This window comes from Rhinoraja longicauda, chromosome 24 (genome assembly GCF_053455715.1).
Source record: "Rhinoraja longicauda isolate Sanriku21f chromosome 24, sRhiLon1.1, whole genome shotgun sequence".
NCBI classification, from domain to species: domain Eukaryota; kingdom Metazoa; phylum Chordata; class Chondrichthyes; order Rajiformes; family Arhynchobatidae; genus Rhinoraja; species Rhinoraja longicauda.
The window spans coordinates 35,881,761-36,025,939 of record NC_135976.1 but is presented as its reverse complement, the minus strand read 5'-3'; the positions used below and the strand labels follow the sequence as shown (position 1 = coordinate 36,025,939).

Below are 144,179 nucleotides of genomic sequence, written 5' to 3'. Positions count from 1 at the left end.
GCGCCCGTAGTCAGGATCGAACCTGAGTCTCCGGCGCTGCATTCGCTGTAAGGCAGCAACTCTAGCGCTGCGCCACCGTCACGCCCATTGCTTTTGGAGCTAGGGTACTGACGTGGATAGAAAATTTGGTTGACAGACAAAGCAAAGAGTGGGGATAAATGCGTCCCTTACAGAATGGCAGGCAGTGACTAGTGGGGTACCGCAAGGCTCGGTGCTGGGACCGCAGCTATTTACAATATACATCAATGACTTGAATGAAGGGATTAAAAGTACCATTAGCAAATTTGCAGATGATACAAAGCTGGCAGTGTGAACTGTGAGGAAGATGCTATGAGGTTGCAGGGTGACTTGGACAGGTTGTGTGAGTGGGCGGATGCATGGCAGGTGCAGTTTAATGTGGATAAGTGTGAGGTTATCCACTTTGGTGGTAAGAATAAGAAGGCAGAGTATTATCTGAATTGGGTCAAGTTAGGAACAGGGGACGTACAACGAGATCTGGGTGTCCTAGTGCATCAGTCACTGAAAAGAAGCATGTAGGTACAGCAGGCAGTGAAGAAAGCCAATGGAATGCTGGCCTTCATAACAAGGGGAGTTGAGTATAGGGGCAAAGAGGTCCTTCTACAGTTGTACAGGGCTCTAGTGAGGCCGCACCTGGAGTACTGTGTGCAGTTTTGGTCACCAAATTTGAGGAAGGATATTCTTGCTATTGAGGGCGTGCAGCGTAGGTTTACTAGGTTAATTCCCGGAATGGCGGGACTGTCATATGTTGAAAGACTGGAGCGACTAGGCTTGTATACACTGGAATTTAGAAGGATGAGAGGAGATCTTATCGAAACGTATAAGATTATTAAGGGGTTGGACACGTTAGAGGCAGGAAACATGTGCCCAATGTTGGGGGAGTCCAGAACAAGGGGCCACAGTTTAAGAATAAGCGGTAGGCCATTTAGAACTGAGATGAGGAAAAACTTTTTCAGTCAGAGTTGTGAATCTGTGGAATTCTCTGCCTCAGAAGGCAGTGGAGGCCAATTCTCTGAATGCATTCAAGAGAGAGCTAGATAGAGCTCTTAAAGATAGCGGAGTCAGGGGGTATGGGGAGAAGGCAGGAACGGGGTACTGATTGAGAATGATCAGCCATGATCACATTGAATGGCGGTGCTGGCTCAAAGGGCCGAATGGCCTCCTCCTGCACCTATTGTCTATTAAAAAAAACCCGCACGCACGGGTCTGTCGTTTTCGCCGCCAACGGGTCCATGGAAGGATCGGTAGGGTGAGGCCCGTGTGTTGATGTTGAGAGGGGAAGGGGTGGGTGAATGGGGGGGGGGGGCGGGCAGTGGAGGGGGAGGGTGGAAATGGTGGAAAATATCTCACCATGCCTGAAAGTGATGTGGAGAGAAAAGCTTTATCTTTATCAGAGCAATATCCTGCTGACCTTAACGGTGATGATTTTCGAAAAGAAATGCAACATTTACCCTCAGTACATAAATCTAATTTTGTACATGCACAGTTAAAGCCATTAGATCTGTTGAACTCACTCGCCGCTGGCCCGGCCTCGCCTAGCCGTTCCCCGCTGGCCCAGCCTCGCCTCACCACTGGCCCAGCCTCGCCGCCGGCCTGGCCTCGTCAATGGCTCCTCGGTTACACCCTCTCCCCTTCCCTGTACCGCCTTTAATTGCGCTCCCCCTCCCCTGGAGGAGCACTGCACCACAGTGAAGGAGAAAGAAGATGGCCACTGGCAGGACAGTGTCAGAGGCTCCCTCTCCGCTTTCCCTTCCTCACCCACCCCTCCCCTCTCCATCTCCCCTTTCCCTTCCTCACCCTCCCCTCCCCCCACCCCATTGATATATATATATATATTTTTTTTAAGAGACAATTTATTTTAAAGAAAAAACGCGATTTCCCCAGGTCGCAATGGAAACCCTACGAGGAACGGGCCCAATTTGTGCTTACATATATTTTAACATTTATGTTAATGCATGTACAATATTTGTTCATTTCAATAAATAATAATCAAATGCAGACAGTTATTTAACAATATGTTAAGAATTAGTTACATTTATACAGGACCGGTTCATAGCTGTTATGAACCGGTCCTGCTGAGCCGGATGGCCACAATGCATAGATCAACTTGCACTTTACCCTGTCTAAAAACTGTTACAATTGTTTCGTTTCGTTGGGTTGCTGTTAATCACTTAAATTATTTCATCGTATGGGAGGCGCATTCCCAATCTCGTTGTACCCCTGGGTACAATGACAATAAAGATATATTGTATTGTATTGTATTGTACAGTCTTACAGTTACAACCGGCCCTTCGAGGGCAACCATAATGCTGATGTGGCCCGGAGTGAAAATTAGTTTGACACCCCTGTCTTAAGGATTGCAGAGTCAGGGGGTATGGGGAGAAGGCAGGAACGGGGTACTGATTGAGAATGATCAGCCATGATCACATTGAATGGCGGTGCTGGCTCGAAGGACCGAATGGCCTACTCCTATACCTATTGTCTATTCATGGGCTGGTTGTCATAACATAATAGGTGTGTGACATTCTGCACGTTCGAGGTGCAGAATAAGGCCATTCGGCCCATCAAGTCTGTCATTCAATCATGGGTGATCTATCTTTCCCTCTCAACCCCATTCTCCTGTCTATGGAGATATCTCATGGCCTTGGGAAAGATTTCCCCTTAAATCTTGGGGTGACAAAAAAAGAAATGGGGGAGGAATTAGGTTGCACAGTCTTGTAATGATGGGTTCAGACAAGTCAAGTTTATTTGTCACATACACATACACGATGTGCAGTGAAATGAAAGTGGCAATGTCTGCGGATTGTGCACAAAAAAAGAATTACAGTTACAGCATATAAATAAAGTTAATAAGTTACTATAGTGTAGACAAAAAAATGTCGTCTCTGGAGTTATAAAAATTGACAGTCCTGATGGCCTGTGGGAAGAAACTCTGTCTCATCCTCTCCGTTTTCACTGCGTGACAGCGGAGGCGTTTGCCTGACCGTAGCATCTGGAACAGACCGTTGCTGGGGTGGAAGTGGTCCCTCATAATCTTGCTTGTTCTGGCTCTGCACCTCCTGATGTATAGGTCCTGCAGGGGGACGAGCGTAGTTCCCATGGTGCATTCTGCCGAACGCACTACTCTCTGCAGGGCCATCCTGTCCTGGGCAGAGCTGTTCCCAAACCAGACTGTAATGTTGCCGGACAGGATGCTCTCTACAGCCCCAGAGTAGAAGCAATGAAGGATCCTCAGAGACACTCTGAATTTCCTCAGCTGTCAAAGGCGCTGCTTTCCCTTACCCACCAGTGCGGCAATGTGAGTTGCCCATATCAGATCCTCTGTGATGCAGACTCCCAAGTATTCAAAACTGCTCATCCTATCCACAGTAGACCCATTTATCTCCAGTGGCGTGTACGTCCTTGGATGTTTAGCCCTTCTAAAGTCCACAATCAGCTTCGTTTTAGTGACATTCAAGAGGAGGCTATTGGCCTGACACCAGAGTGCCAAATCAGCCCAAGACAGATTTCTTCTCCAAACCCAACCCCTCTGAATGGAAGTTTCAGAGATGAAACCTTCACACCCATTCACTCAAGACCAACCCTTGATTTCCCTTTGTTTTTTTGTGGTTAATGGATGTGAAAAATACAGTGAAAATGCAATTATCATATTATATCAATCACAACTTACCCTCAGAAGTGATAAGAACTTATCCCGATTTTCATGATAGCTTATAAATGCGTTCAATATTTAATATTCTAGCCTTAGAGGGAGTACAGAGAAGGTTCACCAGATTGATCCCTGGAATGGCAGGAATTTCATATGAAGAAAGACTGGATAGACTAGGCTTATACTCGCTGGAATTTCGAAGACTGAGGGGGGATCTTATTGAAACATATAAAATTCTTAAGTGGTTGGAGAGGCTAGATGCGGGAAGATTGTTCTTGATGTTGGGGAAGTCCAGAACCAGGGGTCACAGCTTAAGGATAAGGGGGAAGTCTTTTAGGACCGAGATGAGAAAACATTTCGTCACACAGAGAGTGGTGAGTCTGTGGAATTCTCTGCCACAGAAGGTAGTTGAGGCCAGTTCATTGGCTATATTTAAGAGGGAGTTAGATGTGGCCCTTGTGGCTAAAGGGATCAGGGGGTATGGAGAGAAGGCAGGTACAGGTTACTGAGCATGATGATCAGCCATGATCATATTGAATGGCGGTGCAGGCTCGAAGGGCCGAATGGCCTACTCCTGCACCTATTTTCTATGTTAATACAACAGATCAACTCGACGATAATTTAAGCGTAGAGAACATCTGTGTTTTATTTAATTCATAAGCATAGAGAATATAAGAATAAAACTTCATCTTTCATACAATACTGCACAGTTTTGATTTGATTAATACTCTTAACAGATTTAAATAATTTAAGTTAATACAAAATCATTGTGTACATTCTTCACATGAATATCTGGATCACAGATGCCGAGTCAGTTTCCCCACTCAGTCCCTTTGTGCCCTTTTGACCATCCCATCAAATTTACACTGCACGGTCAATGTACAGTGACTAACTGACCCACCAACCTGCCAGTCTCTGGGACATGGGAGCAAACCAGAGGACTGGGAAACAGAGGTCACAGGGAGAACGTGCTAACTCCACACGGACAGCACCAGAGGTTGGGACTGAAACCGATCTGTGGTGCTGTTAGGCAGATTAAAGTTATTTTAAAAAAAAATATATGATTTGAATTAAATTAAGTATCTGTTTCCACTGCAACGTATTGTACAAGATTAGCTTGGTATTCCACTCTGCACAACTCCATCCTGCAGCTTGTCACTGGTGCCCGGTCACTAGGGACTGGAGCCCGCTAACCAGGAGCCAGTAACCAGCATGGTGCCCAGTAACCTACTGCCGGAGCCCAGTAACCAGGGGCCAGTGAGCGGTAACCACTGTGCAATGCATAGCCTACAGTCGGAGCCGGGTAACTAGCAGCTAGTGACCAGTAACCATTGTGCAGTGCCTAGTAACTAGTGGCCAGTGCTTGGTAACCAGTGTGCAGTGCCCAGTAAACTACTGCCAGAGCCTGGTAACTAGTGACCAGTGACTGGTAACCTGGGACCAGTGAATAGTAACAAGGGGCCAGTGAGCAGTAACCAGTGTGCAGTGCCTAATAACCTACAGCTGGAGCCTAACCTACAGCCGGAGCCTGGTAACTAGCGGCCAGCTTGGTAACCAGTGGCCAGTAAGCGGTAACCAGCTGTATTGCTGAACCTTCACCCCTGCAATGCATCACTAGGCTGCCGGACAGCAAAGGTTCCACTACTTTGTAAAAAAAAAATCAAACCAGACAAATTATTTTGCAATGTTTCTTGTGAAACTGATCTAGGCGTTTAAAGGGCTTTTTGCAATCGGAGAATCAACGAGTTTGCCTTCTCTTGCTCTTTGTGCAACATCAATCATAACTGAAGACAGAATATTAATATTGCAGTTAGAAGCAGCAACAGTATATGTTGTTGTCCTGTGAATCAACGAGAGAGAAAAAACAAATCAAACTAATGGAAATGATGACACAAGCATTGGAGGTTTAGCGCCTGAGATATGGTTGAATGATATAGTTCATTATTAGTGTCTAATCCAACAGTAATCACGTGAAGTTGTTTCATTTTGTCTTTGATGATCAACACCTTGGGCTAAAAGGTAAACACAACGAACGATAGGGTCATAGAGTGATAGTGTGGAAACAGACCCTTCGGCCCAACTTGCCCACACCAGCTACTCTAGTCCCACCTGCCTGCACTTGGTCCATAACCCTCCAAACCTGTCCTATCCATCTAACTGTTTCTAAAAAGTTGCAATAGTCCCAGCCTCAACTACCTCTTCTGGCAGCTTGTTCCATACATGCTCCACCCTTTGTGTGAAAAAGGTACCCCTTCAGATTCCTATTAAATCTTTCCCCCCCTCACCTTGAACCTATGTCCTCAATTTCCCTACTATGGGCAAGAGATTCTATGCATCTACCCGATCTATTCCTCTCATGATTTTATATCCCTCCATAAGATCATCCCAATAAGGGATTAAAAGTACCATTAGCAAATTTGCAGATGATACAAAGCTGGGTGGTAGTGTGAACTGTGAGGAAGATGCTATGAGGTTGCAGGGTGACTTGGACAGGTTGTGTGAGTGGGCGGATGCATGGCAGATGCAGTTTAATGTGGATAAGTGTGAGCTTATCCACTTTGGTGGTAAGAATAAGAAGGCAGATTATTATCTGAATTGTGTCAAGTTAGGAACGGGACGTACAACGAGATCTGGGTGTCCTAGTACATCAGTCACTGAAAGGAAGCATGCAGGTACAGCAGGCAGTGAAGAAAGCCAATGGAATGTTGGCCTTCATAACAAGAGGAGTTGAGTATAGGAGCAAAGAGGTCCTTCTGCAGTTGTACAGGGCCCTAGTGAGACCTCACGTGGAGTACTGTGTGCAGTTTTTGTCTCCAAATTTGAGGAAGGATATTCTTGCTATTGAGGGCGTGCAGCAGGTTTACTAGGTTAATTCCCTGAATGGCGGGACTGTCAAATGTTGTAAGACTGGAGCGACTAGGCTAAGAGGTTGGACACGTTAGAGGCAGGAAACATGTTCCCAATGTTGGGGGAGTCCAGAACAAGGGGCCACAGTTTAAGAATAAGGGGTAGGCCATTTAGAACTGAGATGAGGAAAAACTTTTTCAGTCAGAGTTGTGAATCTGTGGAATTCTCTGCCTCAGAGGGCACTGGAGGCCAATTCTCTGAATGCATTCAAGAGAGAGCTAGATAGAGCTCTTAAGGATAGCGGAGTCAAGGGGTATGGGGAGAAGGCAGGAACGGGGTACTGATTGAGAATGATCAGCCATGATCACATTGAATGGCGGTGCTGGCTCGAAGAGCCAAATGGCCTCCTCCTGCACCTATTGTCTCATCCTCCTGCGCTCCAAGGAATAGAATCCCAGCCAAATCAACCTCTCCCTATAGCTCAGACTCTCTCGTCCTGGCAACATCCTCGTAAATCATCTCTGCACCCTTTCCAGCTTGACAACATCTTTCCTATAACATGGTGCCCAGAACTGAACACAATATTCTAAATGCAATTTCACCAATGTCTTACAAAAACTCCAACTTCTATACTCGTGCGATGATGGAGATAGATGTGCACACATGAAACTGTAGATGCTAGTTTACAAAAAAAGCCACGTGCAACTTTTAAGTAACTCTAACTCAGTGAGTCATTCACACATCTAAAAATGTAGTGAATGTAGAATTCTTTCCAATTATTTTATTTTAAAAAAATCAGATGATGTTTCAGTAAGTATTCCAGTTTAATCAATTTTACTCTTGGAAAGAAAAGTTGTACAGGCAAGTTCTTTATACTCACCAACACTTGTTCCAACTGAACCACCTTTGTCTGAGGATTAAACAAGTACTATTAAGTTGATTGTTCACACCATGAACTCTTAACACAATGCTCAGCATCATTGATAAATCAGTTGCTGAACATAGCAGCTGAATTATATGGAATTAATTATTCTACTTTCATAAAAGGCCTCCAACAACTTCTATAGATGCGCCATAGAAAGCATTTTTTGGGTTTGCATCACAGCTTGGTTTGAGAACAGCTCCATCCAAGACCAAGGTGAGGTACAGGTACAATGGCAATGTGGTCTCCCCGACACTGGGACAAATGCAGACCAGGTGAAAAAGTTTTTCCTCATCTCAGTCCAAAATGGCCTATCCCTTATTCTTAAACTGTAATGCCTGGTTCTGGACTTCCCCCAACATCAGGAACATTTTTCCTGCATCTAGCCTGTCCAATCCCTTAAGAATTTAATATGTTTCTGTAAGATCCCCCTCATCCTTTTAAACTCCAGTGAACACAAGCCCAGTCGACCCAGTCTTTCATCATATGTCTGCCCCGCCATCCCAGGAATTAATCTGGTGAACCTACGCGGCACTCCCTCAATAGCAATAATGTCCTTCCTCAAATTAGGAGACCAAAATTGCACACAATACTCCAGGTGCAGTCTCAAAAACCCTGTACAATTGCAGTAGGAACTTATTGAATTGAATAAATGTTATTAGCCAAGTATGTATACATACCAGGAATTTGCCTTGGTGCTTTGCTCGCAAGTAACAAAATGACATACAGTAAACAATTAAGAATAAAACATAAAACATTATAATTTGTTGGTCATAAACTCAAACCTGGAGCAAAACACAAAGTGCTGGAGTAACTCATCTGGTCAGGTAGTATCTGTGGAGGGAATAGACAGACCGAAACATCACCATTCCCTCCGCAGATGCTGCCTGACCCGCTGAGTTACTCCAGCACTTTATTCAGCTGTAAATAATGTTCCTTAAACATGATTAAGAATTTTATGGGGCTGTATTTGGAGTATTGTGTTCAGTTTTGGTCACCCTGCTGTATGAAGGATGTCATTAAGCTGGAAAGAGTGCAGAGATTTACGAGGATGTTGCCAGGACTCGAGGTCCTGAGCTATAGGGAGAGGTTGGGGCAGGCTAGGACTCTATTTCTTGGAGTGCAGGACGATGAGGGATGATCTTCCAGAGGTGTACAAAATCATGAGGAGAATAGAATGGGTAGATGCATCTAGTCTTTTACCTAGGGTAGGGGAATCAAGAACCCTAGGACATCGATTAATGCAAATAGGGCAAGATTTAATAGGAATCTGAGGAGGAATTTTTTCACTCAAAGGGTAGTGGGTGCATGAAATGAGCTGCCAGAAGAAGTAGTTGAGGCAGGGACTGTAACAACATTTAATAGACTGTTGGGCAGGTACAAGGATAGAAAAGGTTTATAGGGCTATGGGCCAAACGCAGGCAAATGCATTAGTTAGATTGGTGCATCTTGGTCAGCATGGATGTTTGCCCATACGGCCTGTTTCAATGCTGAATGACTCCGACTAATTAATACTTACGAGTGGTATGGCTAGAAGTGCCGTGGTTATTCCCAGCTGAGGAAGAGGAAATAAAAACAATGATTCAAAAATTCCAAAAGTATTACAATAGACAATAGGTGCAGCAGGAGGCCATTCAGCCCTTCGAGCCAGCACCGCCATTCAATGTGATCATGGCTGATCATTCACAATCAGTACCCCGTTCCTGCTTTCTCCCCATACCCCCTGACTCCACTATCCTTAAGAGCTCTATCTAGCTCTCTCTTGAATGCATTTAGAGAATTGGCCTCCACTGCCTTCTGAGGCAGAGAATTCCAGATTCACAACTCTCTGACTGAAAAAGTTTTTCCTCATCTCAGTTCTAAATGGTCTACCCCTTATTCTTAAACTGTGGCCCCTTGTTCTGGACTCCCCCAACATTGGGAACATGTTTCCTGCCTCTAACGTGTCCAACCCTAGGATGTAACTAGTAGAGTGGATAAGGGAGAACCAGTGGATGTGTTATATCTGGACTTCCAGAAGGCTTTCGACAAGGTCCCACATAAGAGATTAGTATGCAAACTTAAAGCACACGGTATTGTGGGTTCAGTATTGATGTGGATAAAGAACTGGCTGGCAGACAGGAAGCAAAGAGTAGGAATAAACAGGTCCTTTTCAGAATGGCAGCCAGTGACCAGTGGGGTACCGCAAGGCTCAGTGCTGGGACCCCAGCTATTTACAACATGATTTGGACGGGGGAATTGAATGCAACATCTCCAAGTTTGCGGATGACATGAAGCCGGGGGGCAGTGTTAGCTGTGAGGAGGATGCTAGGAGGCTGCAAGGTGACTTGGATAGGTTAGGTGAGTGGGCAAATGCATGGCAGATGCAGTATAATGTGGATAAATGTGAGGTTATCCACTTTGGTGGCAAGAACAGGAAAGCAGACTATTATCTGAATGGTGGCCGATTAGGAAAAGGGGAGATGCAACGAGACCTGGGTGTCGTGGTACACCAGTCATTGAAAGTAGGCATGCAGGTGCAGCAGGCAATGAAGAAAGCGAATGGTATGTTGGCATTCATAGCGAGGGGATTTGAGTATAGGAGCAGGGAGGTTCTGCAGCAGTTGTACAGGGCATTGGTGAGACCACACCTGGAGTATTACGTACAGTTTTGGTCTCCTAATCTGAGGAAAGACATTCTTGCCATAGAGGGAGTACAGAGAAGGTTCACCAGATTGATTCCAGGGATGGCAGGACTTTCATATGAAGAAAGACTGGATAGACTCGGCTTGTACTCGCTGGAATTTAGAAGATTGAGGGGGGATCTTATAGAAACGTACAAAATTCTTAAGGGGTTGGACAGGCTAGATGCAGGAAGATTGTTCCCGATGTTGGGGAAGTCCAGAACAAGGGGTCACAGTTTAAGGATAAGGGGGAAGTCTTTTAGGACCGAGATGAGAAAGGTTTTTTTCACATAGAGAGTGGTGAATCTGTGGAATTCTCTGCCACAGAGGGTAGTTGAGGCCAGTTCATTGGCTATATTTAAGAGGGAGTTAGATGGGGCCCTTGTGGCTAAAGGGATCAGGGGGTATGGAGAGAAGACAAGTACAGGATACTGAGTTGGATGATCAGCCATGATCATATTGAATGGCGGTGCAGGCTCGAAGGGCCGAATGGCCTACTCCTGCACCTATTTTCTATGTTTCTAACCCCTTAATAATCTTATACGTTTCGATAAGATCTCATCTCATCCTTCTAAATTCCAGTGTATACAAGCCTAGTCGCTCCAGTCTTTCAACATATGACAGTCCCGCCATTCCGGGAATTAACCTAGTAAACCTACACTGCACGCCCTCAATAGCAAGAATATCCTTCCTCAAATTTGGAGACAAAAACTGCACACAGTACTCCAGGTGCGGTCTCACTAGGGCCCTGTACAACTGCAGAAGGCCCTCTTTGCTCCTATACACAACTCCCCTTGTTATGAAGGCCAACATTCCATTGGCTTTCTTCATTGCCTGCTGTACCTGCATGCTTCCTTTCAGTGACAGATGCACTAGGACACCCAGATCTCGTTGTATGTCCCCTGTTCCTAACTTGACACCATTCAGATAATACTCTGCCTTCCTATTCTTACCACCAAAGTGGATAACCTCACACTTTTCCACATTAAACTGCATCTGCCATGCATCCGCCCACTCACACAACCTGTCCAAGTCACCCTGCAACTTCATAGCATCTTCCTCACAATTCACCCTACCTTTGTATCATCTGCAAATTTGCTAATGGTACTTTAAATTCCTTCATCCAAGTCATTAATGTGTTGTTGTTGTTCGTCCTTCGGGTTCGAAGATGACCATGACTTCACTTTCAGTTGGACGATTGGTGACTGTGGGTCCGGAAGTGACTGGTGAGGCTAATCCGGGCCATGAAGGCACGCCCACACGTAGGACACAAGTGGATGGGTGCTGCAGTGGAAGTGGAGGTAGCCCGGGCCTTGCGCGTGGTGCGTTTCCTCTGGGCCTCTGTTCTCTGCTGCACGGGCTCCTGTGGTGAGCTTGCTACGCCAGGTTGGACGGTCCAGAGCAAGAGACTCCCAAGTGCTGAGGTTGATGTCCAAGTCTTTGAGGGACACTTTGAGGCAGTCCTTAAACCGTTTCTTCTGTCCTCCTACTGAGCGCTTGCCCTGACAGTTCTCCATACAAAAGCTGTTTTGGCAGTCGACTCTCGGGCATTCTGACGACATGGCCTGCCCATCTGGCTTGGGCTTTCCGTAGGAGGGTGTGGACGCTGGAGATTCCGGCCCGTTCCAAGACCTCGGTGTCGGGAATTTTGTCCTGCCACCTGATGTGAAGGAGTCTACGTAGGCAGCTCAAGTGAAAGTGGTTGAGCTGTTTGGCATGTCTGCTGTAGACAGTCCAGGTCTCACTGGCATAGAGAAGAGTGGTGAGTACCACTGCACGGTAGACCTTCAGCTTGGTGGTAAGGCTGAGTCCTCTCCGCTCCCAAACATTCTCACGGAGTTGCCCAAAGGCAGCGCTGGCCTTGGCAATCCTGTTGTTGACCTCAGCGTCAATGTTCTATAGATTAATGTATATTGTAAATAGCTGCGGTCCCAGCACCGAGCCTTGCGGTACCCCACTAATTACTGCCTGCCATTCTGAAAGGGATCCATTTATCCCCACTCTTTGCTTTCTGTCTGTCAACCAATTTTCTATCCATGTCAGTACCCTACCTCCAATACCATGTGCTCTAATTTTCCCCACTAATCTCCTATGTGGAACCTTGTCAAAGGCTTTCTGAAAGTCAAGGTACACCACATCCACCGGCTCTCCCCTGTCAATTTTCCTAGTTACATCCTAGATTAGTCAAGCATGATTTCCCCTTCGTAAATCCATGCTGACTCGGAACAATCATGTTACTACTATCCAAATGCTCCGCAATTTTGTCTTTTATAATTGACTCCAGCATCTTCCCCATCACTGATGTCAGACTAACTGGTCTATAATTTCCTGTTTTCTCCCTCCCTCCTTTCTTAAAAAGTGGGACAACATTAGCTACCCTCCAATCCACAGGAACTGATCCTGAATCTATAGAACATTTGAAAATGATCACCAATGCATCCACAATTTCTAGCGCCACCTCCTTAAGTACTCTGGGATGCAGACCATCAGGCCCTGGGGATTTATCAGCCTTCAGTCCCATCAGTCTACCCAACACCATTTCCTGCCTAATGTGGATTTCCTTCAGTTCCTCCGTCACCCTAGGATCTCTGGCCACTAGAACATCTGGGAGATTGCTTGTATCTTCGTTAGTGAAGACAGATCCAAAGTACCGGTTCAACTCGTCTGCCATTTCCTTGTTCCCCATAATAAATTCCCCTGCTTCTGTCTTCAATAAATTCCCCCACTTCTGTCTTCAATGCAACAATAATTTAAGCACAGTTAAAATACTTACTAGGTGAGGAAGTGACAACTTTATCTAAACCTAACAAACAGAAGGGAAGAATTATTCAGTTAGTGCAGAAGGATGCTACGGAACCAATGCATGTCCAAGTAAAATACAATGCCGAGAGTTAATGGCCCAAACAATTACTAACCAGGAGCATAAGCTCTACTGAAGAAGGGTCTTGACCCGAAACGTCACCCATTCCTTCTCTCCAGAGATGCTGCCTGTCCCACTGAGTTACTCCAGCATTTTGTGTCTATCTTAGCACAACCTCTACTGTGGGACAACTATCCAACTCTACTGGGTAGTTAACTTTGTCTGGTTGGGAAAGCCATTATAAATAATAAATACATCAAACGAGGACACAAGGGCGGCACGGTGGCGCAGTGGGTAGAGTTACTGCCTCACATCGCCAGAGATCCGGGTTTGATCCTGACTACGGGTGCTGTCTGTACTGAGTTTGTACGTTCTCCCCGTGAGGTTTCTCTGAGTGCTCCGGTTTCCTCCCACACTCCAAAGATGTGCTAGTTTGTAGATTGATTGGCTTTGATAAAAATTGTAGAATTGTCCGTAGTGTTAATGTTCGGGGAGATCACTGGTCGGTGCGGAATCGATGGACCAATAGACCTATTTCTGTGCGGTATCTTTAGAGTGTGGAGTTGAGAGTCTAGAGTCTGCTCATCAATGCCTCTACTTCTACTGAGTATTTGGCAACATACTGAATCTCCAGAATCTTCAATCAAACCCCTACAGGTGTGCAGTGGCGAGCATATGGATAGTTGCTTCATGGCTGGTTTGGCAACCCGAACGCCCAAGACATACAGGAGTAAACACAGGTACTGACTTCCCCACCATCAAAGGCATCTGCATGAAGCTAGCCTCAGAAAGGCAGTCAATATCAAAGAGCCAGAGCACCTTGGCCACGCTCTCATCTCACTCCTTCCATTGTGAAGGTGGTACATGAGCCTGAGAACCATGACCTCCAGCTTCAAGAACAGATTCTCCCCAGCAACCATCAGGCTCTTGGACACTGCAGAACACTAACCTCAACAACTGATAGTTTATGATATCACAAAATGCTGGAGTAACTCAGCATCTAGGAGAGAGTCTGAAGAAGGGTCTCGACTTGAAACGTCACCCATTCCCTCTCTCCTAGATGCTGCCCGACCTGCTGAGTTACTCCAGCATTTTGTGATACCTTCGATTTGTACCAGCATCTGCAGTTATTTTCCTACACATGATAGTTTATGAAATGCATCAATGGTTATACTACAGACTTCACTTTTGCATTATTTGTTTACCAAGTATTATGGCTATTAACTTATTGTATGATTCACATTAAAACAAAAAAACAATATTTCACCAGGGTAGGTGAATCAAGAACCAGAGGGCATTGGTTTAAGGTGAGAGGGACAAGATTTAATAGGAACCTTAGGACAACTTTTTCCACTCAAAGGGTGGTAGGTGTATGGTGCTGCCAGGAGGCACTGTAGTTGAGGCAGGTACTATAACAGCATTGAAAAAACTTTTGGCAGGTGCACAAACAGGAAAGGTTTAGAGGGATACGGGCTGAACACAAGGAAATGGGATTAGCTTAGATGTAGCATCTTGGTCTGTATGGATGAGTTGGGCCGAAGGGCCTATTTCCAAGCTGGATGAAACAGTTCTTTCATACCTTTGGAATGGAGATGAGGAGGGATTTCTTTAGTGAGAAGATGGTACATCTGTGGAATTAAATGCCACAGATGGTTTTGGAGGCCAAGTCATTGGGTATTTCTAAGCTGGAGATTGACAGATACTTGATTAGTACAGATGTCAGGATTTATGGGAAGGGGGCAGGAGAATGGGGTTAAGAGGGAAAGATAGATCAGCCATGATCGAATGGCAGAGTAGACTTGATGGGCCGAATGGCCTACCTCTGCTCCTATGATCTATGAACATATGACTGATTTCAATTCTTTGGAAACAGTTTTTGAACAGCAGAGGACACAAATAGGTGGTATGACCCAAAATAGTGTGATAACATCTGCTGTGAAATGCAGTCAGAGATTAAGCAAACATTATCTGGCCATAAACCCTTTGCTCTATCCACCAATTATCTAACCCAAAGGGGAATTCCAACACTGGGCAGAAGGACCTGTTCCCACACTGTATCACTAAACTAAATAACTAAAGTATGGATGGGTCTCCATTCCTAGGTGTTCAAGTTGCCTAACCAGGCCATGATGCAACCAGTCAGTACGCTCTTGTCTGTACACCTGTAGTTGGGTAGGGTGGGGTGTCAAAGAGCGATACAGCATAGAAACAGGCCCTTCGGCCCAACTTTCCCACACTGGCTAACATGTCCCAGCTACACTAGTCCCACCAGCCTGCATTTGGTCCATATCCCTCCAAACATGACCTATCCATATGGAGGTTGGATCCATATCCAAAAGGTGGATTGAAGGGGCTGTTCTTCACTGGATGGAAATGGCTCTCCACAAGATTCACCGCCACCACAATGTACTTGGAAAACAAATACTTGCTGTCCTCACATCATAATTTCAATTTCACATTCTGGACTTTGCAATGAATGTCATGTTAAATGAATGCAAACTAATAAGTGTGTACACTTGACACTCCGTTCTACCCACAAATTAAACACATAACCTTTCTTCGACTATTCCTAAAGATGCTAATTAATTCTGCACTATATTGATAATTGAAATGTATTAACATGGGTTCATACAAAAAATGATAATTGCTGTTTTAGGGTCTGTTTCCACTCTCTATGACCCAGCGGGTGGGTAAAGGGATCTGCCCACTTGTAAATATGGCTCCAGACCAGGCATTATCCAAGTCACCTGTTATTTGTAGAGCAAGTCTTCTGACCGATACTCTGCGTACCATCAACCCTGCCCTTGTCCCTGGGCTCCTTTGGCTTTTTAACCTCCATCTCAACAACAATCCAACCTTAAGTGTTCCCTCTACACCTCCACTAAGCTAGTCCCACCTGCCCACATTTGACCCACATCCAGAAAGTACAGAGAAGATTTGAAGATGTTGCCAGGACTAGAGGGTCAGAGCTAGAGGGAGAAGTTGAGTAGACTGGGACTCCTTGCACAAGAGGATGAGGGATGATCCTACAGAATTGTATAAAATCATGAATAGATTGGGTAGATAAACAGATTCACTTGCTAAGGTAAGAAAATAACTGCAGATGCTGGTAAAAATCGAAGGTATTTATTCACAAAATGCTGGAGTAACTCAGCAGGTCAGGCAGCATCTCATGAGAGAAGGAATGGGTGACGTTTGTGGTCGAGGCCCTTCTTCAAACTGATGTCAGGTGGGCGGGACAAAGAAAGCTTTGTTTTTTTGCTATCTTGCTAATCTTGCTAGAGTAGGTGAATGGAGGACCAGAGGACATAGGTTTAAGGTGAAGGGGAAAAGATTTAATAGGAATCTGAGGAGTAACTTTTTTTACAGAAAGGGTGGTGGGTGTATTGAACAAGCTGCCGGAGGGGTTAGTTGAGGCAGGGACTATCCTAACATGCAAGAAATAATTAGACAGATGCATGGATAGGACAGATTTGGAGGGATATGGACCAAACATAGGCAGGTGGGACATGTTGGGTTGGTGTGTTGGCAGGCTGGGCAGAAGGGCCTGTTTCCACACTGCATCACTTTATGACTCTATGCCTGACACTCTATCCATATACCTGTCCAAATGTCCTGTAAATGCTGGGCCTTTCACCAGAACCCCTCCCCACCTCCACACACAGAGCAGCCCCTCACTCATTTATAGAAACGTAGAAAATAGATGCAGGAGTGGGCCATTCTGCCCTTCGAGCCAGCACCGCCATTCAATATGATCATGCTGATCATCCAAGATCAGTATCCCGTTCATGCTTTCTCCCCATATCCCTTGATTCCATTAACCCCAAGAGCTATATCTAACTCTCTCTTGAAAACATCCAGTGAATTGGCCTCCACTGCCTTCTGTGGCAGAGAATTCCACAGATTCTCAGTTCTAAATGGCCAACCCCTTATATATAAACAATCTTATTAAATACAATCAAAATAAAGTGCTGATAACTCAGCAGGTCAGGCAGTATCTCTGGAGAACATGGCTAGATGACGTTTCACAGAGTGCTGGAGTAACTCAATGGGTCAGGCAGCATCTGTGGAGAACATGGATAGGTGACGTTTCACAGAGTGCTGGAGTAACTCAATGGGTCAGGCAGCATCTGTGGAGAAAAGGAATAGGTGACGAGACCCTTCAGACACCGAAATGTCACCTACTCCTTTTCTCAATAGACAATAGGTGAAAGAGAAGAAGGGATGTCGGATCCTTCCCAGATAGGCTGTAGGGGTCCAGAGACTCTCTGGTGGGAGAGTAAACACAAGAGGCAATGTACAGGGCACAGATCAACTGGCCAAAGTCAGGCTACAATGAATGGCTGGGATGAAGGAACCGAGTGCAGTATGGCCAAAATCTATGTTGATACAAAGATAGGTGGGAGGGGGACACCACGGGGGGCACAGGCTAGGGGCGAGGTGCATGGGCCAGGGTCACAGGCCAGGTGCAGGGGCCAGGTGCAGGGGCCAGGGTCACAGGCCAGGTGCACGGGTATGCAGTTGGCAGATGGAGCCATGTGAGAAAATATACAAGATCATCCTCTTTGGAAGAATGAAAAATCAAAATTATTTAAAGGGAATGAGACCTGGGGCTTGAGTTACATGAAACAAAAACAAGGCAGGCAATTGGGAAGGAGAATTGGATGCCACCGTTAATATACTAGGTTGCTATTGAGGGCGTGCAGCGTAGGTTTACCAGTTTAATTCCCGGAATGGCGGGACTGTCGTATATTGAAAGACTGGAGCGACTAGGCTTGTATACACTGGAATTTAGGATGAGAAGAGATCTTATCGAAACGTAAAAGATTATTAAGGGGTTGGACACGTTAGAGGCAGGAAACATGTTCCCAATGTTGGGGGAGTCCAGAACAAGGGGCCACAGTTTACGAATAAGGGATAGGCCATTTAGAAATGAGATGAGGAAAAACTTTTTCAGTCAGAGTTGTGAATCTGTGGAACTCTCTGCCTCAGAAGGCAGTAGAGGCCAATTCTCTGAACGCATTTGAGAGCTGGGTAGAGCTCTTAAGGATAGCGGAGTCAGGGGGTATGGGGAGAAGGCAGGAACGGGGTACTGTTTGAGAATGATCAGCCATGATCACATTGAATGGCGGTGCTGGCTCGAAGGTCCGAATGGCCTCCTCCTGCACCTATTGTCTATTGTCTCCAATGATCCAGAGAAAACAATCTGAATCTGTCCAACCTCTCAAAATACCCACCGTCCTCTAATCCACTCAACACCCTGGCAAACCACCTCTGCACCGTCCCCAAAGCCTCCATATCTTGCCCGCAAAGGAGCTACCAGAAGTGTATACAATGCTCCCAATGCAGCCTGACCAATGGTTTACACACTTGCAACATGACTTCCTGACCATTATACTCAATGCCCCAACCAATGAAGCCAAGCATGCAATGTGCTTCCTTTACCATTCTATCTACTTGTGTTGCCACTTGCCAGGAGTCATGGACTTCACCTCAAGCTCCTGTGTCCTACCGTTTACTGCACATTTGCCCTTGCATTGGGCCTCCCAAAGTGCAACACTTCACACTCTTGACTCGACCTGTTATTTCTCTGCACAAGTGTCCAACTGGTCTATATCCTGCTGAATTTGTTGACAACTTTCTTCTTGTCCACATCTCTGCCTACTCTTTGTGTTGTCTACAAACTTACTAAACCACCCATTTACATTTTCATCCAAAGGAATCAATCGCCTGTGAACCAGGTTAGAGCAGCAGTCAATGATGTTGGGAATTACAGGGAAGATGAACACAAGTGTTCTTTTTGCTTTGTAAACCATCATGGTGACAACGCCAGCAGATGCTGCAAAGACTGGTCATGTGATTGAGGGAGCAGAAATCAAGACTGCTCGAAAACATACAAATCTCACCGTAGGAATTGGTCTCGTGAAGTCTGGGGTAACAAGACTGGGAAAACGAGATGAGAGAATAGGTCGAGAACACGAGACACAGGAGGAAGACATAGACTTTGTGTCTGCAGAGCTCCAAGATACCAAGGTTGAGCAGACGGCCTTGTCTGGTCACAGATCTCCAAGGCCGGCAAGATGTTAGGGAGGGAAGCACTTTGGTTTTTGGCTACAGGATGAAACAGGTAATTCAGGCTAGAACGATACCTCATTCCAAGTTGCCTCATTGCAGACCTCAGACTTCTGTGACTGGAAGATTCAAGGACCAGAGGGCACAGCCTCAGAATTAAAGCACGTATCTTTAGAAAGGAGATGAGGAGGGATTTCTTTAGCCGGAGGGGTGGTTAATCTGTCAAATTCATTGCCACAGACGGCAGTGGAAGCCAAGTCTTTGGATATTTTTAACACAGAGATTGACAGATTCTTGATTAGTACGGGTGTCGGGATATGGGGAGAAAGCAGAAGAATGGGGTTAGGAGGGAAAGATAGATCAGCCACGATTGAATGGCAGAGTAGAATTGCTAGGCCAAATGGCCTAATTCTGCTCCGAGAAGAATGTGTGAACTAATGTTATAAAGATTTTAATACTATTTCCTAACCCTGGTATTTCTCTCTTTGCACTACCTGTTTTACAAGTGCATAGCTCTGATTTTACTCATGCAGGGCATGATTGGCCTGGATAGCACGCATATCTTTTCATGATACCTTGGCACAGGTGACAACAATATAGAAACAAAGTCCAAGCCACACCTAGTCTGCAAGCAAGAACATAGGGTACATTTACAGAGAAGTGTTAATGTTGGCAAGGTCGAACAGTTTCAATCACAAGGATCAAAATGAAGGATCGATTTGAAGAGCATGCTGCGGAGGTTTACAAGAATGCTTAGTTTTAGTTGGGTTAGATAGATCCAAATGGATCTTTGGCCCACCGAGTCTGTGCCGACCAGCAATGCCCTTACACTAGCACTATCTTACATACTAGTCACAATTTACAGAAGCTGAATTAATCTACAAAACTGCACATCTTTGGAGTGTGGGAGAAAACAAATACACCCAGAGAAAACCCATGTGATCACGGGGAGAACATACAAACTCTGTACACACAGCACCTGTGGTCAGGATCGAACCCAGGTCTCGGACGCCGGGATGGGGGGAGCCGGGAGAGAAGTGGTGGAGGGAAGCCGGGAGAGTAGCGGGGGAGTAGTGGGGGGGGAGCCAGGAGAGTAGTGGGGGGGGGGAGCCGGGAGAGTAGTGGGGGTGGGGGGGGAAGAGTAGTGGGGGGGGGGGGGGAAGAGTAGTGGCGGGGGAGGGGAGCGGGGAGAGTAGTGGGGGGGGAGGGGAGCGGGGAAAGAGTGAGCACCAACGAGAACACAACACAGTTGCAGCATCTCCAATGTGCGGCCACACTAGGTATCGTTACTTCTGTCACTGACTACCGTTGGCAAGGAGAGCTGGTCACCAGGGGAACCACTGTGGCCCCTTGTCCAGTGGCCAGAGATGAGTGTTTATGGAGTGACTGAGTGTGACGTCAAGTACCTTTGCACGAAGGGGGCGTTGCGCTCCAGCGTCCCTCCGCCGTACAGATCACCTCCGCCGGCCCGGTCAGTGTGTGCCCAGGTAGACAGGAATACAGCGCTGTCATGCCATATTCCCAGAACTCACTGTTACCGAGGCCAGAAACAGTGCCGTTACTGATGGCCGCAGGGTCTGGGCATGTCACAACTGGGGAAAGTTAAACACAGTCAGAGATCGCAACGTTAAACACAAAGACAAGCAGCATGCGGCAACATGGACAGACGCGGTGTGTTCTTTAAGATGCTGACTAGATTGCCACAGGTTGTTGAGAAGGCAGGACAGTACAGCATAGGAACAGGCCCTTCGGCCCACAATGTCCCAGTCCAACATGATGCCAAGCTCAACTCTTACCCGCCTGCACGTGAACCATATCCCTCCATTCCCTGCATATCCATGTGCCTATCCAAAAACCTCTTAAATACAACTATCGTATCTGCCCCCACCACCACCCTCTGTGTAAAAACACATTGCCTTAAACATTCCCCTCTCACCTTAAAGCTATGTCCTCTAGTATTTGATATTTCTAGGGTGGTACATGGTTCTCACTGTCTTATCACTGCATCTCATAATTTTGTAAATTTCTATCAGATCTCCCCATGGAAAACAATCCAAGTATCAGATTGATACCTCTAATCCACGTATCATTCTGGTTAACTTCCACTGTACCCTCCCCAAAATCACCACATCCTTCCTGTAATGGGGTGACCAGAACTGCACGTAACACTCCAAATGCAGCCTGACCAAAGTTCTATAAAGCTGCATCATGACTTCATACTCTTGTACTCAATGCCCCGACTAATGAAGAAAACAAACCATGTTTTCTTTGCCACTCTGCAAATAAGAATGTCATTTTATCTGTGACATACGACAATACATTTTTTCTTAGAACTGAGATGAGGAAAAACTTTTTCTTAGAACTGAGATGAGGAAAAACTTTTTCAGTCAGAGAGTTGTGAATCTGTGGGATTCTCTGCCTCAGAAGGCAGTGGAGGCCAATTCTCTGAATGCATTCAAGAGAGAGCTGGATAGAGCTCTTAAGGATAGCGGAGTCAGGGGGTATGAGGAGAAGGCAGGAACGGGGTACTGATTGAGAATGATCAGCCATGATCACATTGAATGGTGGTGCTGGCTCGAAGGGCCGAATGGCCTCCTCCTGCACCTATTGTCTATTGTAAAACACCCTGGACTCTTGACTATCACTTGTGTTGTGACTTTCAGCAAGCTGTGGACTTGGACTCCACGACCTACACAACAATGCTGTGAAGAGCCATATCATTAATCGTATATTATCCCCTTACATTCGACCTCCCAAAGTGCAACTCCCACTTCACACTTTCACAGATTAAACTCCATCTGCTATTTCTCTTCCCATTTCTGCAGCTGATCTGTATCCTGCTGAATACATTGACAGCCTTGTGACCCCAACCATTTTGGTGTCATCTGTTTGATCCAAGATGGTCAATTCACAGATCCAAACTTCAGGCTTTCTCACAGAAGGGCAGCACAGCCATAGAGTTGCTGCCTTACAGAGCTTCCTGTGCCAGGGACCCGGGTTTGATCCTGACTATGGGGGCTGTCTGTACAGTGTTTGTACGCTCTCCCCATGACCTGCATGGGTTTCTCCGGGTGTTCTGGTTTCCTCCCACACTCCAAAGACATTCAGGTTTGTAGGTTAATCGGCTTGGTATAAATGCAAATCGTCCAAAGTGTGTGTAGGATAGTGTTAGTGTGCAGGGATCGCTAGTCGGTGCGGACTCAGTGGGCCGATGGGCCTGTTTCCGCGCTGTATCTCTAAACTAAACTCTTTCATGTCCCCAAGTTGCAATGGGATTGGCACCAGGGAGATATTAATGCATCACACAGCCCAACCCTGCCTCCCCTCCCACTCCATCCAGGAGAGCAGCCAACATAATTTAGTCTGAAGAAGGGTCTCGACCAGAATCGTCGCCCATTCCTTCTTTCCAGAGATGCTGCCTGTCCCGCTGAGTTACTCCAGCTTTTTGTGTCTCTCTTCTGTTTAAACCAGCATCTTCAGTTCCTTCTACACATAATCAAGGACCACTCACACCCTGGACATTCCTTCTCTCCTTTCCCATTGGTCAGAAGATACAAAAGTTTTTAAATGCACACCACCAGACTCGGGAGGTAAAGAGCTAATGTGTGAAGCTGCCGCTTCCAGTTTTGATGCGAGGATTAGAGAGGGGAATCGCGTTCACCTGCCCTGCCGTTGAGGAACTCCAGCTCACCTTCACAAGTAGGTACCTGGCCAGTCCATCCATCGTGCTCACACCGCCTGGTGCTCCGACCCACCAGCTTGTACCTGCAAAAGGGAAACAGCTTGCAGGGAGCTCGGGAAATACCCACAACCAACAGAATAACGGCAGTGTTCCCAGGAAAGGCAGATCAAAGATTATTCACATTTGGGTAGAGAATGCTGGAGTAACTCAGCGGGTCAGGCAGCATCTGTGGAGAACATGGATAGATGATGTTTCACAGAGTGCTGGAGTAACTCAGCGGGTCAGGCAGCATCTGTGGAGAACATGGATAGGTGATGTTTCACAGAGTGCTGGAGTAACTCAGCAGGTCAGACCTCTCTGGAGAACATGGATAGGTGACTTTTCATAAGTGAAAGGGGCAGAATTAGGCCATTCGGCCCATTAAGTGTACTCCATTCAATTATGGCTGATCTATCTCTCCCTCCTAACCCCATTCTCCCGCCTACTTCCCATAATTCCCGACACCTGTACTAATCAAGGATCGATCTATCTCTGCATTAGTGGGGGTTCTCAGGTCCAGTTCCTCCCATGTTCCAAAGACGTGCAGAATTATAGGTTAGTTGGCTTCTGTAAATTGTCCTAATTGCCTACGACAGAACTCGTGTGCAGGTGATTGCTAGTTGGCATGGATGTGGGCCAAAGGGCCTGTTTCCATGTGGTATCTCGAAGCATGTTCTCCAGAGATGGCAAATGTAGATTATTAACTAGAGGAAGGGGACAAATGATCTATTCTATATTTTACCTGATCTTCGTTCCTTTTGTTTCTTGTTTTCTGACACTCTGTTCAAAGAAGGGTCTCAACCTGAGACGTCATGCATTCCCTCTCTCTAGAAGTGTACCCTGACCCACTGAGTGACCCCAGCATCTGCAGTTCCTTCCTGCACAGTTACTACAGAACAGATGGACACTCACCCTGTGTTACAGTAAAAGGTAACCGTGCTTCCAAACTTGTTCCCCGTTGCAGTGTAATGTCCATTCTGGATATCTCCAGGGCTTCCACAGGATTTTACTAAAGAGGAATTAGTGGAGAATTCCAATTGGTTAGAACATGCCGAACATGTGTTACATTACATCTCACTGTACTTGCAAACTTGCAACAAGGAGTTTTCACTGCACTGTTGCCTCAGTTCCAGACACAAATTCAAGACATTAACATACAAAAATAAAATAGGTGCAGGAGTAGACAATTCGGCCCTTCCAGCCAGCACCGCCATTCAATATGATCATGGCTGGTCATCCAGAATCAGTACCCTGTTCTTGCTTTCTCCCCATATCCCTTGATTCCATTAGCCCCAAGAGCTAAACCTAACTTTCTATTGAAAACAAAATGAGTGGAACACAGTGGCACAGCGGGTAGAGCCACTGCCTCACAGCACCCAAGACACGGGTTCGATCCCGACGTCGGGTGCTGTCTGTGTGGAGTTTGCACGTTCTCCCTGTAACCTGCATGGGTTTTCTCAGGTGCTCCGATTTCCTCCCACATCATCATAGATGTGCAGGTTTGTAGGTTAATCGGCCGTCTGTATGTGTTGGGAGTGGATGCGAAAGTGGGAAAACATTGAACTCGTGGAAACAGGTGATCGATGGCCAACGTAGACTCGGAGGGCCAAAGGGTCTGTTTCCATGCTGTACGTCTAAACTAAAGCATGGAGACCCTGCCCGTGACCCACCCCTCCCCTTGTGACCCCAATAACCCCCCCCCCCCCCCCCAAACCCGCCCTGCCTTGGGTGTCCAGACCACGAGACATTGTTGAAGGACGAGGGGGGCACCACTCACGTTCACAGGTAACCACCAGCGGTGACCAGGTCGAGTCTGCCTTACAGGTGATCACTGGGGAGATGCCCTGCTGCAGCGTGTAGCCTCGGTTACACCTGTAAATCACCTTCGCTCCTACAGGGAAGGTGTCATTGGAAAGATACTCATCCCTCGGCGACCCGTTTTCCAAAGCTGGCGGTTTGCCACATTCAACCGCTTTTAAAAAGAGAAGAAAGTTAGTTTTCATTGCAACCCACAGTCGAGACCCCTCTCCCCTCAGTCTTGAACCGAGTGTTTTATTGTCATGTGTCCCAGATAGAACAATGATATTCTTACTTGATGCAGCACAGCGCAATATGGATAGTGTACGGTAAACAAGAAAAAAAGTTTCATGTATCTCTATCTCTCTATCTACACACACACACTCAAATACATGTACACACACACCCACAAAAAACAATAATAGTCTATGTAGTTTGAACTTATTTGAGGTTGACACTCCTTCCCCATGGTTGAGACCCCTCCCCCCATGTTGAGTTAGCCCTAATTTAGACATCTTCCCCCCCCCCCCATCCACACGGGAGGTGCCCCCACCCAGTCAACCCGACAGTCCCAACTTCGTATCAACAAAGACCACCTTCACTTGGCACCTCCTTGGTCTTTGGTTCTGGGATAGACAGACCCTGGGCCACGGGACTGCCCGGAAAAAGGGACAATGTTGGCCTCTCCTGGAGGGGGTGACCCAGTGACCCGTCTCCAACACCTCACATTCACAGGTGGACGGTCTAGGTGGAAGAAGGGGAGGGAGGTGATGCTGAATGGCCTCAGGAAGTCACTGAGGAAGTAGAGGCTTTGGCTGGGGATAGGGACTAGGGGGGGCGGGGAGGAGGGAAGCGAGAGAGGAGGGTGGTGGATGGGGAGAGTGGAGCAGGGTAGAGCGAGAACACAACACAGTTGCAGCATCTCCAATGTGCGGCCACATTAGGTATCGTTACTTCTGTCACTGACTACCGTTGGCAAGGAGAGCTGGTCACCAGGGGAACCACTGTGGCCCCTTGTCCAGTGGCCAGAGATGAGTATTTATGGAGTGACTGAGTGTGACGTCAAGTACCTTTAGGACCGAGATGAGAAAGGTTTTTTTCACATAGAGAGTGGTGAATCTGTGGAATTCTCTGCCACAGAGGGTAGTTGAGGCCAGTTCATTGGCTATATTTAAGAGGGAGTTAGATGGGGCCCTTGTGGCTAAAGGGATCAGGGGGTATGGAGAGAAGACAAGTACAGGATACTGAGTTGGATGATCAGCCATGATCATATTGAATGGCGGTGCAGGCTCGAAGGGCCGAATGCCCTACTCCTGCACCTATTTTCTATGTTTCTAACCCCTTAATAATCTTATACGTTTCGATAAGATCTCATCTCATCCTTCTAAATTCCAGTGTATACAAGCCTAGTCGCTCCAGTCTTTCAACATATGACAGTCCCGCCATTCCGGGAATTAACCTAGTAAACCTACACTGCACGCCCTCAATAGCAAGAATATCCTTCCTCAAATTTGGAGACAAAAACTGCACACAGTACTCCAGGTGCGGTCTCACTAGGGCCCTGTACAACTGCAGAAGGCCCTCTTTGCTCCTATACTCAACTCCCCTTGTTATGAAGGCCAACATTCCATTGGCTTTCTTCATTGCCTGCTGTACCTGCATGCTTCCTTTCAGTGACAGATGCACTAGGACACCCAGATCTCGTTGTATGTCCCCTGTTCCTAACTTGACACCATTCAGATAATACTCTGCCTTCCTATTCTTACCACCAAAGTGGATAACCTCACACTTTTCCACATTAAACTGCATCTGCCATGGATCCGCCCACTCACACAACCTGTCCAAGTCACCCTGCAACTTCATAGCATCTTCCTCACAATTCACCCTACCTTTGTATCATCTGCAAATTTGCTAATGGTACTTTAAATTCCTTCATCCAAGTCATTAATGTGTTGTTGTTGTTCGTCCTTCGGGTTCGAAGATGACCATGACTTCACTTTCAGTTGGACGATTGGTGACTGTGGGTCCGGAAGTGACTGGTGAGGCTAATCCGGGCCATGAAGGCACGCCCACACGTAGGACACAAGTGGATGGGTGCTGCAGTGGAAGTGGAGGTAGCCCGGGCCTTGCGCGTGGTGCGTTTCCTCTGGGCCTCTGTTCTCTGCTGCACGGGCTCCTGTGGTGAGCTTGCTACGCCAGGTTGGACGGTCCAGAGCAAGAGACTCCCAAGTGCTGAGGTTGATGTCCAAGTCTTTGAGGGACACTTTGAGGCAGTCCTTAAACCGTTTCTTCTGTCCTCCTACTGAGCGCTTGCCCTGACAGTTCTCCATACAAAAGCTGTTTTGGCAGTCGACTCTCGGGCATTCTGACGACATGGCCTGCCCATCTGGCTTGGGCTTTCCGTAGGAGGGTGTGGACGCTGGGGATTCCGGCCCGTTCCAAGACCTCAGTGTCGGGAATTTTGTCCTGCCACCTGATGTGAAGGAGTCTACGTAGGCAGCTCAAGTGAAAGTGGTTGAGCTGTTTGGCATGTCTGCTGTAGACAGTCCAGGTCTCACTGGCATAGAGAAGAGTGGTGAGTACCACTGCACGGTAGACCTTCAGCTTGGTGGTAAGGCTGAGTCCTCTCCGCTCCCAAACATTCTCACGGAGTTGCCCAAAGGCAGCGCTGGCCTTGGCAATCCTGTTGTTGACCTCAGCGTCAATGTTCTATAGATTAATGTATATTGTAAATAGCTGCGGTCCCAGCACCGAGCCTTGCGGTACCCCACTAATTACTGCCTGCCATTCTGAAAGGGATCCATTTATCCCCACTCTTTGCTTTCTGTCTGTCAACCAATTTTCTATCCATGTCAGTACCCTACCTCCAATACCATGTGCTCTAATTTTCCCCACTAATCTCCATGTGAGAAAATATACAAGATCATCCTCTTTGGAAGAATGAAAAATCAAAATTATTTAAAGGGAATGAGACCTGGGGCTTGAGTTACATGAAACAAAAACAAGGCAGGCAATTGGGAAGGAGAATTGGATGCCACCGTTAATATACTAGGTTGCTATTGAGGGCGTGCAGCGTAGGTTTACCAGTTTAATTCCCGGAATGGCGGGACTGTCGTATATTGAAAGACTGGAGCGACTAGGCTTGTATACACTGGAATTTAGGATGAGAAGAGATCTTATCGAAACGTATAAGATTATTAAGGGGTTGGACACGTTAGAGGCAGGAAACATGTTCCCAATGTTGGGGGAGTCCAGAACAAGGGGCCACAGTTTACGAATAAGGGATAGGCCATTTAGAAATGAGATGAGGAAAAACTTTTTCAGTCAGAGTTGTGAATCTGTGGAACTCTCTGCCTCAGAAGGCAGTGGAGGCCAATTCTCTGAACGCATTTGAGAGCTGGATAGAGCTCTTAAGGATAGCGGAGTCAGGGGGTATGGGGAGAAGGCAGGAACGGGGTACTGTTTGAGAATGATCAGCCATGATCACATTGAATGGCGGTGCTGGCTCGAAGGTCCGAATGGCCTCCTCCTGCACCTATTGTCTATTGTCTCCAATGATCCAGAGAAAACAATCTGAATCTGTCCAACCTCTCAAAATACCCACCGTCCTCTAATCCACTCAACACCCTGGCAAACCACCTCTGCACCGTCCCCAAAGCCTCCATATCTTGCCCGCAAAGGAGCTACCAGAAGTGTATACAATGCTCCCAATGCAGCCTGACCAATGGTTTACACACTTGCAACATGACTTCCTGACCATTATACTCAATGCCCCAACCAATGAAGCCAAGCATGCAATGTGCTTCCTTTACCATTCTATCTACTTGTGTTGCCACTTGCCAGGAGTCATGGACTTCACCTCAAGCTCCTGTGTCCTACCGTTTACTGCACATTTGCCCTTGCATTGGGCCTCCCAAAGTGCAACACTTCACACTCTTGACTCGACCTGTTATTTCTCTGCACAAGTGTCCAACTGGTCTATATCCTGCTGAATTTGTTGACAACTTTCTTCTTGTCCACATCTCTGCCTACTCTTTGTGTTGTCTACAAACTTACTAAACCACCCATTTACATTTTCATCCAAAGGAATCAATCGCCTGTGAACCAGGTTAGAGCAGCAGTCAATGATGTTGGGAATTACAGGGAAGATGAACACAAGTGTTCTTTTTGCTTTGTAAACCATCATGGTGACAACGCCAGCAGATGCTGCAAAGACTGGTCATGTGATTGAGGGAGCAGAAATCAAGACTGCTCGAAAACATACAAATCTCACCATAGGAATTGGTCTCGTGAAGTCTGGGGTAACAAGACTGGGAAAACGAGATGAGAGAATAGGTCGAGAACACGAGACACAGGAGGAAGACATAGACTTTGTGTCTGCAGAGCTCCAAGATACCAAGGTTGAGCAGACGGCCTTGTCTGGTCACAGATCTCCAAGGCCGGCAAGATGTTAGGGAGGGAAGCACTTTGGTTTTTGGCTACAGGATGAAACAGGTAATTCAGGCTAGAACGATACCTCATTCCAAGTTGCCTCATTGCAGACCTCAGACTTCTGTGACTGGAAGATTCAAGGACCAGAGGGCACAGCCTCAGAATTAAAGCACGTATCTTTAGAAAGGAGATGAGGAGGGATTTCTTTAGCCGGAGGGGTGGTTAATCTGTCAAATTCATTGCCACAGACGGCAGTGGAAGCCAAGTCTTTGGATATTTTTAACACAGAGATTGACAGATTCTTGATTAGTACGGGTGTCGGGATATGGGGAGAAAGCAGAAGAATGGGGTTAGGAGGGAAAGATAGATCAGCCACGATTGAATGGCAGAGTAGACTTGCTAGGCCAAATGGCCTAATTCTGCTCCGAGAAGAATGTGTGAACTAATGTTATAAAGATTTTAATACTATTTCCTAACCCTGGTATTTCTCTCTTTGCACTACCTGTTTTACAAGTGCATAGCTCTGATTTTACTCATGCAGGGCATGATTGGCCTGGATAGCACGCATATCTTTTCATGATACCTTGGCACAGGTGACAACAATATAGAAACAAAGTCCAAGCCACACCTAGTCTGCAAGCAAGAACATAGGGTACATTTACAGAGAAGTGTTAATGTTGGCAAGGTCGAACAGTTTCAATCACAAGGATCAAAATGAAGGATCGATTTGAAGAGCATGCTGCGGAGGTTTACAAGAATGCTTAGTTTTAGTTGGGTTAGATAGATCCAAATGGATCTTTGGCCCACCGAGTCTGTGCCGACCAGCAATGCCCTTACACTAGCACTATCTTACATACTAGTCACAATTTACAGAAGCTGAATTAATCTACAAAACTGCACATCTTTGGAGTGTGGGAGAAAACAAATACACCCAGAGAAAACCCATGTGATCACGGGGAGAACATACAAACTCTGTACACACAGCACCTGTGGTCAGGATCGAACCCAGGTCTCGGACGCCGGGATGGGGGGAGCCGGGAGAGAAGTGGTGGAGGGAAGCCGGGAGAGTAGCGGGGGAGTAGTGGGGGGGGAGCCAGGAGAGTAGTGGGGGGGGGAGCCGGGAGAGTAGTGGGGGGGGGGGGGGGAAGAGTAGTGGGGGGGGGGGGGGAAGAGTAGTGGGGGGGGAGGGGAGCGGGGAGAGTAGTGGGGGGGGAGGGGAGCGGGGAAAGAGTGAGCACCAACGAGAACACAACACAGTTGCAGCATCTCCAATGTGCGGCCACACTAGGTATCGTTACTTCTGTCACTGACTACCGTTGGCAAGGAGAGCTGGTCACCAGGGGAACCACTGTGGCCCCTTGTCCAGTGGCCAGAGATGAGTGTTTATGGAGTGACTGAGTGTGACGTCAAGTACCTTTGCACGAAGGGGGCGTTGCGCTCCAGCGTCCCTCCGCCGTACAGATCACCTCCGCCGGCCCGGTCAGTGTGTGCCCAGGTAGACAGGAATACAGCGCTGTCATGCCATATTCCCAGAACTCACTGTTACCGAGGCCAGAAACAGTGCCGTTACTGATGGCCGCAGGGTCTGGGCATGTCACAACTGGGGAAAGTTAAACACAGTCAGAGATCGCAACGTTAAACACAAAGACAAGCAGCATGCGGCAGAATGGACAGACGCGGTGTGTTCTTTAAGATGCTGACTAGATTGCCACAGGTTGTTGAGAAGGCAGGACAGTACAGCATAGGAACAGGCCCTTCGGCCCACAATGTCCCAGTCCAACACGATACCAAGCTCAACTCTTACCCGCCTGCACGTGAACCATATCCCTCCATTCCCTGCATATCCATGTGCCTATCCAAAAACCTCTTAAATACAACTATCGTATCTGCCCCCACCACCACCCTCTGTGTAAAAACACATTGCCTTAAACATTCCCCTCTCACCTTAAAGCTATGTCCTCTAGTATTTGATATTTCTAGGGTGGTACATGGTTCTCACTGTCTTATCACTGCATCTCATAATTTTGTAAATTTCTATCAGATCTCCCCATGGAAAACAATCCAAGTATCAGATTGATACCTCTAATCCACGTATCATTCTGGTTAACTTCCACTGTACCCTCCCCAAAATCACCACATCCTTCCTGTAATGGGGTGACCAGAACTGCACGTAACACTCCAAATGCAGCCTGACCAAAGTTCTATAAAGCTGCATCATGACTTCATACTCTTGTACTCAATGCCCCGACTAATGAAGAAAGCAAACCATGTTTTCTTTGCCACTCTGCAAATAAGAATGTCATTTTATCTGTGACATACGACAATACATTTTTTCTTAGAACTGAGATGAGGAAAAACTTTTTCTTAGAACTGAGATGAGGAAAAACTTTTTCAGTCAGAGAGTTGTGAATCTGTGGGATTCTCTGCCTCAGAAGGCAGTGGAGGCCAATTCTCTGAATGCATTCAAGAGAGAGCTGGATAGAGCTCTTAAGGATAGCGGAGTCAGGGGGTATGAGGAGAAGGCAGGAACGGGGTACTGATTGAGAATGATCAGCCATGATCACATTGAATGGTGGTGCTGGCTCGAAGGGCCGAATGGCCTCCTCCTGCACCTATTGTCTATTGTAAAACACCCTGGACTCTTGACTATCACTTGTGTTGTGACTTTCAGCAAGCTGTGGACTTGGACTCCACGACCTACACAACAATGCTGTGAAGAGCCATATCATTAATCGTATATTATCCCCTTACATTCGACCTCCCAAAGTGCAACTCCCACTTCACACTTTCACAGATTAAACTCCATCTGCTATTTCTCTTCCCATTTCTGCAGCTGATCTGTATCCTGCTGAATACATTGACAGCCTTGTGACCCCAACCATTTTGGTGTCATCTGTTTGATCCAAGATGGTCAATTCACAGATCCAAACTTCAGGCTTTCTCACAGAAGGGCAGCACAGCCATAGAGTTGCTGCCTTACAGAGCTTCCTGTGCCAGGGACCCGGGTTTGATCCTGACTATGGGGGCTGTCTGTACAGTGTTTGTACGCTCTCCCCATGACCTGCATGGGTTTCTCCGGGTGTTCTGGTTTCCTCCCACACTCCAAAGACATTCAGGTTTGTAGGTTAATCGGCTTGGTATAAATGCAAATTGTCCAAAGTGTGTGTAGGATAGTGTTAGTGTGCAGGGATCGCTAGTCGGTGCGGACTCAGTGGGCCGATGGGCCTGTTTCCGCGCTGTATCTCTAAACTAAACTCTTTCATGTCCCCAAGTTGCAATGGGATTGGCACCAGGGAGATATTAATGCATCACACAGCCCAACCCTGCCTCCCCTCCCACTCCATCCAGGAGAGCAGCCAACATAATTTAGTCTGAAGAAGGGTCTCGACCAGAATCGTCGCCCATTCCTTCTTTCCAGAGATGCTGCCTGTCCCGCTGAGTTACTCCAGCTTTTTGTGTCTCTCTTCTGTTTAAACCAGCATCTTCAGTTCCTTCTACACATAATCAAGGACCACTCACACCCTGGACATTCCTTCTCTCCTTTCCCATTGGTCAGAAGATACAAAAGTTTTTAAATGCACACCACCAGACTCGGGAGGTAAAGAGCTAATGTGTGAAGCTGCCGCTTCCAGTTTTGATGCGAGGATTAGAGAGGGGAATCGCGTTCACCTGCCCTGCCGTTGAGGAACTCCAGCTCACCTTCACAAGTAGGTACCTGGCCAGTCCATCCATCGTGCTCACACCGCCTGGTGCTCCGACCCACCAGCTTGTACCTGCAAAAGGGAAACAGCTTGCAGGGAGCTCGGGAAATACCCACAACCAACAGAATAACGGCAGTGTTCCCAGGAAAGGCAGATCAAAGATTATTCACATTTGGGTAGAAAATGCTGGAGTAACTCAGCGGGTCAGGCAGCATCTGTGGAGAACATGGATAGGTGATGTTTCACAGAGTGCTGGAGTAACTCAGCGGGTCAGGCAGCATCTGTGGAGAACATGGATAGATGATGTTTCACAGAGTGCTGGAGTAACTCAGCGGGTCAGGCAGCATCTGTGGAGAACATGGATAGGTGACGTTTCACAGAGTGCTGGAGTAACTCAGCAGGTCAGACCTCTCTGGAGAACATGGATAGGTGACTTTTCATAAGTGAAAGGGGCAGAATTAGGCCATTCGGCCCATTAAGTGTACTCCATTCAATTATGGCTGATCTATCTCTCCCTCCTAACCCCATTCTCCCGCCTACTTCCCATAATTCCCGACACCTGTACTAATCAAGGATCGATCTATCTCTGCCTTAGTGGGGGTTCTCAGGTCCAGTTCCTCCCATGTTCCAAAGACGTGCAGAATTATAGGTTAGTTGGCTTCTGTAAATTGTCCTAATTGCCTACGACAGAACTCGTGTGCAGGTGATTGCTAGTTGGCATGGATGTGGGCCAAAGGGCCTGTTTCCATGTGGTATCTCGAAGCATGTTCTCCAGAGATGGCAAATGTAGATTATTAACTAGAGGAAGGGGACAAATGATCTATTCTATATTTTACCTGATCTTCGTTCCCTTTTGTTTCTTGTTTTCTGACACTCTGTTCAAAGAAGGGTCTCAACCCGAGACGTCATGCATTCCCTCTCTCTAGAAGTGTACCCTGACCCACTGAGTGACCCCAGCATCTGCAGTTCCTTCCTGCACAGTTACTACAGAACAGATGGACACTCACCCTGTGTTACAGTAAAAGGTAACCGTGCTTCCAAACTTGTTCCCCGTTGCAGTGTAATGTCCATTCTGGATATCTCCAGGGCTTCCACAGGATTTTACTAAAGAGGAATTAGTGGAGAATTCCAATTGGTTAGAACATGCCGAACATGTGTTACATTGCATCTCACTGTACTTGCAAACTTGCAACAAGGAGTTTTCACTGCACTGTTGCCTCAGTTCCAGACACAAATTCAAGACATTAACATACAAAAATAAAATAGGTGCAGGAGTAGACAATTCGGCCCTTCCAGCCAGCACCGCCATTCAATATGATCATGGCTGGTCATCCAGAATCAGTACCCTGTTCTTGCTTTCTCCCCATATCCCTTGATTCCATTAGCCCTAAGAGCTAAACCTAACTTTCTATTGAAAACAAAATGAGTGGAACACAGTGGCACAGCGGGTAGAGCCACTGCCTCACAGCACCCAAGACACGGGTTCGATCCCGACGTCGGGTGCTGTCTGTGTGGAGTTTGCACGTTCTCCCTGTAACCTGCATGGGTTTTCTCAGGTGCTCCGATTTCCTCCCACATCATCATAGATGTGCAGGTTTGTAGGTTAATCGGCCGTCTGTATGTGTTGGGAGTGGATGCGAAAGTGGGAAAACATTGAACTCGTGGAAACAGGTGATCGATGGCCAACGTAGACTCGGAGGGCCAAAGGGTCTGTTTCCATGCTGTACGTCTAAACTAAAGCATGGAGACCCTGCCCGTGACCCACCCCTCCCCTTGTGACCCCAATAACCCCCCCCCCCCCCAAACCCGCCCTGCCTTGGGTGTCCAGACCACGAGACATTGTTGAAGGACGAGGGGGGCACCACTCACGTTCACAGGTAACCACCAGCGGTGACCAGGTCGAGTCTGCCTTACAGGTGATCACTGGGGAGATGCCCTGCTGCAGCGTGTAGCCTCGGTTACACCTGTAAATCACCTTCGCTCCTACAGGGAAGGTGTCATTGGAAAGATACTCATCCCTCGGCGACCCGTTTTCCAAAGCTGGCGGTTTGCCACATTCAACCGCTTTTAAAAAGAGAAGAAAGTTAGTTTTCATTGCAACCCACAGTCGAGACCCCTCTCCCCTCAGTCTTGAACCGAGTGTTTTATTGTCATGTGTCCCAGATAGAACAATGATATTCTTACTTGATGCAGCACAGCGCAATATGGATAGTGTACGGTAAACAAGAAAAAAAGTTTCATGTATCTCTATCTCTCTATCTACACACACACACTCAAATACATGTACACACACACCCACAAAAAACAATAATAGTCTATGTAGTTTGAACTTATTTGAGGTTGACACTCCTTCCCCATGGTTGAGACCCCTCCCCCCATGTTGAGTTAGCCCTAATTTAGACATCTTCCCCCCCCCCCCATCCACACGGGAGGTGCCCCCACCCAGTCAACCCGACAGTCCCAACTTCGTATCAACAAAGACCACCTTCACTTGGCACCTCCTTGGTCTTTGGTTCTGGGATAGACAGACCCTGGGCCACGGGACTGCCCGGAAAAAGGGACAATGTTGGCCTCTCCTGGAGGGGGTGACCCAGTGACCCGTCTCCAACACCTCACATTCACAGGTGGACGGTCTAGGTGGAAGAAAGGGAGGGAGGTGATGCTGAATGGCCTCAGGAAGTCACTGAGGAAGTAGAGGCTTTGGCTGGGATTAGGGACTAGGGGGGGGTGGGGAGGAGGGAAGCGAGAGAGGAGGGTGGTGGATGGGGAGAGTGGAGCAGGGTAGAGTGAGAACACAACACAGTTGCAGCATCTCCAATGTGCGGCCACATTAGGTATCGTTACTTCTGTCACTGACTACCGTTGGCAAGGAGAGCTGGTCACCAGGGGAACCACTGTGGCCCCTTGTCCAGTGGCCAGAGATGAGTATTTATGGAGTGACTGAGTGTGACGTCAAGTACCTTTAGGACCGAGATGAGAAAGGTTTTTTTCACATAGAGAGTGGTGAATCTGTGGAATTCTCTGCCACAGAGGGTAGTTGAGGCCAGTTCATTGGCTATATTTAAGAGGGAGTTAGATGGGGCCCTTGTGGCTAAAGGGATCAGGGGGTATGGAGAGAAGACAAGTACAGGATACTGAGTTGGATGATCAGCCATGATCATATTGAATGGCGGTGCAGGCTCGAAGGGCCGAATGCCCTACTCCTGCACCTATTTTCTATGTTTCTAACCCCTTAATAATCTTATACGTTTCGATAAGATCTCATCTCATCCTTCTAAATTCCAGTGTATACAAGCCTAGTCGCTCCAGTCTTTCAACATATGACAGTCCCGCCATTCCGGGAATTAACCTAGTAAACCTACACTGCACGCCCTCAATAGCAAGAATATCCTTCCTCAAATTTGGAGACAAAAACTGCACACAGTACTCCAGGTGCGGTCTCACTAGGGCCCTGTACAACTGCAGAAGGCCCTCTTTGCTCCTATACTCAACTCCCCTTGTTATGAAGGCCAACATTCCATTGGCTTTCTTCATTGCCTGCTGTACCTGCATGCTTCCTTTCAGTGACAGATGCACTAGGACACCCAGATCTCGTTGTATGTCCCCTGTTCCTAACTTGACACCATTCAGATAATACTCTGCCTTCCTATTCTTACCACCAAAGTGGATAACCTCACACTTTTCCACATTAAACTGCATCTGCCATGGATCCGCCCACTCACACAACCTGTCCAAGTCACCCTGCAACTTCATAGCATCTTCCTCACAATTCACCCTACCTTTGTATCATCTGCAAATTTGCTAATGGTACTTTAAATTCCTTCATCCAAGTCATTAATGTGTTGTTGTTGTTCGTCCTTCGGGTTCGAAGATGACCATGACTTCACTTTCAGTTGGACGATTGGTGACTGTGGGTCCGGAAGTGACTGGTGAGGCTAATCCGGGCCATGAAGGCACGCCCACACGTAGGACACAAGTGGATGGGTGCTGCAGTGGAAGTGGAGGTAGCCCGGGCCTTGCGCGTGGTGCGTTTCCTCTGGGCCTCTGTTCTCTGCTGCACGGGCTCCTGTGGTGAGCTTGCTACGCCAGGTTGGACGGTCCAGAGCAAGAGACTCCCAAGTGCTGAGGTTGATGTCCAAGTCTTTGAGGGACACTTTGAGGCAGTCCTTAAACCGTTTCTTCTGTCCTCCTACTGAGCGCTTGCCCTGACAGTTCTCCATACAAAAGCTGTTTTGGCAGTCGACTCTCGGGCATTCTGACGACATGGCCTGCCCATCTGGCTTGGGCTTTCCGTAGGAGGGTGTGGACACTGGGGATTCTGGCCCGTTCCAAGACCTCAGTGTCGGGAATTTTGTCCTGCCACCTGATGTGAAGGAGTCTACGTAGGCAGCTCAAGTGAAAGTGGTTGAGCTGTTTGGCATGTCTGCTGTAGACAGTCCAGGTCTCACTGGCATAGAGAAGAGTGGTGAGTACCACTGCACGGTAGACCTTCAGCTTGGTGGTAAGGCTGAGTCCTCTCCGCTCCCAAACATTCTCACGGAGTTGCCCAAAGGCAGCGCTGGCCTTGGCAATCCTGTTGTTGACCTCAGCGTCAATGTTCTATAGATTAATGTATATTGTAAATAGCTGCGGTCCCAGCACCGAGCCTTGCGGTACCCCACTAATTACTGCCTGCCATTCTGAAAGGGATCCATTTATCCCCACTCTTTGCTTTCTGTCTGTCAACCAATTTTCTATCCATGTCAGTACCCTACCTCCAATACCATGTGCTCTAATTTTCCCCACTAATCTCCATGTGAGAAAATATACAAGATCATCCTCTTTGGAAGAATGAAAAATCAAAATTATTTAAAGGGAATGAGACCTGGGGCTTGAGTTACATGAAACAAAAACAAGGCAGGCAATTGGGAAGGAGAATTGGATGCCACCGTTAATATACTAGGTTGCTATTGAGGGCGTGCAGCGTAGGTTTACCAGTTTAATTCCCGGAATGGCGGGACTGTCGTATATTGAAAGACTGGAGCGACTAGGCTTGTATACACTGGAATTTAGGATGAGAAGAGATCTTATCGAAACGTATAAGATTATTAAGGGGTTGGACACGTTAGAGGCAGGAAACATGTTCCCAATGTTGGGGGAGTCCAGAACAAGGGGCCACAGTTTACGAATAAGGGATAGGCCATTTAGAAATGAGATGAGGAAAAACTTTTTCAGTCAGAGTTGTGAATCTGTGGAACTCTCTGCCTCAGAAGGCAGTGGAGGCCAATTCTCTGAACGCATTTGAGAGCTGGATAGAGCTCTTAAGGATAGCGGAGTCAGGGGGTATGGGGAGAAGGCAGGAACGGGGTACTGTTTGAGAATGATCAGCCATGATCACATTGAATGGCGGTGCTGGCTCGAAGGTCCGAATGGCCTCCTCCTGCACCTATTGTCTATTGTCTCCAATGATCCAGAGAAAACAATCTGAATCTGTCCAACCTCTCAAAATACCCACCGTCCTCTAATCCACTCAACACCCTGGCAAACCACCTCTGCACCGTCCCCAAAGCCTCCATATCTTGCCCGCAAAGGAGCTACCAGAAGTGTATACAATGCTCCCAATGCAGCCTGACCAATGGTTTACACACTTGCAACATGACTTCCTGACCATTATACTCAATGCCCCAACCAATGAAGCCAAGCATGCAATGTGCTTCCTTTACCATTCTATCTACTTGTGTTGCCACTTGCCAGGAGTCATGGACTTCACCTCAAGCTCCTGTGTCCTACCGTTTACTGCACATTTGCCCTTGCATTGGGCCTCCCAAAGTGCAACACTTCACACTCTTGACTCGACCTGTTATTTCTCTGCACAAGTGTCCAACTGGTCTATATCCTGCTGAATTTGTTGACAACTTTCTTCTTGTCCACATCTCTGCCTACTCTTTGTGTTGTCTACAAACTTACTAAACCACCCATTTACATTTTCATCCAAAGGAATCAATCGCCTGTGAACCAGGTTAGAGCAGCAGTCAATGATGTTGGGAATTACAGGGAAGATGAACACAAGTGTTCTTTTTGCTTTGTAAACCATCATGGTGACAACGCCAGCAGATGCTGCAAAGACTGGTCATGTGATTGAGGGAGCAGAAATCAAGACTGCTCGAAAACATACAAATCTCACCATAGGAATTGGTCTCGTGAAGTCTGGGGTAACAAGACTGGGAAAACGAGATGAGAGAATAGGTCGAGAACACGAGACACAGGAGGAAGACATAGACTTTGTGTCTGCAGAGCTCCAAGATACCAAGGTTGAGCAGACGGCCTTGTCTGGTCACAGATCTCCAAGGCCGGCAAGATGTTAGGGAGGGAAGCACTTTGGTTTTTGGCTACAGGATGAAACAGGTAATTCAGGCTAGAACGATACCTCATTCCAAGTTGCCTCATTGCAGACCTCAGACTTCTGTGACTGGAAGATTCAAGGACCAGAGGGCACAGCCTCAGAATTAAAGCACGTATCTTTAGAAAGGAGATGAGGAGGGATTTCTTTAGCCGGAGGGGTGGTTAATCTGTCAAATTCATTGCCACAGACGGCAGTGGAAGCCAAGTCTTTGGATATTTTTAACACAGAGATTGACAGATTCTTGATTAGTACGGGTGTCGGGATATGGGGAAAAAGCAGAAGAATGGGGTTAGGAGGGAAAGATAGATCAGCCACGATTGAATGGCAGAGTAGACTTGCTAGGCCAAATGGCCTAATTCTGCTCCGAGAAGAATGTGTGAACTAATGTTATAAAGATTTTAATACTATTTCCTAACCCTGGTATTTCTCTCTTTGCACTACCTGTTTTACAAGTGCATAGCTCTGATTTTACTCATGCAGGGCATGATTGGCCTGGATAGCACGCATATCTTTTCATGATACCTTGGCACAGGTGACAACAATATAGAAACAAAGTCCAAGCCACACCTAGTCTGCAAGCAAGAACATAGGGTACATTTACAGAGAAGTGTTAATGTTGGCAAGGTCGAACAGTTTCAATCACAAGGATCAAAATGAAGGATCGATTTGAAGAGCATGCTGCGGAGGTTTACAAGAATGCTTAGTTTTAGTTGGGTTAGATAGATCCAAATGGATCTTTGGCCCACCGAGTCTGTGCCGACCAGCAATGCCCTTACACTAGCACTATCTTACATACTAGTCACAATTTACAGAAGCTGAATTAATCTACAAAACTGCACATCTTTGGAGTGTGGGAGAAAACAAATACACCCAGAGAAAACCCATGTGATCACGGGGAGAACATACAAACTCTGTACACACAGCACCTGTGGTCAGGATCGAACCCAGGTCTCGGACGCCGGGATGGGGGGAGCCGGGAGAGAAGTGGTGGAGGGAAGCCGGGAGAGTAGCGGGGGAGTAGTGGGGGGGGAGCCAGGAGAGTAGTGGGGGGGGGAGCCGGGAGAGTAGTGGGGGGGGGGGGGGGAAGAGTAGTGGGGGGGGGGGGGGGGAAGAGTAGTGGGGGGGGAAGAGTAGTGGGGGGGGAGGGGAGCGGGGAGAGTAGTGGGGGGGGGAGCTGGGAGAGTAGTGGGGGGGGAGGGGAGCGGGGAAAGAGTGAGCACCAACGAGAACACAACACAGTTGCAGCATCTCCAATGTGCGGCCACACTAGGTATCGTTACTTCTGTCACTGACTACCATTGGCAAGGAGAGCTGGTCACCAGGGGAACCACTGTGGCCCCTTGTCCAGTGGCCAGAGATGAGTGTTTATGGAGTGACTGAGTGTGACGTCAAGTACCTTTGCACGAAGGGGGCGTTGCGCTCCAGCGTCCCTCCGCCGTACAGATCACCTCCGCCGGCCCGGTCAGTGTGTGCCCAGGTAGACAGGAATACAGCGCTGTCATGCCATATTCCCAGAACTCACTGTTACCGAGGCCAGAAACAGTGCCGTTACTGATGGCCGCAGGGTCTGGGCATGTCACAACTGGGGAAAGTTAAACACAGTCAGAGATCGCAACGTTAAACACAAAGACAAGCAGCATGCGGCAGAATGGACAGACGCGGTGTGTTCTTTAAGATGCTGACTAGATTGCCACAGGTTGTTGAGAAGGCAGGACAGTACAGCATAGGAACAGGCCCTTCGGCCCACAATGTCCCAGTCCAACATGATGCCAAGCTCAACTCTTACCCGCCTGCACGTGAACCATATCCCTCCATTCCCTGCATATCCATGTGCCTATCCAAAAACCTCTTAAATACAACTATCGTATCTGCCCCCACCACCACCCTCTGTGTAAAAACACATTGCCTTAAACATTCCCCTCTCACCTTAAAGCTATGTCCTCTAGTATTTGATATTTCTAGGGTGGTACATGGTTCTCACTGTCTTATCACTGCATCTCATAATTTTGTAAATTTCTATCAGATCTCCCCATGGAAAACAATCCAAGTATCAGATTGATACCTCTAATCCACGTATCATTCTGGTTAACTTCCACTGTACCCTCCCCAAAATCACCACATCCTTCCTGTAATGGGGTGACCAGAACTGCACGTAACACTCCAAATGCAGCCTGACCAAAGTTCTATAAAGCTGCATCATGACTTCATACTCTTGTACTCAATGCCCCGACTAATGAAGAAAGCAAACCATGTTTTCTTTGCCACTCTGCAAATAAGAATGTCATTTTATCTGTGACATACGACAATACATTTTTTCTTAGAACTGAGATGAGGAAAAACTTTTTCTTAGAACTGAGATGAGGAAAAACTTTTTCAGTCAGAGAGTTGTGAATCTGTGGGATTCTCTGCCTCAGAAGGCAGTGGAGGCCAATTCTCTGAATGCATTCAAGAGAGAGCTGGATAGAGCTCTTAAGGATAGCGGAGTCAGGGGGTATGAGGAGAAGGCAGGAACGGGGTACTGATTGAGAATGATCAGCCATGATCACATTGAATGGTGGTGCTGGCTCGAAGGGCCGAATGGCCTCCTCCTGCACCTATTGTCTATTGTAAAACACCCTGGACTCTTGACTATCACTTGTGTTGTGACTTTCAGCAAGCTGTGGACTTGGACTCCACGACCTACACAACAATGCTGTGAAGAGCCATATCATTAATCGTATATTATCCCCTTACATTCGACCTCCCAAAGTGCAACTCCCACTTCACACTTTCACAGATTAAACTCCATCTGCTATTTCTCTTCCCATTTCTGCAGCTGATCTGTATCCTGCTGAATACATTGACAGCCTTGTGACCCCAACCATTTTGGTGTCATCTGTTTGATCCAAGATGGTCAATTCACAGATCCAAACTTCAGGCTTTCTCACAGAAGGGCAGCACAGCCATAGAGTTGCTGCCTTACAGAGCTTCCTGTGCCAGGGACCCGGGTTTGATCCTGACTATGGGGGCTGTCTGTACAGTGTTTGTACGCTCTCCCCATGACCTGCATGGGTTTCTCCGGGTGTTCTGGTTTCCTCCCACATTCCAAAGACATTCAGGTTTGTAGGTTAATCGGCTTGGTATAAATGCAAATTGTCCAAAGTGTGTGTAGGATAGTGTTAGTGTGCAGGGATCGCTAGTCGGTGCGGACTCAGTGGGCCGATGGGCCTGTTTCCGCGCTGTATCTCTAAACTAAACTCTTTCATGTCCCCAAGTTGCAATGGGATTGGCACCAGGGAGATATTAATGCATCACACAGCCCAACCCTGCCTCCCCTCCCACTCCATCCAGGAGAGCAGCCAACATAATTTAGTCTGAAGAAGGGTCTCGACCAGAATCGTCGCCCATTCCTTCTTTCCAGAGATGCTGCCTGTCCCGCTGAGTTACTCCAGCTTTTTGTGTCTCTCTTCTGTTTAAACCAGCATCTTCAGTTCCTTCTACACATAATCAAGGACCACTCACACCCTGGACATTCCTTCTCTCCTTTCCCATTGGTCAGAAGATACAAAAGTTTTTAAATGCACACCACCAGACTCGGGAGGTAAAGAGCTAATGTGTGAAGCTGCCGCTTCCAGTTTTGATGCGAGGATTAGAGAGGGGAATCGCGTTCACCTGCCCTGCCGTTGAGGAACTCCAGCTCACCTTCACAAGTAGGTACCTGGCCAGTCCATCCATCGTGCTCACACCGCCTGGTGCTCCGACCCACCAGCTTGTACCTGCAAAAGGGAAACAGCTTGCAGGGAGCTCGGGAAATACCCACAACCAACAGAATAACGGCAGTGTTCCCAGGAAAGGCAGATCAAAGATTATTCACATTTGGGTAGAGAATGCTGGAGTAACTCAGCGGGTCAGGCAGCATCTGTGGAGAACATGGATAGATGATGTTTCACAGAGTGCTGGAGTAACTCAGCAGGTCAGACCTCTCTGGAGAACATGGATAGGTGACTTTTCATAAGTGAAAGGGGCAGAATTAGGCCATTCGGCCCATTAAGTGTACTCCATTCAATTATGGCTGATCTATCTCTCCCTCCTAACCCCATTCTCCCGCCTACTTCCCATAATTCCCGACACCTGTACTAATCAAGGATCGATCTATCTCTGCCTTAGTGGGGGTTCTCAGGTCCAGTTCCTCCCATGTTCCAAAGACGTGCAGAATTATAGGTTAGTTGGCTTCTGTAAATTGTCCTAATTGCCTACGACAGAACTCGTGTGCAGGTGATTGCTAGTTGGCATGGATGTGGGCCAAAGGGCCTGTTTCCATGTGGTATCTCGAAGCATGTTCTCCAGAGATGGCAAATGTAGATTATTAACTAGAGGAAGGGGACAAATGATCTATTCTATATTTTACCTGATCTTCGTTCCCTTTTGTTTCTTGTTTTCTGACACTCTGTTCAAAGAAGGGTCTCAACCCGAGACGTCATGCATTCCCTCTCTCCAGAAGTGTACCCTGACCCACTGGGAGACCCCAGCATCTGCAGTTCCTTCCTGCACAGTTACTACAGAACAGATGGACACTCACCCTGTGTTACAGTAAAAGGTAACCGTGCTTCCAAACTTGTTCCCCGTTGCAGTGTAATGTCCATTCTGGATATCTCCAGGGCTTCCACAGGATTTTACTAAAGAGGAATTAGTGGAGAATTCCAATTGGTTAGAACATGCCGAACATGTGTTACATTGCATCTCACTGTACTTGCAAACTTGCAACAAGGAGTTTTCACTGCACTGTTGCCTCAGTTCCAGACACAAATTCAAGACATTAACATACAAAAATAAAATAGGTGCAGGAGTAGACAATTCGGCCCTTCCAGCCAGCACCGCCATTCAATATGATCATGGCTGGTCATCCAGAATCAGTACCCTGTTCTTGCTTTCTCCCCATATCCCTTGATTCCATTAGCCCTAAGAGCTTAACCTAACTTTCTATTGAAAACAAAATGAGTGGAACACAGTGGCACAGCGGGTAGAGCCACTGCCTCACAGCACCCAAGACACGGGTTCGATCCCGACGTCGGGTGCTGTCTGTGTGGAGTTTGCACGTTCTCCCTGTAACCTGCATGGGTTTTCTCAGGTGCTCCGATTTCCTCCCACATCATCATAGATGTGCAGGTTTGTAGGTTAATCGGCCGTCTGTATGTGTTGGGAGTGGATGCGAAAGTGGGAAAACATTGAACTCGTGGAAACAGGTGATCGATGGCCAACGTAGACTCGGAGGGCCAAAAGGTCTGTTTCCATGCTGTACGTCTAAACTAAAGCATGGAGACCCTGCCCGTGACCCACCCCTCCCCTTGTGACCCCAATAACCCCCCCCCCCCCCCCAAACCCGCCCTGCCTTGGGTGTCCAGACCACGAGACATTGTTGAAGGACGAGGGGGGCACCACTCACGTTCACAGGTAACCACCAGCGGTGACCAGGTCGAGTCTGCCTTACAGGTGATCACTGGGGAGATGCCCTGCTGCAGCGTGTAGCCTCGGTTACACCTGTAAATCACCTTCGCTCCTACAGGGAAGGTGTCATTGGAAAGATACTCATCCCTCGGCGACCCGTTTTCCAAAGCTGGCGGTTTGCCACATTCAACCGCTTTTAAAAAGAGAAGAAAGTTAGTTTTCATTGCAACCCACAGTCGAGACCCCTCTCCCCTCAGTCTTGAACCGAGTGTTTTATTGTCATGTGTCCCAGATAGAACAATGATATTCTTACTTGATGCAGCACAGCGCAATATGGATAGTGTACGGTAAACAAGAAAAAAAGTTTCATGTATCTCTATCTCTCTATCTACACACACACACTCAAATACATGTACACACACACCCACAAAAAACAATAATAGTCTATGTAGTTTGAACTTATTTGAGGTTGACACTCCTTCCCCATGGTTGAGACCCCTCCCCCCATGTTGAGTTAGCCCTAATTTAGACACCTTCCCCCCCCCCATCCACAGGGGAGGTGCCCCCACCCAGTCAACCCGACAGTCCCAACTTCGTATCAACATAGACCACCTTCACTTGGCACCTCCTTGGTCTTTGGTTCTGGGATAGACAGACCCTGGGCCACGGGACTGCCCGGAAAAAGGGACAATGTTGGCCTCTCCTGGAGGGGGTGACCCAGTGACCCGTCTCCAACCCCTCACATTCACAGGTGGACGGTCTAGGTGGAAGAAGGGGAGGGAGGTGATGCTGAATGGCCTCAGGAAGTCACAGGAAGTAGAGGCTTTGGCTGGGGATAGGGACTAGGGGGGGCGGGGAGGGGGGGGAAGCGAGAGAGATGGGTGGTGGATGGGGAGAGTGGAGCAGGGTAGAGTGAGAACACAACACAGTTGCAGCATCTCCAATGTGCGGCCACATTAGGTATCGTTACTTCTGTCACTGACTACCGTTGGCAAGGAGAGCTGGTCACCAGGGGAACCACTGTGGCCCCTTGTCCAGTGGCCAGAGATGAGTATTTATGGAGTGACAGTGAGTGTGACGTCAAGTACCTTTGCACGAAGGGGGCGTTGCGCTCCAGCGTCCCTCCGCCGTACAGCTCACCTCCGCCGGCCCGGTCAGTGTGTGCCCAGGTAGACAGGAATACACCGCCGTCATGCCATATTCCCAGAACTCACTGTTACCGAGGCCAGAAACAGTGCCGTTCCTGATGGCCGCAGGGTCTGGGCATTTCACAACTGGGGAAAGTTAAACACAGTCAGAGATCGCAACGTTAAACACAGACACGCCGCAGAGAACAACATGGACAGACGCGGTGTACTCTTTAATATACTGACCAATCTGCCATTTGCTAGAGAGGCTGACATTCACACACATGAGCTGATCAGAGACAGACCAAATTTTAGACTCGGACACAAAACTCTTCACGTGCAAATAAGCTCTCGAGTTGCAATGGGATCATTGGCAACACCTGGACATTCAGAATCCCCACTTCAAGATGAATCAAGACCATAAGACAATGAGGCATAGCAGCAGAATGAGGTCACAGGGCCCATTGAGTCTACTCCACCATTCAATCATGACTAATCTATTTTTCCTCCTCTAGTCGTGGTCGGGGATCTTGTGTGTCTCAGTGACCCCTAGAGCTATGCCGGCAGGAGATTCATCTTCTGTTACGGTTTCCAATGCTGGACAGGTCGAAGGGTAGAGACGAGACAAAGAGCGATCCACTGGTCCTCCAGTTTGGGGGGGTTGAGCACAAGGCAAACAACCCCACCTCGTAAAACCAATATGTTACGGAAACAACAACTGAAGGAATCAACACTACTGGGCATGACGGACCTCCAGGGCTATCGACAGGCGCTAGGATGAATGTCAATGGTGAAAGCCGAAAGGAACTATGGAATTGACCTGGGGTAGCGTCCAGAAACTAGCCCAGAACAGACAGGAGTGGAGAACCTTCGTTGTTGCCCTACGTGCCAGGAGGGCAGTACGTAAGTAATCTATTTTTCCCTCTCAACCCCGATTCTCCTGCCTTCTCCCCATAATCTATGACATCCTTACTAATTAAGAACCTATCAATTCCAGTTTAAAAATACCCAATGACCTGGCATCCACAGCTACCATTCCACAGGTTCACCACCCATCTCATCTCCATTTTAGAAACATAGAAAATAGGTGCAGGAATAGGCCATTCAGCCCTACGAGCCAGCACCACCATTCATTATGATCATGGCTGATCATCCAGAATCAGTGTCCCATTCCTGCTTTCTCCCCATATCCTTTTTTAGCCCGAAGAGCTATATCTAACTCTCTTGAAAACATCCAGTGAATTGGCCTCCATTGCCTTCTGTGACAGAGAATTCCACTAATTCTAAATCTAATTCACTGACGCTCATCTGCTTGTGAAGCCTGACTCACAACCATCTCCTGATACATTTCTCCCTGGAGATTCAGCCAAGTAATGGTAGAATTCCAAGGCAGAGGTGAGATCAGGAACCCAATTGAACAATCCGTACAGCCCTAAGCTGGTGATCAAATATGTTTGGTTCTCATTTTATCATTTCATCACACAAACATGACAAACCAGCCTCCCCATCCCCATCAACTCCATCCACATTTCACACCCCAGTCATTCCCTCTTGTCTCCTGTCCTGTCCATTCCAGATTCCTTTAGACTTTACTTTCGGCCTTAAAGATGTGGAAACAGGCCCTTCGTCCCACTGAGTCCGTGCCGACCAGCGATCACCCTGTACACTAACACTATGAACGATTTTATGAATTTAACAATTGAACAAAGCCAATTATTCTACAAACCCCGCAGGTCTTTGCAGTGTGGGAGAACAACAGGGAACCCAGAGGAAACCCTTGCGGTCAAAGACAGCACCCGTAGTCAGGATGGAATCTGGGTTTGTGGTGCTGTGAGGCAGCAGCTCTACCTGCTGCACCACCGTGCAGCCCATGGGACAACACAAAGTTTACATTTCTCCGCTTTACACATTGGAGGTAAAGAGCTAATGTGTGAAGCTGCCATGTCCAGTTTTGATGCGAGGATTAGAGAGGGGAATCGCGTTCACCTGCCCTGCCGTTGAGGAACTCCAGCTCACCTTCACAAGTAGGTACCTGGCCAGTCCATCCATCGTGCTCACACCGCCTGGTGCTCCGACCCACCAGCTTGTACCTGCAAAAGGGAAACAGCTTGCAGGGAGCTCGGGAAATACCCACAACCAACAGAATAACGGCAGTGTTCCCAGGAAAGGCAGATCAAAGATTATTCACGTTTGGGTAGAAAATGCTGGAGTAACTCAGCGGGTCAGGCAGCATATGTGGAGAACATGGATAGGTGACGTTTCACAGAGTGCTGGAGTAACTCAGCGGGTCAGGCAGCATCTGTGGAGAACATGGATCGGTGACGTTTCACAGAGTGCTGGAGTAACTCAGCGGGTCAGGCAGCATCTGTGGAGAACATGGATCGGTGACGTTTCACAGAGTGCTGGAGTAACTCAGCGGGTCAGGCAGCATCTGTGGAGAACATGGATCGATGACGTTTCACAGAGTGCTGGAGTAACTCAGTGGGTCAGGCAGCATCTCCAGAGAACATGGATAGGTGAAGTTTCAGTTAGTTTGAAAACACCCATACGGCAGCCCACAATTACTACAGAGCAGATGGACACTCACCCTCTGTTACAGTAAAAGGTAACCGTGCTTCCAAACTTGTTCCCCGTTGCATTGTAATGTCCATTCAGGATATCTCCAGGGCTTCCACAGGATTTTACTAAAGAGGAATTAGTGGAGAATTCCATAGGTTAGAACATGCCGAACACCCTGTGTGTGTTACATTGCAAGTTTGCAAGTACAGTGAGATGCAACGAGGAGTTTTCACTGCACTGTTGCCCTAGTGCCAGAACCACAAATTCAAAACATTAACAATGGAAATAGAAGCGTTGTTCCAGTGTAGTAATATTTAATCAAAGTAATATATTCAAACCAGCATCTGCAGTTCCTTCCTACACAATATACAAGTTCAGTTTAGTTTATTGTCACGTGTAGTGAGGTACAGTGAAAAACATTTTGTTGCGTGCTAACCAGTCAGCAGAAAGACAACACATGAATACAATTGAGCCGTCCACAGTGGACAGATACAGGATAAATGGAATAACATTTAGTGCAAGATAAAATCCAGTAAAGTCTGATCAAAGATAGTCAGAGAGTCTCCAATGTGGAGACAAAATATTGTACAGTCTCCAAATATTGAACAATAATATTTAATCAAGGTTTGACACGAACCTACGATAAAAAGTAATCTTCCAAGATATGACCATGCAAAATGTTTAGTTTAGAGATACAGCGTGGAAAAATGCCCTTCATTTTGGATATAGAAACATAGAAAATAGGTGCAGGAGTAGGCCATTCAGTCCTTCGAGCCTGCACCACCATTCAATATGATCATGGCTGATCATCCAAATCCAGTACCCCGTTCCTACTTTTTCCCCATATCCCTCGATTCCTTTAGCCCGAAGAACAAAATCTAACTTAGGACTTAGGACATTGCACTTTGTCTCTGCAACTAGTGTGCCACAATGCTGAGAACTATTTTCTGCAATTTGTACCTTCCCCTTTGCTCTACCTTCTGCACTTGAGTTTGACGATTGTATTTATGTATAGCGACATAGAGTCACATGTTGTAGTTCGTGCCCTATGAACAGAATAGTCAGACAACCGAATTCGTATAACCTCTTTATTCTACTCACCCAGGTGGGAGAGAGTCTAGAAACCGGAGCGTTTAGAAACACTCAGGAAGCTAGTGTAGTCTCTCTCCCCGAATGCTAACAATTACACATATTTATACCCAAAATACATGTGCCAGTACATTTCCTGTTGCTACCTTATATGGCAAGTTTTACAATGTCCTATAAATCTTTATGTCCCTTCAGGACCCCTATGTCCTCCGTGTCCTGTGTGACCTACATGTCCTCGGTATTCCCAGGACCAAAGAACAGTCGATATGACCAAATGTTCCCCTTAACCATCAAAGGATGGTTAAGCATCAAAGCCTTAAAGCCAGTTGCCCATAATCAAAGGATGGTCAACCATAAACCGTGCCTCCATGCTGAGCAACAGGATGTCCTGGCAACATAATCGAGCTGGAGCTTTTACACCTTTTTTACACCCCTGCAATAAAACCCATATGGCGAAATGTCGAATGTTTAACCCCTTACACACACAGCACAGAAACAGGCCAATTTGTCCACACCGACTAACATGCCCCATCTACACGAGTCCCACCTGCCTGCATTTGGCCCATATCCCTCTAAACCCATCCTATCCATGAATCCATGCTCCCCATAACATGTCCCCTATTCTGGGTAAAAGATTAGATAAAAACATTTTTCACCCAGAGAGTTGTGAATCTGTGGAATTCTCTGCCACAGAAGGCAGTGGAGGCCAATTCACTGGATGTTTTCCGAGAGAGAGTTAGATTTCGCTCTTAGGGCTAACGGAATCAAGGGATATGGGGAGAGAGCAGGAACAGGGTACTGATTTTGGATGATCAGCCATGATCATATTGAATGGCGGTGCTGGCTCAAAGGGCCAAATGGCCTACTCCTGCAACTATTTTCTATGTTTCTGTGTAAAAAGCTAAAAGTGCGTTTACCCAATCTATGCCTCTTGTGGTCTTATCTTACCTGTTTGATGGAATAGCATGTAAAACAACGCTTTCCACAGTACCTCAGTACACATGCCAATGATAAAGTTAAAATGATAAGGCACCACTCACGTTCACAGGTAACCACCAGCGGTGACCAGGTCGAGTCTGCCTTACAGGTGATCACTGGGGAGATGCCCTGCTTCAGCGTGTAGCCTCGGTTACACCTGTAACTCACGTTCGCCCCTACAGGGAAGGTGTCCTGGGGAAGATACTCATCCCTCGGCGACCCGTTTTCCAAAGCTGGCGGTTTGCCACATTCAACCGCTTTTAAAAAGAGAAGAGTGTCAGTTTTCAAAGATAGACACAAAGTGCCGGAGTAACTCAGCGGGACAGGCAGCATCTGTGGAGGGAAGGAATGGGTGACGTTCCTGGTCGAGACTCGTCTTCAACTTCGTCTGAAGCGTCCAGACCCGAAACGTCACCTATCCGTGTTCTCCACAGATGCTGCCCGACCCGCTGAGTTACTCCAGCACTCTGGAGCCGTGGGAAAGACCAGCATCTACAACATTTCCAAAATGTTGTTTTCAGTTCACACCCCCCACCCCCCCCCCCCCTAATTTGAGACCCTTTTCTCTCTCTCCCTCCCGTCCCATCACTCTGCCCGGACCCTCCCGCGGGGCTCCCTCCCTTCTCTCTCTCCCCCCTCCCCTCCCCTCCCCTCCCCTCCCCTCCCTCACTCCGGGAAACCTCCGTCTCCACCCCCGAGACTCTCCCCTCCCCCCGTGTCCCCACTCCCCCCCCCCCGTGTCCCCACCCCCCCCCCCCGTGTCCCCACTCCTCCCCCCCCGTGTCCCCACTCCCCCCCCCCCCGTGTCCCCACTCCCCCCCCCCGTGTCCCCACTCCCCCCCGTGTCCCCACTCCCCCCCCCCCGTGTCCCCACTCCCCCCCCCCCGTGTCCCCACTCCCCCCCCCCCGTGTCCCCACTCCCCCCCGTGTCCCCACTCCCCCCCCCCCGTGTCCCCACTCCCCCCCCCCCCCGTGTCCCCACTCCCCCCCCCGTGTCCCCACTCCCCCCCGTGTCCCCACTCCCCCCCCCCCGTGTCCCCACTCCCCCCCCCCCGTGTCCCCACTCCCCCCGTGTCCCCACTCCCTCCCTACCCGCTGTCGTTGTCGCAGGTGCCGATGTTGCCCGTGCTGCCGTTGTCGTTGCCGTTGCCGCCGTCAGGATCACCACGACCACTGCCCGCCACCCGAACATCCCGGGACCGCTCCTCAGCTACAAGTGCGCCGCAGCCGCGGCCCCGCACCTTATCTCGCCCCGCCCCGTCACAGCACCGCCCGCACCGCCCCCACACCTGCACCACGTCTGCACCGCCCCCACACCTGCACCACGTCTGCACCGCCCCCACACCTGCACCACGTCTGCACCGCCCCCACACCTGCACCACGTCTGCACCGCCCCCACACCTGCACCACGTCTGCACCGCCCCCACACCTGCACCACCCACACATCTGCACCGCCCCCACACCCGCACTATCCCCACACCTGCACCTGACACACCTGCAACGTCCCTGCACCACCCCCATAACGCCCCTGTCACACCTGCAACGTCCCCCCGGCCTCGCACCTCTCCGCACCAGCACCGTCCCCGCACCATGGTCAGGTACATGGATTGGAAAGGTCTAGAAGAATGCGGGCCAAACACGTGAAAATTGGACTTGATAGAAGGTATAATAGTTAGTGCTTGATAATGTCCGATGGAAGATATTTCAAAGGTCTCCAATGAGGTAGATGGGTGGTCAGGACTACTCTACAGCAGGTGAGATGACCAGTTGCCTGATAACAGCCGGGAAGAAACTGTCCCTGAATCTGGAGGTAAGTGTTTTCACACTTATATACCTTTTGCCTGATGGGAGAGGGGAGAAGAGGGGGTGACAGGGGTGAGACTCGTCCTTGATTATGCTGCTGGCCTAGCACGTTTAGTGCAAGATTAAGTCCAATTAAAGATGGTTCAAATGTCTCCATTGAGGTAGTTGGGAGATGGACATAAAAAGCTGGAGTAACTCAGCAGGACAGGCAGCATTTCTGAAGAGAAGGAATCAGTGGTTTTGGGTTAAGACTGTTCTTCAGACAGGTAGTTGGCAGCAAAGACACTAGAGCACCAAGATAGACCACTCGACTCTGAAAACCGTAGTAGGGCATGGGTAACTTTCAGCGTCATTTTAGTAGGAAGATTCTGTGTGCTAGACTGGGCAGTTTTCATAACTCTGCGATTTCTTCATATATAAAATATTTACAAACAATTTTTTTGTTCAACTTCTTGGATATCTTTGGTTGGGAGGTCAGGTCCTCTCTCTAGCTGGAGAGATGACCATTCAGTTGCCCGATAACAGCTGGGAAGGAACTGTCCCTGAATCTGGAGGTGTGCCATGGTGTCCATCTTGGTCAGCATAACAAGGAGGGCTGAAGGGCCTGTTTCCGTGCGGAATAACTATGACTTGTTTTAATTTGAAAATGTTATTATTGAGCGGAAATATGAATGACTGTCCTCCCATTGCCTGCGTCATAGTGCGTTCCCTGTACTCCCTGCTTTAGTATTGTGTCATTCTGCTGAAGACTTAAAACATTGGAAAAGATGCCTCACCGATCGTTCAGGTCACTGGGACTTTTAAAACAATGATGTATCTTTGTCGCTTCCCTTTATGACTCCTGCTATTTGAGATTTGGGTGTTACCAACTTTCATGATCATTATTCTTGGCTCCATTCTGATTATATTGTGTCACAAATTCCATGATGAACAGGAAAGTGAAACACAGGCACCTTTCATGCCAAAGACTGTGTGGGGCACTGCCTCATTGTTTTTGCTTACGAGTCTTGGGCAGATCTGGGTAACTGAACTCCAAAGGAACCTGGTTTAGCAACAAACTGATAAATCCGCGTTCAATGCTGTTGCCTGAATCACCGAACACGCCCGTACATTTCATTTTAGCGCCGTGATGAACAATGATACTTTATTGTCACAGGTACCAAGTGCAGTGAAATGCATTCAACCCGGTAAAGATATGTAGCAGACCTCATCACCTCGTCTAGACTGAACACAAGTGTTGCCACGTTTTGGCGGCAACAAAGTTACAAAAAAACAAGGGAGTCCGTGGCTGGGCCCCCGGGGTCTGTGGGGCCCGTGGCTGGGGCCTGGGTTTGTGGGGCCCAAGGCTGGGGCCTGGGTATGTGAGGCCCATGTCTGTGGGGCCCGTGGCTGTGGGGGCCAGTGGCTGTGGGGGCCGGGTCTGTGAGGCCCATGTCTGTGGGGCCCGTGGCTGTGGGGCCCGGGTCTGTGGGGCCCGTGGCTGTGGCTGGGGTTGGCGCCGCAGAGGCGTGCGGAGAGGACCCGGCGGTGATCGTGGAGAATTTGGCGCGGCAGTCGATGATGGCGCTGACCGACAGATGAGGATGGACATGTGGAAGTGAGGACGCCGCTGTCAAGGGAAGGAACAATGGACCCGGGGGGGGGGGTTACAAAGGGGAACCTGGCGCGGTGGGGGGGAGGGGGGATTTGTAACTTTGTAAGCGTCCTTTATGGGTGATTATTTGCATACCATGGCAAGGTAAGCAAGCGAAGAATTTCACTGAGACTCGTCACATGTGACAATAAAGAATTCTATTCTATTCCAGAAACAACCAGACAGGAGAGGCATCCTTGGTTTGGACAGGTGCTGGGGCTAGTGAATGAATGAACAAATAAGAATAAGCATAAAACATTAAGAATACATTATTACGGTTTAAACATGTGAGTGAAATAAACCAGAGCAAAAGGACACGACAGACGTCTGGTTGTTGAGTAGAGCTGCTACTCGCAGAACAAAGCTGTGTTTTTATGTCCGGCTGTGGCTGCTTTGACAGTCTGGAGTCTCCTTCCAGAGGGAAGTGCTTCAAAACGTTTGTGGCCAGGGTGAGAGAGGTCAGACATGATCTTGCCCGCTCGCTTTCTGGCCCTTGCAGTGTACAGTTCGTCAGTGGGGGGAAGGTTGCAGCCAACAACCTTCTCAGCTGATCGAACGATCCGTTGCAGTCTCCAAATGTCGTGCTTGGTGGCTGAGCCAAACCAGACCATGATGGAGAAGGTGGGGACGGACTCAACGGTCTGTTGCCGCGGGAAGTACATCCTCTGTTGGGCCTTTTTGACTTATAGTCACACAGCACGGAAACAGGCCCTTTCGACCCAACTTGCCCCTGCTGACCATGATTCCCACTTGAGCACACAGTCATGGGTATATTGGGAGTGGGGCAAGAGATCCTGAGGAGCAGTGCTGAGGGTCAGTGTCGAGAAAATGTTCTGATCAATTCTAACTGCCAGAGATCTGCCCGTCTAGAACACCAAAAGCCAAAGGCAGATGGAGACCTCATGGCCAAAGTCTTAAATGCGCGTAGTATAAAAAATAAAGTGGATAAGCTTGAGGCTCAGTTAGTCATGGACAAGTATGATGTTGTAGGGATCACTGAGACATGGCTACAAGAGGACCAGGGCTGGGAACTGAATATTCAGGGGTACACAACGTATAGAAAAGACAGACAGGTGGGCAGAGGGGGTGGGGTTGCTCTGCTGGTAAGGAATGATATTCATTCCCTTGCAAGGGGTGACATAGAATCAGGAGATGTTGAATCAGTATGGATAGAAATGAGGAATTGTAAGGGTAAAAAGACCCTAATGGGAGTTATCTATAGGCCCCCAAACAGTAGCCTCGACATAGGGTGCAAGTTGAATCAGGAGATAAAATTGGCGTGTCACAAATGTAATGCTACGGTGGTTATGGGAGATTTCAACATGCAGGTAGACTGGGAAAATCAGGTTGGAAATGGACCCCAGGAAAGAGAGTTTGTAGAGTGCCTTCGAGATGGATTCTTAGAACAGCTTGTACTGGAGCCTACCAGGGAGAAGGCAATTCTGGATTTAGTGTTGTGTAACGATCCTGATCTGATAAGGGGACTAGAGGTAAAAGAGCCATTAGGAGGCAGTGATCACAACATGATAAGTTTTACTCTGCAAATGGAAAGGCAGAAGGGAAAATCGGAAGTGTCGGTATTACAGTATAGCAAAGGGGATTACAGAGGCATGAGGCAGGAGCTGGCCAAAATTGACTGGAAGGAGGCCCTAGCAGGGAAGACTTGTAGAACAGCAATGGCAGGTATTCCTGGGAATAATGCAGAGGTTGCAGGATCAATTTATCCCAAAGAGGCGGAAAGACTCTAAGGGGAGTAAGAGACACCTGTGGCTGACTAGGGAAGTCAAGGACAGCATAAAAATTAAGGAGAGGAAGTATAACATAGCAAAGAAGAGTGGGAAGACAGAGGATTGGGACTCTTTTAAAGAGCAACAAAAGTTAACTAAGAAGGCAATACGGGGAGAAAAGATGAGGTACGAGGGTAAACTAGCCAATAATATAAAGGAGGATAGCAAAAGGTTTTTTAGGTACGTGAAGAGGAAAAAAATAGTCAAGGCAAATGTGGGTCCCTTGAAGACAGAAGCAGGGGAATTTATTATGGGGAACAAAGAAATGGCAGACGAGTTAAACCGTTACTTTGGATCTGTGTTTACTGAGGAGGATACACACAATCTCCCAAATGTTCTAGGGGCCGGAGAACCTAGGGTGATGGAGGAACTGAAGGAAATCCACATTAGGCAGGAAATGGTTTTGGGTAGACTGATGGGACTGAAGGCTGATAAATCCCCAGGGCCTGATGGTCTGCATCCCAGGGTACTTAAGGAGGTGGCTCTAGAAATAGTGGAAGCATTGGAGATCATTTTTCAATGTTCTATAGATTCAGGATCAGTTCCTGTGGATTGGAGAATAGCAAATGTTATCCCACTTTTTAAGAAAGGAGGGAGAGAGAAAACGGGTAATTATAGACCAGTTAGTCTGACATCAGTGGTGGGGAAGATGCTGGAGTCAATTATAAAAGATAAAATTGCTGAACATTTGGATAGCAGTAACAAGATCATTCCGAGTCAGCATGGATTTACGAAGGGGAAATCATGCTTGACAAATCTACTGGAATTTTTTGAGGATGTAACTAGGAAAATTGACAGGGGAGAGTCGGTGGATGTGGTGTACCTCGACTTTCAGAAAGCCTTCGACAAGGTCCCACATAGGAGATTAGTGGGCAAAATTAGAGCACATGGTATTGGGGTTAGGGTACTGACATGGATAGAAAATTGGTTGACAGACAGAAAGCAAAGAGTGGGGATAAATGGGTCCCTTTCGGAATGGCAGGCAGTGACCAGTGGGGTACCGCAAGGTTCGGTGCTAGGACCCCAGCTATTTACGATATACATTAATGACTTAGATGAAGGGATTAAAAGTACCATTAGCAAATTTGCAGATGATGCTAAGCTGGGGGGTAGTGTGAATTGTGAGGAAGATGCAATAAGGCTGCAGGGTGACTTGGACAGGTTGTGTGAGTGGGCGGATACATGGCAGATGCAGTTTAATGTAGATAAGTGTGAGGTTATTCACTTTGGAAGTAAGAATAGAAGGGCAGATTATTATCTGAATGGTGTCAAGTTAGGAAGAGGGGATGTTCAACGAGATCTGGGTGTCCTAGTGCATCAGTCACTGAAAGGAAGCATGCAGGTACAGCAGGTAGTGAAGAAAGCCAATGGAATGTTGGCCTTCGTAACAAGAGGAGTTGAGTATAGGAGCAAAGAGGTCCTTCTACAGTTGTACCGGGCCCTGGTGAGACCGCACCTGGAGTACTGTGTGCAGTTTTGGTCTCCAAATTTGAGGAAGGATATTCTTGCTATTGAGGGCGTGCAGCGTAGGTTCACTAGGTTGATTCCCGGAATGGCGGGACTGTCGTATGTTGAAAGGATGGAGCAATTAGGCTTGTATACACTGGAATTTAGAAGGATGAGGGGGGATCTTATTGAAACATAAGATAATTAGGGGATTGGACACATTAGAGGCAGGAAACATGTTCCCAATGTTGGGGGAGTCCAGAACAAGGGGCCACAGTTTAAGAATAAGGGGTAGGCCATTTAGAACGGAGATGAGGAAGAACTTTTTCAATCAGAGAGTGGTGAAGGTGTGGAATTCTCTGCCTCAGAAGGCAGTGGAGGCCAGTTCGTTGGATGCTTTCAAAAGAGAGCTGGATAGAGCTCTTAAGGATAGCGGAGTGAGGGGGTATGGGGAGAAGGCAGGAACGGGGTACTGATTGAGAGTGATCAGCCATGATCGCATTGAGTGGCGGTGCTGGCTCGAGGGGCTGAATGGCCTACTCCTGCACCTATTGTCTATTGTCTAGAGGTTGAGGGATGACATAATTTGGTATTATGGTGTTGACGTGAGTTCAGACACATTAGGAGTATTGTGTGGCTTCTTGGTTGCCCCATTGTAGGAAGGATTTGGAGGCTTTGGAGAGGGTGCAGATGTTCACCAGAATGTTGGTGGGTTTGTGGGCATTAGCTACAAGGAGCAGTGGGACAGACTTGGATTACCTTCTCTGGATCGTCAGAGGCTGAGGGGCTGCCTGCTGGAAGCAAAGACACACAAGAGGTATAAAAGGTTTTTGGTGGATGGGGTGTAAGCAAATATAGACAGAGTAGCTACTTTCACACAGAAGATAATTTATTTATTTTCAGGTGATTACATATTCCCTTTGTGATTTAGACACATAAAAATCAAGCAAGTCACAGACTATAAAAGAACAATCATATCTGTCAGTCAACAACAGCCCACAGATTCGTACTATTCCAGAAAAATATTGTTAATCTTCACCAAATCATTACCTTAAAATTCAGGAATTTTGTACATAAATAATGTTTCCACTTGTTTGTGCAAAACTAACATTACTTCTCCATTTGAGCATTTCTCTTTGAAATTAATTCACTTTACCAGACTGGATTATTCACCACAAAATCCTTCAACTTAGCCATTAAAAACAAGATATATTTCACTGTTACATTTATAAATGTCACAATATTATATTTACAAATTGTGCGTAATTTGTACATGACTTTTCAAGTCAGTACGCTGTGCATTTGGACATGTTGGCCATTCCCTTCTCTCAGGTCTAGGCAGCTGAGATTGCTGCACATATAACACACTGGATGACAAGAATTTCACAAGACGATGACAGCATCCGGCAGGACTTGCGTTTGCCCAGGTTAGTTTGGTACGGTACAATAAGTTAATAACTTGGCCCTGCCAAGAAACGGACGGTAAACCTTATTGTAGACTTGAAAAGGGATGTTAGACTTTAAACATACAGCGCCGAAACTGGTCCTTCGGCCCAGAGTCCACGCCTACCAGTGATCACCCCATACACTAGCACTATCCTGCACACTAGGTAGTTTAGTTTAGATATACAGCGAAAAACAGGTCCTTCAGCCCATCGAGTCTGTACTGACCAGCGATCCCCGCACATTACACTACCTTACACGAGGGATGGTCTTACATTTTATACCAAGCCAATTAACCTACAAACCGGTATGTCTTTGGCGTGTGGGGGGAAACCGAAGATCTCGAAGAAAATCCATGCAGGTCACGGGGAGAACGTACAGACAAGCACCCATAGTCAGGATCAAACCCAGGTCTCTGATGCTGTAAGGCAGTAGCTTTACCGCTTCACAATTTACAATTTTACCGAAGTCCATTAAAAAACAAACCTGCATGTCTTTGGACTGTGGGAGGAAACAAGAGTACCCGGAGAAAACACACGCGATCACAGGGAGAACGTACATACTCCATACAGCCAGCACCCAGTCAGGATCTAACCTGGGTCTCTGGCACTGTGAGGCAGCAGCTCTACCGCTGAGTCACCGTGCCGCCCAGCTCTAAAGGTATTAGTGAACCAAACGGGCTTTTGTAGATGCTTACTTCATGATTACTTTCATTGAGACTGTTTTTAATCTGAGAACATGAAAATGGGGGATGGGAATGGGCTCTAGTCCGTTGGAGAGCTCTGCATTCATCGATCTCACTTGACCCTCCACCTCAGCTCCATTCTCTGTCCACTGCCAAATCCCTTTATTTCCTTCACATCCAGAAACCTGTTGACCACTCTTTTGAAACTCAGTGATCAAGTCTCCACAGAGCTTCAGGATAGAGAATCCCAAAAGATCTCCCATCCTTTGCATGAATAAACCTCTCTCATCATGGTCAGAGAAAAGCACACCCTTATTGTTAGACACAAGGAACTGCAGACGCTCAAATCGTCAGCAAAACACAAAGTGCTGGAGGAACTCAGCGGGTCAGGAAGCATCTGGGGAAGGAATGGGTAGACAGAGTTTCAGTCTGAAGAAATCTGACCAGTCCGTCCACAGAACATAGAAACATAGAAAATAGGTGCAGGAGTAGTAGGCCTGCAAGGCCACCTGTGCATTCCCTCTACAGATGCTGGCTGGCCAGCTGATTTCCTCCAGCATCGTGTCTTGCTGAGACTCTGATGTTTACAATTCCATCAGAGTGTCAACCAAACCCTGAAGCAAGTTTGACCATCATGAACTGCTTTCCCATTTCATTTAGTTTTGGGTGCAAGAAAGACGATTGAACTAAACTAATCAACATGAATTAAGTTGTTTTAGTTTTTATTCCCTCACAGAACGGCAATATTTTGTTCATTTTAACAATCGTACCAAAGAAAAAAAGAGCCACAAACTTTCAAAGCAGATCAACCAAGTTTGTAACATCACTTTATCAGCAGTTGTCTGGAACTTTTGTAAAGTGCCTAAAAGGAAAGTTAGCATTTGTTAACAATGCAAATTTGTAAGCACCCTTCTTGGGCGACTATTGGCATACCGTGGGTACGCAAGCAAAGAATTTCACTGAGACTTGTCACATGTGACAATAAAGTATTCCATTCAATCCAAATTCAATTGTAGTTAAAACTCAATAAAAACTAACAGCAGTGAGAGGGGTGCAAATCCACTCTAGCTTAGTTCATTTCAGAGATACAGCGTGGAAATATGCCCTTTATCCAGGTCCACGCCGACCATCAACCACCTATACAGTCGTTCTACCCGAGATACCGGGGACAATTTTACAGAAGCCAATTAACCTACAAAGCTGCAAGTCTTTGGGATGTGAGAGGAAACCAGAGCACCTGGAGAAAACCCACACGGTCACAGGGAGAACATGCAAACTCCATCTAAGAGGCACCCATAATCAGAATCGAACCCAGGTGTCAGTCGCTGTAAGGCAGCAACTCTACCGCTGTGCCACCGTGCCGCACGTCCCTCACTCGTACACTAGTTCTAGAGCAGCAAAATACCAAAGCTTCCAATCAATTTGTTTCCTGATCAATATTAAGACAGTAATTGTGCAGGAGGTAGACCAGCTATAAATCACTGACAAAGTCCAAGGTATTGAGCTCAGCTGCACCTCCAGGTAAGAGACACAGCATACTGCAGGTGTTCCCTCTTACACCCGACCCAACCCCATCCCATCCCACAAATGCCACGGCACATCTGCCTAATCAGGGTGCAACAAGAGCAGGTTTTGTGAATCCTGACGTAACTCTCAGACTGATCCATGGATCGCGTGCTCCTCTGCACTGCTGTTGAGCTAAGAGATGAAGGACAGCTAAAGCCAGCCCTGGCTGCTGGTAATTTACAGCTTCAACCTTGGCACAAATACATTCGGAAAGTAATCCCACTTAATTTCAGAATTTAAATGTTCCACCCAAGTCTGGGAAGTAAATCAAGAAGAATCAGTATTTCATCTATCTTCCAGTTTGCACTGAGTTGTCAGCAGTTATGAAGTGATAAGCAATTATTGGTTTCTAATTCACAGACTTTTCAGCATTTTGACGGTTCCTTCATGCGCGGGAAGCACGTTTAGAACAATCAGACTTCGCGGTGACATGCAGCTGCTGCAGGGTTTTGTCCGTGATCGCGCTGGCATCCGTAGCATTGACAGACAGAAATCAGCATCGCCACAGACAAACCCAAACCCAATGGAATGGCATAGACAACGCACTTCCTTCTGCAGAAAGACCACTTAGCACGATTGTCATTGTAAAATAGAAAGCAACAATAGCACAAAATTAAGGCCAGTTACATTGCAATTAGAACACACAACACACCACAGGAACAGGCCCATTAGTCCACCTGGACTATGTTGACCATGATGCCATTCTAACTCATCCCATCTATCTGCACATGGTCCATATACCTGCATTCCCTGCCTGTTCCCACCTATAAATGCCTTTTAAATGCAGATATCACATTTACTTCTACCACTTCCCCAAGCAGTGTGTCCCAGCCACCCACCATTCTCTGCACATTTAAAAAAGAAATTGCCTTGCAAATGGCTTAATAGAAACATAGAAAATAGGTGCAGGAGTAGGCCACTCGGCCCTTCGAGCCAGCACCGCCATTCAGTATGATCATGGCTGATCATCCTAAATCAGTACCTCGTTCTGCTTTCTCCCCATATCCCTTGATTCCGTTAGCCCTATGAGTTAAATCTAACTCTCCCTTGAAAACATTCAGTGAATTGGGCTCCACTGCCAATTACTTTGAGATAGGAGAACGCAACATTTTTGAAACTAAACTAGAAGCTCCAGTAAACCATCCAAAATTATTGTTCAAGTGTTTCCCATGTTTAAAACATGTCTTGACTATTCATCCATTTAATGGAGAGCTGTTTGATTTCTCTGTGAGGTTACATTTGGCAGGATTGTAACATACTTAGTCCAGAACAAAACTATGAGAACAGAGGTCACCATAGTCCTTGGAGAGTTTTAAAAGGACATACAAAAATACCTGATATATATATAAACACAAAATCATTCTCTGCTGCAACAAACTAACTTATGGTTTCCCATACAACTTAAAAGCTTAAAATATAAATAAGGGTTAACAATACATTTTAAATTCTAACAGTGAAAAATAACACGAAAAATATTTTACCAAATCAAGGTGAAACAAAAAATTATTGCTGAAGGATTTTTTCAGTTCTATTTTTCAGTTCTCATTTTAGTGTTAGTTCAGGAGTTTTATTCCAGTTTTGTTTGAAAAAGATCAGATATATATATTTTTTTGAAAAGCAAGGGGAAAGCGTATTTGACTTTTGTAATAAAACTGCAACCATCTGACATGAGCAATAAATAACGACCGTGCATGTAAAGTCATACAGCACGACTTACTGACTCAAGGTTTTCCCCTCACCCACTCCCTGAGAAACTCAGCCACACCTGGCGAGCTGATTCCAGTACGCACACAAGCACATGTTCGCCCAGTGTCTGGGCACCTCAACCAAGTTAAAATAGCTGCAATCTTGAAGCAAAATCAATGATAGGTATTACAAAATATATTAACACAGTTTCCTCTGCCTATAAAATAACAACAACAAATCTTTTAGTGTACAGTTATGGATGTGTTTTCTTGATAAATAAGACAAACAAATTCAAGCTCTGTTTATAAATTAAGGGTCAACTCATCGGGGAAGATGGCCTAATGTGGAAACTGCTGGTTTATACCAAAGAAAGACACAAAGTGGAGTAACTCAGCGGGTCACACAGCATCTCTGGGAACATGGATGGGTGAAGTTCACCTGGAGATGCTCCCTGACCCATTGAGCTACTCCAGCACTTTGTGTCTATTTTGTGGAAAATGGCGTTTCATGTTTCATCTGTACAAAGCGCAGCATCAACTGGATTGCCAGCTCACAAGAAGAAAATGACTACCCTGCTCCTTCACACAGGTAATGTGCAAACAACATCCGATTTAACTCAATCACAGGAACAACCTTCAAATTATTATTATTCCCACCACAAGATACAAAATACGTTGAATGTTTGCCCCTAACCAAAATTCTCTGATTATTTCACTGCCCTGTGGATGGGAATCGTGTTCCTTGCAACATAATTTGGCAGCTTAGCTGGACCCAATTTGACATGATGTAACAGCAGAGGTTTGTTGAGAAGATTCCAGTTACTTATGAAGAGGCACAGTGCTCAATGCTTCCTCTCGTGTGCGACCCAGCGAAACATTCTGTGGGAGAAACAGAGAGAGTGAATAAATGGTACAGTACATTTGGAAAAATTCAGGTACTAAAACCCTGATACTGCTATGAAAACTGTTATATTCATACATCATAGAAGCAGAATTAGGTCATTCAGCCCATCCAGTCTACTCCACCATTCAATCATGACTAATCTATCTCTCCCTCCTAACCTCTTCTCCTGCCTTTGACACCCGTACTAATCAAGAACCTATCAATCTTTGCTTTGAAAACTACCACTGACTTGGCCACCACCGTCTGTGGCAATGAACTCCACAGATTCACCACCCTCTAGCTAAAGAAATTCCTCCTCATCTCCTTTCAAATGGTGCGTCCTTTTATTTTGAGGCTGTGCCCTCTGGTCCTAAACTCTCCCACTACTGGAAACATCCTCTCCACATCCCCTCTAAACAGGCTTTTCACTATTCAGTAAGTTTCAATGAGGTCCTCCTTCATCCTTGTAAACTCTACCGAGTACCGGCCTAGAGCCATCAAACACTCTTCATACGTTATTTCCTTACAGACTTTGCAACCTATGGAAGAGGGAAAGCTAATCAGTTGGTCAAAGGCAAGCAACAAAACCTTGTTTATCCCATAGAACCTTTTGTCATATGGCAGGAAACAGGCCATTTGATCCATCATCCACACCAACCATCAAAGACCCATTAGCACTAATCCTACTTCAATGCAAATTTTGAATAACTAATAATAAAAATACAAGTCCAGTAAAGTTTCCATTTTATTATTAACAGTTGGTCACCTCGGTCACCAACATGTGCCCTTTACTGAAACAGCAATCGGACAGAGCCATTTGTAGAGCTAATGTCCTGTGTGGAACTACTAAACTATTGGATAGCCTTGAATGGTAATAATGACGTTTAGTATTTTGATTCTCAACGCATCTGTGTCCATGCGGTGGTGGACACACTAAACCAGACCAGTGAATCAGCACCCGGGACTGCAGGGTACTCCTGTCTTGAGGATGACCATGGGCAGAGATTTGGTCAGTACTTTCACCTTGACTAGATAGCTCAGATTTATCTAGCTTTGCAAAGCTTGACCCTTCTCCAGTTTACATTATACAAAGCAATCCCAATTGTCTTTCTTGAAAGTCAACAAAGAAGAAAGGACATCAAATTTCAACAAAGCAACAGTTAAAATAGTAATGCCCATTCTGTTAAGCTGTTGAATGGTGGAGTAAACACGATGGGCCGAATGGTCTACTTCTGCTCCTGTGACTTATGAACTTTCACGTCACAATTTATGCAGTAGTCACCTTCCTCTCGGTACATATTGATATGTTTGAAGTAAGGACAAGACACGTAATTGTGGGGAAGGTGGATCCGATTTTATTGAAGTACAGCGCAGGTGACTATCTCATGCAGATATAGACATGTTCTCAGTTTCTGCTTCCATCTTTCAAATTCTCCGAATAACTGCTGTAAATTGTGATCGATGAAAAGCGTCACTTTTCCGACATCAAAGGTACATGTCAGAGGCAAGAGATGAGGATATTTGTTTCTGAACCTTTTTTTAAACAGTCTACTCATATAAACAGTTCAGGTTGCTTACTCCGTATCTACCGTGAAATAAATCTTCCCCCGAATAATAGGTTTTACTAACGGCTTACTTCCCATTCTTTGTTCATAGTCTCTTAGAGTTGATCTATGTTATCCCACTTTCCCATCCACTCCCGACACTCTAGGGGCAATATACAAACCCACATCTCTTTATTACTTTAGTTACTAAAATTGCAGCTTTTGACTTATTCCTTGGAGAGTTATTGATGATACATTACCCGCAGATACTGAAGGGGAGAAAATAAGCCAAGTTTTCTCCTCGTGAAATTTTAAAGCTTCCTTGCGAATCTCAGGAAGCCCGATGTTCTAAGATATAAACAGACTTGACTATGACCGCTCAGCTCCCAACAAGCTGCCAGAGGAGGTAGTTGATGCTGGGACTATCTCAACATTTAAGAAACAGTTAGACAGGTACATCGATAGGACAGGTTTGGTGGGATATGGACCAAACGCAGGCAGGTGGGACTAGTGTAGCCAGTGTGGCCGGTCGGTGTGGGCAAGTTGGCCGGTGTGGGCAAGTTGGGCCAAAGGACCTGTTTCCACGCTGTATCACTACATGACTCTATGCCATGATTATTTATTTATGGTCACTGTGTATTGAAAGAGGATCTGTATCTTTCGCAAGATGCCATCTGGAAGTGAAGACAATCAAATAGGAACACCGTGAGATGTTAAACTAGCTGACCACTTCTGCACAGATGCGTTTGGTGGTAAAACCCCCAAAGATTAACTGGAAAGCTACACAATGTGTAGGAAAGAACTGCAGATGCTGGTTTAAATCGAAGGTAGACGCAAAATGCTGGAGTAACTCAGCGGGACAGGCAGCATCTCTGGAGAGAAGGAATGGGTTTCGGGTCGAGACCCTTCTTCAAACTTAAGTCTTGACCCGAAACGTCACCCATTCCTTCTCCCTAGAGATGCTGCCTATCCCGCTGAGTTACTCCAGCATTATATGTCTACCTTCAACTGGAAAGCTACCCTAATTTGGTTTGCACATTGACGGCAATCGATCTTAAACCAACTCAGGGAAGTAAATAGCTGCTTTATGATTGGCCAAAATGTAACTGATCGGACATTTTACACTTCATGTTTTGTCAGTTGATAAATCTTGATCACTGACACTAAACCATAGTATTTTTCGTCTATAAGTGCCCGACCATGCCAGATTCTGTTCAATTTGCACATTTACACAGCTATGCTGAATTCCTTTCAAGTGCATTAAGCAACACCACTTACAGCTTCCTGTAGCTTTGCATGCAGAGAGACTTCTACTTGTATGAAGCTGTATGGTCTATTTGTTCATTATTTCTTCCGAAAGATACCATCAAACAGGGATTTCATTAAACACTTGAAGTACAAAGTGAACAGGAAAAAAATTGAAGCTATTGCCTTCTTGTTACTTGATGTCTCAAAAGGTAATATGTTCCTATGGCACATTAGAGTTTTTGGTAATTATGTCTGAAGTTTTTAGTCGAGGGAAAGAATGGGTTTCACATTTGGTCAATTCCCACCAAACTCGAACATGGTCCAGTTTCTGTGGGATATGGTAATGGATATACCACATAAAAAGGTTGCAAGTTAGTAGTTTATATGTAGAAACAAAAACATGCAGATGCTGGTTTATACCAAAGATAAACATAAAGTGCTGGAGTAACTCAGTGGCTCAGGCAGCAGCTCTGGTTAAAAAGGATGGGTAACATTTTGGGTTGGGACCTTTCTATGCATGTTTTGTGCAAACTCAGTTGTCCCAAACTGCTGACAGATGCTGGCATGCTGCACTGCAATGACAGATTCCAAATGAAATTCAGCATGGGAGTGTGAAGTCATGGGATTGTGGATTCTACTCGAACTTGAGCCAGATCTTCAATGGATTCAATGGAACTGAATGGCGAGCGGAGACTGGGGTAAGTTTTGGTTTTAAATGTTTTAAATGCTAGAGATTAAATGTTTTCAAGTTTAGGTGTTTCATAGTTGAAATATTCTCAATAACCTTTCAATGTTTCTGAATGCTGAAAACATTTAGAGACGACCAGCTTGTCAAACCAAGGTGCGTATTGGTAAAACTGTGGTTTAAGCTGGTACTCAAATACAAGATACACAAATGTCTGATTAATGATTTGGGGAAGTGTTTCAGTTGACTGCCATGTTTTAAGCAGTACTGCTTGAGAATGCTGGTTAGGACAGTCTCTTTGGAGACACCCAAGACTACTCTACTGTACAGCTATCATTACATCTCTGGTGTTAATGATTAGGAACTGTTTTTATAGAGCTTGTATTTACATGGAGCTTGGATCCCTGTGACTAACAGGCAACAGAGCACTGTATTAGGTGCACTACATTCACCGGTTCCTCTTCACCCATCCTATCAATTATGTCTTCAAAATTCTAACAAAAAAATCAAACGTAATTCCCCTTTCAAAAAACTATTGTGATTTGGCCGAATCAGAGTATTTTGAAAGTGTCATGATATTTTTAATCATAGAGAGGGCTGCCTTTTTAGACAGACTAGACCAAGTGGACCTGTTGCCCCCCCCCCCTTTAAAATGTGAATAACTTTAAAAATATAAACCAATTTCAATGAAACTTCTTCCATTAGCACCAAAGGGACGAAGGTGAGTAAGGTATCAAGCTATCGTGTACCGTTTTGGCTGTAGTTCGATCACAAACAAACAAACAAACAAACAAAAGTTTTAGTATATAGAAGATAAAGGGATATTTTCTCTTAAGAGAGCCATGACAGTGACAGACAGCTTCTAGCCTCGTATCCTAACCACAGTATTCATGTGGTTGATCAGCTGAGTTCTGGTCATGGGGAACTTGCCTGGGATGTTGATGACAAGAGGATTTGCCTTTGCTGAAGTCCACACATGCCAAGGGGAGGTGGGGACAATCTTTGCCTGGCATTTTTTCCAATTCAAATCTCACTGCCTCTTATCAGCTTGGTCTCATTGCGTGCAGGTAATGACTTGTGTGAGTCAGCCAATAATTCCCGTGGCACATCAGAAATATTGATAGAACACACCCTACATTTGCCAGATAACAGGCATCAACTGTCCAGCTGCAACCAAAATACATTGTTTGGCGCATGTAAGGTTTTGAACAAGGATTTGCCAGAATGAAGCTCAACAAAACTAAACTCAAAACCGACTCCATAAACATTGTTTCTCGGTCAATTTAATTAAAGGCACAGTTGGCGATAACAAAATCTCACCCCCAAAAGCAAAGTCAAGCCCGTTTCTTGTTTATACGTTCAAAGGTTGACGGAGCCAAATGCATTCACCCTTTGTTATCATGTTCATCGACTATATAATAACAAAGGGCACAAAGCAGCAACTTGGCAATTTATCAGAAATAGAGCTATTGGCAAATGACTGGCAGCAGCAGGTTATAATTTATGTTCACGTTAATGGAGTAGAATTAGGCCATTCGGCCCATCAAGTCTACTCCGCCATTCAGCATGGATTTACGAAGGGGAAATCATGCTTGACAAATCTACTGGAATTTTTTGAGGATGTAACTAGGAAAATTGACAGGGGAGAGTCAGTGGATGTGGTGTACCTCGACTTTCAGAAAGCCTTCGACAAGGTCCCACATAGGAGATTAGTGGGCAAAATTAGAGCACATGGTATTGGGGGTAGGGTACTGACATGGATAGAAAATTGGTTGACAGACGGAAAGCAAAGAGTGGGGATAAATGGGTCCCTTTCGGAATGGCAGGCAGTGACCAGTGAGGTACCGCAAGGTTCGGTGCTGGGACCCCAGCTATTTACGATATACATTAATGACTTAGATGAAGGGATTAAAAGTACCATTAGCAAATTTGCAGATGATACTAAGCTGGGGGTAGTGTGAATTGTGAGGAAGATGCAATAAGGCTGCAGGGTGACTTGGACAGGTTGTGTGAGTGGGCGGATACATGGCAGATGCAGTTTAATGTAGATAAGTGTGAGGTTATTCACTTTGGAAGTAAGAATAGAAAGACAGATTATTATCTGAATGGTGTCAAGTTAGGAAGAGGGGATGTTCAACGAGATCTGGGTGTCCTAGTGCATCAGTCACTGAAAGGAAGCATGCAGGTACAGCAGGCAGTGAAGAAAGCAAATGGAATGTTGGCCTTCGTAACAAGAGGAGTTGAGTATAGGAGCAAAGAGGTCCTTCTACAGTTGTACCGGGCCCTGGTGAGACCGCACCTGGAGTACTGTGTGCAGTTTTGGTCTCCAAATTTGAGGAAGGATATTCTTGCTATTGAGGGCGTGCAGCGTAGGTTCAGTAGGTTAATTCCCGGAATGGCGGGACTGGCGTATGTTGAAAGGCTGGAGCAATTAGGCTTGTATACACTGGAATTTAGAAGGATGAGGGGGGATCTTATTGAAACATATAAGATAATTAGGGGATTGGACATATTAGAGGTAGGAAACATGTTCCCAATGTTGGGGGAGTCCAGAACAAGGGGCCACAGTTTAAGAATAAGGGGTAGGCCATTTAGAACGGAGATGAGGAAGAACTTTTTCAGTCATGAGTGGTGAAGGTGTGGAATTCTCTGCCTCAGAAGGCAGTGGAGGCCAGTTCGTTGGATGCTTTCAAGAGAGAGCTGGATAGAGCTCTTAAGGATAACGGAGTGAGGGGCTATGGGGAGAAGGCAGGAACGGGGTACTGATTGATAGTGATCAGCCATGATCGCATTGAATGGCGGTGCTGGCTCGAAGGGCTGAATGGCCTACTCCTGCACCTATTGTCTATTGTCTATTGTCTATCATGGCGTGTCTCTGCCTCCTAATCCCATTTTCCTGCCTTCTCCCCGTAACCCTTGACACCTGTTCTAATCAAGAACTTGTCTATCTCTGCCTTAAAATTATCCACTGACTTGGCCTCCAAAGCACTCTGTGGCAATGAGTTCCACAGATTAACTACCCTCTGACTAAAGAAGTTCCTCCTCACCTCCTTTCAAAAAGAGCGCCCTTTAATTTTGAGGCTATGACTTATGGCCCTAGACTCTCCCACCAGTGGAAACATCCTCTCCACATCCACTCTATCTATGCCTTTCATTATTCTGTAAGTTTCAATGAGGTCCCCCTCAACCTTCTAAACTCCAGCGAGTGCAGGCCCAGTGCTATCAAGCGCTCATCATATGCTAACCCACCCATTCCTGGGTTTATTCCAATACTTGCAGTTGCCAGTGGACTCAGGAACAATTGGACCAAAGGTCTGGTTAGTCAAAAGACACAACACCTCTTGCAGAGGAGATACCGCAGACTGCAGATGGTGGAATCTTGAGTAAAGTAGAAAATGCTTTAGTAACCGCGGGTCAGGCAGCATCGGTAAAGGTGCATACACAGAGGATGTTTCAGTTTGGGACCTTCTTCAGATCGATTGATGATTGAAGAAGGGTCTTGATCCAAAATGTTGTGTGTTTCCTCATCGATGTTGCCTGTCCCGCTGAGTTCCTCCATTGTTTTTAACCTTCCTAGAGCATCTGAAAGTCAAGAGCAGGGAGAGTAGCTGCTTCTTGCTTCCAATCAGACTAGACACTCAACAATTAGTAGATAGACACAAGAAGCTGGAGTAACTCAGCAGGGTGGGCAGCATCTCTGGAGAGAAGGAATGGGTGATGTTTCGGGTCGAGACCCTTCTTCAGACCCGAAATGTCACCCATTCCTTCTCTCGAGAGATGCTGCCTGTCCTGCTGAGTTACTCCAGCATTTTGTGTCTACCTTCGGTTTAAACCAGCATCTGCAGTTCCTTCTTACATACTCAACAATTAGTACATCATTTAGAGACATGGGAGACTGCTGATGCTGGAATCTGCAGCAAACAATCTGCTAGAATAGGTCAGGCAGCAACAGTGGGGAGTGGGGAGGGAAGAAGGGTGGAGGGGGGAAAGGGGAGGGGGAGGGAGGAGAGGGGAGGGGAAGGGAGGAGGAATTATTGATGTTTCGAGTCAGAATCCTGTATGACTCAGAGTGGAGAGGGGAGATGGCCAGTATAAAGAGGAGAGATGGTGGACTGAGGAGAAATGAAGAATGACAGGCGGATGAGGCCAGAGTGGGAGGTGGAGGGTGCAGGAGGCAGACAGATGTGGGTGGGCGCAGACAAAAGAAAACAGAGCCTGAAACATTCATTCTCATTTCTCTTCTCAGAAAAACCCCACAAAGTGCTGGAGTAACTTAGAGGGTGAGGCGGCATCTCTGGAGGACATTTGTTGAGATCCGACTGCCTTAATCCCTGTCCTCCATAGATGCTGCCCGACCTGCTGAGTTACCCCAACACTTTTGTAAACCAGCATCTGTTGTTCCTTATGTCTCATTTCTCACAGATGTGGCCTGACTTGCTGAGTATTTCCAGTTCCTACTTTTTTTTATTTAAACAAAAAGACCTGGCAATATAGAAATAATGGATGATTCATGGCTTAGTTCTCCCTGTCCAAAAAGATGTATAACATCAAGAATAAGTGTATTAAAGTATCCAAAAATATTCCTGATGGTTGCCACAGGATCTAGCATTGAATAACAAATATGACAGTAATTTCCAAAACATTTTGGAAAGAAATTTGACATTTCTCATTGAATTGTCTTTGCATCATGACAGTTTATCTTTCCCACTTTCCCATTAAAAGGAGCATTAACTTGAAAGGGATATTTAAACTCTACAAAGCTGAGTCAAGAGTCTGTGATACCCTCTCTGATGTAGCTGTAACACATCAGAATCTTAAAATCCAGGACTAAGCACCTTATCCAACAACTCAACCACTGCACACCCTTGCAGTAGGGCATACAACTTGCAGAAGGTACTTGGGCAACTCACCAAAGCCACAACCTCCAACTAGGATTAGGGGAATAGGTGCAGGAGAACAATATAAACTCCAACACATCATCCTGACTTCTGACATGGTCATTGGGGCAGTTCTAGAATGTCACCTATAACAATGATATGGAGCATCTGTAAAGTGTTTAATAATTCAGCTTGGCACAGTGCCACATTGAGGGTAACCTGGAATTGTCATTCCAACTCACCTCATGAATGAATTCATACAATCGTTCAATTATTATGGAACATGATCCCATTTGGTTCATAGCATCCATATTGGTTTTGACCGAATTAAATGAAAGACACAGCATGCAAACTAGCTTTCGGCCCACTGGGTCCATGCCGACACTGATCATCCTTTCGCGTTAGTTCTATGTTATCCTACTTTCATACGAGGAACAATTTACAGAAGGTGAATTAACTTACAAACCAGCACATCTTTGGGATGTGGGAGGGAACCGAAGGAAATTCATGCGGTCGCAGGGAGAACGTGCACACATGCCACCCGAGGTCAGGATTGAACTTGGCATCTCTGGTGCAGTGAGGCAGCAGCTCTACCCGCTGCACCACTGTGCCGCCCAGTTGCGAAACCCTACACTTTACCTCAGAGCTCTGCCAATTATTTCTCTCAATTGATGATCAAACCGTCCAATCCATCCACGTCAGCAATCCCGCATCTCGTGAGTCATACTGGTAAACTTATTTTACATTTTCTATCACAGATTGACACAACATCTCAGCCTTTGTGCCTGTTTACCAATCTCAGGATCCCTGATGCTTTACTAATTATTCTTGTAACATGCCTAACAATTTCAAGGATTTTCTTCACAACCAAGTTTCTATGCTCCTACACATACTGGGGAATGTTAAGAATTCTTAAAATGTAATGATTATGTAGAAAAGGAAAGTTACATTCACTTCAAATCAGCATATAAGCAAGGTAACTAAAAGATAAGCACGGGGTATTTACCAGCGGTCGGTCACGATGTGTGTTTACTGCTTCGACATTAAGATAAATTGATTCCATTTTACAACCTGAAAGGAAAATTAAAATAGGATTAAATAAGTAAACAGGGTCCAAGGTTCAATGAACTTCCATGGTAAAATTGTTAATTATTGCCCTCAGATGATGGTGAATACCACAGCCCCTGACAATCTGAGCAATTAAAGATAACATGCCGGAGTAACTCAGCGGGTCAGGCAGCATCTCTGGGGAACATGGATAGGTGACGTTTCAGAGTGCTGGAGTAACTCAGCGGGTCAGGCAGCATCTCTGGGGAACATCGATAGGTGACGTTTCAGAGTGCTGGAGTAACTCAACGGGTCAAGCAGCACTTCTGGAGAAGATGGATAGGTGACGTTTCACAGAGTGCTGGAGTAACTCAGCGGGTCAGGCAGCATCTCTGGGGAACATGGATAGGTGACGTTTCGGGTCAAGGCCCTTCTTCACACTGAACCTGAATGACAGACTGATCATCAGTCTGAAGAAGGATCCCAATTTGAAACATCATCTGTCCATTTCCCTCCACAGATACTGCCTGACCTGACGAGTTCTTCCAGCACTTTGTGTTTTGCTCAAGATTCCAGCATCTGCAGTTCCTTCTGATTCCACTAACCTTACTTGGTTCCCTTGTTCAAATGGGGGATTTCCAGGGCCAAGACACAAATTAACATAAAGATTCAACTAAGATGCATGGTCACATTAAAATATTTAAACAACCAACTACCTCTAGGACGAGATTGGCTGACTATAAACTGGAAGATGCTGCATAAAGGTTAGTGTTTATTTTATCCATCCATGTCCCACCTAGCTCGGACCACCATTTCTCACGATAAATAATTCTTTGTTACAGTAATATTTGTTGAAATTTAAAAAGGTCATCAACCTTTGATCATGATTAATTGAAAAAAAAATCAGTGATTATAGAAAAAAAATGTTATTACGGTACTACTAACCATAAGCAACAGGAGTTAGTTTCATGATTGTGTGCAGAGGACATTTCAAGTACGGTAGTTCATCTACAGCAAAATAAAGGAGAAAATCATGGGTCAGTTGAATTGGACGGCCTTTTGACACATCTCATCCATGCTGACTGTGCTGCCCATCTACAGTAATCCTATTTGCCTTCATTAGTCCAGCAAGTGACAGGCCCGTCGATCCACAATGTCTGCGCCGAACATGATGCCAATTTATCTACACATCTGCCAGGCGGCACGGTGGTGTTGCTGCCTTACAGCACATGCAATGCCAGAGACCCGGGTTCGATCCCGACTGTACTGTCTGTATGGAGTTTGTACATTCTCCCCGTGACCTTATGGGTTTTCTCCAAGATCTCTGGTTTCCTCCCACACTCCCAAGACACACAGGTTTGTAGGTTAATTGGCTTGGTGCATGTGTAAACTGTCTATAATGTGTGTAGGACAGTGTTAACGTGCGGGATCGCTAGTCGGTGCAGACTCGGTGGGCTGAAGGGCCTGTTTCCGCGCTGTATCTCTAAACTAAATTAAATTAAACATGGTCCATATCTCCGTATTGGCTTCCTGTCAGTGTGCCTGTCTAACTGCTTCTTCAATGTTGCTTTTGCATCTGCCTCCACCAGCCTTTCCAGGCACCCACAACTCTATGCAAAAAAAAAGCCTTTAAATCGCTGAAGAATTTCCCCCTCTCACCTTAAAGCTATGCCTTCTAAATTTTACATTTCCACCCTAGAAAAAACACTATCTAAGCTATCGATGTTTCTCACAATCTATATACTTCTATCAGATTGCCACTCAGGCATCCTACGCTTCAGAGAAAACAATCCAAGTGTATCTAGCTTCTTATAGCTAATACCCTCTAATCCAGGCAAGGATTAAATAATGCCTTTGTCGCTACTTTATCCACCTGTGTTGCCAATTTCAGTTAGCTATCGGCTTGAAGATGTTAAATACAATCAGTCAGAACAGATCTCGTTCTTAATAATCAGTGGACCGCTGTCATAATTCCTTGAGATGCCAACCCTTAACAAACGTCACCTACTTTTGTCACTGTAGCTGTTAACCCATGCAAATATGGACGATTTTGTGGCTAGTAACACTACACAGTAGTCTGTGCATTATCATTCCAGTTCCAATTTGTAATGTTTTAAACCATTTGTACTTTAGTTACTGCCGCAGATGCATTTCATTCAAATCGTTGACTGGCTTTGTATTAGAAAAGTTTTACTTGGTTCAATATCACCAAGACGATTCAGTCTTAATTGCTTTCAAGGTTCAGGAGCAATCAGGGCTGGCCTATAAATGCTGACCTTGCCAGTGAGCGCCACAGTCTTTCAACAAATGAAAGTTGACGTCCCATGAAACAGTCCTTGAGATCAGTGGATGAAAATAATAAATGAGTTGGCTTTCTAGTTCTGTATCCTGTACCTGTATCTTCCCCTTTGCTCTACTCAGTGTACTTGTGCTGGGCTTGACTGTGTTATACTCAGCTATATAGTATTATCTGATCTGTGTGGATAGCATGCAAAACAAAAGGGTAAGGCAGCTACATCTCAGTGTAAGGCAGCTATATCAGAAGAGCTAAAAAAATAGGTGGATTGGGAAAAGGAGAAAATATAAAATATTTAGCTTCCTCATTTGCTTATCGCTGTACCTGCTCCTTTATCCATAAAGTAAGCGATGAGGCATCTCATGACAGCTTGGTGTGCAATTACAAGAACGTTCCCTTGTCTCTCTAACTCCATGATGACAGGCTCCACCCGTTGTACCAAATCTTGGTAGGACTGAACACAAACAGACAGGGTACAGAACATAGAAAATGTCACCAAACTAAATCCTCAACAAATTACCGTAGTTTAGAAGTAGAAGAGGCAAGGAACTTAATAACTATAACATATGAAATATCAGATCCATTTTTCTCAATGAAGCTGCTTGGGTCTATTGCATGAAAAATAAAAATATAGAGTTGAAATGAAATTAGAAAATGGTGGTTATTCCAGCAAAGAAACATCGTCTCAAATTGTTCTTTGAGTACCAATGAACATGGAAGTATCAGGGAGACGCTTTGTGGACTATTGCTGAACTTTGTGACTCACGGTATCCCAGTTGCATTAACAGACTCCTGTATCTATTTCAAAATTGGAAGTACATAACAAGCTGCCTACTGCAGATTCCTGGCATCACATGGCATAAAACCCGTCCTTTGGTTCAACTTGTCCATGACCACCAAGATGCCAATCTACCACCAAGATACCAATCCCACTGCCTGCATTTGGCCCCTTATCCTTCTAAAATTGTCCTATCCATATACCTTTTAGGCATTGTAATTGTACCTGTCTCTACTACCACATCCATCAACTCGTTCTATTAACCCACCACCCTCTGTGCGAAAGATTTACCCCTCAGATCTCCTTTAAATTTCCCCCCTCACTTTCAGCTTATGCCCTCTAGTTTTGGTCTTCCCTTTGCTGGAAATCTGTAAGGTCACCCCTTAGCCTCCAGGGAAAACAGTCCCAGTCTATCCCATCTTCCTGATAATCCAACCTCCCTAGTCCAGGCAATACTTTTGTGAATCTTTTCTGCATCTATTCTTGCCACACCAGCAATTTTGGCATCATCTGCAAACTTACTATTGAGGACATCTACTATTGAGGACATCTACATCCTCTTCCAAATCATGAATATATGTGATGAACAAACAATAGCCCAGCAGTGATCCCTGTGGCACACCACTGGTTACGGGTCTCCAATCTGAAACACAACCATTCACTCTCATCCTCTGCCTTCCAGCACCAAGCCAAATTTTTAATCAAACTAGCTCATCTTTGATCCCAAGTATTCTAACCTTCCGGACCAACTATAAATAAATGACTACATTTAAATTAAAACTCATGTTTTTGTAACTTACTAATCATACTCTCACCAAATTTAGAACGGGACTTTAACTTTGTATTTAGATGAATCCCCAGCATATAATTTCACATTAAAACTATACTTGGTCTCTATTCTATGAGGAACAAACTTGTGGCAAACAAGCAGAACGTGTGGGTTTACAACAACTAATTGAAACCAAGTTTCCCCCTCATCAGGTTCTTAGCAGTTTCTACACATCTGCATGAAACATAACTACAGAACTTTAACTAAACCCCAGTGGGGAAAATTCCTTCACTTTAATGTTGAGACTTAAATAATACCCAAGGTCCAAATGAATTACCTGTGTAGACAGAATTGTTAAATAAATTCATATCGCAAAAAATATATATTGCAATTAGCGTTTGTTAAGAATACACACCCAGGGTTTCCCTTTCTAAGGTACTGACTGCAAAAGACATTCTCTGATTTGAATTCATCCTGTCAGATAGTGACACCTACTGGCAGTCCTATGTCTGGTCTTGGATTGTGTGAAAACCACAAGGTTACTGAAGCAGATGGGGAGCCCAACCGGCTTTGCAGGCAGAACCGGAAGGGAAGGGATGTGATATTTCTTTGGGGCAGGGACAGAAAAGAAGAGAGAAAGCGCTGCGATAGAATGGAAGGCAGCAGGGTAAATGACGAAAGGAGCAATGCTAGGAAAAGTGGGTGGGTGGGTGGATAATAGGCAGATAGAACCAGAAGGGGTAGGGAAAAGAAACTGGGTAACAGGGGATTGAGGGGGCGGGTAGGAGATGTTTGTAAAGAGGTCAATATGTTGGAGGACCTGGTGGAGAGAAAGTGAGATGGAGAGGAACAGAAGGGATGCAGGTTACCTGAAATTGGAGAATTCAATGTTCGTGCCAAGGGGTTGCAGACAGCATGGTCATGGTCTCAGATAGTTACAAAGTCCAGAATGCTGCAATAATACAATGTGCTGCTTCCCACATTCCCATATTGAAGGTCAGACAGGGGAGCCCAAGGCCAAGTGTGTGAGCAGAATATGGAACTGCAAAATAATTTGGAAGTCGAGGGTCACAGCTGCAGATTGAACGAAGACATTCCATAGTGTGAACATCCAGCAAATGTTTGTTCACGATAAGTCATATTTAATAAATAAATATTGTAGTGAACAGTTGTTAAGAATACAGACACAGAGTTTGCCCGTCTAAGGTATTGATCGTAAAAGATGCTCTCTGATTTTAACTCATAACTAACATCTATTGGAAGTTCCATTGATGTTCTATTGGATTGTGTAAAGACCAGAAAATTACCCAGGCAAATGGAGGAACAAATTCAGCTGGATTAACGAACAGCAGTTGGGTGAATCAATGTTTCACCAGCAAGGCCTAAGAGCCAGCGAAAGGTGAACAGTCAAATCCAGAAGTTTACATGTCCTGTGTGTGTACGGAGGGTGGAGGAGGTGCTCGAGTGATGGCAGTGTTGACTAGCAGCATCTCTCCTGCAAAACAAAGTGCTGAAAGAACTCAGCGGGTCAGGCAGCATCTGTGGAGGGAATAAACTGATGACGTTTGGGTAGTAAGTCTCCCATTGATTTGTTTAAAGAGTTGAGAAGATCTGTTTGCTGATGACATAGAGTCGTACAGCACAGAAACAGGTCGTTGAGCCTAACTTGCCCATGTCGACCAAGCTGCCCCATCTACACTTGTCCAACCTGCCTGTGTTTGACCCATATCCCTCTAAACCTTTCCCATCTATGTACCTGCATCAAATGTCTTTTAAATATTGTTATAGCACCTGTCTCAACCACGTCCTCTGGCAACTTATCCCAAACCCACACTGTATGAAAAAGTTGCTGAACATAATGCTGAAGGCAGCAAAATTGGCAGATCTGTGGAAACGGAAATGGAATGGGGCAACTCGCGAGGCAAGGGGAACCCTGTGAAGGAAGGATGTGGGAAGGAGTTTGTCATGATTCCCTAGGAGATGGGAAGTGCTCTGTCTTTAATGTAGGCAGCTGCTCTCGAGTTACAAGTGGTGGGGCTTAACACTATCAGCACTGAACTACTGCAGACTGCACTCAGGTTTATTATTCCACTCTAATTCTCTCCTTCAAATTAATTGTCTGCAAAACCCGGTAAATGTGGGATTTATAGCCCTCTTGCCTCCATACCTCTCCTCCTGGGTATCGGTAGTGGTACTTGTCCTGGTCTCGCAGTGCAAATTCATCTGGATATTTGTCTTGAATTTCACTGTAAGTCAACTCTTCACAAACACCCTTGAAAATGAAGTAAAACACACATTACCAAGGCCAAGCTTCACAGCGAGCACAAAAGTATCCAAACAACTTCCAAGCTGAAAACCCTTTAAATTAACAGGCAAAAGTGACTGTAGATACTGAAATCTACAACAAAAATCAGAACGATGGAAGAACCGTGGATCAGGCAGCATCTGGGTATCAAAAGGTCACAGGGAGAAGACAGGAGAATGGAGTTGAGATGGGAAGATAGATCAGCCATGATCGAACATCTTATGAACTTATCTACCAGAGGCAAAAGGTGTAAGTTAACATGTCAGATCAAGATCTGGCATCAGGTCTGAGAGGGAAAAAGAAACACGGCCAATATATAGGAGCGCAGAGTGGAGTAGTGTAGAGGCTGGTCGGTAATAGGTGAAACCAGATGGTAAGGAATGATGGATCTACCAGCCTCTATCCCACCCCTGGGAGTCCCGATGGAGGTCTCAACTGAAATGCCAATTTATACCTTTTACCTCCACAGATGCTGTTTTACCTGCTCAGTTCTTTCACCATCCTATTCTTTCTTAAATCACAGTCCATTAATAAAGAACGTGAAGGTCCTAGAGTGGGTGTAAAATATGTTTGTTTGAGTGGCTCCATAAGAGGGACTTCAGCCATCTTTAGACTGGAAAAGCAAGGGTTATTTTCATCGCAGCATAGTTCACAGGAGATAAGACAGAGGTTGGCAAGATAAAAGTATATAAAACTATGAGGGGCATAGAAACGGTAGAGTCAGAACCTTTCTCCGAGGATGGAAATATCAAGTACTAGAGAGCATAGCTTTCAGGTGAGAGGGAAAACGTTTTTAGCAATGTGCAGGTCACAGAGGGTGATAAATGCCAGGACCACCCTGCTGGGGGTGGTGGTGAAGGCAGAGATGACAGTGGCATTGCAGAGATCTTTGGTTAGGCACGGGAAATTCAAGGAATGTAGGGATATGGATTATGTGCAAGCAGGCGGGAGTTGGTCTTGGCATAATCTTCAACACGTACATTGTGGGATGAAGGGCCTGTTCCTGTGCTGTACTGGTCAATGTTCTAAGATCATATAGATGCAGGTGGGGATAATACAAGGAATCTGATCCCATTTGGCAGGAGAATGGGGTTAGGAGAGATAGATCAGCCATGATTGAATGGCAGAGATTACCTTATAAGTTGATAGTTCAAGGACAATGGTGCTGGGGTAAAGGGACATTTAAATAATACAAAGGACTTTTTTTATCATAAGGAATATTATTAAACTGGAACTCACTGTATAAAATGGTGGAATCAGAGCTTTCAAAAATAAATTGAATATATATGAGGCAAAATAATTTGTAGGGAAAATAGCAAGGAATCGGACTGAAGACATTCTTCTACAATAAGTGCAGCTGTGCTATGTGGGCTGATTAATCTCCCCCATGACCAATTCAATCCTGCAATAACTTTTGCCAAAAGTTACTATTGAAGTGTGGAACTGTTGACTGTAGTCAGCCATTTCCTTTTCAATGGCTTTTAAAATGAAAATGATCATAAAAAGTCAGTTTGTAAAATGAAGAAATATTATTTCCTGACTCACTGCATCAATCTCATTGAGGATTTTCCACTGTTCGTATGGAACACCTAGAGCCTCTGCCGTTTGGATCGTTCGCTTGAGCTGACTAGTCCAAACCTTCAAGTCTGGAATCTTCTGCTCATCAACAAATCGTCGCAAGGCTTCCCCATACTGTTAAAGAAACGACACAAGTTAGTGTGGTTACTCAAAGGTCAGTACCTAGTTCAAATATATTATAATATGAATTCAAATATAACCCCATTTGGCTCTTTTTCTACACCCAAGATCAGCTTCCATTTTACTGGCCCAGTTAGTTGTTGGCTTCTGAAAAGTGAGGATAATGCTGGTGCTCCAGTTTTAATGATGGTCTGCAGGTGAGTCTGAAACAATATTTTTGTAAGCAACTCCCCTTCCCATCATACTCTTACGGGTCATAAGGGATAGGAGCAGAATTAGGCCATTTGGCCCATCAAGTCTTCTCCACCATTCAATCATGGTCTACAACCATTCAATCTATCTCTTCCTCATAATCCCATTCTCCTGCCTTCTCCCCATAACCTCTGACACCTGTACTAATCAAAAATTTATCTATCTCTGCCTTAAAAATATCCACTGTTTTGGCCTCCACAGCCTTCTGTGGCAAAGAGTTCCACAGATTCACCAATCTCTGACTAAAGAAATGTCTCCTCATCTCCATCTTAAAAGAACGTCCTTTTATTCTAAGGCTATGACTTCTCGTCCTAGACTCTCCCACTAGTGCAATCATCCTCTCCACATCCACTATATCCAAGCCTTTCACTATTCTGTATGTTTCAATGAGGTCCCCCCTCATTCTTCTAATCTCCAGTGAGTACTCCTGGCAAATGTTCAGGCTTTTACAAATGCACTGTAGAAAGCATCCGATCCAGATGCATTACAGCTTGGTTTGGCGGCAGCTCTGCTCAAGATCACAAAAGCAGTTCAGTCCATCACCCTCCCTCCCTCATCTACTCCAGCTACACTTCACGTTGCCTCGGGAAAACAGCAAACATACACCCTGGTCATTCCCTCTTCTCCCCTCTCCTGTTGAGCAGAAGATACACAATCTTGAAAGCACATACCACCAGATTCTATAGCCAATTCCCTGCTGTTATCAGACTCTTGAGCAGACCTCTCATGCTGACAATGAATTCCTGATCTTCCAATGTATCTTGTTGGAGCCCTTGTAAAAAAAAAATTTTAATCTGCTCTTTCACTTTAACTGTAACACTATATTCTGCATCCTGTTTCTTTTTCCCTCTTGCATCAATCTGATGTGCTCAAAGATGGTATGAATTGCCTAGACAGTACCCCCAAAAAGTTCTTCACTGTATCTCCGTGCATTTAACAATAATGATAAACCAAAACCAAAGAAATATCTAGCTTGTAGTCCCACTCTGAAGGGACCTGACCCAAAACATCACCCATCCTTTCTCCAGAGATGCTGCCTGACCCACTGAGTACTCCAGCACTCTGTGAAACGTCACCTCTCCATGTTCTCCACAGATGCTGCCTGACCCGCTGAGTTACTCCAGCACTCTGTATCTATCTTTGAGATATCTAGGTTCTTCATGTCATAGGAAAACATTGAGGAAAGATCTGCACTACCACATAAACAAACACAGTGCACATAAACAACAGATATCTCTCAACCATTTCATGAGCCAAGTGAGGTTTGAAGTGAAAGCTTCCTGTACCTGCTTCCCTCGTGGTGATAAACCCGGGTCACCGCCAAGTTTGCCACAACTGTTGTAATCACTCTCCCCGTGTCTGCTCAAGTAGATGGTGCGTGGATGGACATGGATGTTCATCAAGTAATACACTATTTTACTCTGAATGTAATCCTGGACTCTGTTCACAAGAAATCGTCGACCAACATTTATTACCTTAATGAAGGATAGGTCTCTAACGTTGAGAGAGAAAAAAATTACATCCATTAAGTATTAACAAAATAAACCGTCGGCTTAACTCAGATTTAATTTTATATTTCTAAAAGTAGAACATACAGAGATTGTGAAATGAATACAGGCAACAAAGACCCAAAAATAAATCAGATTTGGATGAATGACCGGACCTTATTGATGAGTACAATCACAACAACCTGCTTCACACTAAATAAATGCAAACCTGAAATATCATGGTGCACAGGCACAGCTGAAGCATCTTGTAGTTTAGATATATTTTAGATTAATTCTTGGCATTCCATTTCATGAATAGATATCATTATGCATCAAAAGCAACCTCCAAATTGCATCATTACTTCCTTAGATGTAGCTTCACAAAATAAAATTTGAAACTATTTCACTACCACATACCTTTCCATACTGTACTGCTAAGCATTCAGTAGGGAGGGTAAATCTGTGAGTTAATCAAATGGCAATCATAACTTTAGTCAGAGAGATTTAAATTGCTTCCATTTTAAAACTCTTACTTGTCATAATCATCGGGATCCAAATGTTCATAGGTAACTTGATAACATTCAATGCGTTTGAGGAAGTCGTCCATTATTTGGTCTTGTGCAACCTCTGCATAGTCGGGGCTTGAAACTTTTACCTCCTGTAAATAATAAATGGAAACTCTTAAGCAATGCCAGGCAATGTTTTGATTTACAACAGATGCAAATATTTCCTTAACACCCACATTATACTACACAAGCAAACCCATCTCCAAACTCCTGCACCTAGGACTCAGCACCATTCTCTGCAACTGGATCCTCGACTTCCTGACCCATGCTCAGTAATCAGCACAAATAGGCGACAAAACATCCTCCATGAGAATTTTCACCATTGGTATCCAACAAAACTATGTTCTAGTCCCTTCCTATGAGATACAATATAAGGGACTATGTTCTAGTCCCTTACTGTGCTCCCTATGCACTCATGACTGGGCGACCAAATTCTGCTCCAACTCCATTTACAAGTTTGCTGATGAGACCACAATACTGGGCCAGATCTTGAACAATGATGAGACAGAGTACACGAAGGTGATGGAGAATTTAGCAACATGGTGTCAAGGCAACAACTACTGCCTCAATGTCAGTAATACAAAGGAGCTAGTCATCGACTTCAGGTAGATGGGTTGAGTAGATGCCTGTCTGTAATAATGGTGCTGAAGTGGAGGTGGCCAAGAGCTTCAGGTTTCTGTGAAAATATCAACAATTTGCCCTAGTCTAATCACATTGATGCAGTGGCCGAGTTGCACACCAATGGCTGAGAATATTTGGCATGTCTCAATCAATGACTCTTATCAATTTCTACACATTCACCAGAGAAAGCATTACCTTGGGCTACATCACACCTTGTGTGGGAGCCATTTGTGCTGGTGCTGGCTGCTTTAGCATATTATATTACTTTGTCTAGATATATCTTGCCATATTATTTTGGACACTTGGGGGCTGTCGTGAGATGAATACATATAACATAACATAACATAACAACACTTTATTGTCACTCGGCACAACACCGAGCGAAATTTCAGCAGTCACACAAAATACAGCAAAAAGAAAAGAACACAGGACACCCGACCCCAACACAAACATCCATCACAGTGACTCCAAACACCCCCTCACTGTGATGGAGGCAACAAAAACTTCCCCTCTCTTCCCCCCGCACCCACGGACAGGCAGCTCGACCCCTACCGAGGCAAACGACACGCACAGCCCCCGCAAGGGGATGGAAGGCCCCCCGGCCGAGCCGCCCCGGGCACCGAAACGTCCCGCGGCCGCACCGGGCGATGTTAAGTCCAACGGCCGAGCCGCCCCGGGCACCGAAACGTCCCGCGGCCGCACCGGGCGATGTTAAGTCCAACGGCCGAGCCGCACCGGGCACTGAAACGTCCCGCGGCCGAACAGCGCTGACGATGTTAAGTCCAGCGGCCAAGCCGCACCGGGCACTGAAACGTCCCGCGGCCACACCGGGCGATGTTAAGTCCAGCGGCCAAGCCGCACCGGGCATTGAAACGTCCCGCGGCCGAGCCGCACCGGGCACTGAAACGTCCCGTGGCCACACCGGGCGATGTTAAGTCCAGCGGCCAAGCCGCACCGGGCACTGAAACGTCCCGCGGCCACACCGGGCGATGTTAAGTCCAGCGGCCGAGCCGCACCGGGCACTGAAACGTCCCGCGGCCGCACCGGGCGATATATGGGCATAACAGACTGGGAGAAGCCAGAACTAGGTGGTATATCTTGGAGACACAGGAACTGGGAGGAGTTAGATACAGGGAGTTTGGTGAGATACAGTTCTTACCAGACCTGCAACAGACCTGCAACGGGAGCTGGGGTCAGACGGAGAGAACAGAACAGCCAGCTATAACTTGAATGCAACATAAGTACAGCCTAGTATGTTCATCCTCTTATTTGTACAAACTGCTTCAATATACAACTAATCAAACTGAAAATCTCTCTGTTGCGGCTCTGCATCAAGATGACTCCCACTCCCTGTGAAGTAATGGCAATCGGAAAGGAATTTATTGGAAAAGACTGAAGTTGCCATTACATTAAAGATGGAAGTTGCCGTTACACCTTGATTTGGCAATAACTGGTGAAGAGCATTCCTCCCTCCGGAAAGCCTCTCACGGGCTGGGTCTTTAGTAACCGGCAAGGTAATTTATGGTGACAGGCTGCTGTTTCCTTTTTAGTAATTGATGTCACCAGTGTTAAGTCAACAGCAGGAAAAAATGTCACTGAGTTCACAGTATAAAATAAGCAATTGCTTTAAGGATTTTATTTTTTCAAAATCAATTCCTTTTAATAAGCATTTCCTTCTCAAAAGCACAATTCTGTATTTTCCCCGACCTTTATTAAGACTAAAACAGAAAGAGCTGCATAGTATCATCAGATCCGAGCTGATGGCTGAAAGTGAACCATGCAGGAGTCTGTGGAGTTAAACTATTGCACTCTGCAGAACACTCAGAAGGTCCTATACGCATTAGATCATAAAAGACTTATTTCCCTTGACAAAACCCAAATTTGCTTCAAAGCAAAAAATAGAAGCTTCATTTTTAAAAATGTTTATAGATATTCACGGAATGCATTAGTCTGAATAATTTGACAATCCGCAGCATGATTGCATGGACTACACAATCCATTCTGATTTCTCGGTGACCGCCTTATATCAATGGCTTGTTTTGCTCTTACCCAGGAATGTAAACATGCTATAGGCTGCTTCATCACCTGGTGCAAAGCCTGGAACAAGGCTACCAGTCAGCACCAGCAGCAATGCAGCAGTTTCCTCTCCACCTTCTCATTTCATTTAGAGATACAGCACGGAAACAGGCCCTTCGGCCCACCAAGTCCGCGCCGCCCAGCAATCCCCGCACATTAACACTATCCTACACCCACTAGGGACAATTTTTACATTTACCCAGTCAATTAACCTACATACTTGTACGTCTTTGGAGTGTGGGAGGAAACCGAAGATCTCGGAGAAAACCCACGCAGGTCACGGGGAGAACGTACAAACTCCGTACAGACGGCACCCATAGTCAGGATCGAACCTGAGTCTCCGGCGTTGCATTCGCTGTAAGGCAGCAACTCTACCGCTGCGCCACCGTGCCGCCCAATTCTCAAGGGCAATTATGGACAGAAAATAACGCTGGCCTTGCTGGGACCCACGAACCAATATAAAAATAATTTAATTTTTAAAAGGCATCATAATGCCTCAATCTTCATTTTCTCTTTAATCAAGAGCAACCAAAGATCCTTTGTCCAAATAATTGTTTTATCTGCTCAGTCCTAATTGGTCACCCCTCAGGTTGTACTACAGTCAGGGGAAATGTCATGCCTTTACTTATCCTATTGAGCCCCAGCAAATTAAACATTTTGCTCTCGAACAACTGTTGGCCAGATCTTATTTAACAGCAAGGTCTGACTGAAGGTAAAAGATATCACATACCTTGATATTTGTAGCAATGACCTCTGGATCATCACAGACAGATTCAACAAAAAACACCTGTAAACAAACAACAATTCAGTCTCAGTAAATATATTAAACTAACAAGAGATGAAAAAGGTCAGCAAACAGAATTGTTTGAATATTATAGCTTAGTTGATTTATGTTCTTTAAGACATCTTTGTACGCATGATTCAAAACCAAAATACATCATGTATGTCAGTCAGTATATTGCCAGTTAAACAAACTCTGCTTTAAACTCCACAATAAATGGGATTTTGCGCATCAGAAATTCTCTCCAAGGACATTGTGCAGTAACATTGTGACTAAATTGCGGAATTAGTATCCAGCTGTGTAGACAATTGATATGCATTCGAAACATAGAACAATACAACAATTGACAAAGTCCTTCAGCCGACCATGTCTATGCCGAACATGAAGCTGACCAACTCTTATCTGCCTGCACATAATCCACATCCCTCCGTTCGCTGCTTACCCATGTGCCGATCTACAAGCCTGAGCATCACCCCCGTCAGCACGTTCCAAGCACCCAACACCCTCTGGGTAAAAAAAACGCACCTGCACATCTTTAAACCTTGCCCATCTCACCTTAAGCCTTTGCCTACTTATCTTTGACATTTTCACCCTGGGAAAAAGATTCTGACTGTCCACCCTTACCATTTTTTATACTTCTATCAGGTCTCTCTTCAACCTCTAAAAACAATCCACGTCTGTCAAATCTCTCTTTGTATCTAATACTCCGTGTACAGGCATTATTCTGATAAACTCCCTCCGCACCCTTTCCAAAGCCTCTCATAATTTTATATACTTCCATTAGGTTTCTGCTACTTTGGATGCTCCAGAAAAAAAATCTATCCTCTCCTTATAGCTAATAATCTCCAATCCAGGCAGCATCCCGGTAAACCTCTTCTACACCCACAAAGCCTCCACATTTTTCTGGTAATGTGGCAACCAGAACTGCAAGCAAATTCTTCAAAAACGGCATAACCAAATTCCTATAAATTGAATCATGACTTGCTAACTCTTATACTCAATGCCCTGACCAACATGGGTAAGCATACTATATGTGTTCTTTTATCACTCGAAATCTTAAATAATTGTTGGCAATAAAATTTCAAGAACTAAGGACAATTTATATTTACACAAAGCCAATTAACCCACAAACCTGTACGTCTTTGGAGTGGGGGAAGAAACTGAAGATCTCGGAGAAAACCCACGCAGGTCACGGGGAGAACGTACAAACTCCATACAGACAGTACCCATAGTCAGGATCGAACCTGGGTTTCTGACGCTGGAAGCCCATGTGAGGAGCCAAAGGGGTTACACCCATTTCTACTTCTTATACTCTTAAGCAATTAATAATAATCAAGGTATAATTATGCAGCAAGGAACAACAAGGGTGATCATTAAATGTTTGGACTGCAAATCAATCCATCTGTAGGAACAGAAATCTGCTGTCGTTATCCAGCCGGCAGTCCCTGGCCCAAGTTGAACCTACAACTTCAGGGGGTAATTAGGGAGAGGAATCACTAACCCTGCTAGGGATCTCCACATCCCATGACTGGATAAAGAAAATGTAATAGTTTCAAAGGTCTTTTATTGTCACAAGTACCAATTAAGGTACAGTGATATGCAAATTACATACACCACACGGGAAAAAAAAGCAACAAGACACACAACTACATCAAAGTTGACAAGAACATCCACCACAGCTGATTCCCCACATTGCTCACTGTGATGGAAGGCAAAAAAGTCCAAACTTCTTCCTCTTTATTCTCTCGCGGTCAGGGCACTTCAACCATCCGATCAAAACTCCCACGTCTGGGTGGTCGAAGCTCCCGCGTCGGGATGGTTGAAACTCCTGCGGTTTGGAGTTCCCGAAGTCGGTCTCTGACCAGAGACCGCGAGCTCCGTGATGTTAAAGTCCGCAAGCACCCATGGTTGGAGCTCCGAAGTCGATCCCTGGCAAAGGGATCGCGGGCTCCGTAATGATAAAGTCCCGTAGGCTCCCCGTGGTGGAGCTTTCAAAAGTCGGTCTCCAGCAAACGCCGCCAACTCCTCGATGTTAGGCCGCAGTGCGGACGGAGATACAATACGGAAAAAAAAGTTGCATCTCCGTCGATGTTAGAGATTGGAAAAAGTTTCCCTCAACCCCCATCCCCATATAAAACAAGTAAAGAACACTAAAAACATACATTTAACACATACTATTAAAACACAGGAAGGGACAGAAAGACTGTTGGCGAGGCAGCCATTGCTGGCCACCCAGTGTTAACGAGATATGCCGTGCGATCTTTCAAAATGCTAGCCGTATTACCACATATGATTCACTGCTATTAAAATGGTAATACAAAGTTATAATATACAGACCAGTCAAATTAGGACACACCATTCGCCTATTGGGAGTTGGTCAAAATGCATTAACAATAATAGAACAATAAGTTGTTATTAGTCCTAATCCTGACCTTAAACGTATTATCCCTGGCAAAATTCAGGATTAAATCTCTCCTCTCCCGGGTTGTGTTGGTTGCATCAAAAACCTAAGATAGAGGAAAGAAAATAAGACATAAATTTGCACTGCTTAAATTTCCAACAAATATAGACTGAAGAACATGGCTACTTTTAAATAAACAGTATTGTAATGCAGTGATTGAACAACAAGACTACCAGACAACTGGACAATTAATTCAGAGTCAAGTGCAAATTCCACCACACCAACGTACTGTCACGTAGTTTAAAACTAGAACTGTAGCAAACCTTAATATGGACAACTATGAAACTACCAGATTGTCATTCTAAGCCCATTGGGTTCACCACTGCCTAGCCGGGAAGGAAATCTACCATTTTTACCAGATCTGGCCCATATCAGGCCCACCATGGTCACTGACTCTTCACTGGCCCATCAGTTCACTGCAGATATGCACTGTCAGAGGCCATTTGGCCCATTGAGCTTGTGCTGGTCAGGAAAAGCTACACACCCTGACCGCACCTTCTTGCATTAATTCTGCAGTCTTATAGGTTACAGTTATCATATCATATCATATATCTACAGCCGGAAACAGGCCTTTTCGGCCCTCCAAGTCCGTGCCGCCCAGTGATCCCCGTACATTAACACTATCCTACACCCACTAGGGACAATTTTTACATTTACCCAGCCAATTAACCTACATACCTGTACGTCTTTGGAGTTCTTCAAACATACATCCAAGTACTGCTAAAATGTGCTTGATGGGGTTCTGTTGCCAACGCTTTTTCAGGCAGCAAGATGCAGTCATGGATGTAGTGAAGAAGAATTGGGAAATGGTGCCGGTATATGGTGGAAGATTCAATGTAACCAACAACAAGACAGGCATAACGGGGCCCTTGTGAGTCCCTGTGGCTACACCTTTGACGTGAAAAAGAGAGAGGATTAGACACCCTTTTCACTTGCCAGGCTTGGACCCACCACATCTCTCTTTTCCAGCTGTCTCCCCCCCTACTCCAGCAGTCCGAAGAAGGGTGCTGACCCGAAGCATCAACTGTCCATTCCCTCCATAAATGCTGCCTGACCCACTGAGCACATTGTGTTTTACTCATCAAGATTGCAGTATCGACAGTTCTTGTCTCTATCAAAATAGATAATACTTGGGCTATAGCAGAAAATCTCTCCTGTATTTAAAGGACAAAAAAGACACATAAGCTGAACATCAAAATGTTCAATTAAGACCAAAATGAGTAAGAAAAACATCACAGGGGATAAACCACTTCTTCATCGAAGGGGCATTAACGTGAGCTATAGAAGAAACGTATGTCTCCTTAAGCTCAATTGGATGTTTCAGAGACTCGGATGTTGCAAGGTGGTGCCAAAAAATGGTGACTTATTGCGTTTTTCAGAAGAGGGTCGATGCACTCATGTATGGTATGATTTTAATGGCTCGCACGCATGACAATAAAGAAACAATTGAATGAGCTGGATGTGACAAATCTATTCAAGGGGCAACTTACTGCGATCTGTCCATGCTCATCTGTGAGGTAGACTTTCACATCCTGCAATGCTGCTATGGCGCACTCTCTGTGGAAACAAAAGGACAAATTAAGTTGTAAAGCTCCCAACAGCAGATACGGAGGCAAGTCCAACTTCAGATAGTCCCTGCTTTCCCTCTCTATCCTCCCCCTTCCCAGTTCTCCCACCAGTCTTCCTATCTCCTACTACATCCTATCTTTGTCCCGCCCCCTCCCCTGACATCGGTCTGAAGAAGGGTCTCAACCCGAAACGTCACCCATTCCTTCTCGCCAGAGATGCTGCCTGACCCGCTGAGTTACTTCAGCATTTTGTGTCAACCAACAGCTGATACACTGCTCAAAAATGATAATAATTGTGGGGGGGTTAATTATTGTACCGTCTGAATTTGGTTATAGTGGAGAGGATACGATTCAAATAATTGGTTTGAAATAATAATATATTCCTTTATTCGTCCCACACCGGGGAAATACTTTATAGAAACAATCGCCCAATAGACTATTTTGGATCTTGCCTTGCAGAGCGGGTGATTTCCCCAAAAATATTAGCACAATATGAGAATTTTGCTTTAAGTTCAAGAATAATTTATCCCAGTTCAACTGCAATTGGGTAAGACAGATAAATTAAAAGAAATGATGGCAAACATTTCCCAACATTTAAAATATTTCAAAATCCTCAAAAAAAACATTTTGAAATAAAATAATTGTGATAAAATTGTGACATCCATGCAAATTAAAGAAGCCACAGATAGTAGCAACCTATTGCAAAGAGAAGACCAAACTTTGATCAAAAAAGAGGGATCATATTTGAGAGTGATTGAGTAAGAAATGAATAGATAATAAAAGTTACAAGATGTAACACCGGGTGGCGCCATCAGCGATGGCATCCTCCCCAACGGTCTGTCTGCCTTTTTGTCTTTTTTGTTCTTTTTAGGGTGAGTTAAAAGTATGTGTTAATGTTCTCTGGTTTGTTTCAAGTGGGGGCGAGCGGGGGTGTCAGGGGAAACTTTTTTCCAATCTATTACCTTGCCGGAGATGCAATTGTTTTCCTTATCATATCTCCGGTCTCTCTGCGGCCTAACATCATGGAGCTGGCAGCCTTGCTCGGGACTGACTTTGAGCCTCACCATGGGGATGTGGACTTACCATTGGAGTCTGTGATCCTTTGCCTGGGATCGACGCTCCAACTACAGCCTGTGGATTTCAACATCGAGGAGCTCACAGTCGAGGAGCTCACAGTCTCGGGTAGAGACCAATGTCGGGAAGCTCCAAATCGCAGAAGGTTTGACTAGCCCCGACCCAAGTTAGATCACCTGGTGCGGGTGAGCTAAGATTTTCCCCCCAATGCAGGAGCTTGATCGTCCCGGCATGGAGGGCCCGGCCACCGGCTATGGGAGTCATAATCGTCCCATTAACGGAAGGCTTGAGGCCCCCGACCACGGGAGAACAAAGAAGGGAAGAAGTTGAACTTTTTTTTCACATTCCATCACAGTCTGGAATGTGGAGGAGTCACTGTGGTGGATGTTTATGTTAAAATGTATTTTGTGTGTTCTGTTGCTTTTTATTGGTATGATGACTGTAAGGCAAAACAAATTCCTCAAATGTTGCAAAACATATTTGGCTAATAAAGTATGATTATGATTATGATGTTTGGAAAAACAAAGCAGGAGCAACACTAAATGTGTGTGCCTTGACTGCAGAGACGGAAGTTACTGCAATGGAAAATAGAAAATGCTGAGATGCAAAACCAATATGTCTTCATAATGGAAAAAACTAACACATCAGAAACACTGGATACCCAGTTACCCACTGAAAGTGACTACATAGAACAAACAACAGTGCAGCACATGAACAGGCCCTCTGGCTCACAGTGTCCGATCTGAACATTATGCCAAAGTAAACTAATCTCCTCTGCATGCACGTGATATACATCACTCCCCCCCCCCCCTCGCCATTCTCTGCATATCCATGTGCATGACAGCTGGAATAACATTTATGAATGTCATGTGATAACATTAAACTCAGTTGTAGTCCACTGACAGTTAAATAGTCTGGCATATATATGAATAACTTCACGTGGGCACAGAGAGCGACGCTACACGCATCTCCGACACACTGGATCTTCACAGCAGATGAGCGTTGGTGAGGAACGGGAGTGACAGAGAGCGCGATGTGGTAACTGGGAGGCTGAGAAACTAACCCAATTTCAGTAGCACGTCTTTAGCCTGCTGGAATGGTTGTTAATTTCCTAACTACTCTGACAAGTTGTCACACACTCAGCAGAACCAAAACAAACTAGCTTACTTTCTGATTTTCATTGCTTCTTCGTTGTCATGACGGAAAAACTCATACGACTTATAAGACTTCACAGCTTCACGGCGATATTGACCCAGATTAAAAACTGCAAGTCAAAGACAAAGGTATAAGCCATTGGAGAAAAAAATGTTTAATGGAATATAGGAACTAGCTGAACTCATTGCTCGAGAGTGGATGGCTATTGAAAAGGGGTATGGCAGAGCAAAGGTGAAGGTACTGCATTCACAATTCACCATGGACACCCTCTCCCCCCTTCTACGAGGAATGGGCCCAACGGGTCCACTTGGACTAGTTAGCAATAAAACACAACATTTTATTTGTTAAAAAATAAATTATCATCACAATATAATCATAAATACCAAAGTTGCGAAGTAAAATGAAGCAATGTTAATGATCAAATTTAAAAAATCTATAATCTATAAATCCCACTGTATTATTTGAGATCAGTGTACATCCGCCATGGTACCTGATAAGGTGACGCCACACGGTGTGTTTCTGGTTGCCGGGGGGGGGGAGAGAGGGGGGGAGAGAGAGGGGGAGGAGAGAGGGGGAGGAGAGAGGGGGAGGAGAGAGGGGGGGAGAGGGGGGGAGAGAGGGGGGGAGAGAGGGGGGGAGAGAGTGGGGGGAGAGAGGAGGGGGAGAGAGGGAGGGAGAGAGGGAGGGAGAGAGGGAGGGAGGGAGAGAGAGAGAGGGAGGGAGGGAGGGAGAGGGAGAGAGGGAGGGAGAGAGAGAGAGAGAGAGGGAGAGAGAGAGAGAGAGAGAGAGAGAGAGAGAGAGAGAGAGGGAGAGAGAGAGAGAGAGGGAGAGAGAGAGAGAGAGGGAGAGAGAGAGAGAGAGAGGGGGAGGGAGAGAGAGGGAGGGGGGGAAAGAAAAAGAGAGAGATGGAGGGAGAGGGAGAGAAAAAGAAATATGGAGGCAATATGATTACTTGACCCGTCCCTGGCAAACATTGCGTGGGATTTGGGGGCTCTGTGGCTCCCCGGCCTCTGAATTCCTGCTTGTTCACTCCCCTCCCCCCCAATGCCACATTTCTTCCCTCTCAACCTTGCATTAAACTTTACCCCCCTCACTCGTTTATAGCAGACAATCGGCAATAAAGAACACCATTCCACCACCCCCCCCCCTCCTCCACCTCGTGGTCTATTATTATGAGGGTTTACTGTACGTGACTTTTTGACTTGCCTTTGGTGGGAACACCAATCCAGTTGAGGTAGCGTGTGAGTTTCTTGGAAACATAAGTCTTGCCTCGAGCAGGCAGACCCACCATAACAATTAATGTGGGAGAGTTGGTCATGTGGGATGCCCATGCTGCAATCAAGAGAAAATGTAGTTAAATGGTGATTGAAATGGGGCAAAACAATTGTGAAAAACGCACGTTCATTTCATCCTCAGCATTATAAAAAAGGAAAGAAAAAAACTATGCAGAGTGTTGCTGGATATTTAGGTAGCCAGGACAGTCCAAATTATGCTTATCCAGTGTAAAAACAAGGAACTGTAGGTGCTGGTTTGTACCAGACCCAGTCTGAAGAAGGGTCCCGACCCATCCCACCTCCCCTGCCCCAAAGACCCCAACCCTCTAGTTACATGACAGATTGTTGCTGCTGTCAATTGGCGGTGGTCTTTTGCTTGTCTCTGACTCTCCCAGCAGTCGCAGTCGCATCGAATATAACGGCAGAAGGAAACTCTGTTCTAACATACATGAAATTATTAGTAGTAACAGAAATAATAATAAAGATTAATCCACATGTGTAGAGAATTAATGTTTCAGGTGAGTAAACTTTCATCATGGAAAACTGTTAAGATGTTTTAAGTATCATTAGTTTAACCTGAGAAACAAGGAACTGCAGATGCTGGTTTACAAAAAAAACACAAAGTGCTGGAGTAACTTGCATAACCAGATGGGGCACAGGGGAGGGTGGAAAGGTAGGGGGATTTAGGGGAGAATGTTTATACTATTGGATGCAAGCTTGGGTAGCTCACAACCCAACTGTATGAACATTGAGTTTCACCAGGCTCGGAAACGCCAGGAGTCAGCCTCAAAATAAGGAGTCAGCCCTACAGGGCTGAAATTGGAATTGAATCTTTGAAATTCTCTCATGGAAAGAGTCATTCATGGAGGCGTAGAAACTGAGTATATCCAGAACATACATACATACAGAGCTTTATTGTCATTCGATACCGAGATACCGAACAAAATTACATTTCCAGCAGTCACAGAACACAACAAAAAAGAAAGGAACACAAGACACACGACCCCAACACAGAACATGGTTTGCTAGAATTATAATAATTAAAGGAATCTACATATGTTGGATAAAAGATCAGCCATGATCTTATTTAATGGCAAGCAGGTTCAAGGGACCAAATAGCCTATACCTGATTCTTTCTTCGATTCTAATTAAAACTTTTTTGTTTTTAAATAGTCTGAGAGTTGGAAAAAATACATATAAAATATTTCATTAAAAAAATTCTGTGAAGATCAAAACACCTTTTATGACTTTATTTTCCTCTGTTGATTATCTTGGTTGAGTGCTGGGAATTGGCAATTGCAATGATTGTCTGAGGGACAAAGATATTCTTCTTAATTTAGCCGAGTTTATATTGTGAGGGAAACAGTAGATTGTCCAGCAAAGATTTGTGCAATTTCTCACGTGCAACACTTTCTACATTGTTGTAGCATTTATCCATTTATGATAGTGTATCTTGTTAACACAAGCTACTAGTTTCTGAGATTTCTAGTAAAATGACTCCCTAGGACAAATGGACAAAACAGACAGATTGCTTCTGTGTTCAAAAGACAATTAGGATATGTCAGTGGCTCATAGCTGAAAACATTCAATGCTCCCTGGACTGGTTAATCAAGTTTGACCCAGCTGAATTGCCATTTGTCATTTGACCTGACAACTATTCTCAATTAACAAGGAAATCTATTAATCCTCAATTCACTCAGCCCCAGCTACAAGCCTGTGTATGTGCCTTCCGGGCAGGCTAAGTCGTCGGCTCAGTCAAAATAGGGAAATATAGATAAACTGACCATTCAGGGAATAAAGAAATAGCATTGCAAAAAAACACAATGATGAAGGACAGCCACGATCTTAATGACTGGCACAGTAGGTTTGAGGGCTGGATGACTTACTCCTGTTCCTACACTTTATATTCATGCAATGCTCCCACAATCACACCCCTGACTCTGACACCTGAATCTAACAGCAGGCAGAAGATAGACACAAAAAGCTGGAGTAACTCAGCTGGACAGGCAGCATCTCTGGAGAGAAGGAATGGGTGACATTTCAGGTCGAGACTCATCTTCAAAGGTTCTCGACCCAAAACGTCACCCATTCCTTCTCTCCAGAGATGCTGCCTGTCCCGCTGAGTTACTCCAGCTTTTTGTGTCCATCTTTGGTTTGAACCAGCATCTGCAGTTCCTTCTTACACATTTCGTCTAACAGCAAGCACACTACTGCAAGACCAATAGTGAATTACAGAAGGTTGCACAATGTCCAAATGGTCATGTGAATGGCGATTGATAACAGACTAGCTGGCCTAATCTCACCGCCCTGCATTAAATGAAGGACCCTGCATGTCACAAACATAATGATCACCAAACATAACTGAATCATGCAAAATAATCCAAAGACAAAATGTAAAGTGATGAGGGTGTCCAGGAAATGTAAACCCAGGATTGGCAAAGTATTCTATGTTTGGCTAAACTTTACAGGAAGTCACTGAAGACAAATATCTCGGTGTCTTTATACAAAACAACCTGAAGTGGGATAAGCAGTCACATTATATTGCAAACAAAGCCATGAAGGTGCTCAACTTCGTCCAGAGAAACTTCCACCATTGTTCCAAAACTGTTAAAGAAAAATTTTGCCAAACAATAGTCCAACTGCACTTGGAGTATGCCTCCGCTGCTTGGAACCCCGGTATCAAGAAAAATGAAGATGTTCTTCAAAATATTAAACGAAGAGCAGCCCGGTTTGTGTACTTCAGACGACAATCCAGTGTAACCAAAATGCTCACCAAAACTGGGACTCCCTTGAAACCAGTCACCAGATGCTCAGATTGACCACCCTTCACAAGATCATCAACAAGGACATCGACCTCGACACTGACTTATATGTCAGAGAAAACAACAAGATCCAGAAGAAGCCACAACAATCAACGTAGTTCAACAACATACATCTACTCCCTACATCCAATCATTTTTCCCTGAAGCAATTTCATATCATATCATATCATATATCTACAGCCGGAAACAGGCCTTTTCGGCCCTCCAAGTCCGTGCCGCCCAGTGATCCCCGTACATTAACACTATCCTACACCCACTAGGGACAATTTTTACATTTACCCAGCCAATTAACCTACATACCTGTACGTCTTTGGAGTGTGGGAGGAAACCGAAGATCTCGGAGAAAACCCACGCAGGTCACGGGGAGAACGTACAAACTCCTTACAGTGCAGCACCCGTAGTCAGGATCGAACCTGTGTCTCCGGCGCTGCATTCGCTGTAAAGCAGCAACTCTACCGCTGCGCTACCGTGCCGCCCTACAGAGTACCGTACCGTACTCTGGAATGTCTTCCCACAATCCTCTGTTGACATGCTCACTTACGCAACCTTCAAGACCTCCATCCAGGCCCACAGAGGGCACTGCCCCACTAGACCAGACCCACTCTCGTCAACTTCCAGTATAGTCCCTGGCGGACCCTTCGGAAATGATGACCACAAGATACAAGATACAAAAGAAATCAATCGTATTGTTTACAGATATCTTTTGCCTTAATTATAAATATCGTATGAAAGCTTAAAGCATATACAACTAGAATATACCAATACAAAGTAGTTCTAACTTCAGATTTATTTGGTACACTAGCAACAATACAGTCCAAGATATAAAAATCAGATTTAAGTGTATACTTTCATAATACCCAATTACCTTATTTTCACGATATCCTTAAAATGTCTGCATAATGTCACCATTGCCAACCAGAATGAAGATGATTCCTTGCCCAATTAACTTGATAACTTGATAACCTTGAGACATAGTTTAACCTCTGCATGCAATCCATATGCAACAATCTTTCACTTAAGCAGTTTTTATGGAGAGATGATCCTGATTTTATTGGATAAAGTTGCTGAAGTTTGTGCCAAAAAACATCTTTCCTCTGCACTTTAATAATTTTTTGCATAATACACCGGAGGCTGATTTGTATGCTCCAACTCATTGGCTGACCTAAGTTGTCAATAACTAACTACCTTTTTTAAAACTATATCACATATTTCCATCAGTACCATTACTATCAACATCCCAGAAATACAGGCCCCATTCTCAATCAAAATGTAAACTAGTTTTCCTTCCTTGGATGACTAAAGTTCATCTCTCTCCAATGTTCACACAGATTAAATACAGATATTTTCTTTGGCCACCGTACTTTTCCACTGAGAAACATTCCAAAATGTGGCAAAGAAAATGTTACAGCAGTGAAAACCTCTTATATAGTCACCTATTACCCACTAGCCTCTGCCTCACCGCCTCCCTCTTATTTCTCTATACTGGCTATCGTCCCTCTATATATTCAGTCCAGATGTACGAGTGATAGTTCTACTCAATAACCAAAGTCTGTAGTCTCTTTTTGCTCTGGTTTATTTTCACCCACATGTTTAGAACATAATGTTGTATCCTTTTGTTTTGATGTGGTTATGCTTTATTCTTAATTGTTAACTGTTTGTGTTGTCATGTGTGAGCGGAGCACCAAGGCACATTCCTTGTATATGCATACTTGGCCAATAAACTTATTCATTCATTCATTCATTCATATTCAGTCCAGATGCAGGTTCTCGACTACAAAACGGTGACAATTCCCTTCCCTCCACAGATACTATCTGACCCGCTCAACTCCTCCAACGGTTTGGTTATTTTGCTCCAGATTCTACAATCTGCAGTCTCTTGTGACTCCAGTTATCAAGGTAACTTTCTCTAAGTCTCCAATCTGAAGAAGTGTCCCGACCCACAATATCACCTATCCACATCCTTCAGAGATGCTGCCGGACCCACTGAGTTACTCTGGTTTTTTTTAGAAACCAACTTTTTCCAATGTGTACCTCTCAAGAATTCCTCAATTCATCCCATCCAGCCTTAAATATTAATCAGTTTTAAGATTATGTAGTTATTATATTTTCTGCATCCTCCTCCACCATTGACCTTGCATTCCTTTAAGGCACAAATACAACAGATAATGTAGTTCAGCAATAAATCTAAAACATCTTATAAAGTTGCCAGAAAATGCAGTAAACGTGGTGATTAGGAGTGCTGCAGAATTAAGAACAGTGACCAAAGAATCAATCAAGGGAAGTAGAATGAGAGTAAACTAATAAGCAGCATTAAAGACAAAAAGCTTCTACGTTAAAAAAGACTAGTCAGAGTAAATCTGGGATCCTTACAAAGACAGAAGAATGTATGACGGGGAAATTAAGAAATTATGGACAAATTAAACAAACATTTCTGCCCTCAAAGATGATCCTACAAAAAAAGACCTCTCCAAATCATTGACAACCAAGGTCCAGTGCAAATGATCAAAGAAAAAGTTAAGAAATTAATTCATTTATGAACAGATAAATGTAAAAGGCCTCTTGATCTACACCCCTCCTTTTCATCTCTAACTCTTGTCACTTACTCAACCCAATCTGCTTATCATTTCCCTGCCTGCATCCATCCACCGATCAGATGTAAAGCATTGTCTATCCATTCCGTCCACAGAAGCTATCTGGCCTGCTGAGTTCCTCCTACACTTTGTGTTGCACTACTAGGACTGCAGTGGCTTAAAATATGCAACAGCACCCCAGGACTTCCTCAAGGGTAAGTGAATCATGAATACAAACTTTGCCAATGATCCCCACAAGCCATAAATGAACACAAAAACATGGTTAAGTGCATCACCATGCATTGATGATAAAGTCTGTGTTCAAAGTGTTATTTTCTGCATTTGAAGTTTCTGACCTCGTCAAAGAGCATGGTTCTTATTCTGCTGCACATCCTTGGGAGCATCAATGTTTGTGATTCTGTAGACACAAGGAACTGCGGTCGCCAGATTACAAAAAAAGACAATATCCTGGCGTGGCTCAGCAGGTTAGGCAGCAACTCTAGTGAACATGGATAGGCAATGTTTCTTCAGATAGGTGCTGAAGAAGGGTCCCGATCCGAAACGTCATATCCATGTTCTCCAGAGATGCTGCCTAACCCAGTGAGTTACTCCAGCATTTTATGGCCTTTTGAATGTTTCCTGTTATCTGTGGCGACTTTGAATGGGAGGGTGCTGATGAGGCTGCGTTTTAAGGATCATCAGTATGAAATGTGGGGCAACTTTTCTGAGAATCAGCATAGTCTCATCCATACACGTCATGGAATGGACCATTGTGGGCTCCAACTTTCCTGATCATCGTTGATTTTTGTAATTCTTTTCATTCATTTGTTCTATTTACCTTCTTTTACTCTCGTTTCCCTCTCCCCTGACTCAGTCTGAAGAAGGGTCTCGACCTGAAACGTCACCTATTCCTTTTCTCCAGAGATACTGACTGACCCGCTGAGTTACTCCAGCACTTTGTGTCTATCTTAGGTGTAAACCAGCATTTGCACTTCTTTCCAACCCCACTCAGGGGACTTGTCAGTGAACCTGCATCACTTTCAAGCCCTGGGTTTTTCACCTTACGGGTCTGATGATCGCGGCGTCTCTGCTGAACTTGCATGATTCTGATCACTTTATGAGAATTAAACATGGAGATAGTTTCAAGCTAGCGGCGTGAGCAGAGATTAAACCGGGAGGTGTAGGGGAAGGGACCGAGGTCTTGGTGTGGTCGGCACACAGCAAGTCTGGAGGACCCGTCAGCCTGCCCTGGGTGGGGGAGGTGACCGCCAGCCCGGCCCTGGAGGGGGACGGGATGGAACCGTGCCCGCTGACAGCAAACCCTAACACCGTCACCGGCTCCAGGCAGCTGTCGGCAGCCGGCATTCCGGGCCGTGGGCTCAGTGACAGCCGCCCGCAGCTGCGAGCCAGGATCGGCCGCTTCGGGGAGCGCAGCGCGTCGTCGTCGTCCTCGGCCCGAGCGGTGGGTGCGGTGGGTCGGGCGGCGGGTGGGTCGGTGGTGCGGTGGGCCGGGCGGGTGGGTCGGTCGGGTCTCCGCCGTCCTTCACTCTTACCTTTCCTCGGCGGCAGCGACATTCTTGCACCGGCCGCCGCCTCCCCCTCCCCCACGTGACCCGCGCGCCCATGGTGACGTCAGCGCTCTCCTCCCCTGCCACCTGCACCCTCCCATCACCCCCGCGCCGAGTGTGGTCGCAACCGCCGGCAGGGCAGGCAGAGCGGCCAGTGGGTCCGACCAATCGACAGGTAGGGGTGGAAGGAGAGTGTGAGGGGGGGGGGGTTGAGAGTCGGGGCAAGTGAGCGGCGCTTGCGGGCTTTGTGGCGTCGCGGGGCGCGCGCGCTCAGTGCAGTCAGTCAGCGCCGGCCGGGCGATGTCCCCGGTGCTGAGGTAAATATCCCCCCTGGTACTGAGGTAAATGTGGGGATGTGGAGGTAAATATCCCCCCTGGTACTGAGGTAAATGTGGGGATGTGGAGGTAAATATCCCCCCTGGTACTGAGGTAAATGTGGGGATGTGGAGGTAAATATCCCCCCTGGTACTGAGGTAAATGTGGGGATGTGGAGGTAACTATCCTCCCTGGTGATGAAGTGAATGTGTGTTCCCTGTGGTAAATGTGGTGGTGAGGGGGTAGAATGTGTCCCAGCCTGAGGTAAATATCCTCCCTGGTCCTATGGTAAATGTGGGGGTGGGGGCAGAATGTGTCCCTGGTGTAGGGGTAAATTAGTTTGTGTGTGGGGGGGGGGGTAAAGGGGGAGAATGCGACCCTGGTGATGAAATGGGGGGTGGGGTGTGTATGTGAGGGGTTTATGCCCTTAGTTCTGAAGTAAATAAGGGGCGGGGAGAGGGGTGTCCTCAGTGTTGATGTAAATTTGGGGGGGAGGGGACATGTCCATGATTCTGAGGTAAAAAGGGGGGTGAGAGATGTGTCCTCAGTGTTCAGATAGTGTGGGTGGCAGGCACCAGTGGTGGGGGATGGACAAAGTGCCTGTGAAGGACTGAGACGATGCTGGGCACCAGGCAATCACCATGTGTGGGATGGAGGATGGACAAACATGGCCGAATAGCCTAATTCTGCTCCTTGCCTGTTATAGCTCTAATGATAGACACAAAAAGCTGGAGCAACTCAGCAGGACAGTCAACATTTCTGGAGAGAAGGAATGGGTGACGTTTTGGGTCAAGACCCTTTTTCAGACCTGAAACGTCACCCATTCCTTCTCTCCAGAGATGCTGCCTGTCCCGCTGAGTTACTCCAGCTTTTTGTGTCTATCTTTGGTTTCAACCAGTATCTGCAGTTCCTTCTTACACATGACTATAATGATGACAGGTTCTCTCTCCACAGGTGCTGCCTGGCGTGCATGTTTCCAGTGTTATCCTTCACGTTTTAAGCAACTGCAAGGTTCTGTCTCCAGTACTGTTTTTCTCCTCATTTCTCTCTTCCCACTCGTCTCCTGGCAGTAACTGGTTGGAGGACAAGCCCTCTTGTCAGCTGCCCTCCCCGTTATCTGTTCAATCCATATGTCTTGATTTCCACCATTGTTCTCTCAACATTGTTGCCTCCCCAGTGACTTGAAACATCTTTGTTTTCTGGGTTAGTTTAGTTTAGAGATACACCACTGAAACTGGCTCTTTGCCCAGCAAGTCCATGCCAACCAAAGAGCACCCAGTCACACTAGTTCTATGTTATCCCACTTTCGCATCCACTCCCTACACTCGAGGCAATTTACAGAGGCCAATTAACCTACCAACCCGCACGTTTTTGAGATGTGGGAGGAAACGAGTACCCAGAGGAAAACCACACGGTTAGATGGAGAGCCTTAAAATTCCACACGGACAATATCTGAGGTTAAGATTGAATCTAGATCTCTGGTACTTAGTTAGCAGCTCTACTGGCTGCACTACTGTACCACCCAGGTTTACTACCTGAAATATTAGAGTCAACAGTTTTCTCCATAGATGGTGTCTGACCTGAGTATGTTCAATGCTTTTATTTCAGATTTTTAAATTTTGCAATTCTTTACTTCCCGGTGATGGTTGCAACCTGATTATTATTGGTCTGAATAAAATCAAAGTGCCAAGGATATGAAGGTCGGGTAATGTTTGGGAAGAAATTGAGTGGTGAAGTGGGCTGGGAGGCTCCTCCTGCTCCTATTTTCCATCTTAACTAGTTTTCAATAGACAATAGGTGCAAGTTAATTTTCAGTTAAATTCCATTAATTTGTTTAAATCATGGCCGCTTTAGGGCTCTGAAATTTACTTTAGTGGAAATAAAGATCCCATGAGGTCTGTCTTTGGTCAGGTGGGAGGCATCAGGTTAAAGACACAAAAAGAAGAGTGCACAGTGCAAGTTTGTGATTAAAGGATTGGTGAATGCAAAAGGTTAGACCAGAAAAGCAATGATTAGAGTACCAGGAGTGAAAGATCTGTTCTGCAGGTTGGATTATTATGAACATCTTATATAATATCTATGTTTTTAAAGTAATTTAACAATGAAAGAATGAAAAGCAATGAACTATTGAATACAATTTCAAACGTAATTGTTCCTTTTCATGCTCTCTGCCTGTTTGGATGTAGTTGGTCTCATGATTGACCACATGTGCCTGCTTCAGCTGGTAATTGAGTCACAGCACCCTGTTTTCTGTGCCGTGTAACTTTGTTATACTCAGTGATTTATTTTTTGTGTAATTCTTACACTGTTGCTTCTGATGAGCTGGGAAAAGGAGGATATATTTCTGTCCCTCCTATACAGGGTACTGATTTTGGATGATCAGCCATGATCATATTGAATGGCGGTACTGGCTCGAAGGACCAAGTGGTCTACTCCTGCACCTATTTTCTATGTTTCTATATTCTACAATTTGAAAGCATACCACGTGTGTTGATGAGGCCCAATTCTGCATATGACTCATCTACTTTCTTTAATTTAAGATGCTTGCTTCATTTATTCTGGGATGTAATGACACAGGAACAGCTGAATGCCTGAGATTCCCTTCAGACACACCCAGCTCAATTTGGCCCACTGATGCTTCTGTTGATTTTTTTTTCTCTCTCAAACATTAGGACCATGCTTGTTCCTGCTTCATCTGGCATGCAACTAACATGAGCCTGCGTGTTAGTTGTCTAGCTTTATGTCAATGCATTGTTTTGTTGTAAGGGTTGTACATTAGCATGCCAAGTTTTACTCATTCAAGTTTTCATTTCCAAGTAATATCTTTACATACAAGCAAACAAGGACACCGGTTTCCTGAGGATCATTGTTCAATTAATTTTTCTCATAGTTTTGTAGTGAAGTAAAAGTATGAATGGTTAGTGTGGCTACAGCAACTTGTGTTTAGAAAACTATTCTAATGTAAAGCTTCCCATGGTACTTAAAATCTTTCTCAATGGGACAAGAATATATAAGGGCAGATAATAATAATAATGGTCAAAGAGTCTAAATCCTGAATCTACCTGTCCAACAGCACTAGCAGTATATCGTCATATATCGTGAAAAAAATGTGATGAGGACTATCTGATTCCTGGTTTAAGATGAGTTCAAAGCAATGTTAGTGATTGCATGTGGTTCAACACCACATGCAACACAATTGATTATTTTATTGTAGCTATTCTATATATTCTTGGTGACTATTATTAATTGTCATTGCGGGTAATACGCCTCGCAATGTCAAGTGGATCATGCCCACACAATTTATTTTCCATGTATCTATCTGAATTTATTTCTCCACCTGATAGTAATACAGTGCAAGTCATTGTTTTATTGTGTCTCATCTGCATGTGTCAGCAAGCTACTAAGCATTTTTTAAACAACTAAAAACATTTGTAACCTTAAATAAATCAGCTGCAACAGTATGCAGACTAAGTCACTTTGAAAAACTGATGATTGTGAAAAAGGAACATTGGTAATTTTGATCAAAAAAAATATTAGTGTAATCTTTGACTGAATTTATTTATTTTTCTTCTAGAGTAAAATGCTGCGTTTGCAATGTAAAGCAAAGAATGGAACCCATCTGATGCAAGGGCTGACTTCAACATCTAGTGTTCAAGAGTTGAAAGATAAGGTGGAAGAACTAACTGGAGTTCCATGTGCTCTGCAAAAAATTATGGTGGGATTTCCTCCATCCTCCCTAGATCTCCGTAATGGGGACCTAGTTCTCAAAGATTGTGCAATCAAATCCGGTAAGTGTATTAAAGGCCTTGTCTAGATAGGAAATATGAAGAGTACGTGCTGCTTTATGCAATTGAGAGGCAAGAGAAAGTCAGTGTCGAAACTGAATGGAGAGGTTTACGAAAGCGATCAGCCAATAGACAATAGGTGCAGGAGTAGGCCATTCGGCCCTTCGAGCCAGCACCACCATTCAATGTGATCATCGCTGATCATTCTCAATCAGTACCCCGTTCCTGCCTTCTCCCCATACCCCCTGACTCTGCTATCCTTAAGAGCTCTATCTAGCTCTGCATTGATACATGAGAGGCTGAGATGTGAGCACTGAATGCAGTACACTGTATTGGAAGAAGTGCAAGTGAACTACTACTTAATCTGGGCAATGATTGGGTCTCTGGATAATGGGGAGAAAGAGGACAGGTGTTGGTTCTCCATTGTTTGGTTGGGGAGATGCAAGCTGATTTAATATTATTAGTGCCTCCCATTCAGCACGTTTCATGACAATGTTGGAGTTTTACCTTGATCAACAAGTTTAGTGTGTAAAGTTCTGCAATGTTTTGATTAAAGTTTTTTTTCACTTCTGTGAAAGAACGTATGGGAGTTTGGGGGAGGTGAGGTGAGTGGTGGGGGTAAGGCATCAGCCCATATTTGATAATCACCAGAAAATCAAATGGAGAATTCAGAAGAGATGTCTTTATCCAAAGTGTAGTGAGCAAGAATGTTCAACAGTTCAACAGTTCAACAGAGCTTTATTTGTCATTCGGTACCAAGGTACCGAACTAAACTACATAGAAGTCACACAAAAAATAGAACACAAGACACATGACCCCAACACAAACGTCCATCACAGTGACTCCAAACACCCCCTCACTGTGATGGAGGCAACAAAACTTCCACTCTCTTCCCCACGCCCACGGACAGACAGCTCGTCCCCGACCGACCCGCACAGTCCCCGCAAAGGGATGGAAGTCCCCGCGGCCGAGCCGCACCGGGCGCTGAAACGTCTCGCGGCCGAGCCGGGCGATTGAAGGCCCCGCGACCGAGCCGTGCGCAGCTAAGTCCCGCGGCCGCGCCGGGCGATGTTAGGCCCCGCGGCCGAGCCGCACCGGGCGATGGAAGGCCCCACGGCCAAGCCGCACCCCGCGCCGTGAGGAAGAGACCTAAAAGAGAAAGGTTTCCCCCACCCCCCACCCACACCACCACCCCCCCCCCACCCACACCACCACCCCCCCACACATACACAACCAAAAAAAAACAAAAACCATCCCAACACCGACACACAACAAAAAAAAAAAGGAAAAAAGACGAACAGCCTGCTAGCGAGCAGCAGCCGTTAGGCGCCGCCAAGTAATACTCTACCATAGATTGGCCGAGTTGAATATATTTAGGCACAAACTAGGGAAAGGCAAGGGAATGGAATGTAAGTTTGTACTGGTGGGATTAAATGAGCAAAAGCCTAAAGTAAAGAATGAATACTGGTTTAAACAACTTGGTGTGATAGATCTGTCTCTTTGTGTATTCCTTGTAATTTTATTGATGTGTTTATTGATGACTATTATTAAGCCAATTATGAAGTAAACAAGTAGGTTATATTAATTATTTTTTCCAGGTGATACTTTAATTGTGGAAGAAGAAAGGGATGTAATGAAAGCTAAAGCCTCCATCTCAAAGCTTGGTGCTGAAAGTTCAGATAAGAAGGCTTTCCCACAACTGACTCGACACGTCGTCCCTGCAGACAATTCATGTCTGTTCACAAGCATTCATTACGTGGTAGAAGGTGGTGTTTGTGAGCCAACCTGTGCCCCAGAAATGCGAAACCTGATAGCTCAGATTGTGGCAAGTGACCCCGAGTCGTACACAGAAGCAGTACTGGGAAAAAGTAATTTGGACTACTGCAATTGGATTTGCCAGAATGACACATGGGGAGGGGCCATTGAAATCTCCATTCTATCCAAGTTTTACCGGTGTGAGATCTGTGTTGTAGATGCGCAGACAGTGCGGATAGACAGGTTTGGAGAGGATGTAAACTACACAAAGCGTGTGCTTCTGATTTATGACGGAATCCATTATGACCCATTAGAACAACAATTTGAAGATCCTGAAAGCCCACCACAAACCATCTTCTCAACAGCTGATGATGTTATACTTGCTCAAGCACTGGAGTTGGGAGATGAAACTAGAAGAAAACGGCAATTTACTGATCTGAACAGGTTCACCCTGCGTTGCATAGTCTGCCAAAAGGGCTTGGTGGGTCAGATAGAAGCAAGGGAGCATGCTAAGGAGACGGGACACACCAACTTTGGAGAGGTGTGATGTTCTGAATATTATTATCTACCTCACTTTCCTGGAATGCACTGGAATAATGAATCTCTTTCGGAATGAATTTGAATTTAAACACTGGGTTGATTAAAACCTGAGCTGATCAAATTGCTGGTTGTTTGCAAAGGTTAGTCTTCATTCTTGAACAACTGTTTACATATTAGGAATTGATTGAGACTACTAAATCTAAACTATTATAAGCCTTTTATTAAATATATTAACAAAATACTGCTCAGGTTTAACATCCATTCAGATTACTTAAACAATGAAGAAATTTAACTGCCTGAGAATTATCAATTGTAAGTGGTTTCGTCAAATTTTGATTGTGGCTGAACGCATCTGCAAGAGTGAGCCATAACTGAAAAATCTGAAAAACAACTAGCAGAAACAATAACTGTAAACCTTTTGGAAACCCGCTTGCATTGGTATTAATTTTGGAAGATTCTTACAATTCATCATACCATCCCTCCGTGGAAGGTGAGGGTTGCCTTTTTGTGTGATTCAACAACCATTTTATGGTCTGCTATGGGAATTGCTACACATCCTGAAGTACTGCCTTGATCCCTAGCTTATGTAGAAGTTCTTGCAATCTTTTAAAATTTATTGTTCAGCTCAGTAATGGTTATTGCACATTTGCCCAGTCGCCTGCTTTCACAGCCAAAGGGATGTTTTGTTGAACAGCCCAAGACACTAAGTCCAGGAATCTCTACCCTTGATAAGTATTGTAATGGCATTGTATTTCTGACACTATGAGACTGGACTGAATTATACACAACCATAGTATTACGCAACTAATTACATGGAATGCTTACCACACTAAAAAACATTATAGAGTCAGACTGTTACTTGAAGATTAATGCTGATAGATTTAGTTACAAATGAAGTGAGTGTAGATGCAGCAAAATACAAATTGCTGGAGAAACTCAGCGAGTAAAGAAATGTGTGGGAGTGAGAGAAATTGTCAACGTTTTGGATCATAATTCCGCATCGGATGGTCGACGCAGAATGTCATAGATTCCTCATACACTGCAGATGTGCTCCAACTGCTAGGTTTCATCAATTATTTTTTGCTCCTAGTTTCAATTAGATGTTGTATAGACATGCATAGAACTAGCACTGTATTGATGGTATAATTATTTAGAAAATAGCCAAGATTGTATCAGTCCAGATGCAGTTAATATAATTGATTTCTGAAGAAATAATCTTTCATTGATTTCCTGATGTGAAGTTTCTTTGTAGATTCCTACATGACCACATGGATTTTTTTCTTTAATTCAGTTAAACTGTCAGAAATCTTGGTCAAAAGGCAGGCCTGTGTATGTCCGTCTCCAGAGGTTTCTCAACATGGAGCTTTCAGTTAATTATATGATTGTGCTTCTTACCATTGACTCAATAGGATGCATAAGAATTGATGGTTTTTCAATCTAACGATTAACATGTGCATCCTAATTCAAGAACAAAATTTAATTCCAGCCTGCGCCTTATAAACTGATCCCTGTTTTAAAGATTACTATGGGGGAAAAAATGGTTTGCATCTATTCAGAATTATGCCAGAATTGGGGCCATTTTGGGCATTAGTCACCCTTCAAAACATTTTTCTTTAAAAATAATTTAAGTGTTGATTAATTGAATAATTGTTTGCTTTAGTCACAAACATTTTTTATAGTAGGTATGCTTCCATGAGAAAGATATATTAGTACATAAATGTTTTAGATTTTTTGATCTTTACGTTAACTATTTTTAATGACCGAATGGATTGGATGTGAAGGCTCATTTAACAAATATTATTTCTGGCAACTTGAAAGCATAGCATGTCCAGTATACAATAGATGATGGCTTTTAGTTATTGTGTGCAACCATTACTCGTATTACTAATTTAATGTTTTAAGTAAAAACCTGTTATAAATACAATAAATATTTGGGAATGCCAAGTTTACTTTGGGCAGAAAGCAGATTACTGCCACAAATCAACCAATTTAGAGAGCATCTCAGTAACACATGCTGTATGTTGCTGTGCCTCAAAAATGCTGCTTCTATTGTGGCAGTACCATTTTTATTTCAAGCAAACAGGCCTCTTTCAAGTATTTTCGGTGGGTCCATGTAAATTCACAACTGAAAGATTCACAACATTTGCCACTCCCATTGAAACCAAAACTAATCTGTCAAATCTTCACAAAATGATGGAATTACTATCTCATTTACATGATAAATGTTCATACTCTCAAGACCTCCGAGCATTTTTTTTCGTTGCTAATCTCTCCTTTTCATTTTCAATAAACTTGCATGTCAGCATCTGCATCCCTCTGGGAAAGAGGATTCCTCATTGCTATGCCTTTGGCAAATAGCCGCCTGTACTACTGCTAAATGCCTGCAAGTGGCATTCAAACTCAGGTGGTGGAGAATTTCACAGGTTTATCACTCTGTGGGTAAAGAGCTTTTTCCTCATCTCAGTACTACATGACCTACCCCTTATCTGTAATCAGTGACTCCCATCATCAGAATCAAGTTTCCTGCATCTTGTCTCTCCAGATGGGCTAAAATGGGTTTCTATGAGCTCCCCAAGCCTAATTAATTCAATTACTCTTAATACATTAAATAATAATGTGATAGTAGTGCAGTTTTTGACTGGATAGTCTTGATCTCAGTCTGAAGACAGGTGACTCAAATGTCAACTGTGTCCAATTGCCTCCACAGAAGCTGCCTGACTCAAGTTCCTCCAGTGATTTTGTTGTCAAAGTAATTTGGGCCAAATAAAAAAACATTTGGTTTTCAATAATTTCGCATTTGAAGATAATTGATATTTTATATGGGTCAAAGTTGCTGTCGACTTGGGTTTAGTACTCTTCATCCTGCTGAGAACACATCGCGTTCAGGTTAACTACTGAGAGCTAAATATGTACTGCAAGGCTCACATTACGTCAATTCTCCCACTTGTAGTTAAATATACACATGGACTATAACCAAAGAACCAAAATATGAGCTAATATTAGTTGTGAATTCTGTGTTTCATGGCCACTGAAGGGTATTTGAATCTTCATCACACAGACTTCACTGTTCACTTCATCTTGCACTTCATATTTAGCAGAAGCATAATCCGAGTACTTATTTGCTTTAGCGTCAGCATTTAATGCCAGAATGCTGATTTTAAATATTCTGATTTCCTGAGAGATTAGTCATGGAAATATTTTACATCAAAACACCATAGTTTCCTGGTGTCTTGGTTCATTTCAAAGCAACATTATGCTACACATATCCAATGTTTACAGCCTCTCTTATTGGAAGATTCAATGCCAACAGATTAATTGTAAACACGAGAGCATGATATAAATTCAAAAGGGAATTGGAGAAGCACTTCAGGCAAAATAATTTGCAAATCTTCAGGGAAAGAATGGTAGAATTGTTTCTACAAAGAGCCAGCATGACTCTACAAAGAGCCAGAATTGAGGGACTGAATAGGCACTTTCTGTGGTATGACAGGTCTATAAATTTATGAAAGGGTAATAGAAAGCAAAAATAATAAAAGGTGACAAGCTTTTAGAATATTGACAGAGGTGAGCAATGTCTTGCAAAAACAAAGTGAAATTGCTCATGGTGCACTTGTACTGAAATAAGAAAAGTTAGTTTTGACATATCAGAGAAATACTTTGTTATATAAATTAACATATTGCAGTACATTCACTTGACAAATATTTTAAAATAAGCTTCAATAACCTATCATTGTATGCATGCATAAACTAACATATCAGTCCTGTATTCGTGTAAATTGTGTGGTTAAGTGTTTGTAGAAAGACAAATGTAAAACACAGTTGGGTTGGCATGTGATCTTATGAGTCCTTGGGGATGTTACAATCTGCAACACTTGTTCAAGATTTTCCTTATGCTGTTTTTCATAAGAGCATTATCATTATCTTAAAATTCAAGTTAAGCAGGTGTGTTGTGTAAGAGCTGACAACAAAATGTACCCTTTAAACCGTTGTACTCTGTTACACTTAGAATAATTGAGATTTTAATTAAACTGCATGGAATGATAGATTGTGGAGAGAGAAAAAATAAAAGACTGAACAGAAAAAAATCCCAAGGGCTAAACTTGTTCCCCTTGTATTTTGACCCTAGTATGGTTTTGCAGAAAATCACAAAATTGCAACTAAGCTTGTACGTCAAACTGAAAGCAAGGCTGCAGTTAGTAATGTGTCGACTGCATATTGCCACCAGTGATCAGATTTATTTGGTTTATAATATAAATATGAATTAAGATGTGCATGTATCAGTTTCTATCCTTCTGTAATTTAATGATTTGGTGTACAATTAGATAAATAATTTTAATACTTCATGTACATGTGAAGATTGAAATTAGCAGATATGCCAAGCAAAGATCAATATATTTGGCAGTGGGTTAGTGAATGCATGTAATACCACTTTGTGCCAATCATTTCTACATGTAGTTTCAGAAGGGTTTTATGCTTCAGTAGATAAACCTTAGTTGGGCAAGGGTTTTGTGCATTGTGAACAAGGAACTACTTTCAGTTGCGGTTATGACTTTGAGCAGCTTAATTTTTGCTTACTAATGTATTTGCATGCCTTCAGAATGATCCTTGCTGCTTGGCATTGAACATTACATCTCACTGTCTAAAAGAGGAAAAATCAAACATTACTTGAATCAGGATAACTGCTATAATGGTTTTTCATAAACTGAGGGGTGGTGATTTTTAAACATATTCATTTAGAATTGATTTATTATTGTCATACTATTTGGTATTGATAACTTGGAATTAGAAATTACTTCATGTGTAATTGGTTCTAATATTTTAAGAATATGATACCCAAATGGATAACTACAATTGCTACTTAAATAAATGTCTGAGAACTAAATTATGTCTAGTCTTACCAGATTGGGCAGCACAGTGGTACAGCTAGTTGAGCCCCAGCATCGGAGAACCAAATTTAATCCCGGTTTCTGCTGTTTTGTGGAGTTTGCATGTTCTCTCTGTGACGATGTCTGATTTCTTTCCACATCCCCAAGGGGTTGATAAATTAACTTGCTCCCATGAATTACCCTTAACGTGTACATGGGTGGTAGAATCTGCGGGTGTAGATAAAATGTTAGAAGATTTATATGGGATTAATGAAGGATTATTTATTGTAAGTTAATTGTTGATGGTTGAAAGGCCTGTGTCCTTGCTGCTTCCATCTATAATTCTGATTGTTACACCATGATGGTTAATTTACTCTAATATTTCCATTAAAAAGCTCACCCCCATCCTTTAAAACCTCATCAAATTCATTTTTAGTCCAGTTTTTTTTTTTAAAATTCTTCATGGTATTCTTTCTGCAAACTTTTGTGAAGTGCCTCAATGTACTGATGTCAATGGTGCTATACAAACAGAAGCTGCTGATATTACTGGGACATACTGGGAAAATTAGTTCAAGATTTGGGCTTAAAGTGGAAAACAAGTATTTTGTCTACATCCTTGGATCAAAGGATTAAAACAAGCTAGCTATCTCACACACAGAAAATAAATGATTTAGCAGGTGCTTGTAGTTAATTGTGAAAGCCAGCTGAATTATTTATGAATGCAATTAGTCTTCAAATTCTATATAATTCAAACATGTTTTGCTTCTAAGTGGGCATGGTGTACTTGGCACAGTTGTTTGGACACCAAAGATAGACACAAAATGCTGGAATAACTCAGTGGGACAGGCAACATCTCTGGAAAGAAGGAATGGGTGATGTTTCGGGCCGAGACCCTTCTTCAGGTTGACTTGTCTAAGTAAAATTCCAGGATATAAATGAGAAGTGGCAGGTTGGATCCAAAATTAAGTCTCAGTAAATGGAAAACATCTGCAAGGCCTCGTGCTTGTGACTTGCATTTAAATGTACAGTTGACATTTGTTGATTTGACCAAGATTTACAGGAAAAAAATTCTAGGTTGCAAAATGTATCACTGGATAGGTTAGATGGGCAGAAAAACCAGCAGCCCCATTTGCTTAGACCTGTGTCTAGGTAGCAAAATGCAATTTCCACTCGTTTACATCACATGACAAATTATCAGTTATAGTTAAATGCCAGTAAACCTTCCTCCAAGATGTGGAGAAGTTTAAATATTGGAAACAATCTTTTTGAATATTAAATTCTGTACTTGGGTGAATCCTTTGGTTTACTGATTGATTTAGTCACTCTATTTGGTATACTCTTTCCAGTGATTTTCCTGGTTGACTTATGACCTCCATAAATCTGAGACTGAGATAATCTTGTTTTCTGGATCATGGACACTACTGAAACCTGATGTGTTTACATGGGCCTTGGAAATTTTAATAATATCCATCATATCCATTGAAAAAATATTAGACCTGAGTGCACTAATGACTTATTTTGGGTAGACTGCATTTTAGAAGATTTAGCAATTACTACTGCCAGCTGGGATCCTATGGCCAAAGTAAAAACATCATACCTTGCATTTATGAGTTATAAATATAAATGCAAGGAATTTTTAAAGAAATTTCTGACATTTAAAATAAGTTACAGGCAGCAAGGTGGCACAGCGGTAGAGTTGCTGCCTTACTGCACCAGAGACCCGGGTTCAATCCCGACTGCAGGTGCTGTCTGTACGGAGTGTTCGTTCTCCCCATGACCACGTGGGTTTTCTACGAGATCTTCGGTTTCCTCCCACACTCCAAAGACATACAGGTTTGTAGGTTAATTGGCTTGGTATAAATGTTAATTGTACCTAGTGTGTGTAGAATAGTATTAATGCGCGGGGATCGCTGGTCCATGCGGACTCATGGGCTGAAGGGCCTGTTTCCGTGCTGTATCTCTAAACTAAACTACGCAGGAATCCCTCAACAGGTTGGGTAAGAGCAAAGGAGAGAGAGAGAGTGAGCTTGCATTGTAGGTTGCTTATTTATTTATATATATGTCTTCCAGTACTACTCTTTTGGTTGTGGTTTTGACGTTTAGTTGGTGTGGGTGAAGTTTGTTTGCTTGATGTTTTTGAATATAAGGAAAGGAATATGATTACAATGACCATGGGGGGGGGGGGGGGAGTGGCCAGGGTGCGACTCGTCCTTGTTTATGCAGCTGGCCCCCACTGCTGGACTCTGCAAGGAGTCCAACGTTGGTACGTCTTTGGTGAGATTTTCCAGCACGCGAGCTGAAGAATATGCTTGCTGATTCTGCACCAGGTTAGGCTTTGAGCAAGCTTCACAAGCCTATTCATTTCATCACAGATGATAAAGCTGCAATCAACGTGTAAGAATGAGCTATGTTTTTTTAATTATTTTTGTGTTGGAATTCTTAATTTTTTACCTTTTTAAATGTTTGTTTAATTTTAACAACTTTTGAATGCTTTCAAATTTCGGCTTAGACAGCAAAGCTTGGGGGGTGTGACTTTGGCATCTGTCAAATGTCATCTTATTAGGTTCCTGGGCAGAGCTTTGGCCCTGTCACCTAACCTGATAATGGTGTACAATGGTCCTATTGATTGGATCCAGGCTTCATTCACTCGGGATCAGAACCAGATAAGTTTGCCACGTTGGGCTGCAAACCATCTAGCACGCGTTCACAGCTGGGTCCATTGAGCAAGAACGCTGGTAAATCAAAACATAATTTACAAACAGTGCAAGGAATCAGCGGGCTGCCTGTGGCTAGGGATGGTTATTTCAGTCCAATGATCTTTGTAGGTCAATGACCTGAAACATTGACTGTCTCCACAGCTGCTTCCTGATCGCCAGGTATTTCCAGCATTTCCTGTCTTTATTAAAGATGACGACACATTGATGCTCACAGAGCTTGAATAAAATGTCCCAGCTGCTGCTTCATGTGGTTTACATAAAACAAATTTGTTTTATTCATTTGTCTCATGATCTTGAGGAGGTGTAACATGATATCAAGTTATGGTCAGAAACTTAGAGGGAAGTCTTAAAAATGCACCACGGTGATACAGGGTTGGTGCTTTGGTTTCCTCCCACATCCCAAAGACATGTAATTTGCAGGGTAATTGGCCTCGAATTTGCTGCTAGTGTGTAGAGGGTGGAAGTGGGAATTGAGAGAACTAGAGTGAATGGGTGATCAATGGTCTTGGTGGGCCGAAGGGCCTGTTTCCATATTGTATCTCTAAACTAAATGGTACAAACAAATAATGATTCTTTCAGAGTGAGAATTAGCCTTAAATAGAATTGAGTATTTGGGTGTGATGTGGGCTCGGTATAAACTGGTGCGTACACACACCCAAAAATGTACAGGAGATGAGGTCATTGCAACTCCTTGCCCTGATTGTGCATTGGCCATTCCATCTTGGGTTGGTTGAAACCAGTAAGTATCTGATGAGCTATTCTGTTGTGAATGCTGGTTTCCTTCCAGCTTCAGGTGTCATTTCCATCTTTTCATAAGTGGGTAATGGGGAGAAAATATGCAGCTAGAAGCTTTCATAATTGAATGGATCTAGTTACTGAAACCTGAGGTAAGAGTGATTATTTGTCATATGCACAAGATATAAACTGAAACGATGTAATCCTTCTGCTTTATAGGCGTGAGGTCCAACAACAATATACTATAACAATAAATGACCAGTTATTCAGATCAAAACCGGACCATGATAGTGCAACAAGTATGTAGAACACCCATAGTAGTGCAAAGTCCATAGAGGTTTGATGCTGAGGTAGGGTTGTCTAGGGTGCATCACAAACCTAATGGTTGAAGAGAAGAAGCTGTTCTTGAACCTTGAGGTCACAGTTCTCGGGCTTCTGTATCTTCCTAATGGTAGCAGTGTGATCAGAGTGGTGAGGGTCTTTGAGATTAACTGCCGTTTTGAGGGAGTGCTACCTGTAGATCCCTTTGAAGTCGGTAACAATGATGGACTGAGCAATGTCCACCTCTCTGCAGCCTCCTTCATTCTTGAGCATTTGAATTTCCCACCCAGGCCTGTGGTGACAGGTGTATAGTCACCTCGCTTCCCCTTCCTGAAGTCGACAATCAGCTCCTTGGTCATGCTAATGTTGAGCAAGACCACTCAACCTGGTACCACTCAACCTGTGATCGATCTCCCTCCCATACTCCAACGTTATGTTATTTGTCCAACAACGATGATATTATGGGTGAATTTAAAGATGGTGTTGCTGGTAAAGCACAAGACTGAGTATACAGCCCTGAGGTGCCCCAGCGTTGATGGTTAGTGAGGAGATGTTGCCAATCCGCACTGATGGAGGTCTACCAATGAGGAAATTGAGGATCCAGTTGCATAGGGAAGAGTGGAGACCCAGTTTGGCAATGCCATAGTCGTGCAGCACAGAAACAGGCCCTTTGGCCTAACTGGCATGCTGACCAAAATGCCTCATCTACTTTTGTCCCATTTGGCCCATATCTCTCCAAGCCATGTACCTGTCCAAATATGTTTTATGAACTTATTGAACCAGGCTCCTATTAAATTAAATTGTATCTGTTTTAGGGTCAACTGCAAATTAACTTATCATGCCTTGTACATTCTCATCCAAATTATTGATATATGATGTACGATGTTAATTAAACGGCAAGCTGTGATCTATGAACAACAGCCTGACATGTGTTCCTGTTGTCCAAAAGGTCTAGTCCCATCTGTCCTATCACATCTGATGCGGTTGGTGGATTGGAGTGTGTAAGACGGGAGTTGATTTGTATCATAACCATCCTCTCAAAGCATTTCATCATTAGATATGAGTGCCATTAATCAGTAGACACGTTAGACAATGGTTTTAAATATGAAAACAAATTTTCTCTTTCGTGACTATCATCTGAATCAACTAACATTAGCTAAGTTTCTAAGGATAAGTATTTCTTTGGACTGCATTTGAGGGAGATGTATATGACTGGTACTTCACCCGACTCTTACAGCAATCTAATTGTTGAGCTTGATGATATTTTAGATGTGTGTTTGTATGTAAATTGTGCAAGGATAGTTATGCAACACAGTAACAATGTGATGTGCGATTATAATTGGTTTCAAATAGCAATGTGAATTTTTCCCATATTTCAGACACTGTTGGCAAGAAAAGAATGAGCATTTAACAAGTTGGTTATACTTCACTGCAGCTAAAAGTACCTGAATGCCAGGTGAAGAGACACAAATCCTCATGGACGTATCTATGGCTATTCTCTGGGTGTATCTGGTCATCTATAATTTATACTTTTTTTCAGAAAACAAAATAAACTGAAGGATGTGTTACATGAGCTTCTCACTTTGTGTCTGTGTATTCTTAGCACCGGCATCCAGCAAGGATGCAGGGTTTTACCTTGCCCTCGACCCTCATTATCTACTGATTTGCTAGCTGCGGATCTGTGCACTGTAGATTTGCCCCAAGGCTCCATCTCTTTCCCAGCAAATAAGTCTGTAGGTGTGTCCCTAATGAAGCAATCATTGCATAAATACAATGCTCATTTTCTAAACCACTTGTGTCAACCACAGCAAGGAACTGCAGATGCTGGTTTAAACAGAAGATAGACATCAAACGCTGGAGTAACTCAGTAGGTCAGGCAGCATCTCTGGAGAAAAGGAATAGGTGACGTTTTGGGTCGAGACCCTTTTCTCCAGAGATGCTGTTTGATCCGCTGAGTTTCTCCAGCTATTTGTGTCTATCCCTGTTCTGCACTGTCCCCCATAAGAGAATACTCTATGTTACTCTGTTACTCTGATTTAAGAAGCTCCAATCACATTTCAGGATTTAACTTTTCCCCAGTTACACAATCTTTTCCAAAATTATTCTTATAATCTCAGGAAAGCTTCATTTTGTGTGTGGACACTTTATTGATTTTGATTGAACGATCATATGAATTTATAGATTAACATCATTTGAGGAAGGATGTCGCAAAATGCAAAGTGAACAATAAAGTATTCAAGTCTGATTTATGATTGAAAACTCTGTTCCACATTTGTTCTGTGGTCATGTGGCACCATCTTCTTAATCTGCCCATCTACAAATAACTCCCTTCTGATCTGAATTTATTTTTTGCCTACAGCACCTCTAATTAAAATCGATTTGTGGGTGGTAGTTTAATATTTAGAAATAAATGAAGGGAAATTTTCCTTATCTCAAAATGTGGTTGAGGTTGAAAGATTAATTTCTGATGCATGCATTCATTTTTGAATAAAAAGAGTGGAGTGTGCCCTTGAGTTCCGCCCAATACTTGGTCATCGAAGTGTACAGCAGGGAAACGCATTTTGTTCTATTCCGTTTTGTTCTATCCATGTTCTCCAAAGATGCTGCATGACCCGCTGCGTTACTCCAGCACTCTGTGAAACATTACCTATCCATGTTCTCCAGAGATGCTGCCTGACCCACTGAGTTAGAAACAGAAAAATAGGTGCAGGACTAGGCCATTCGGCCCTCATGGATGATCATCCAAAATCAGTGCCCCATTCCTGCTTTTTCCCCATCAAGTCAAGTCAAGTCAAGTCAAATTTATTTGTCACATACACATACTCGATGTGCAGTGAAATGAAAGTGGCAATGCCTGCGGGTTGTGCACAAAAAGAATTACAGTTACAGCATATAATTACAGTTACAGCATATCCCTTGATTCCTATAGCCCTCAGAGCTAAATCTAACTCTCTTTTGAAAACATCCAGTGAATTGGCCTCCACTGCCTTCTGTGGCTGAGAATTCCACAGATTCACAACTCTGGGTGAACATTTTTTTTCCTCATCTCAGTCCTAAATGGCCGACCGCTTATTCTTAAACTGTGACCCCTGGTTCTGGACTCCCCCTAGGATGATTCTCTGGTTCTGGACTCCCCCTAGAAGGGTTCTGGAACACTTTTCCTGCATCTAGTCTATCCAATCCCTTAAGAATTTTTTACCTTTCTATAAGATCCCCTCTCATCCTTCTAAATTCCAGTGAATACAAGCCCAGTCGACCCATTTTTTCATCATATGTCAGTCCCGTCGTCCCAGGAAATTAACCTGGCGAACTTACGCTGCACTCCCTCAATAGCAATAACGTCCTTCCTCAAATTAGGAGCCCAAATTGCACACAGTTACTCCAGCATTCTGAAACACCATCTATCCATGTGGATAAATGTAATGTAATCCACTTTGGTGGCAAGAACAGGAAGGTGGATTATTGTCTGAATGGTATCAGATTTGGAAAGGGGGAGATGCAACGAGACCTGGGTGTGCTTGTACATCAGTCACTGAAAGTAAGCATGCAGGTACAGCAGGCAGTGAAGAAAGCTAATGGCATGTTGGCCTTCATTGCGAGAGGATTTGAGTTTAGAAGCAAGGAGGTCCAACTGCAGTTGTACAGGGCCCTGGTGAGACTGCACCTGGAGTATTTTGGTCTCCTAATTTGAGGAATGACATTATTGCTATTGAGGGAGTGCAGCGTAGGTTCACCAAATTAATTCCCAGGACTTTTCAAGAAAGGAGCGAGAGAGAAAATGGGGAATTACAGACCCTTTAGCCTGACTTCGGTGGTGGGAAAGATGCTGGAGTCAATTATTAAAGAGGTAAGAACGGTGCATTTGGATAGCAGTAAAAGGATAAGTCCAAGTCAGCATGGATTTATGAAAGGGAAATCATGCTTGACTAATCTTCTGGAATTTTTTGAGGATGTGACAAGTAAAATGAATGAAGGGGAGCCAGTGGATGTAGTGTATCTAGACTTTCAGAAAGCCTTTGATAAGGTCCCGCACAGGAGATTGGTGACTAAAATTAGAGCACATGGTATTGGGGGTAGGGTGTTGACATGGATAGAAAATTGGTTGGCAGACAGGAAGCAAAGAGTAGGAGTAAACGGGTCCTTTTCAGAATGGCAGACAGTAGTGAGTGGAGTGCCGTAAGGCTCTGTGTTGGGGCCGCAACTGTTTACCATATTAATGATTTGGAAGAGGGAATTAGAAGCAACACTAGCAAGTTTGCGGATGACACAAAGCTGGTTGGCAGTGTAAACTGTAAAGAGGATGTTAGGAGGTTGCAGGGTGATCTGGACAGGTTGAGTGAGTGGGCAGATGCGTGGCAGATGCAGTATAATATAGATAAATGTGAGGTTATCCACTTTGGCGGCAGAAACAAGGAGGCAGATTATTATCTAAATGGAGTTAGGTTAGGTAAGGGGGAGGTGCAACGAGACCTGGATGTCCTTGTACACACTGAAAGTTGGCGTGTAGGTACAGCAGGCAGTGAAGAAAGCTAATGGAATGCTGGCCTTCATAACAAGAGGATTTCAGTACAGGAGTAAAGATGTTCTGCAGTCGTATAGGGCCCTGGTAAGACCACATCTGGAGTATTGTGTACAGTTTTGGTCTCCTAATTTAAGGAAGGACATCCTTGTAATTGAGGCAGTGCAGCGTAGGTTCACGAGATTGATCCCTGGGATGGCGGGACTGACATATGAGGAAAGATTGAAAAGACTGGGCTTGTATTCACTGGAGTTTAGAAGGATGAGAGGGGATCTTATCAAAACATATAAAATCATAAAGGGACTGGACAAGCTAGATGCAGGAAAAATGTTCCCAATATTGGGCGAGTCCAGTCTTAGAATAAAGGGGAGGCCATTTAAAACTGAGGTGAGAAAAAACTTTTTCACCCAGAGAGTTGCGAATTTGTGGAATTCTCTGCCACAGAGGGCAGTGGAAGCCAAATCACTGGATGGATTTAAGAGAAAGTTAGAGCTCTAGGGGTTAGTGGAATCAAGGGATATGAAGAGAAGGCAGGCACGGGTTATTGATTGGGGACGATCAGCCATTATCACAATGAATAGCGGTCCTGGCTCGAAGGGCCGAATGTCCTTCTGCATCTATTTTTCTTCTTTTGCTTCTCTCTGATCTCCAGAGATGCTGTCTGAGCCGCTGAGTTACTGCAGCACTCCGTGTCTTTGTTTGTCAGCCCCTCCAGAGCCGGCGCAGGTGGGCTGCAGGTGGAGCCTGGACAAGCGGGCTGGAGCTGATTGGCGGAGAGCGGCGCGGCTGCGCCAATCAGCGCCCGTGGGGGCCACCGGTATCAAGGGCGCGACGCGATTGGTCGGATGCGAAGGCGGAAGAGGAGCGGATTGGCCCACGGCAGGTGGGAGAGAGCGGATTGGCTGCGGGGAGCGGCGCCGCGGAGCCTATAAAGGGAGAGGGGGGGAAAGGCACAGACAGATAGACGGACACGGACAGGTGAGCAGCTCGGGACGGTGTGTGGGACACAGGTGAGGCGCTGCGGGACTAGAGAGTGGCTGGGGGAGAGAGAGGGATACACATGGACAGGTGAGGCGCTCGGGATGGTGTGTGGGACACAGGTGAGGCGTTGCGGGACTAGAGAGTGGCGGGGGAGAGAGGGACATAGACGGACACACATGGACAGGTGAGGCGCTCGGGACGGTGTGTGGGCACAGGTGAGGCGTTGCGGGACTAGAGAGTGGCGGGGGAGAGAGGGACATAGACGGACACACATGGACAGGTGAGGCGCTCGGGACGGTGTGTGGGGCACTGGTGAGGCGTTGTGGGACTAGAGTGGCTGGAGAGAGAGAGGGACACGGACAGGTGAGGCGCTGCTGGACGGTGTGGTTTAGAGGTGGGACAGAGCGGGGCGACGGGAGCAGAGAGAGAATGAGAGCGGCCGCGGGAGAGAGAGGGACACACGTACAGGTGAGGCAGAGAGCGAGGGTCACACGGACAGGTGAGGCAGAGAGGGAGGGGGACACGTACAGGTGAGGCAGAGAGCGAGGTCACACGGACAGGTGAGGCAGAGAGGGAGGGGGACACGGACAGGTGAGGCAGAGAGCGAGGGTCACACGGACAGGTGAGGCAGAGAGGGAGGGGGACACGGACAGGTGAGGCAGAGAGGGAGGGGGACACGGACAGGTGAGGCAGAGAGGGAGGGGGTCACGGACAGGTGAGGTAGGGCGGTGTGGGGATCCAGGTGAGGCGCGACAGAGAACAGGACACGGGGGTAGGGACTGAGCGAGCGCGGACAGTTTGGGTGACAGGTGAGGAGGGACCGGATCGGACGGTGTGGGTACAGGTGAGGCGGGGGTGAATCTTGCCGGGGCGGCGCGGATCACAGCCTCAAATGTCAGGATGGTGGTCGGAGCGAGCGAGCACGGGGAGGGGGCGGCTGGAGAGAGACGAAGGGAGAGGGGCGTCCGGGAAGTGATGGGCATTTGGGGAGGAATGGAGGGGGGGGGGGGGGCTCGGGGAGGGAGGGGATTTGACACAGAGGGGCGGACGAGTCAATGACCCGACACCCACCGCTTGTCCCGGGACAGACGGCTCGGACTCTGCGCTCCGCGGGATCGGCAGCCGGGGGCTTTAACCAGGGCCGGGAAGCGGGGTCACCTTTAGGTGGGACGTGGGGGACGCGGCCGTTTATGTGTGGGTGTATGTGTGTGTGTGTGTGTGTGTATGTATGTGCGTGTGTGTATATTTTATATGTATATATGTATGTGTGTGTGTGTATATATATGTGTGTGTGTATATATATATATATATGTGTGTGTGTATTTATGTATGTGTGTGTGTATATATATGTATGTTAGGAGGGGTGGCTTCAGTTACTGAGCCCCTGGTTTAGCAGACACCCTCCTGCACCCTTGGGTGCGCTGGGCGAGGACCCGTCCCGGCCTGCTGCCCGACCTGAACATGCCGCATTCCTGGGCGCCTCATGTTAAGGTGTTGGCTGACGGAGAAGCAACAGCTGTCTAACTCTGCCACAGTGGCGTCAGAGCTGTACAGCACGAAACAGGCCCTTCGGCCCACCTTGCCCACCAAGTTGCCATACTGGGCAAGTCCAGTTCGCTTGTATTTGGCCTTTATCCCTCTAAACCCTTCTTGACCCTATAATCTGTCTGAAGAAGGTTCACAATCTGAAACGTCACCTATCCATGTTCTCCACAGATGCTGCCTGACCTGCTGAGTTACTCCAGCACTCTGTGAAACGTCACCAATCCATGTTCCCCACAGATGCTGCCTGACCCGCTGAGTTTAATATCTGACAAAATGTCCTTTAAAAGTCATGATTGTATCCACTTCTATAGCTTCTTCTGGCACGTCATTCTGGATACATAGAAACTAGGAGTAGGCCATTCAGCCCATTGAGTCACAAGCAGTCAGGCCAGACTACCCTCTGAGCATTGCCCCTGAGGCCCCTCTTGGATATCTTCTTTCTCACCTTCAGCCCTCTAGTTTTAGTTTTAGAATCCTCTACCCTGGGAAAAGGGATGTCAGCGTTCACTTTCTCCATGCCCCTCATGCCCCTCATGATCTTGTACACCTCCAGAAGATCACCCTTCAGATTCCTATGCTCTAAAGAAAAATGTTCCAGCCTATCCAGGTGTATCATTCCAGTATAACCTGCCCACATTACTGTGTCTGGAAGAGGCTTGGGTGGGTTAAGAATTTTTCAAATTCCATTCCCTTCCTCTCCAGTATTTTCATTTTAAAATATATATAATCTGAAGAAGGGTTCCGAACCGAAACATTACCTATTCCTTTTCACCAGAAATGCTGCCTGACCTGTTGAGTTACTCCAGCACTCTGTGAAACGTCACCTATCCATGTTCTCCAGAGATGCTGCCTGACCCGCTGAGTTACTCCAGCAGTTTGTGTTCATCTTTGTGGCTCTTTCCTACAAGCAGTGACAATTTCAGATTTGTATTGAGCATTGGTGCCTCCTCTGGATGTAATAGAAATGGTCAGCGTGGTTTTGTGCGGGGGAGGTCCACTGTCTCAAATGTGGTTTGCATGGTGGTTGGCACGGGCATGGTGGTTGGCACGGGCATTGTGGGCTGAAGGGCCTCTTCCTGTGTCGTACTGTTTTGCATTCAAAAAAAGATGTTGGCATAGTTTGTGGTATAATTACTATTTCCATCGGACTTTGCTTTCTCAAGACATAAAAGTACATCTTCAATGTTTTACAGTATAACAGTACTACAGAACTTTATTGTCATTTGTTATAAATACCGAACGAAATTTCAGCAGTCACAAGACACAGCAAAAAAGAAAAGAACACAGGACACATGAGCCCAAGACAAACATCCACTCTCTTCCACTACATTAGCTAATTAACATTTTTTGAAACAACTTGAATTGGGGGAAAATCGCAGAATCTGAATTTCGCTTCACATGTGTGTGGGTTTGAGGGGAGTGGGGACTGATGTGGTCAGAGTGAGTCTACGTCACCTGCCGAGATAAGAACGAGCCTTTTAGTGTTTTATAACCGCTGTATGTTTTAATGTATAAGAAGGAACTGCTGATGCTGTTTTAAACCAACGATACACACAAAAAACTGGAGTAACTCAGCAGGACAGGCAGCATCTCTGGAGAGAAGGAATGCTGGAGTAACTCAGCAGGACAGGCAGCATCTCTGGAGAGAAGGAATGCTGGAGTAACTCAGCAGGACAGGCAGCATCTCTGGAGAGAAGGAATGCTGGAGTAACTCAGCAGGACAGGCAGCATCTCTGGAGAGAAGGAATGCTGGAGTAACTCAGCAGGACAGGCAGCATCTCTGGAGAGAAGGAATGGGTGATGTTTCTGGTCGAGACCCTTTTTCAGACCTTCTTCTGAAGAAGGGTCTTGACCCAAAACGTCACCCATTCCTTCTCTCCAGAGATGCTGCCTGTCTGCTGAGTTACTCCAGCTTTCTGTATGTTTTATTGCCTTGGTTGGAAGGTAGTTGTTGCTGTCAATGGTGATATTTATTGCCCAGCTCACATGTTGCTGATCTGAGGGGTTGATGAGAGTTCTGGAGGGGGTGGGCATGGACAGCAGGGATCCTGGAGGACATTATTGGGCTGGTCACCTTTACACTCTGGGTTATCGAGTGGTTTAGTAATGTAGATGCTGAGCAGGTGGGACTAGTGTAGGTGGGGCAGCTTGGTCGGGATGGGCACGTTGGGCTGAAGGGGCCATTTTCTGCACTGTGTGACTCTGAGTCTCGTTACAGAATGGAATTTGGAGATAGTTTTAGAAATAGAGCTCGGAAACAGGCCCTTCGGCCCAGCGAGTCCACGCCGACCATCGATCACCAGTTCACCCCAGTTCTATGCTATCCCACTTTCTCATTCACTCCCTGCACACAGGGGGCTATTTACATGAGTTTACTGGATTGTACGCACAACAAAGAATTTCACTACCCACGTTCCCGTGACAATAAAGTCAATCATTGAATCAACGGCGATCCCAATATTTAGTTTATTCTCCTGACAATTTGGCAGTTTTATACTCGATTAACTGCACCTGGTTTTTATTCCAGATTTAATTAACAGAATGTAGTCTTGCAGCAGCTGTGGTGGGAAGGATGTGAACACACCTCCTACCAAAACTTGGAACGGCTGTGATTTAGATCACACATTCAAACCCCTCAACAACTTAAAAACAACACGATACGTAATGCACAGTTGCATAAACGAGGATCGGTGCCAAGAATGTTCACGGACAAAATAGGTGCAGGAGTAGGCAAAACGGCCCTTCAAGTCAGCACTACCATCCAATATGATCATGACTGATCATCCACAATCAGTACCCCGTTCCTGCCTTCTCCCCATATCCCTTGATTCCTTTAGCTCCAAGAGCCAAATCTAACTCTCTCTTGAAAACGTCCAGTGAATTGTCCTCCACTGCCTTCTGTGGCAGAGAATTCCACAGATTCACAACTCTGGGTGAAAAAGTTTTTCCTCATCTTAGTCCTAAATGGCCTACCCCTTATTCTTAAACTGTGACCCCTGGTTCTGGACTCCCCCTAACATGGGGAACATTTTTCATGCATCTAGCCTGTCCAATCCCTTTATAATTTTATGTTTCCATAAGATCCCCTCTTATCCGTGTAAATTCCAGTGAGACCGACAGTGAAAAGATCCTGGCATGGGAATACAGGGCACATTCTAGGGCATGTGGGTATGTGCTGGGGGACACACTGAAGCCCAGTGCAAAGTCACAGTCTGGGTCTGGCCACTGGTGGACACCAGGGGCCGCAGCTTAGTTTATTATAAGGTTTAGGTTTATTATTGTCACATGCACCGAGGTACAGTGAAAAGCTTTGTCCTGCATGCTATCCAAATAGATCAGACGTACCAAACGTAGATCCAATCAAGTCCAATGGATAGAGCAATGGGGAAGATACAGAGTGCAGAATATAGTTCTGTTTAACAACCTCTCATACACTCGAGTCTGAAGAAGGGTCCCGACCCAAAAAGTAATCGAGCCACATTCTCCAGAGATGTTACCTGAACCGCTGAGTTACTCCAGAACTGTGTCTTTTTTTTATGGACCAGCTTCTGCAGTTCCCAGATTCCACATCTCTCAAACAGTCAACAGGTGTATTGTTTATGGAGCAAACGTGAGAGGAGTTATAATTCTATACATAGTAAGAGAATGTATAGAATTGATGGTACAAGGTGAGAAAGCATTGATTGTTCACAATGTGTGCAGTTATAATTTTGAAATAGAAATGATGTCCTTGCCAGGGACACCTAGATCTTGGAGAATGAACTATAGCAGATGGGTTTTAATTAAATGCTTGGATCGTAAACGGTTGCAAAGCAAGCTAACAGCAGCTCAGACGGACTTACTGGTCTGACAGCATGTAACAAAGTGACTGGCAGACTCCACTTCACAAACCTGACACCAGTCTCCGATACGCCGCCTCCATTCCTCTGCTTTAACCAGTCATACAGCGCGGAAACAGGGCCTTTAGCCCACCTTGTCCACGTCGACCAAGATGCCCCATCTACACTAATCCCCACCTCTGCCTGCTTTCGCCCCATGTTCCCCTAAATCCACCCTATCCATGCACACGTCTAAATGTTTCTTAAATGTTGCTGATGACTCCAGGAGCAGTGGAGGCTGGGGTCAGGAGTGCACTGAGCAAGTGACTGTTCAGACAGAGTGTGGGGGCCAGATACCCAGGGAAGTCCAAAGCCCTGCCACAGTTTTTCAGATGGCACAGCTGGCAAAGTTGCCGCCTCACCGCGCCAGCGATCCAGGTTCCATCCTGAACTCGGATGCTGTCTGTATGGAGTTTGCATGTTCTCCCGTGTGGGTTTCCTCAGGGTCCCTGATTTCCTTCCACATCCCAAAGATGTGCGGCTTGGTAGGTTAATTGGCCTCTGTAAATAGTCACCTATCCATGTTCTCCACAGATGCTGCCTGACCCGCTGAGTTACTCCAGCACTCTGTGAAACGTCACCTCTCCATGTTCTCCACAGATGCTGCCTGACCCGTTAGTTACTCCAGCACTCTGTGTCGCTCCTTGGTCCTGGAGCTGTTTGTGAATTGCATTCCTTCAGGTCGGGTGTTGGTTGGTTGTGAACCCTGCTCACTCTGGTTCCGTATGTTACGGTTCCTTCACCGATTCACTTGTTCATGTAACCAGATTGCACCTTGATGTTGTTGTATCTCTCGATGTTACTGAAGATAATACAGGTGGTGAATCTGTGGAACTCTTTGCCACAGGTGGCTGTGGAGGCCAAGTCAGTGGATATATTTAAGGCAGAGATAGATACATTCTTGATTAGTGCGGGTGTGAGGGGTTATGGTGAGAAGGCAGGTGAATGGGGTTAGGAGGGAGAGATAGATCAGCCATGATTGAATGGTGGATTAGACTCGACGGGTCGAATGGCCTAATTGTGCTTGTGACCTTCCCATGCTCAGGATGAAAGTGGGGTTGGCACATGGATTGGTGGAAAGACATCTCAAAGGATGCCAATTTATGTTTGCAGGAAACTATTTTAACAATTTATTGATCGTTATTGTGGCCAAATGTAATATTTTAAAATGGTTTCTCGAATCTGCTTTCCTGTTTGTTGATAGTTTTTGTGATTTACAGGCACCCTTGGAGTTTGGTTTATCCTGATGTTAAAGCTTCAGCCTGACCGCGCAACAAGTCCCTAGAGCGATGCCCTAGGTTTCCCGTGGATCAGAGCAGCACCCATGGACTCCATCACCAGTGTCGGCAGCTACACGCATGACACCAACCGTGTCTCTGGTCATGTAAGTGTTGCACTGACGGGCACGTGGGACGCAAATGCCGACAGACACAAAAAGTTGGAGTAACTCAGCGGGACAGGCAGCATCTCAGGGGAGAAGGAATGGGTGACGTTTCAGGTCGAGACCCTTCTTCAGACTGGTTAGGGACAAGGAAACGAGAGAGATAGACGTTGATGTGGAGAGATAAAGAACAATGAATGGAAGACGTGCAAAAAAGTAACGATGATAAAGGAAACAGGCCGTTGTGAGCTGTTTGTTGGGCGAGAACGAGAAGCTGGTGCCACTTGGGTGGGGGAGGGGGAGAGAGAGGGGGAATGCCGGGGTTACTTGAAGTTGGAGAGATCAACTTTCATCCCACTGGGCTGTCAGCTGCCCAAGCCAAATATGGGATGCTGTTCCTCCAGTTTGCGTTTAGCCTCACTCTGACAATGGAGGAGACCAGGGACAGAAAGGTCTATGTAGGTAGACACAAAATGCTTATGCTGGTTTACACCGGAGATGGACACAAAATATGATAAGATAGAACTTTATTTATCCCAGGAGGGAAATTGATCTGCCAATGGCCATAAAACACAAGATACGTGAAAAATGAAATGAAAGTGAAGAGTGGAAAAGATTGGGGGTGGAGGGGGGTGGAGTCAGTCTACCGCACGACAGAAGGGGGGGGGAAGGGGTTGTACAGTTTGGTAGCCACAGGGAAGAAGGATCTCCTGTGGCGTTGTGTGCTGTATCTCGGTGGGACCAGTCTGTTGCTGAATGTGCTCCTCAGGTTGACCAGTGTGTGTCATGGAGGGGGGAGCTGTATTGTCCAAGAGGCTCCGCGGTTTCAGGAGCATCCTCCCCTCCAAAAGAAGGAATGGGTGATGTTTCGGGTCGAGTCTGAAGAAGGGTCTTGACACGAAACGCCAGCCATTTCTCCTCTCCGGAGATGCTGCCTGTCCCGTACCACTGAGTTACTCCAGCATTCTGTGTCTATTTTCACTAAAGGGTGGCATTTTGGAAAATTAAAAGTGAAGGTGAACTAAAGACAAATGTGTGGCTGGTGCCACAAACGTCACTTTCGAGAACAAGTCCTACACCTGGGCGGAGAGATTAATGATTTTTTAATTCACTGGCAAAGCCACTAGTTTAAAAGGTTAAAGTTTTAAGTGCGTGAGTGGCAAACCACAGGCACTAATGTGACTGTAATGATGCCAAAAGTCTTTATTTCAAAGTTAATTACAGGATGTTATGAATATACTGAACAAAGTTCTGAATCTAGTTGACTAAATGGTGTTTATGCTGCTCGTGTGCTGAGTAATTATCTTTCACTGCACTGAGATATTTACTTTTCTGCTTTCAATTAGTTTCACGGTAGGTATTTGGTTAGTGAAGGCTTACCGTGAATTTAATTATTAACTTTGTTTTTAAGCAAACTATGTTGCACTTTCGATTTCCACGAACTGTGAACTGATCCACTTTCTTGTATCACTGCGTCCTGGGTGGCTGGGCGCCGTGTCCGTGTGTCCCCGTGTCCATGTGTCGCTGTGTCCGTGTACTGTGTGTCGCCGTGTCCGTGTGTGTCCCCATGTCCATGTGCCGGTCCGTGTGTCTCCGTGTCCGTGTGCCCGGTGTGTCGCCGTGTGTCCCCGTGTCCGTGTGCCGCCGTGTCCATGTGTCGCCGTGCCGGTGTGTCCCCTTGTCCGTGTGTTGCCGTGTCCGTGTGTTGCCTTGTCCGTGTGTGCCGCCGTGTCCGTGTACCGTGTGCCACCGTGTCCGTGTGTGTCCATGTGCCGGTGTGTGTCTGTGTCCCCGTGTCCGTGTGTGTCCATGTGTCTCCGTGTCCGTGTGTCCCCGTGTCCGTGTGTGTCCCCGTGTCTGTGTGTCCCCGTGTCTGTGTGTCCCCGTGTCCGTGTGTCCCCGTGTCCGTGTGTCCCCGTGCCCGGTGTGTCCCCGTGTCCGTGTGTCCCCGTGCCCGGTGTGTCCCCGTGTCTGTGTGTCCGTGTGTCCGTGCGCCCCACATGACCTCACCCAGCCAGCGGCCACGTGCTCCCGCTCCACCAATGGTGGCCGCCCAGGCCGGGAGGCGGGTTGCTACGCTGGCTGGGTGAGGTCACGTGGGGCGCGGGGCGGTGACGTCACCTTGTCCCGTATTTGGGAGTGCAGAAGTTGGCACCCCTAGTTGCAAGGTCGTGCCAAGGGAGCAGGGAAATGGGACTGGTTTGCAGACGGGATGTGGTGACATGACTTGCAACACAATAGACATTCGGCCCTTCGAGCCAGCACCGCCATTCAATGTGATCATGGCTGATCATTCTCAATCAGTCCCCCGTTCCTGCCTTCTCCCCATACCCCCTGACTCCGCTATCCTTAAGAGCTCTATCTAGCTCTCTCTTGAATGCATTCAGAGAATTGGCCTCCACTGCCTTCTGAGGCAGAGAATTCCACAGATTTACAACACTAGAAGTGGAGTTTGTTTCCGTTTAGCTGTAAAACCTGTTACTGACCTTCAGAGGCTTTACATCTCAACTGGCATTACCCTGTGTATTTGAATAAGGGCGAAATATAAAAGGTACCAGTGTGTGGTGTGGTTAGTGATGTGTAATTTGGCACCTTCTCCCCGTGACCATGTAGGTTTTGTCCGGTTTCCTCCCACATTCCAAAGATGTGCAGGTTTGTAGGTTAATTGGCTTTGGTTAAAATTGTCCCTAGTGTTTGTGGGATAGAAACATAGAAAATAGGTGCAGGAGTAGGCCATTCGGCCCTTCGATCCTGCACCGCCATTCAATACGATCATGGCTGATCATCCAACTCAGTTTCCCATACCTGCCTTCTCTCCATACCCCCTGATCCCTTTAGCCACAAGGGCCACATCTAACTCCCTCTTAAATATAGCCAATGAACTGGCCTCAACTACCTTCTGTGGCAGAGAATTCCACAGATTCACCATTCTTTGTGTGAAAAAAAACGTTCTCATCTCGGTCCTAAAAGACTTCCCCCTTATCCTTAAACTGTGACCCCTTGTTCTGGACTTCCCCAACATCGGGAACAATCTTCCTGCATCTAGCCTGTCCAACCCCTTAAGAATTTTGTAAGTTTCTATAAGATCCCCCCTTAATCTTCTAAATTCCAGCGAGTACAAGACGAGTCTATCCAATCTTTCTTCATATGAAAGTCTTGCCATCCCAGGAATCAATCTGGTGAACCTTCTCTGTACTCCCTCTATGGCAAGAATGTCTTTCCTCAGATTAGGAGACCAAAACTGTACGCAATACTCCAAGTGTGGTCTCACCAATGCCCTGTACAACTGCAGCAGAACCTCCCTGCTCCTATACTCAAATCCCCTTGCTATGAATGCCAACATACCATTCGCTTTCTTCACTGCCTGCTGCACCTGCATGCCTACTTTCAATGACTGGTGTACCACGACACCCAGGTCTCGTTGCATCTCACCTTTTCCTAATCGGCCACCATTCAGATAATAGTCTGCTTTCCTGTTCTTGCCACCAAAGTGGATAGTGCTAGTGTATGGGGTAATTGCTGGTCGGCATGGACACAATGGGCTGAAGGGCCTGTTTCCGAGCTGTATCTCAAAAGTAAAGAGTAGCATTTGTTATTTTCTAATCGGTGCATATGATCGTGAATGCACACTCCAGCAGAAAGTCACTTTGAAAGTGACACCATGGTTTCATTTCCTCTCTCTGGCTCCGTGAACTGAGGATGAGTAATTTGGTTTGACAAGTTTATCTGCAAAATAGACACCGAAAGCTGGAGTAACTCAGGACAGGCAGCGTCTCTAGAGAGAAGGAATGGGTGATGTTTCATGTCGAGACCGTTCTCATCCTGAAACGTCACCCATTCCTTCTCTCCACAGATGCTGCCTGTCCCGCTGAGTTACTCCAGCTTTTTGTGTCTATCTTCGGTTTAAACTGGCACCTGCAGTTCCTCCTTACACATCACCTCTGCAAATGTAGTTCGTATTGTAAATGTAAACGTATTTGTAATGTAAAACTATTACATCTGCAACGGGAATCAAGGGGTATGGGGAGAAAGCAGGAACGGGGTACTGATTGTGGATGGTCACCCGTGATCATTTTGAATGGCGGTGCTGGCTCGAAGGGCCGAATGGCCTACTCCTACACCTATTTTCCATGTTTCTATCTTTCTACGTCTGAAATAAAATAGGTAGCTGGGAGTGGGCTGGATATGGAGATGTGCTTCTAATTCTGCGGCAGAGGTGTTTCTGTGACGGTGTTTCATAATCGGAATCTTGTTTTGGAAAACGCTGGTCTCCTGCCACTGATTTAATGTTGTATTCTGAGAATGTTGTCGGACTGGCTAGTCCTGTGTTGTCACAGAGGCCGTGGGTATCTCCTGAGGTTCGTTAGTCAGAGCAGCACAGTGTCGCACGTCACAGGCTGACTGAACATGTGCAATGTTGGCTTCAGCTGGGACACCAAAGGCCACAGCCCGAACAAAGCTCTTCCCTGTAGCTCAGAGTATTTAACAATAATTCAGTCTGAAGAAGGGTCTCGACCCGAAACGTCACCCATTCCTTCTCTCCTGAGATGCTGCCTGACCTGCTGAGTTACTCCAGCATTTTGTGAACAAATACCTTCAATTTGTACCAGCATCTGCAATTATTTTCCTACAATCATTCATAAGTGATAGGTGCAGAAATAGGCCATTCGGCCCATTAAGTCTACTCCCCTATTCAATCATGGCTGATCTATCTCTCCCTCTCAATCCCATTCTCCTGCCTTCTCCCCATAAGCCCAGACACCCGTACTAATCAAGAATCTATCATGCACTGCCTTAAAAAGTATCCATTGACTTGGCCTCCACAGCCTTCTGTGGCAATGAATTCCACAGATTCACTGCCCTCAATTACTATAAACCAAAACCAAAGAGATGTCTAGCTAGTATTGCCAGTCTGACGGGTCCCGACCGGAAACGTCACCGATCCATGTTCTCCAGAGATGCTGCCTGACCCGCTGAGTTACTCCAGCACTCTGTGAAACGTCACCTATCCATGTTCTCCACAGATGCTGCCTGACCCGCTGAGTTACTCCAGCACTCTGCGTCACATTTTATTTCAAAATCATGACTGGAAATCAGCAAGTACTCGGGAGTAAAGACAAAGGTTCTGGAGGAACTGAGGGTATTTCTGGCCTTGCCCATTGTTTACCCTCATCCTCAGGGTAAACTATTTATAACCCATTATTCTGCACAGAACAACACAACAGGCCTATTGGCAGCCTCTCTCCACCGAGAAAACTCCACCCAAGTTTCAAATTGAAAACCACAATATCAATACACAGCAACACTGGGCCAAACTACCCAACACGCCCACAGTGTGGAACTGCAGGTGCTGGCTTATACCGCAGACAGACCCAAAGTGCTGGAGTAACTCAGCGGGTCAGGCAGCATTTGTGGAGAACATGGATAGGTGACGTTTCACAAAGTGCTGGAGTAACTCAGCGGGTCAGGTGGAACTGCTACCCCTCTGTTGGGGCAGTGAATTTGTTAGTTGTTGCTGTAGAATTAGGCCATTCGGCCCATCGAGTCTACTTCACTCATGGCTGATCTATCTCTCCCTCCTAACCCCATTCTCCTGGCTTGCTCCATGTTCTCCAGAGATGCTGCCTGACCCGCTGAGTTACTCCAGCACTCTGTGTCTTTTAACGCATTAGTTAAAGCTGGCTTTCTGTAAACGTAAACAGTCTGTCAACCGAGCAACGATTTCCACCCATTGTGTGCTGGAGAGTTTTATTTCTTTATGGCAGTGAATGGAGGCCAATAAAATGGCAGAGGTCAGGTTTTTAAGGAGCGAATGGCAGGGTTTTTGCTGAGTCTTGAGTTTGGTAATGGTGGGGAGCGCAGTGACATGGTGCAGCAGACCGCACCTTTATATTGGTGTAAACATGGATATTACTGAGGCTTGGTATAAAGTTCACACTGAGTTACACTATGTTTACACTTGTTACACTGAGACCTGTTACAAAGTCCCTGCAAAGTAGGGTTGGCAATTTCCTCACTCCCAAATACGGGACAAGGTGATGTCACCGCCCCGTGCCCCACGCGACCTCACCCAGCCAGCGGCCACGTGCTCCCGCTCCACCAATGGCGGCGGGCCAAGCCGGGAGGCGGGTTAGACAATAGACAATAGGTGCAGGAGTAGGCCATTCAGCCCTTTGAGCCAGCACCGCCATTCAATGCGATCATGGCTGATCACTCTCAATCAGTACCCCGTTCTTGCCTTCTCCCCATACCCCCTCACTCTGCTATCCTTAAGAGCTCTATCCAGCTCTCTCTTGAAAGTATCCAACGAACTGGCCTCCACTGCCTTCTGAGGCAGAGAATTCCACACCTTCACCACTCTCTGACTGAAAAAGTTCTTCCTCATCTCCGTTCTAAATGGCCTACCCCTTATCCTTAAACTGTGGCCCCTTGTTCTGGACTCCCCCAACATTGGGAACATGTTTCCTGCCTCCAATCCCCTAATTATCTTGTATGTTTCAATAAGATCCCCCCTCATCCTTTTAAATTCCAGTGTATACAAGCCCAATCGCTCCAGCCTTTCAACATACGACAGTCCCGCCATTCCGGGAATTAACCTAGTGAACCTACGCTGCACGCCCTCCATAGCAAGAATATCCTTCCTCAAATTTGGAGACCAAAACTGCACACAGTACTCCAGGTGCGGTCTCACCAGGGCCCGGTACAACTGTAGAAGGACCTCTTTGCTCCTATACTCAACTCCTCTTGTTATGAAGGCCAACATTCCATTGGCTTTCTTCACTGCCTGCTGAACCTGCATGCTTCCTTTCATTGACTGATGCACTAGGACACCCAGATCTCGTTGAACTCCCCCTCCTCCTAACTTGACACCATTCAGATAATAATCTGCCTTTCTATTCTTACTTCCAAAGTGAATAACCTCACACTTATCTACATTAAACTGCATCTGCCATGTATCCGCCCACTCACACAACCTGTCCAAGTCTCCCTGCAGCCTTATTGCATCTTCCTCACAATTCACACTACCCCCCAGCTTAGTATCATCTGCAAATTTGCTAATGGTACTTTTAATCCCTTCGTCTAAGTCATTAATGTATATCGTAAATAGCTGGGGTCCTAGCACCGAACCTTGCGGTACCTCACTGGTCACTGCCTGCCATTCCGAAAGGGCCCCATTTATCCCCACTCTTTGCTTTCTGTCTGTCAACCAATTTTCTATCCATGTCAGTACCCTACCCCCAATACCATGTGCCCTAATTTTGCCCACTAATCTCCTATGTGGGACCTTGTCGAAGGCTTTCTGAAAGTCGAGGTACACCACATCCACTGACTCCCCTGTCAATTTTCCTAGTTACATCCTCAAAAAATTCCAGTAGATTTGTCAAGCATGATTTCCCCTTCGTAAATCCTACGCGATCTCCGTTAGGCGGCCTCCAGGCCTACACTGTCCGGGCCTACGCTGTCCGGCCTACGCTGTCCGGGCCTACACTGTCCGGCCTACACTGTCCGGGCCTACGCTCTCCGGCCTACGCTGTCCGGGCCTACGCTGTCCGGCCTACGCTGTCCGGGCCTACGCTGTCCGGCCTACACTGTCCGGGCCTGCAGCGCCCCCCCCCCCCCCCGGGCCTAATACGGGACAAGGGCGGTCCCGTACGGGACAAACCAATTTAGCCCAAAATACGGGATGTCCCGGCTAATACGGGACGGTTGGCAACGCTACTGCAAAGTGTCAGCAGTTCCACCAGTAACAGCTCATCTCATTGAGACCTACAACATGCAAACAGGCCCTTCGACCCAACATGCCCCATCTGCACTAGTTCCACCTGCCCACACCGACCAACATGCCCCATCTGCACTAGTTCCACCAGCCTGCGTTTGGCCCATATCCCTCTGAACTGTCCTACCCATGTACTTGTCTGATTGTTTCCTAATCGTTGCGATAGTCCCTGCCTCAACTACCTCCTCCGTCAGCATGTTCCGTACACCCACCACCCTTTGTGTAAAAGGAAAAGTTATTAAATCTATTCCCCCTCACCTTAAACCTATGTTGTCTGGTTCTTGATTCCCCTACTCTGGGCAAGAGACTCTGTGTCTGCCCCATCTATTCCTCTCATGATTTTATACCCCTCTATAAGATTGTCCCTCATGCTCCAAGGAATCGAGTCCTCGACTGTCCAACCTCTCTCTGTAGCTCAGACCCTCGGGTCCTGGAATAATCTCTGAGCTTTCTCTGTAAAACCAGTGCATTTGCAAGTATTGGTGTTTTATAAACTTATTCCACCTTTGAGAGACACAAAATGCTGGAGTAACTCAGTGGGACAGGCAGCTTTTCTGGAGAGAAGGAATGGGAGATGTTTCAGGTTGAGACCCTTCTTCAGATCACCATTCATTCCTAACCTGCTGTTTAGAAGAAGGGGCCCAACCTGAAACGTCACCTATCCATGTTCTCCACAGATGCTGCCTGACCCGCTGAGTTACTCCAGCACTCTGTGTCTATCTTCAGCCATGACTGAATGGTGGAATAGACTTCTGGTGAGTTTTTGATTTCTCTAGCCTAGACCAACGAGCTAAAGATTTGCGATTGCTTTCCGCAGAATGATGAGGTTTGGAACTTCCTCTCAGTGGAAGAGAGAGAAAGCCTGATGTTCCTTGAAAAAACCATTGACTCTTTGTATATTGAAGAATTTGAACAAACTGAAACTGTGATCACTAGAAATGGGAGTCAGTCGGAGAACGTGCCCCCACCTTACCCTGAATGCCCACCTTTTGCAGGTGAGAAGATTAACCTGGTTATGGTTAAGATAGGTAAGATGATTGTAGTTAACAGTGTGGCATCTGGTACATGGAGGAAACTGGTTTGTGTTTAGTTCATAAGTGATAGAAGCAGAATTCGGCCATTCGGCCCATCGAGTCTACTCCGCCATTCAATCACGGCTGATCTATCTCACCCTCCTACCCCATTCTCCTGCCTTCTCCCCATAACCCCTGACACCTGTACTACACACTAAACTATCTATCACTGCCTTAATAATATCCACTGACTTGTGGCCTCCACAGCCACCTGTGGCAAAGAATCCCACAGATTCACCACCCTCTGACTAAAGAAATTCCTCCTCATCTCCTTCTAAAGATCTGTCCTTTAATTCTGACGCTGTGCCCTCTGGTCCTAGACTCTCCCACCAGTGGAAACATCCTCTCCACATCCACTCTATCCAGGCCTTTCTTTACTCTGTACGTTTCAATGAGGTCCCCCCTCAACCTTCTAAACTCCAGCGAGTACAGGCCCAGTGCCGACACACGCTCATCATATGTTAACCCACTCATTCCTGGGATCATTCTTGTAAACCTCCTCTGGACCCTCTCCAGAGCCAGCACATCCTTCCTCAGATATGGGGCCCAAAGCTGTTCATAATACTCCAAATGCGGCCTGACCAGCGCCTTGTACAGCCTCATCATTAACCCCCTGTGACCAGCGCCTTGTACAGCCCCAGCATTAACCCCCTGTGACCAGCACCTTGTACAGCCCCAGCATTAACCCCCTGTGACCAGCGCCTTGTACAGCCTCATCATTAACCCCCTGTGACCAGCGCCTTGTACAGCCCCAGCATTACCCCCTGTGACCAGCGCCTTATACAGCCCCAGCATTAACCCCCTGTGACCAGCGCCTTGTACAGCCTCATCATTAAGCCCCTGTGACCAGCGCCTTGTACAGCCCCAGCATTAACCCCCTGTGACCAGTGCCTTGTACAGCCCCAGCATTAACCCCCTGTGACCAGCGCTTTATACAGCCCCAGCATTAACCCCTGTGACCAGCGCTTTGTACAGCCTCATCATTAACCCCCTGTGACCAGCGCCTTGTACAGCCCCAGCATTAACCCCCGGTGACCAGCACCTTGTACAGCCCCAGCATTAACCCCCTGTGACCAGCGCCTTGTACAGCCTCATCATTAACCCCCTGTGACCAGCGCCTTGTACAGCCCCAGCATTACCCCCTGTGACCAGCGCCTTATACAGCCCCAGCATTAACCCCCTGTGACCAGCGCCTTGTACAGCTTCATCATTAACCCCCTGTGACCAGCGCCTTGTACAGCCCCAGCATTAACCCCCTGTGACCAGTGCCTTGTACAGCCCCAGCATTAACCCCCTGTGACCAGCGCTTTATACAGCCCCAGCATTAACCCCTGTGACCAGCGCCTTGTACAGCCTCATCATTAACCCCCTGTGACCAGCGCCTTGTACAGCCCCAGCATTAACCCCCTGTGACCAGCACCTTGTACAGCCCCAGCATTAACCCCCTGTGACCAGCGCCTTGTACAGCCTCATCATTAACCCCCTGTGACCAGCGCCTTGTACAGCCCCAGCATTACCCCCTGTGACCAGCGCCTTATACAGCCCCAGCATTAACCCCCTGTGACCAGCGCCTTGTACAGCCTCATCATTAACCCCCTGTGACCAGCGCCTTGTACAGCCCCAGCATTAACCCCCCTGTGACCAGCGCCTTGTACAGCCCCAGCATTAACCCCCCTGTGACCAGCGCCTTGTACAGCCCCAGCATTAACCCCCTGTGACCAGCGCTTTATACAGCCCCAGCATTAACCCCCTGTGACCAGCGCCTTGTACAGCCCCAGCATTAACCCCCTGTGACCAGCGCTTTATAGAGCCCCAGCATTAACCCCCTGTGACCAGCGCTTTATACAGCCCCAGCATTAACCCCCCTGTGACCAGCGCTTTATACAGCCTCATCATTAACCCCCTGTGACCAGCGCCTTATACAGCCCCAGCATTAACCCCTGTGACCAGCGCCTTGTACAGCCTCATCATTAACCCCCCTGTGACCAGCGCCTTGTACAGCCCCAGCATTAACCCCCCTGTGACCAGCGCTTTATACAGCCCCAGCATTAACCCCCTGTGACCAGCGCCTTGTACAGCCTCAGCATTAACCCCCTGTGACCAGCGCTTTATACAGCCCCAGCATTAACCCCCTGTGACCAGCGCCTTGTACAGCCCCAGCATTAACCCCCTGTGACCAGCGCTTTATACAGCCCCAGCATTAACCCCCTGTGACCAGTGCCTTGTACAGCCCCAGCATTAACCCCCTGTGACCAGCGCTTTATACAGCCCCAGCATCACACCCCTGTGACCAGCGCCTTATACAGCCCCATCATTAACCCCCTGTGACCAGCGCCTTGTACAGCCCCATCATTAACCCCCTGTGACCAGCGCTTTATACAGCCCCAGCATTAACCCCCTGTGACCAGTGCCTTGTACAGCCTCATCATTAACCCCCTGCTTTTGTGATCTCATCCCCTTGAAGTTCTGGGCAGTGCTTGTTTATAGACAATAGGTGCCGGTCCACAAAAATGATAAGCATGCATGTCACACGGCCCGGAAACAAAATAATGTTTAACTTCTGGAGGTGCTGTCGATCGCAGACGAGGTGCTGGCTCAGTGTTCACGGATCGTCACTGAGTGACGCTGAGATCTCCCACTGCTGTGATCAGCTGCTGTGCCCCAGAGAACAGCAGCACGGTGGTCCAGTGGGTAGAGCCGCTGCCTCACAGCGCCGGAGACCCGGGTTCGATCCCGACTACTTGCGCTGTCTGTGTGGAGTTTGTACGTTCTCCCCGTGACCTGCGTGGGCTTTCTCCGAGATCTTCAGTTTCCTCCCACACTCCAAAGACAATAATAGACAACAGGTGCAGGAGCAGGCCATTCGGCCCTTCGAGCCAGCACTGCCATTCAATGTGATCAAAGACATGCAGGTTTGCAAGTTAATTAGCTTGTTATAAATGTAAATTGTCTCTAATGTGTGTAGGATAGTGTTAGTGTGTGGGGATCGCTGGTCGGCGCGGACTCGGTGGGCCGAAGGGCCTGTTTCAGCGCTGTATCTCTACACTAAACTAAAACTAAATGAAGGCTAGTGGCGTGCCTCCAACATGATTCTTGCATCTTCCCAAGTCCCGGGCACAATTGACTAATATCTTCATGGAATGGTTCATTGACCAGCCTCCTCCATGAATCTAATGTATCCCTCCCTCTGGCATTTACACTTCCCTCCTCCTTTTATCTGACACCCATTTGTCCCCAGTCAACCTCCAGCCATTGTCACTTAGTCTAACCCCCCCTCACCTGTATCCACCTATCACTCACCAGGGTTTGTCCTGCCCCTCCCAATCCTTTCCAGCTTTCTCCTCCCCCCCCCCCTCCCTCCATCAGTCCAACAGTCCCGCCCCGAAAAGTTGTCTGTCCATCCCCCTCCACAGACGTTGCCTGACCCGCTGAGTTCCTCCAGCACTTTGCGTTTTGCTCAAGATTTCAGCGTCTGCAGTTTCCTCCGTCTCTGTTGAAACCTTTGCTAGTTGTCTGAAACAGTTAATAATTATAATTCCAGAACACTTGCCGCGGAGGCTGCACTCTGCGGAGTTAAGAGTCGAGTCACAAGGTTTTTTATTGTGTATCATTAAAGGGGACAATTAAATCCTTACTTGCAGCAGCTCAGCAATAGTCCTCTGTAAACACCATGAGAATAAACAACAAAAGGTTCAGTACATTAATAAAAGACAAACACATAAACAATAACAGTGGGAAGTTAAAGCTGATGCCCACAACTCTACAAGGTTGTGATCTTATTAGTGCATTGACTTCTGGTTTAATGAGTTACTGGACCATTTCTAACATTTGGGTTTATTCACAAACAGAACCTGCCGGAAGAATCCCACGAGCAGCCTTGCCACTCGGCCCGTCGACCCCCGATACTACCCCCGCCCAGGTGGGCGAGTCCAAATCCGGGTCCAATACTCTCCCCAAGGCCAGTGGGAGGGGTGGTGCAGAGAGTGGCCACCTGGAGCCCAGTTTGGGGGAGGGGAGAAGGCGTTCCTTCACCACGCCGGCCCACCCGTCGGTGGGGGCCAGGGACGAGCGGGGCAAGCACGGACCCCCTACCGCGCCCAAACCAGGGAGGCTCCCCCACAACATCGTGCTGAGGAGCTACCACCAGAACAATGAGCTGGCCCCACATCGGCAGAGCATCTACAATGTGCCCCAGGACAGTGGGAGAGGGAACGGCCCCTCCAAGGATGGCAGCACTGAGACGGAGGCTCAGCAAGCTCGCATGCAAGCCCTGGCCAAGCTGGGCCTGCTGTCAGAGACTGATGGGATGAGGAGGAAGCGGCCAGAGTTGGTGAAGGTTCCCGGTGGGCGGCTGGAGACAGGAGGTGATGAGAAGATCGCCAGTCAACAAGAGGCGGACATTGAGCAGAACAAACCTCATGGCCCCAGAGGTCCACGTGTGGGCTCTGGTTCTGATGCCAACCATTCCACTGCCAACATTGGCTTGGGCAATGCCAACAGTCTTCACTGGCAGCATCCAAGCTCAACGTCAGCCGGCCTCAAGAGGTTGAGTATCCCTGGTGGCACCAGCTTTCCCTCTGCCCGCTACACCTCCACCAACACCTCGCTGGTCGCCGGCACCAGCAAGACGTTGCCGAGTGTCAAGAGATCGGTGATTGTTGGCGATGGCCACGTGAGGAACAGCAGCCTCTCACCATGGCCACTAGGCCCCAGCAAGGCCAGCAGCCTCCCACCATGGCTGCTAGGCCCCAGCAAAGCCAGCAGCCTCAAACGCTTTGGCACATCTGGTGACAACAGCCAGATGCCCGGCCAACTCCGTACCATCACGGTCAATGCCCCCGGCCCAATCAAACTGCCCAAACCGAGGCCCATGTCCGTCTGCTCCGAGGCCGACCTCTCGGCCCGACACGGCAACACCGTGGAGGGAACGTCGCCCGAGAAACCGGCCGGGAGGTATCTACCCATAAAGATTCACCACATCTCCGCCAAACCCCAACGCTCGCCACCCAAGGGGCTGAATGTCCAATCTGTTCCCCAGGAGTCCAGCAGCAAAGACCGCAAGGAGGCGCTGAGGAAACTCGGCCTTCTGAAAGAGTGAAGACCACGGGTGGGGGTGGGGGGGGGGGGGGGGGTAACGGAGACTGCCAAGTCTTTCATGCACTTCAGACGGGTTCCACCAACATTGAGGCCATTCGGTGAACCTGCTGGGGACAACTTGCCCACAATGGATAATATCCAGTCCACTGCCATGCTGTAGAAGCCATAGTGACCACTGCCACCTCCAGCTGGGGACCGGATGCAGAGGCCATGTGGGTAACCGTACCAGAATGGGCTAGCTTTAATTATCCATGGATCTGATTACCGGCAGTCGGCGTTCTGATTCGGTGCATTACTTACCGACTAACCGCGGTGGCTTTGAGCGTTTGACCTCCAGGTGCTTGCACAAGGGAACCATCTCTGTTTCACTGCCCCCCCCCCCCCCCCCTCCCCAGAAACACGGCCAACCTGGCCGGTCACTGCCTGAAGGGTCATCCTGTCTCATTGGTCAGTTGCTACTGATGTCCAAGACATCTACTGCCCAATCGTGCAATATCAATGGGACCCACAGGATATCTCTGAACATAATGACGGAACATTCTGGAAATATATTCAGCACGTCAGGAAGCAACCGTGACAAATAAACTAATTTTTGATAGAGTGCCATTCAGAGAATTTTAGTTCTTGAAGATCTTGTTTTTAATGATACTTAGGTTATATAAGTAAATACACTGAAATAAACGGCTGTTTGTACATTGGTATCTAATGAGAGGAATTTAAGCTATGAACACATTAATGTTTCCAGATTCATTTTACAATTTTTGTATTTAATCCCATGCCACAATAAACCTATTTAAAAGTAACTCTATTTCTAGTCAGTGATTGCGGTGACCATCAAACTTGTCTGGCATCGACTTGACGGACAAACTTGTCTTGTCTCGGAGGCAAAGCCTGGATAGAGTGGATGTGGAGAGGATGTTTCCAGCGGTGGGAGAGTCTAGGACCAGAGGGCACAGCCTCAGGATTAAAGGACGTTCGTATAGGAAGGAGATGAGGAGGAATTCTTTGTGGAGGCCAAGTCAGTGGATATTTTTAAGGCCGAGATGGATAGATTCTTGATTAGTGCGGGTGTCGGAGGTTATGGGGAGAAGGCAGGAGAATGGGGTCAGGAGTGAGAGATAGATCAGCCGTGATTGAATGGCGGAGTAGACTTGATGGGCCGAATGGCCTAATCCTATTCCAATCGCTTATGATCTCAAACCCAGCCCACAATGTCCGTGCTGAACATGATGCCAAGTTAAACGAATCCCCTCCGCCTGCAAGTGATCCACGTCCCTCCATTCCCAGCGTATCCATGTGCCTGTCCAAAAGCCTCTTAAACACCACTATCGTATCTGCACCCACCCTGGCAGCACATTCCAGGCCCCCACCCCCACCCCGACGTTTCAGTGCCGATAAACTAAAGTAAACAAACTCTGGGTATTATTGATCCCTTCAAATATTTAACCAGAGTTCACTTTACTGCATCAGAGGCGACTTCTAAAGTGGTTTTACCTGTTTAGCTGCTGGAGTCACATCAGCTATCACCTGCCCCACGCTCTCTTCCCTCTCCCTCCCTCTCCCTCCCTCTCTCTCCCTCTCTCTCCCTCTCTCTCCCACCCTCTCCCACCCTCTCCCTCCCTCTCCCTCTCTCTCCCTCCCTCCCTCTCTCTTAGTCAGAAGGCGGTGAATCTGTGGAATTTATTGCCACAGAGGGGTGTGGAGGCCAAGTCAGTGGATATTTTTACGGTGGAGATTAACAGATTCTTGATTAGACAATAGACAATAGGTGCAGGAGGAGGCCATTCGGCCCTTCGAGCCAGCACCACCATTCAATGTGATCATGGCTGATCATTCTCTGTCAGTACCCCGTTCCTGCCTTCTCCCCATACCCCCTGACTCCGCTATCCTTAAGAGCTCTATCTAGCTCTCTCTTGAATGCATTCAGAGAATTGGCCTCCACTGCCTTCTGAGGCAGTGAATTCCACAGATTTACAACTCTCTGACTGAAAAAGTTTTTCCTCATCTCAGTTCTAAATGGCCTACCCCTTATTCTTAAACTGTGGCCCCTTGTTCTGGACTCCCCCAACATTGGGAACATGTTTCCTGCCTCTAATGTGTCCAACCCCTTAATAATCTTATATGTTTCGATAAGATCCCCTCTCATCCTTCTAAATTCCAGTGTATTCAAGCCTAGTCGCTCCAGTCTTTCAATAAACGACA

At 45.9% G+C, this 144,179-nt stretch overlaps 4 protein-coding genes across 9 annotated transcripts; 2 read left to right on the top strand and 2 right to left on the bottom strand.

The window, feature by feature from the left end:
* Positions 1–4,450: 4,450 nt before the first annotated feature.
* On the bottom strand, positions 4,451–51,469 carry LOC144605358 (sushi, von Willebrand factor type A, EGF and pentraxin domain-containing protein 1-like). Its single transcript, XM_078420509.1, has 21 exons — positions 51,333–51,469; positions 50,303–50,497; positions 48,202–48,298; positions 47,631–47,704; positions 45,576–45,761; positions 44,486–44,680; positions 43,622–43,718; positions 42,745–42,818; positions 40,460–40,645; positions 34,551–34,745; positions 33,689–33,785; positions 32,680–32,753; positions 30,395–30,580; positions 24,530–24,724; positions 23,665–23,761; positions 22,723–22,796; positions 20,438–20,623; positions 12,873–12,902; positions 8,956–8,991; positions 7,395–7,424; positions 4,451–5,507 (listed from the first exon to the last, which is right to left on the bottom strand). The coding sequence occupies exons 1-21, from the start codon at positions 51,430–51,432 to the stop codon at positions 5,446–5,448; spliced, it is 2,466 nt and encodes an 821-aa protein (XP_078276635.1). The 5' UTR covers positions 51,433–51,469; the 3' UTR covers positions 4,451–5,445.
* Positions 51,470–57,817: 6,348 nt separating this feature from the next.
* Positions 57,818–100,735, bottom strand: LOC144605178 (6-phosphofructo-2-kinase/fructose-2,6-bisphosphatase 2-like). 3 transcript variants are annotated; one of them, XM_078420262.1, is made up of 14 exons: positions 100,679–100,735; positions 93,666–93,791; positions 92,472–92,568; positions 90,153–90,219; positions 88,634–88,708; positions 86,151–86,207; positions 82,691–82,815; positions 81,957–82,164; positions 80,266–80,412; positions 78,583–78,687; positions 75,193–75,322; positions 73,518–73,580; positions 72,532–72,596; positions 57,818–63,167 (listed from the first exon to the last, which is right to left on the bottom strand). In XM_078420262.1, the coding sequence occupies exons 1-14, from the start codon at positions 100,698–100,700 to the stop codon at positions 63,108–63,110; spliced, it is 1,347 nt and encodes a 448-aa protein (XP_078276388.1). In that variant the 5' UTR covers positions 100,701–100,735; the 3' UTR covers positions 57,818–63,107. The 3 variants fall into 3 exon arrangements, with proteins under 3 accessions (XP_078276388.1, XP_078276390.1, XP_078276391.1); XM_078420264.1 differs by lacking the exon at positions 78,583–78,687; XM_078420265.1 differs by lacking the exons at positions 72,532–72,596; positions 73,518–73,580; positions 75,193–75,322.
* yod1 (YOD1 deubiquitinase) lies at positions 100,729–117,294 on the top strand. 3 transcript variants are annotated; one of them, XR_013548828.1, is made up of 4 exons: positions 100,729–100,868; positions 104,583–104,796; positions 106,392–107,228; positions 117,106–117,294. XR_013548828.1 is itself a non-coding variant. In XM_078420266.1 (3 exons), the coding sequence occupies exons 1-3, from the start codon at positions 100,749–100,751 to the stop codon at positions 107,093–107,095; spliced, it is 1,038 nt and encodes a 345-aa protein (XP_078276392.1). In that variant the 5' UTR covers positions 100,729–100,748; the 3' UTR covers positions 107,096–117,294. The 3 variants fall into 3 exon arrangements, 2 of the variants coding, with proteins under 2 accessions (XP_078276392.1, XP_078276393.1); XM_078420266.1 differs by having other exon boundaries at positions 106,392–117,294; XM_078420267.1 differs by lacking the exon at positions 100,729–100,868 and adding an exon at positions 100,909–101,010 and having other exon boundaries at positions 106,392–117,294.
* Positions 117,295–121,184: 3,890 nt separating this feature from the next.
* Positions 121,185–142,760, top strand: LOC144605357 (uncharacterized). 2 transcript variants are annotated; one of them, XM_078420507.1, is made up of 4 exons: positions 121,185–121,223; positions 127,870–128,033; positions 136,625–136,802; positions 140,729–142,760. In XM_078420507.1, exons 2-4 carry the CDS (start codon positions 127,974–127,976, stop codon positions 141,976–141,978), a joined length of 1,488 nt encoding a protein of 495 aa, XP_078276633.1. In that variant the 5' UTR covers positions 121,185–121,223; positions 127,870–127,973; the 3' UTR covers positions 141,979–142,760. The 2 variants fall into 2 exon arrangements, with proteins under 2 accessions (XP_078276633.1, XP_078276632.1); XM_078420506.1 differs by having other exon boundaries at positions 121,215–121,255.
* Positions 142,761–144,179: the final 1,419 nt, after the last annotated feature.

Coding starts and splice junctions, on each gene's coding strand:
- yod1 (XM_078420266.1), top strand. CDS start 100,749: ATGGTGACGTCAGCGCTCTCCTCCCCTGCCACCTGCACCCTCCCATCA. Junction 100,869..104,582: donor TGGGTCCGACCAATCGACAG/GTAGGGGTGGAA, acceptor TTTTTCTTCTAG/AGTAAAATGCTGCGTTTGCA. Junction 104,797..106,391: donor AGATTGTGCAATCAAATCCG/GTAAGTGTATTA, acceptor TATTTTTTCCAG/GTGATACTTTAATTGTGGAA.
- LOC144605178 (XM_078420262.1), bottom strand. CDS start 100,700: ATGTCGCTGCCGCCGAGGAAAG. Junction 86,208..88,633: donor CCAGGGATAATACGTTTAAG/GTCAGGATTAGG, acceptor GTTTGTTTACAG/GTGTTTTTTGTTGAATCTGT. Junction 80,413..81,956: donor TATCACCACGAGGGAAGCAG/GTACAGGAAGCT, acceptor TTTCTTTAACAG/TATGGGGAAGCCTTGCGACG.
- LOC144605358 (XM_078420509.1), bottom strand. CDS start 51,432: ATGTTCGGGTGGCGGGCAGTGGTCGTGGTGATCCTGACGGCGGCAACG. Junction 44,681..45,575: donor AACGCCCCCTTCGTGCAAAG/GTACTTGACGTC, acceptor TCTTTTTAAAAG/CGGTTGAATGTGGCAAACCG. Junction 43,719..44,485: donor GCTGGTGGTTACCTGTGAAC/GTGAGTGGTGCC, acceptor ATTCCTCTTTAG/TAAAATCCTGTGGAAGCCCT.
- LOC144605357 (XM_078420507.1), top strand. CDS start 127,974: ATGGACTCCATCACCAGTGTCGGCAGCTACACGCATGACACCAACCGT. Junction 128,034..136,624: donor CCAACCGTGTCTCTGGTCAT/GTAAGTGTTGCA, acceptor TGCTTTCCGCAG/AATGATGAGGTTTGGAACTT. Junction 136,803..140,728: donor TGAATGCCCACCTTTTGCAG/GTGAGAAGATTA, acceptor ATTCACAAACAG/AACCTGCCGGAAGAATCCCA.